The sequence below is a fragment of the Pantherophis guttatus genome, chromosome 3 (assembly GCF_059756535.1).
Source record: "Pantherophis guttatus breed Tessera chromosome 3, ASM5975653v1, whole genome shotgun sequence".
Lineage (NCBI taxonomy): Eukaryota > Metazoa > Chordata > Lepidosauria > Squamata > Colubridae > Pantherophis > Pantherophis guttatus.
In genome coordinates, this window is record NC_142065.1 from 109111641 (window position 1) to 109230879 (window position 119239).

Below are 119239 nucleotides of genomic sequence, written 5' to 3' on the forward strand. Positions count from 1 at the left end.
TTAGAAATGTTCTGCACAGTAGCCAAAATATTTGTTAAGAAGCTAGGGATACAGTTAAGCTTAATTTTTTTTTCAGGAACAGTGACTAAATAATATAATATACAGTAATTTCAAAATATGTAGAATTCCTTTTTTCACCAACTTTCCCAGGAATATTCTATTATAAATCTTTTTTTAAAATTTATCTAATTTCCCGGGAGTCAAATAACAGCAAATACCTTTGTGCAAACACATATGTAGGGTCTCTGCACCTATTAACAAAAACATTTCAGAGATGTCTAGATCAAAGTTTCTCAAACTGGCCCCTTCCAAATGTGTTGCAATTGCAACTCCTACAATCCTAGCCAGTTTTGGCACACTGAAAATGTTCATGGCACTGAGGTGGGGGAAGAAGTGCCTCAGATGTTCAATTTTGCATGCATTCTCTCTAGAAGAGTGGTCATGTATTGTGAAAGGAAAACTCATGTAACTTTTGTGCATGCCAAAGTCCCTCAATTTAACATCTCATGAACCTGAACAAGAAAAAAAAAACGGAATTTGTTACCTCCTGAAATGAGCTTTGAAATGTCTTTATCTGCTTTTCTATTTATTTTCATCCGCATGATCAGCACCACCTGCACATTCACAAAGACACACATTGTGCCATGCCTTTTCTTAATCGCCTCTGTAAAACCGTCAGATTCCATAAATTTCATTGAAGTTGACACTTCAATTTCATTGAAGATGACACTAAACTGACAGGAATAGCCAACACCCCAGAAGACAAGCTCAGTATCCAAAATGGTCTTGACAGACTTGAACAATGGGCCCTATCCAACAAAATGAAATTTAATGTGGAGAAAAACAAGGTTTTACACTTAGGCAAGAAAAACCAAAGGTACAAGTACTGATTAGATAAAACCTGGCTCAAAAACAGTAACTCTGAAAGGGACTTTGGAGTCCTAGTGGACGATCGCTTAAATATGAGCCAGCAGTGTCTGGCAGCAGCCAAAAAAGCTAATACAATCCTTGGTTGTATAAACAGAGGCACAGAATCAAAATCATTAGAAGTATTAGTACCCTGTTTCTCCCAAAATAAGACATCCCCTGATAATAAGCCCAATCGGGCTTTTGAGCGCATGGCAATAAGGCCAAGCGCTTATTTCAGGGTTCAAAAAAATATTTAAGACGGTCTTATTTTCAGGGAAACATGGTACTACTTTATAAAACTTTAATAAGACCACATGGAATATTACATCCAGTTTTAGTCCCATTACAAAAAAAATGTTGAGATTTTGGAAAAAGTGCAGAGAAGAGCAAATAAGATGATTAAAGGCCTGGAGATTAAACCATGAATGGTTGCAGGATTTGGGTATGGCTAGCCTGGAGAAGAGGACTAGGAATGACGACGGGTGTTCCAGTATTTGAGAGGCTGCCACTAAGAAGAGGGGGTCAATTTATTCTCCAAAGCACCAGAGGGTAGGGAAAAAAAATGGATAGAAACTAATCAAGGAGAGAAGAGTACTATCTACTGAACATTAGGCCAGACAACATAGGCACAAATATATGGTGTCTGTGTGTATTTATCACCACGTCAGCAAGAATATGTTTCGCCCAACATTGGAAGGGGAAAGACCTGCCGGCTGAAGATTTGATTTTGGAGAAAATTTTGGATTATGCGGAAGCCGACAGACTGACTAAAACATTGAGAGATCAAAAGGACTCCGTATATTTCCAATGTTGGGACAAATGGTACGTTTGGTTGAACAACAGACGCCCAAAAAGTCAAGTATAACCAGGATTATGTTTAATATATGTTAAATCTGACTGAAGCCTACATACCGTAGAAAGTGTAAATATCATGTAAAGTTCCTGTCGCGATCATTTGTTTGACTATTTCTTTTTTTTTGATGTATTGTTTTAAATAAATAAAAATAAATAAATAAAAAGAGAGAAGCAACCTGGAATTAAGGAGAAACTTGCTAACAGAACAATTAACCAGTGGACCAGCTTGCCTTCATATGTTATGGGTGCTTCATCACTAGAGTTTTTAAGAAGAAACTGGAAAGCCACTTGTCTGAAATGGTATAGGGTATGGGTGTCAAACTCAATTGCGTCATGTGACATCACATGATGTATCGTGACTTTTTTGCCTTTGCAGAGCTGGAGTGGGCATGGCCTGGGCATGATTTATCGGGCCACCAGTTTGACACCCCTGGTATAGAGTCTCCTGCTTGAGCAGGGGGCTGGACCAGAAGACCTCCAAGGTTCTCTTCCAGCTCTATTCTGAATTTGAATTTTATGTTTCTCTTTTGAATTTGACCTTTAAAAAAAATAAGATTCCGTGTGAAAGATGGGAGTGCTATGGGAAACGTCACTAAGCACTACTTGTCTTTACCAGGCAATTTGATTTGTTGTTGGGGAAGAAGGGTGTCAATTGTCCGGCTAGCGAACCCAAAAGAAATAGGCACTCTCAGGAATTTTGTAATACCAAAACACCATTTTGGCACTGAAGAATCAAAACCAGCTCTGGTTTTTCCCACACAATGATTTCATGATTAAACAATGGCTTCGCCCTTTCCCCACCCATGGATATTCACACTGTCCAATTATGAATCGTCCTTTTGTTTTGAGAACAGTTCACTTCTTTGTCGGACACCTGCATCAGTGACCTGGGTTCTTGGCTCTCACAGTCTCTCCCTGGAGCTTCTGCATTCTTTCTCACCCTTCCTCCCCCCCCCACCCAGTTCTTTGGCAGGTTGAATAGTGATAAGGCTCGAACATTTCAAAAACAATTCAATCTTAACAAAGGGAATTAAATTGGCATCAAAATATTTTTTCTAAACTTACTTTCTACTGAGATCACAGTTGAGACAGACTCAGCCAAATTTATTTTCCTGACGTATAGGATACATAGTTAAATTTCATTGGGGGAAAAAAGTTGCTGGCAGAAATGTCATACAATACATTGTCCCTTTTTGTCTTCAAAATCTGCAGCAACTTTTTTAAAAAGTATCTTTATTTAATAGTCATTTTCTAATGTCTGCTAATGTCTTGATAGCTCTTTATTTTTGGATTATGTTGGATTACTTTAATATTTAAAAAGTTAAAACAAAAAATGATGTTAATGTAATCCCAAAATTATAAATTACATAGATACTTCATTTGTATATGACATAGCTGACATTTTCCAGGTAATTCCCAAAGTAAAAATTTAAAATCATGAACTAAAAACAATGTTTTTTTTAAAAAAAACTTAACTTCCTAAAAATCAACCTCTAACACATTGCAGGTGGGGTCTATTTTATTAAAGGAGGTAAATTAATATGGGCTGTTTGTTTTGAAGTAAAACCTTAGCCCAAAAATTGCACAAAGCCAATGGTTTTTTATGGCAGGGATAATTCCCCTGTGTTGCTCCAAACTAATTTCTAAGACTTAAAGTGCCCATTATCCTGCCCACAAATACAACTGGAACTGGCCCTGGAGGAAGGAGAACCACTACAAGCCAATGCTCTTCACTTGCAACCCTCTTAAGTTACTAAAGAAGAGCAACCAAGACAGCTGAGTGGTGAAGTAGAGTTTGGATGAGTACACTACTCCCATCCCAACCCTGCCAAAGGCCTTTCACCAGTAGAACCAAAGATGTTTCAATACATATCTGGTATCCTTCCCCACTTTTGTCCCTTGTGGCAAAGATGGGGGGGGGGGAAACTTCCCTGAAATTGCATCATTATCTACAGAATACCTCCTTCCCCCATTCTCTCCCACTCCTTCACCTGCCACCTTTTGCAAGCAAAGCAGAAGGGGGGGGAAAGGAGGGGATGTATACCTGCTTATTCTGTTGCCATGGTTGACAGGAGAAGCAGAGGGAAGGGCTCATTTGTGGCAACCCGTGGAGATCACAGAACTAACAGCAGCAGTCCCGAGGGCCAGGGATTCAAAGGAGGCACTCCCTACCGCCAGGCAGAGCTACTCCTCTGGTTCGAAGATCTGCCATGTTAAGGACACCCCACACAGTTCTCCCCGCTGGCGCACTTTTCTGCTTTTACATCGAAGAACAGTGCTCTAGTGCAGGGGTCTCCAACCTTGGCAACTTTAAGCCTGGCGGACTTCAACTCCCAGGATTCCCCAGCCAGCGGAGCTGGCTGGGGAATCCTGGGAGTTGAAGTCCGCCAGGCTTAAAGTTGCCAAGGTTGGAGACCCCTGCTCTAGTGCAGCCGCTAGAAAAGTGCCTTCGGGGACAACGCCATTTCATTCCAGGAAGCTTCTTCCATCATAAAACGACGGTCCCCTACACACCATGCAAAGGCAAAATATTATTAGAAATTAACTGTGGCAAGAGTTGCAATATGGACATACCAGCGTTTTCCCTAGCTTCCTAATAGACATTTTTTATTAATTCTTTATTAATCGACATTTTACGCCCCTGAGCTTAACAAGCTACCGCGATCCTGCTCCGTCGACTAAGCGCTCCTTGCCAGACTCTACTGCCCTCATTCAATATGGCGCCACCGACCACTGTGCGGAGAGAGGGACGATCTTGTGGGCGTCAGTGGATCCTCCGGTGTGATTCTATGGTCTGCGTAAGCCGGAAATTTACCTTCCCCTTCCCTCAGCGCCTGTTGTGGAAGTGGCTGTTGAGGAAGTGGGGCGGTGAGGGCAGCTCGGTTCTTTCCTTCCCCCTCGGCGGGGTGGCAGGTGAGAGGGCGCCAGCCAACCGGCGGTGACAGCCCGGGCAGTTCTGGGGCGGGGGAGGGGCGCTTGGTTTCCCGATACCGGGCCGGGGGTAATTGCTCAGCTCGACGCTGCCGAGAAAGGATTAACTATTGGGGTTCGGTGTCTTTTCAGGAGAGCTCTGGTCCCGGTCCTGGCGATTTGCTTACCATGCAGTAAGCAGACTGCCTGTCATCAGCGCTGAGGCGCAGTTCAGCAAAGGAAGAGAGCCGCCCAACGTCGGAGCATTATTAGTTCCTTGTTTTATCGTCATAGAATTTTATTCCAGAAAGGTGGAGAGTCCTGTGACATTTTAAATATTAACCGGCACATTTACAGAGAGTAGAGTTCAATTGGATAAGTCAGTCAGTTTCTCTTTTCTGCTCGTCTGTCTCTGAAATATAAGAGTAGGTCTGATGATCTGACATTGAGTTACAGACTTAATATTGCTTTATTTCACGATCTTCTGGCCCTCTTCTGTGTGTTTCTGTTTGAAACATTTTTTTCTGCCTAGAACATCTGTTCCTTACTTCTCACAGTGGGGCATGTCACGTTATACAACTTTTTAGATAGGTGACCAGAACTTGTATATTTCTCTGTGAGTGAATGATCCAGTGAATAGCTGAGTGACATAGCTGAGCCAGGAAGCAGAATGAAATACCCAGAGTTAACAGCTGTAAGTCACCTAGAGCCACACAATGGAAATGAGGGGCATGTACATTAAAAAATAAATAGGAATGATGAATCTGCTTTGGTATTTCTGGTAAACGTGTTGCTTCACTTTTTAAAAAAGGAGTCAGTGGTGGTCAAACTAATTTTGTTCTATGAGTCTCCAAACTTTCAATTTTCTGTGATTTAAATGCATTGCATTTACTGTTTATCACTTCAATTTGTGCTTTGTGTTTTCCACCATTATCTCTAAATGGATACAGAAAGACAATTAAATAAATAGTCAACAAACCCAATTAAAATTGAGAGCCAGTTTGATTTAATGGTTAAGGCACCAGCCCAGAAAGCCAGAGACCATGAGTTCAGGTGCCCCTTTAGATATGAAAAAAAGCCTGCTTTGCTGGGTGGCCTTGGGCCAGTCACTCTTTCAGCCCAACCCACCTCACTGGGGCGTTGTTGTGGGGACAATAGTATTTCTAAAAATAATAAGAGATATAAATTAAAATAAAAATCCATGGCCAAAGAAGAATTTAAGTTGCTCAGTGCAAGGGAAACTTGTATTTATCTTTTTGGTAACAAATTCTTATTGACTAATTTAAGTACAGAAAATGTTCTTTAGCAATTTCTGGAATACTCTGAATGTGCCTTTTTCATTGTATAAGCCTATGACTAGGGAGGAAAGAAAAGCAAAACAATTTTATCAAAATGTAAATAACAAAAAATAAGCAACCACCAATATATATGTATGTATGTGGAAAAATGAATAATTAAAAGTTTCTGTTTCTGTTTATTTTCTTCCTTCACTTTAATCAGTTAAGGTATCCCTAAGCAAATGGTATATTTCATGAATCTCTAGATGAAAAGAAGCTGACAGTCTTTATATTGTACAAATTTAAATAGATCTTTTTGCAAATTTGAATGCATACCTACTATTTATGTGCAGTTGCTTACCAATTCAAAATAAGAAAACAATTTATAGGCTAGATGCAAAATCTTGGAAACTCAGTACTTCCTCTGGCTGAAATAAAATTTCTTAAAGAGACTTAAAGGTGTTTGTATTTGCCTCTTTGCATACTTTGCAGAGCTCAAAAAATATTCTTTGGTCTTTTTGCATATACTGTACAGGTAGTCCTCAGCTTCCAAAGTTCATTTAATAACTCTTCAAAGTTACAACAGCACTGAAAAAAGTGACATATGACCATTTTTCACATGACAATTGAAGCATCCCTATGGTCACATGATTTACATTTAGATGCTTGACAACTGGTTCATGTTTATGACAGTCACAGTGTCCCAGGCTCATTTTGCGAACTTCTGACAAGCAAAGTCAATAGGGAAGCCAGATTCACTTAACAGCTGTGTGACTAATTCAACAACTGCAATGGTTCACACTACAAATGTGGCAAGGAAGGTCCTAAAATAGGGCAAAACTCCCTTAACAAATTTCTCACTTAGCAACATAAATTCTGGGCTCAATTGTGGTCGTAAGTCGAGGACTACCTGTATATATGAGTTCCCCATGGATTTTCAACAATATTCAAATCTGCTTACTGTGAAGACCATTTCCAAACCTTGATCTTTTTTTCTTGTAATACTTCATAGTTGATTTGAAAGTGTGTTTTAGATCTGTTGTATTTAAATTTGTACCATTTAGAGGCTGTGTCAGCTTCTGTTCATTTAGAAATTCAGTAGCACATACAAACTGACCTAACTTTTTTCATATTCTGTACAAGATTACTTCTTTGTTTCCAGAATTGCAAACAACATGTGCATCATGTAAATACTAACACATAGGTTTCTGGATTATACAAATGATTCACAGTAAGTGTGTAATTGTAAGATTTGCATTATCGCATAATCACAATTTGTTATGAATGCTGCTGAATGTAAGGAATTTTGCACTAATTGGGACCAATTTGTATGAAACCATTTCTCTTTAAAGCTTCTACTATAAAATATATTCCAAGACACCTTGAGTTAGGTAATGGGATCAGAGAACAGTGCTTTAAAGCGTGATGCAGTGGATGAACCTTCATTTACACTACCTTCTGGAGTCAATATTTATTCAGCAATATTGCAGCATGACAAACTTGCGTCAGTGTTTGTTTACAACAGAGAAAATGAAGACAATGTTAACAGAGCTGCCAAGGTATTGAAATATTTATTATATTATTACTATTTGCATAGAAATTTATGAAATTTCTTTTTAGTAGAAATTTCAAGGGCAATTTATGTGGAAAAGACGCATGGCCTTTGAAATGGCAGTACAAAAAGTAAAGTTGAGCTTAATTCCTAGTGATTACTGATGTATACCATGGTATGTATAGAGTATACCCCATAGAGTATTATTCTGACAGGATTATGGTTGGATTCACATATCATACTTGATCATAGCTGTTCTGTTATAATTTATTGAATATATCTGTTGGGTTTTTAGAAACATTAAAATATAAACCATGTTTTACAAAAAACTGACTATATTTTCACAAGAAATTAGCAATTATATGCTTAGTATTTTATGTTCTATTTACATTCAAGACTAGGCACGGGAAGAACATAATGGTTAGACATATAAATATAAGTGCCTCAGACACTGATAAATATTTGTAAAAACTGGCCATTTTACAGAATAGTTGCTGACAGTGACACAGATCTTCTTGCGCTAATGACTTAATTGTGTGAGGTATAATTAGAAAGTTTTATAACTGCATGAGAAATTTGTGAATAAATTCAGGCTAGTTGTTTTTTTTTTAAAAAAAGGTATTTCTAATCATTTGACTCAGAATTGCTTTGTTGAAATCACCAATAGCATATCAGCATATAAGAGCTGAAGTGTTTCTATAGGCTGCTTTTTTCCTACTGCCATTCTCAGTTCAGATAATTACCATATATTTTGCATCAAGATTGATTGGTTTGTCATTTGCACAATGAAACATTGTCTGGGATGAAAGCTTACACTAAATGAGAGGCAAGTTCATTATGCTATTGGTGCTATTGTTATGCCATAAATTAGTGCTTAAAATAGGGCAGAGTTAGTATCTGAGGACTTGACTTTTGTTTATGAATCATTGTGAATGATAAAATATTGCTGATTTGTAACTGTTCTGGATTGGTTGACCCCCCCCCCAATCAGGTACCCATCACCCGATGTCAAAATTTTAACCCCCCCTCACCCCACCCTCCAAGGTCATGGGATTGCATTTTGGGCATTTGGCTAATGGCTCACATTTATGGCTACTACAGTCATGTTACTGCAATTGTGGACATTTTTTGCCAGTTTCTGGCATTTAGTTTCAGTTTCCAACAAAAAGATGTCCATGAAATAAAATGGATTTGAATGGAATGTTTCAGTATTTGGACATTTCAGTCTCAAAATACTTTGCATATGTGCAGTTCTTGGTGCTCTCTGAGCTTGGTTGTTTGCTTAAATATGTTTTATTAGGTAACTTGTTACCTCATGACTAGGTGACATCATCAATTTTACATATCTATAGTAAGGGAAGGTGACATTATTCTCCAATTCGCATTGTCTGTGGTCTTCAAAATTATTTTAAATACCTTCTGGTCAGGTGAGCTCAAAGAAGCTCTGTCAATTGCAATTTTATTAGTGTCTGTTCTACTTTACTTTATTTTAATCCCTTTTTAAAAAAGAAATGCGTGATCTGATCACAGGGTGTTAATTCTTATAATATGTTCTTTAATGTAGTTGGGAAAATTTTAAGTATTCTTAGATTTTTTTAAGTATATGGAATAAGCATATGGAATTACTTTTAAGAAAACTGAGCTAAAATTATTATACATATCAAATATCAGGATTCTTTGGGGAATCCTAAAGGTTTTGATCTACATTTTTTGGATCATAGTGAGTGATGCTTGCAGACATTTTCCATATTGTATAGAGTATTTGCCACTGGAGACTGAAACTTCCATAGAATTGTTTGTGAGTTTTCCTTCAAAAACATTACAGACTTATTGAAAAATGTCGATAGCCTACATGTACATCACCTATTTGATGTTATTTAAAATTAGGGTTTTGGAGTGCCAGGATTTTCTGTCTCATTTTATGTATGAAGCTAGAATTTGAAACAAATATATAGGTGGAAATTCTGACTACTAGAGAACAAACTAGAATTAATTTTGTCCAAATATTCTAATGAAATAGTCAATTTGCTTAGTAACCATATGGAAATCATGCTATAGACAAGGAAGTGTATAATATTTGTCTTTTTTCCCTTTTCACTATTGGATATGAAATGTGTGCATATGGTAATATGTATGTCATACTGAGGGTAGTGTTTATATGTATATCATACTGAGTGGTTGTTTTGTTTGCATTTTGAAAGCACCTGAAAACGTTACGCCATCCTTGCCTTCTGCGCTTCCTTTCGTGTACTGTGGAAGTAGATGGAATTCACCTGGTTACAGAGCATGTGCAACCACTGGAAAAGGTCCTGGAGGCTCTCTCTTCTTCAGAGATATGTGCTGGAATCTATGATGTTTTACAGGCTCTTGTGTTTCTTCATGATAGGGTGAGTGTGACAGTTAAGCACTTTCCAATCAAAATAAAGAGAGACATATGGAGATTGGCTTTATTAGTTTGTTACTTTAATTACACTATATTTACTGTATCTATCAAATGTCACATGTTTCTTTTTACTGCTTTAGTTTTCTTGTTTTTTAACATAATTTTGTGTCACCTAATGAAAAATAAATCACATTATGCCATATTTTTATATATGTGCATTTTTCATAGGCCTGATGTAGGGCATGTTATCATTTGGTTTCCAGTCTCTGTTCTGGATCCATCCTTTGATCATCACTTTTGTTAGCATCAGAATGCTGAGAAGAGACAAAGAAAACTCATGAGCCAATCATTTATCTCCCAAGCTAACCAATAGGAGAGTTCAAAAATGATACTCAAATACCGTTCTACTCCCTAAACTGTCATAATTTCCAGAATAAGAAAAATCCTTTCAATCTTATCCAAATAATAGAAAATTAATTGTCAATATCATATTTTCATTATATTTGATCTTTGAAAGAATAAGCAGTTATAGTATTGCAGGAGAGGGAGCCATCTTATTGTCAAGCATTCTATTTCAATTAAAAAGCCATTGTTAGTTGGGTTGCTGGAAGTCAGCATTATTACAATCAAACATTTTCACTATTGCTTTGACAATGGTTACAGGTTGCAGGGCAGGGCAGGGTAATGTCTCCCAACCTCTAGCCTAGGTGAACAAGAATTTAGGGTAGTGTTTATATAAGGAGGGAATATCAAAGTGGGCATTTTAAATAGGGATGATGAAATGGACTTAAAGGCTTGCTGATGGAGGTGCATTCCTTTTCAAGTTTAGTTAAATTGCAGACAACAAAGGTTCCCCTTTATTTTTTGTCCAGATGTGTGTCCGTAATAAACTGATTAGTATAAACTTGGCCTGACATAACACACCCTTTTTTCTAGTTCTCTGGTGGGATATAAAGTTCCTCTGTGGTTTTGACTGCTGTCCTTTGTTGTCTCAGGATATCCAATTAGTACTAACAAGGGTTTTATATTTAACTATTCCCAGTCTTACTGTGTATTTTTTATCTTTTTAAAAACACCTATAGGGAAATCTAACCCACAACAATATCTGCTTATCCTCTGTATTTGTGAGTGAGGATGGACACTGGAAATTAGGAGGCATGGAAACTGTCTGCAAGCAGAATGAAGCAACAGCAGAGGTAGAATCAAGCACCCTATTCTGTTGTCACACAAGGGGACTACTTCTTGTTCCTTGAATGGTCTTCACTATTGCATTCCACTCTCTTGAATAATTTGGATATTTTTAGATTCCAGCATGTATGAGATTATAAGCCAGTCATGTTGCCTTATTTCTTTTATCAAAGCTGTAAGCAGAGTCCCCGAGTCAGTCAACCGAGATGGGATTGAGGCTACTATTAACTTTCAGTAGTTACCAATATTTCATATTGTCCAGTATACATCAATTGTACTTCTTGTTCGTTTCAGACAAATTACACACCGTCTTTTAGGGACAGTGATTTACTCTGTGATAAAGCCATTTTTTAAGCCATTTAAAACCATTTCACAATCTTATTACAGAAGTTTTGGGTTATATGCAACATAGCTTGAAATGATTCATTGGGATTTTGGAATGTCAAATAATGCATCAAGAGTAGACGGGTAGAGAATTGCTGTTGAAATTTGAATAAATATACAGATGTGTGGTAAGGAAAGGACAAAGATAACAAATACATGCTTCTGTAGCTTCTCATTTTGACACAAGTTCCTCTGCATTAATATAGCTTTCCATTGTTTCACCCATTGTAGTTTCTGCATAGTATCCAATCAATACGAGAGAAGACAGGGATTCCACCTGAAGAACAGGTAGGTGTTATCATTGTTTATACAGGAGAACTCTGCTGAGACCAATATAAAAGATAAATTCAGAAAAGAGTTTCTGTTAATGTGTGTTTAATTGTACATTTGTAGTAACCAAAAAGTAACTCTTCATTATCTGTTGCACGTATATTATAAAAGATATTTTATATCTTTTAAATATATCAAGATGGTATGGTATCATTCAGTGTTGGACCCATCTGGAAAATTAATAAAACTGACACAAGAGTTACATTCTTTAAAATGTTGGTTCTGAAGTTCCCTCCCTAAATATATTTACTTCGAATTTCAAATTTATCAGATCCAAAAGTTCAATATGATGTTTAAAAGCAAATTTAATATGTGACATCTTTTGAAGTTTGGAAGACTTTCATTTAAGAACTGAGGCAAAAATTCATCCAGATAGAATTTTTTATACTTTTATACTAAGTTACTTGATATACTTTTAAAATATCTATGATATAAAATTTGTATGAATCAGAATAATTTTTTATTCAAAATCCATGCTTTTCTGAATTGTGCAGGTGCACTGAAACTTTGATTTAATGGTGAGTTCAGGAGTGGGTGTCTTTATCATTTACTTCCTGTTATCCATTAAATTGTAAAATTTATCATCATAGTGATGTCATTATGCAAATTATATACCGTAATGTATGTATAAAATTTTACATCATTTAAACACATAATACAAAATATATAATTTGTGTCATTTTACATGAGTTATTACCATTATATAAATGATATTAGATTTCATAAATTCAAGTAGGATTTTTGTTGTATTATATTATTGAAGTCTGTTGCATAGATGCCTGCCAAATTGAGTAAAAACAATATGTAAATGTTAGATGAAAATTTACCCAAATATTATTTACTATGATTTCTAGATCATCAATTGTTTGAAAGAATATCAGAATATTCTTCTAATATTTAACCAAAATTTGCATATCTATAGCGTAGATCTAATTTTAGTCTTTGAAGAAATTCAATTCTGCCCTGATTTTTAGTTATGTCATATTTGTTTTCTTACCCCTTTTAAGTTTTCTTCTCCATGATAAATATATCCAGCTCTTTCTGTAGAACCTCATAGTACTTAATTTCCAACCCCCTCAAGTTTCCTGGCTTCTGTTCTTTGAGACACTTTACCAACGTCTTTCATAAAATGTGCCCAGAATTGGCAATCTTGCCAGTGACATTATGGTTCTGCAATGTACCCTAAGTTTTAATTACTTTTTAAAGATACCCTGCTAATTCTGAATGTTGTCTTAATTTATTATGTCAATTTAGATATTTTTTATGTGTACTGCTCCAAGCAGCATGCCTGTGCTTTTGATTCGTTATACTTAAATGCAATTCCAGTTTGGAAAAGCAGGGAAGAATACAACATCCCAGTATAGCTATACCAAAAAAGTTAATGAAGATTAAAAACAAAAAAAATGGGTGAATGGAAGGACAGAAGTAGCTTGGAATCATAGAGTTGGTGTCATAATACAAATGCTCAAAATAGGCTGAGTTTGATGAAAGATGCTAAGAACAACAACAAAAAGCTTCTTCTGGAATATCTAAAAAAGTAGTGAAAAGAATACTAGTTGGTCAATAAAAATAGCAAAATGCTGACAAATTGAAAAAACAAAACAAAAAGCAAACGCCCCACTATTTTAAGTCAGTGTGTGTGTGTGTGTGTGTGTCTGTCTGTCTGTCTGTCTGTCTGTCATTTATTTTCTATTTATTTGTACCATATTATTTTTTACAAATAACTAAGGGTAGCAAATATATCCACCTTCCTCCTATTTTTATTATGTCATTATTTAATGAGATAATCTGTAGCCTGTTCAATAGGAACAAAGATTAGCGTTAAGCAAAGATTGCAGCAATGCAGCTAAACTACTGAAGTTAAGACCATATAAGGAGGGGAATGTGGAGAAATTTAAGATAGAACAAAAACAAGCCATTTATCATAAGCCATAATATGCTTGTTTAAGCATTAAAGAATATAATATACTGATTATGTCAGAGAGTAGTACAAGAGATCATTGTCAGAAAACATCCCTTTCTGAATGTAAGGAGTTTATTCAGAGTTTAGATTTCCAGAGACAGAGGAATTGCATCCTACAGTACTAAAAAATAGCTAATATTATTGTCAAACTGTTAAGTATTATCTTTGAGAAAATATGGAGAACCTAGTAGGTACCTAATTAATGGAGGAGACTCAGAGTTTTTCCCCCCTTACATTCAGAAAGTGGGAAGAGAATGATACAGCAACATAGTCTATTCAGCTTGACATCAAAACCTGTGAAGACTGTAGAAGTAGATCATAAAAAGACTGATTTATAAGCACATTAAAAATTTCTGAGACAATATGAATTTTTGGAACAAATCTTGCCAGGTGATATGCCTATCTAAAAATATCTACTATCTCATATTTTGACTTGGTAACTTCCATAATTGAATGTGGGAATTGTATAGACATAATATATCTTGACTTCAGTTAGTATTTGAGTAACCCATTGACATTCAGATTAGCATGCTAATTAAGTTTTGGCTAGATCACTTGAAATTAAATGGATACACATAAAAATAATACTTAAGCAGTGCTAATCAACAGCTCTTATTAAATTGAGAAGGCTAAAGAACATCAGAAGATGCAGAATCGCTAAGATCTTTTTGGGATGAATATACAGCTAAAACACATGAACTAATTCAGACAATGTGAACAAGAATCAAAACTTGATACACTTTCAAAGGCACTTTGCGAGGAGATACAACACTTGACTGGAGATATTAACAGGTGAAGGATAGAGTGGATCTGATGGAGCATAAATTGGAGAAGAAAGATGTCCAGTATGAAGCTGATTTGGATGAAAGGGCTCTTTTGGAATTACAGTTTATGCATCTTCAATTAAGATTTTGAGAAATTCCTTAATTGTCTGGAGACGATATTAGATCAAGAATGATTAAAGCCTTGGCCAGGTTAATCAATTGGGAAAAAGACCCTTGACTTTGAAATAGACAAAATTTATAGAATAAATTCCAGATTTGCTACTACAATAAAATTACCAAGGGATGTCTCAGGCCATTTTGTAAGAAGAATAAAGAGAGATCATGGTTTGGATTGCCACTTTAAATCTAAACTAAGAATGGAAAACAGGGATATAATTGTTTTGAAGGAAATTCCTGTCAGAATTTTGAGAAAAAGGAAAGCTTATTTCTTCCTTACTGATATCCTGAAGAAGGTAAAAATTCCCTTCTGCTGGGATAAACTTGAAGGAATGATATTCACTTATCAATAGCAAATATTCAGACTGAATTCTATAGAAAAACCGAAGGACTTCTTGAACAAATATAAACTAATTTTGGACCCAGCTGAAGAAATGGATACAGACAAGCAAGTAGAAGTAGATCAACCTCAAAAAGTTTTTTACTGAAGAAGATGTTACTGAGATAACCATCCAGGAACTTAACTATTTTATCCAAGGATGGAGATTACGTTTATAACATGGAATATTAATAGGGCAAATGCCCCATCTAAGCATAAAGAAATATTTCATTACTTAAGGCAGGAGTCCTCAAACTATGGCCTGCCGATGCAATGTATCCAGCCCACGGACTGGTGGGATTCAGCCCCACCCCTCGCTCTGCCCTTTGCCCCTTTCCTCCCAGCCACTCCTCACATTGCTGGCTTTTCCCAGATGACAGGGGCCTGGGGAGGAGGTGCCTTGCTGATCACAAGGTTGTGCCGCCCACATTGCCCCTCCTCCAGCTGTCAGCCTTATCTTCCACTTCTGTTCATTTGAACCATACTTCTGCACATTTCTGCTCACTGCATCACATCTGCCCGCAAAGGTAAGGCTGAAGGGCACGGATAGGTGGGGGAAGGCCGGCTGGTGGAAGGGTGATGCCAGCGGCGCAGGCACATGCTCCCAGGCTGGCAGGTGGGTGGGGGAGCAGCTGCAGCCAGCTGGCAGAGGGGTAATGCTGGCGGTGCAGCCATGTGCTCCTGGGCCAGAGGGTTGGTGGGGGAGGGCCAGCTGCAGTGATGGGATTCAGCTGGTTCATTAGAATCGGTTATTAACTGTTTGCTCAATCGGCTGAAGCCTCGTCCCTCCCAGTCTCTGCCTGCCGGGTGGCTCGTCTCACCACGTGGCCACTCACCCAACCTTGCTAGAGCTGCTTCGTGCTGTGATGGCACCTAAGGGGAGTGGGGCAGGAGCAGGGAGCCTTTCTTGCCCCCTTTCTCTGCGCCTGTGCTGTTTGGCCTTTCTACTTCCTTTTTGGTATCTGAACCATGTGGCTACCACCATGGCGCCACCAGCCTCTGTACTGGAGCCATTCCAGGAAGTTTGGCCAGAGCTCGCGCTCCTGGTAGGTCTCCGGCCCTCCCTGACTCCCTCTTTTCAGCCTCTGCCAAGCCCAGTACCAATGCCGTTTGGCACACACCAGCCTCTGCAACCGAGTTTGGCAGCGGCAGGGAACACGGGATCACCTGGAAGCTACAGGATTGCTGTGAATCAAACCTTCTTGCAGATCAGTCCGTGCCGGTTGGAGCACACGTGGCTGTGAGAGGAAAAGAGGCTGGCTGAGCCGGACGCAGATGCTTCCCGGCTTCCCTCATCCCAGAAGCACCAACCTCATTCGCACTCTCCCTTCTCTGCTAGCGGCCATCCCTTTCTTCACACGGGATTGCCTGGCAGCGAGGAGGGAGAGGGAGAAGGGGGCAGCCGCTAGCAGAGAGGGGAGAGTGCAAGGTTGATGCTTCTGGGACAAGGGGAGCCAGGAAGCATCTGGGTACAGCTCAGCCAGCCTCTTTCCTCTCATGGCCGCGTGTGCTCCAACTGGCACGGACTGATCCGCAATTTATTTTTAAAAAAAAGCTAAAGAAAAAAATGAAAAATGTTTTCATTCAGAATAAGTTGAGAAGTATGCTTTGACAATTTTGTCTAGGTGCACTGAAATTTGTGCTACAAATAATTAAGGAATGAAGGAAGATAAATGGATAAATGAAGGGAAATGCTATGCCATTTTATTTCAAAATTCTTCCCTACTGACTCATAATGAAATTTCTCAAGTTCTTTTCCATACTTTCTATATATATATAAAAATTCAAATGTTGTTTCCTTTATGACTAATAAATCAGGCTAAATTAGTGCTGTGTCAAGATATCCTGACAGAGTATCAATTTCTTAATCCTGAAATGTGCTTCATTTCAAGATCTGGGATAACGATGTTTACTAGGTATACTATATATACATCAATGATAGTCTTTTAAGTTTTTCAGCTGTTAATATTATCTATGAGTGTCAAACTAATTAATCTCAATTGTACAAAATCCTCTAAGATTAATATCTTGTTTGTGGTTCATGCTATTTACTGTGCTATAACTATTTATTTATAAAGATAAAGGATGCATTTTCTGAAGCAAAGACAATATAATTAAGTTGCATGGCAGCTCTACTCTTATAGTTGTACAGAGTTTCAACAAATACCATACTTTTCGGAGTATAAGTCGAACTTTCCCCCCCAAAAAGAGGGTGGTAATGTTGGTGCGTCTTATACACCAAATACAGCCATTTTTGGCCTCCTGAAGCCCCACCGTGCACATCCCATTTTTACGAAAAATGGGCCCGTTTTTCCCAAAAACAGGGAGCGCAGAGGGTTTGGGATGCCTGCAGAGTGCTCCTTGGGGCTGGGGAGGGCAAAAACACCCCCTTTTTTGGCTTTCTGCCAAAAAAGACAGTTAAGGGATAATGTGAGGATTGTTTTGAATATTATTGAATATTTACAATATCATAATGAGAAACAGCTTTAATATTCTTGTATGCAGAGAAGGCCCTTGACAATTTAAATTGGGCTTTTATGTTCAGAGTTTTGGAAGATATGGACTTTGTGAAGAATTTTATTCAAGGGCTTAAAGCAGTTTATACATCACAGCAAGCAAAGATTATTATTAATGGAGATCTAAGCAATTCATGTGAAATTCAAAAGGGTATGAGACAAGGATGCCCCTTTTCTGTCTTGTTGCTTATATCGGTGTTGGACATCTTGAGTAGAAATATTAGGCAAGATGAAAAAATAGCAGGTATAAATATCAACAAGGAAGTTCATTAATTGAGGATATTTGCTGATGACTTGGTTATATTTTTGTAAGACCCAAAAAATAATATAGAATATTTGATGAGGAAATTAAATGAGTTTGGAGTTTTAGCGGATTTTAAAATAAACAAACAGAAAACAACAATGCTTGTCAGGACTGTGATACATTGATCATTATTGGGTAGAATATCTGTAATTAAAATGAATATTTTACCAAAGATGGCTTTTTGTTTCAGAAGTTACCAATACTTGCAACTGATACTCCACTTAAACAATGGCAGATGAGTATTTCTAACTTTATATGGCAAGGGGAAAAACAAGAATTAGATATAAACTTGTGCAAGATGCTAAGGAAAGAGGAGGTCTGCGTTTATCAGATTTGAAATTGTATTTCAATGCTATTTGTTTGGTCTAACTAAAAGAGTGGGTGAACCTCTAAAATAAGAGTCTATTTGATTTAGAGGGTCATGAATTAAGATTTGGATGGCACGGTTATCTATGGTATGACAAGTTTAAAGTAAATGTTGATTTTAATGACCATTTTGTTAGATGTGCCATCCTAAGAGTTTGGAATAAATATAAAACAAGTTTTCTGTGAAGATGCCTCTCTGGGTGTCGCCCGAGGAAGCTTTTTTTAAGAAAAAAAAAAGGTAGTAAAGCCACACTGGTGGACTTATGGTCAAATAATATCTTTTAATTTTGGTGATCCTATCCTTAAGTCTAAGGAAGAGTTAGAATCAGAAGGATGTGTCTGCCATTAGTTTACATATTTACAATTGAAAGAAAGATTTAAATCTGACAAAAAGAGTTATGGGTTTGATTTTGTGAAAAATGAATTAGAAATCCTACTGCATGATAGTGATAAACATATTATTGCTAAGGTCTATAAATTGTTATTGAATTTGAATTTGGAAAATGAATATGTGAAGCATCCCATGATTCAGTGGGCAAGGGACTTTGGATATAATGTAATGCTTGAACAGTGGGAGTGGATGAAAGGTTTAAAATTTACACTAAATTATAATTTAAAAGAAAACTTCTATAAGATGATGTATTTTAGAGCGCTCCATGGCTTAGGACCTGGTTATCTACGGGACCGCCTGCTGCCACCAGTAGCCTCCCACCGGCCGGTACGCTCTCATAGAGAGGGGGTCCTCCGGGTGCCGTTGGCCAAACAATGTCGACTGGTGGCCCCCAGGGGGAGAGCCTTCTCTGTGGGGGCCTACTATCTGGAATGAGCTCCCCCCAGAGATACGGAGGATCCCGGATCTACGCACCTTCTGCCGCACTCTCAAGACCTTTTTATTCCATCAGGCTGGCCTGGCCTAATTTTTCCCTTTTTTCCCTTTTTAAAATGCAAATTTTAATTCGTTCTTAATTTATTGGGGTGTTTTAAAAATGTCTTCGGCCAAATTGTTTAATTCGGTTTTATTCAGTTTTAAATTTTGTATTTATGTGTTTTTATCCTGTGGCTGTTCACCGCCCTGAGTCCTTCGGGAGTAGGGCGGTATATAAATCAAATAAACTAAACTAAACTAAACTATTTAACACCAGATAAGTTGTCAAGAACGTATAAAGGTATTTCAAATGAATGTTGGAAATGCAAAAGTAGATGGGACTTTTATCATGTATAGGTATTTTAACTTTGTATTGTGGTTATTGTGGATTTTATTGTTGTGAGCCGCCCTGAGTCTGTTGGAGATAGGGCGGCATATAAGTTAAATTAAATAAATAAATAAATAGTGGGCATGTGAAACACCAAAGAAATATTGGAGTAGGATTCACATCTTAATACAGAAGATTTTAAAAGTGAATATAAAAATAAAACCAGAAACTTTTCTTTGGGTTTAATGGAAAAAGACTTGGAAATTTTTTGGAACTTTGATATTATATATGTTGATGGCAGCAAGATTACTTTATGCATAAAAATGGAAGGATACTTCGATTCCCACAATGGACAAAGGGCTGCAAAAGTTGATGGAGTTAGCAGAGCTAGATAAACTTGACTGCTTTGATTAAAGAAAAAAAACACAATTACTTTTGTTTCTACTTGGAAACTGCTTCTGGACTTTGTGCTTGAGGTGGAAAAAAATAAACTTTGGTTTTGAGTTTTACTCAGTGGATAAGTTTGTTGCTATAGAAATGGCTAGTTTATACTATTACATAAAAGTAAAAAGTGGAGGTTCCATGTTATTATCTTCTACTGCACTAAAGGGAGTGGGAAGTCAATGCCTTTTCTTTCTTTTTCTTTTTTCCTATACTTTTCCCTTCCCTTCTCCCTCCCTATCTTTCCTACTATTTTCTTTTGTATTTTATATCATAACTTAATTAAAAAAACAGCTCTTATCAAATTGAAGACAATATAATGTTGGGCTAGAAGCATGCATTTTTATGAAATATTAAAAACAATTTGTAGTTATACAATATCGTTTCTGTAAAATTTAATGTTGTTTTAGCTGATTTGTTTTGCTTGATTTTGCTTTCTACTTTTTATGTCATCTCAGTTTGATAAGAAATCCCTTTATCACACATCTAGATAATATTTTAGGTAGAATATATAAGACAAAAATCCTGTGTGATGTACTATTTAAAATGTCATTTTAAATGAATGATTAAATGAATACATCAAGTATTCAATATCCTTGATTTCAAAATTTCTACTGCTACAGCCAGGTGGATAAGCAGCTAATTGAACAAGCATCAAGTATCAACTAATTCACCTACCTATGGTAGTAGAAATTTTGAATTCAAGAATATTATCTTTGACAAAAATACGTTAGTCCTAGAAAATAATGCATTATATTCTAGATGCTCACAAATTTGATCACTTAATTATTTCCTGGAGTTTTGCTTTATTATCTGACTCTCGTCTGTAATTTCAGTTTATTCCCCTAATTGAACATGATAGAAATTACTTGTTATGAGTATTTTGTATCATCTCTCGCCATTATTTGTGAAATAATGTCTGCAGGCTCTTTATCATCCTGGAAGTAACTCCTGTGGTTCTGAAAACCTGTACTTTAAAAAAGGAGCTCGGTTTTCTCTAAACCTTTCTTGTAGAGCCTTTTCTTGCTTTTTATCTTGTCCTACTTAATGCAACTCGCCCACTGCAAGAGTTCCTTCGCTGATTAAGTCCTTGATTTCAAGACCAAAAATGTTCTTTGGTTGTTAATGTATCCCTTACCAAGTGCCATAGCCTTATTGTATGTCAAACAGCTCCCCCTAGATTATATGCTGTTTCTTCGATACACTCTGCATATCTTTTTTATTTAAATTTTAGTCTCCTCCTTTTGGTAACTTATCTCTGATATGGTACTTTTTGTATTTCACTAGAAAGATGTATATACTGTATATTTTTAAAAACTTAAGGAAATATGATATATTTAAAGATAAAGTTTGGGAAATGGTTAGTGTCCTCCATATAATATTTTTATTCCCCAGTCTGTAGACTTCCAGCTTCTTCCTGAAGGCCATGGGCATTCCCGAGATGCCTACTCATTTGGTGTAATGGTTGAAAAACTGCTTACTTTTTTAAATGAAGAAGGTAAGAATTCTTGGAAATAGAATGTATTGCCTCAAATGTAAATATACTCACAATTCAGAATAGATAGAAGGAAATACTTTATATACAGTTCTTATCCCCCTGCAACTTCCAAATAAACAGAAGACCCAGCTTGGGGGCAGGGGTGTCCGGGAGCTACTTGGCCTCAGCCCAACAGCTCTTGTGAAACTCAGAAGCAGAAATTGAGTTTTTCTGGCCTTGGAGAACTGCGCCCCTTCACTGGGGGATTATGGAGAAAGCTCAGTTCTTCACTTCCACAATTATATATAGCAAGATCTGCAGAAGATGAGGCTTTGTCTCCCTTGGGGGAATATATAAAACATGATAGCTCTTGAGATCCAGATGAGCCGAAACCTTCCTTTTGTTAGGATTGAGGAGGAGGAGGGCAATGGGGAACTTGTTTTTGGGATGGTGGATCACCCACCATTGGGCTCCTGTGCAGGCTCCATGAGACTTCATGAGTTTCTTTCCCTTTGAGGTTGCAGCACTGGAGTGGGATGAAATGGCACCCAACTCCACGCTTGGCTGCTATCAGGGGAGGCGAAGAGCTGATGGGGTGCCGAGTTGTCCCCACGTCCAGTTGGCTGGTGCAACTTGTTCCACACTGGCCCGGCCGCACCTACCCTGTGCACCCACCCAGCTGTGCCCACCCAGCTGTGCCCATTTGGCTGCTCCAAATCATCTGCAGCGAGTTATCTGTGCCAACCTGATTGCACCCACTTGTATGCGCCCAGTTGGCCAATGTGAGCTGTCCAGCACTGACCCAGCTGCGCCCATTCATCTGCTTCCACCTGGTCACATCCACCCAGCCACACCCACTGGTCTGAGCCCACTTGGCCACACCGAGTCATCTGTGCAGACCCAGTGTGGGCCTTGTCCCCTCCCCCCGTCCATACCCACCATCCACATTGAGCTGACCACTGTGAGTCATCCCATTCTGCTCTAGAGAACACAAAATAAAGTTCTGGTTTTAGTTATTAAAAATGTAAAATGATAGAAGGACTTTCTCTCCAAAGGAACTGAAATGTCTATTATTTGTGCCATGATATTTTTTTCAGCAAGTAATTAAACAGAGTAGGTTTCTTTACAAGATCCTGTACTTCACATAATGTTGTTGTAAAATACTGCTTTTTAAAGCCAGCAGTGAATAACTTCAGGGATTGTGTATTAGAATCCCTAGAAGGGGTTTTTCAAAACTAAGTCTTATATATCAAGGCAGCAGTGGTTTGAATATCCTGCTGTATAGATTGGATCAAGAATTGATTTAAAAATTGACAATTTTTAGAGTAGTTGCTTTTTATCTTTAATTTTAAAATTTAGAATCTTAATCCCAAACAGAATAATTCTGTACTTTTGACATGTAGAGCAAATAAATTTATAAACTCTGCTGTGCATTTATGAAAGTTTTATTTTCTCAGAATTTTCAAGTAGAAAAACCTGTTCTTCACTTCCATTCCTTTGAAATAATTTTCTGTTATATTTAGTTGCCATATTTCAGTACGTGTATCTTCATTTAGCTCATTTTATTTTCTTCTATAGCCATTATAACGAAAAAAACTGTTTTGGAGAGTTAATGTTTTCTTAAAGTGCAAAAGAATAAATGATTTTCATTTTTCAGTACGCTCTCTTTATTTGACAGAACTTTTTCATCTTTGTTTCAAAGAGAATTGATTAAACTTGTGTTCTAGTTTCAGAGGATGTACTTTCCAGCTTTCAGCATACATTACGCTCCACTTTGCTAAATCCAGATCTAACATGCCGCTCCCCACTGTCCAACCTACTGTTTCATGATTTTTTTAGGTAAGTATGTTACTGAAAGATATATATATATATATTCTTAGTTAATTTCTATTGTTCTTTGCATTAGGAAATAAATAATACTGCAACTATAATTGCTTCAATGTTGGTGATATATAAGATATGAGCAATGATTTGAATAGTTCCAGTATTTTCCATAATCTGTGATCAATTCATAAGCAACACTAATTGACAAAATAAGTTTTAGTTATAAGGATGATCAATACTGTTGTCTACATGTTTTTCTACTGCACTCACCCAGTTCTTATAACATAGTTTCTGATGTGATGTAGTTAGTTTTTTGTTTTTATTTTTTAACAACTAGTTGTGCCTGAGGCTGTTTAGGCTGAAAATTTAACATGAATTGTTCTTGGGAGAAATTTCTTAAGTTTGTGTTTTGGTATCATTTCACTGTGAAGCATGACTGCATCTTTCTATTTGCACATGAGTCATTTTTATTTTCGATGTTGAATTATTTTGTTCTGTTTGTATGTCTTTGCTCAATAATGGCCATTTAATTTTTTTCAGAAATGATTTCTTAGAAGTGGTAAGCTTTCTGAATAGTTTAACACTGAAATCTGAGGAGGAAAAAACAGAATTTTTCAAGTAAGAATAAAGGACTGTTTTTTTTTACTTTTGTATATTACTTTCTATGGCATTTTATGAAGTTTTTGGTTGTTTGATTACAATAACTTGATAAACTGAAAATAAAAAAAAACTGGGAAAGATGCTACCATGTATAGTTCAGACAGTCTCCTGAAAATTGGGTAGCAGCATCAAATTACAAGAAGCTAATTCTTTTTTGTTCATTTGTGCAAGTAGTTAAGTCATCCTCTAAAATCTAGAAAAAAAAATAAAAGAAATGTTCAAAGTGGCAGTTCTATAGCAAGTTATGATGGTAATTCATTACTATATTGTATTCTGATAAGTAGATCAATTAATAATGAATTAATAATGTGTCATTCTTTTCTACAGTACTTTACCTTTCCAGTGAAAAAGAATAACTTGAAATCTTTCATATTAGAATTATGTATTCTGCTACTGACCTATGACGTTGCTTGATATAGTTAAAATAATTAGCATTTATTTATTGGCATTTTCATAAACATTTGCACATGAATGAAAATATGATTTAAAATTTCATTAAAGTTATTTGAAAGCAGTGACATTTTTCAAAACATAAAAATATAAGAGCCTTGGTACTACAGGGGTTTAAGGCACCCTGTTATTAAGCTTATTAAGACCAGCTGCCTGCAATTACTGCAGGGTTCGAATCTCGCCAAGGCTCAAGGTTGACTCAGCCTTCCATCCTTTCTAAGGTAGGTGAAATGAGGACCCAGTTTGTGGGGGCAATAAGCTGACTTTGTATAAATATACAAAAGGATGAAGGCTATTGCTGAGCACATTGTAAGCCGCCCTGAGTCTCCGGAGAAGGGCGGCATATAAATCAAATTAAAAAAAAAAAAAAAATTGCAAAATAATGATATAAAAACTGTTTTGTTTATTATGAAGAGTGTCCAGAACATTATATAGGTATGCTAAATTAGGCTGCTAAACAATTCTTGGCTTAAAGATTTATTTTTCTTGTGCCTTTGAATCAGTCTTCTTGGCAAAATTTCAGAATGATTTGCCATTGTTTACTTCTCAGGGCTAAGAGAGAGTGACTGGTCTAAGGTCACCCAGCTGACTTTATGCCTATGGTGGGACTACAACTCTGAGTCACTCAGTTTCTAGCCTGATACCTTAATAACTTCCCCAAATTGCTCTTTCAAGATCATACTGGCCCAGTATTAAAGATCTGCAAATTCCCAAGGTTGGTTTCAACCTTTCAAAGAATTAATAAACAGCATGGGATGTTGCTTTTTATAAGATTGCTTGGTTTACATTTTTCCTGTGGTTTAGTTGATCTATAGCAGAAGCCATTTTGGGGATACCATTATTCACTGAGCCCTATTTGGAAATAATATGTAAAAGGGTTTTTCCCAATATTTATTTCTATATTATGGAATGCTCCCCATTGAAAAAATTGCTCTGCTTTTTTGGCTATTTGAAAGAAAGATAAATTTTGTCTTTAAAATTGCTTTACTATGGGAATTTTGATCTGTTAATATCAAATATTAATACTGTTAATTCAAATATTAAAACTGTTAAATTGATTTTTAAATGAAATAAGGCTCACATAAGGCTTTATATAGGAACATCTTTAAAAGAATAGCTGTATGAACATTCCCAGCTGTCTTTCAGTTCAACTACAGAGAAATAATATTTTCTACGGAATGTACATGAAATAGAAAATGGCATCATCTATCAATGCCAAAAGTACATGCTCTTAGACTTAGAATAACTTTATTGTCACTTTGAATGTACACTGATTGGCATACATTAAAATGAAATTTCATTGCATACAGCTCTCAAAGGGTCTCCACCTCTAATATAGACTACATAAACATGACAAAATAAATAAATAAATACAAAATTATGCATATACCCACAGAAAAACAACACAGTCTAATTTGGATGTATACATGTACATGGCGAGAGAAACAAATCTTGCAAGTTTACCAGACGGCTAGCATAGGGAACAAAGCTGTTACAGAATCTGATAGTCCTGCTAGAAATACAGTCAGGTCCAGAAATATTGGGACATCGACACAATTCTAACATCTTTGGCTCTATACACCACCACAATGTGCGTTAACTGCAGACTGTCAGCTGTAATTTGAGGGTATGTACATCCAACTCAGGTGAACGGTGTAGGACTTACAGCAGTTTGTATATGTGCCTCCCACTTGTTAAGGGACCAAAAGTAATGGGACAATTAGCTTCTCAGCTGTTCCATGGCCAGGTGTGTGATATTCCCTCATTACCCCAATTACAATGTGCAGATAAAAGGCCCAGAGTTCATTTCAAGTGTGCTATTTGCATTTGGAATCTGTTGCTGTCAACTCTCAAGATGAGATCCGAAGAGCTGTCACTATCAGTGAAGCAAGCCATCATTAGGCTGAAGAAACAAAACAAACCCATCAGAGAGATAGCAAGAACATTAGGCGTGGCCAAAACAACTGTTTGAAACGTTCTCAAAAAGAAGGAATGCACCAGTGAGCTCAGCAACACCAAAAGACCCGGGAGACCACGGAAAACAAGTGTGGTGGATGACCGAAGAATTCTTTCCCTGGTGAAGAAAACACCCTTCACAACAGTTGGCCAGATCAAGAACACTCTCCAGGAGGTAGGTGTAAGTGTATTAAAGTCAACAATCAAGAGAAGACTTCACCAGAGTGAATACAGAGGGATCACCACAAGATGTAAACCATTGGTGAGCCTCAAAAACAGGAAGGCCAGATTAGAGTTTGCCAAACAACATCTAACAAAGCCTTCACAGTTCTGGAACAAGATCCTATGGACAGATGAGACCAAGATCAACTTGTACCAGAGTGATGGGAAGAGAAGAGTATGGAGAAGGAAAGGAACTGCTCATGATCCTAAGCATACCACCTCATCAGTGAAGCATGGTGGTGGTAGTGTCATGGCGTGGGCATGTATGGCTGCCAATGGAACTGGTTCTCTTGTATTTATTGATGATGTGACTGCTGACAAAAGCAGCAGGATGAATTCTGAAGTGTTTCGGGCAATATTATCTGCTCACATTCAGCCAAATGCTGCAGAACTCATTGGATAGCGCTTCACAGTGCAGATGGACAATGACCCAAAGCATACTGTAAAAGCAACCAAAGAGTTTTGAACGGACAGAAGTGGAATGTTATGCAATGGCCAAGTCAATCACCTGACCTGAATCCCATTGAGCATGTATTTCACTTGCTGAAGACAAAACTGAAGGGAAAATGCCCCAAGAACAAGCAGGAACTGAAGACAGTTGCAGTAGAGGCCTGGCAGAGCATCACCAGGGATGAAACCCAACGTCTGGTGATGTCTCTGCATTCCAGACTTCAGGCTGTGATTGACTGCAAAGGATTTGCAACCAAGTATTAAGAAGGGAAAGTTTGATTTATGATTATTATTCTGTCCCATTACTTTTGGTCCCTTAACAAGTGGGAGGCACATATGCAAACTGCTGTAAGTCCTACACCGTTCGCCTGAGTTGGATGTACATACCCTTAAATTAAAGCTGACAGTCTGCAGTTAAAGCACATTGTGTTTGTTTCATTCCAACTCCATTGTGGTGGTGTAGAGAGCCAAAGATGTTAGAATTGTGTCGATGTCCCAATATTTCTGGACCTGACTGTACTTTGAAACCTCCTCCCATAGGGGAGCAACAGAAACAAACCGTGAAGTGGTTGTGGGGGGGTCTTTAACAATGCTTTGAGCTCTAAGCACATAGCACTTATAAGCAGTATCCTGAATGACAGGAAGCGAGCTTCCTATGATCTTCTCAGCTGTCCTTACCACTCTCTGAATGGACTTTCTCTCTGAGGCACTGCAGCCACCAAACCAAACAGTGATGCAGTTTGTTAAAAACGCTCTCTCAATTGTGCCTCTGTAAAAGGTGGCCAGGACAGAAGGAGAAAGATGTGCTCTCCTCATCCGACCCAGGAAATGCAGATGCTGGTTTGTACACTTCACTAAGGATGATGTATGGAGAGATCAATTCAGATTGTTAGCTATCTGTGTACTCAAGGAGATGGAGTTGGAAACTTTTCTTCCAACTTGCATAAACTGGGGCATATCAATAAGGAAATCCAGTATCCAATTACATAAAGGACTATTAAAACTTAATGTACCCAATTTGTTTATTTATTTATTGGTTCGATTTATATGCGCCCTTCTCCGGAGACTCAGGGCGGCTTACAATACATTAAGCAATAGCCTTCATACTTTTGTATATACCTGCTTAGTAGGGCTTTTGGCCCCTCTCTAAGCGGTGTTCTATTTTATACAAAGTCAGTTTATTGCCCCCATAATCCGGGTACTCATTTCACCTACCTCGGAAGGATGGAAGGCTGAGTCAACCTTGAGCCTGGTGAGATTTGAACTCACAGTAATTGCAGGCAGCTGGCAGCTAAGTGCTGCTTATCAGCACTTTAGCTTGCTGCACCACCAAGGCTCCTTTTGTTCACCAAAGTTTGTTCACTCAAAGGCTATCTGGAATTGCTTCAGATATTCAGGATGACATGATTATTGATAAGGAGCTGTAATCTACAAGTGTTCTAGACCAAATTAGAACCCTCAATGGGGTGGTCTATATGAATTTCGTACTGGTCAGATATCATGAATTAGAGATTTCAAATCCATAGTTGTGTCTTCATGTAGAGAAGAAGTGGATATTGTGTCTTGTTATTGAGGAGGGTGGAGGGAATATAATAAGGAACTTAAATATTTAATTATGTGACATTTGATTGTCTCTTTGGTATGATTTAATGGACTATTGTAAATGCTGTTATTTTAAAAAAGTGTAAGCTTGACAGATTCGATTTCCAAGTTATTAATAGCTTCATATCTGCAAAACTATATTTCTACATTTGAGGATAAAGAACAGTAGAAATTATGGAGCTTATTCTTATATGCAAAGGGTTTGACCTGTTTTTTTTTAAATGCTCTTGGGGAGAAGTGGTAAATGTATATAAATGTAGAAACTGTGTGGTACTGACCAATTTCTTTCTTAATACAGATTCCTGCTAGATAGAGTGGCTGGCTTGTCAGAGAAGTTGATTGCTTTGCGCTTGGTACCTCTCTTGCTCAATCAGCTTGTGTTTGCTGAACCAGTAGCTGTGAAGAGTTTTCTTCCTCATCTTTTGGGGCCCAAGAAGGGTAAACATTGACTACTATCTCTCCAGCATGTGTTCAATCTGAGAGTTGGGAGTGCCCTAGAAGTGCCACAGGATGAAATTATTAACCAGGTCATATACATTAGGGGACAAAAATTGTTATGGCTGTTTTCACCTCTTCTGCCATGTTTTCTATCCTGATTTTCTTACTCTTTCACTGAGGTAATGGTTGGTCTAAATGTACTAATGGAATTTTTGTTCTTAGAGATTAATAAAAGTTAACTCCTTTCCTCCTTCCCATTGGCTTCAGTAAGCAGGTACTGAAGCTTTCTGTTTTTTCACATAGTGCCTCAAATGTTAGAAAAGGTAACAGTTCTCTTTAAAGACTTTTAGTTTTAAATTTTAAATAGTTAAGTGTAAAATGAAATAGTTGTGGTAATAGTTGTGATAAAAACTTTGAATTGCCAGTTTTAACTGGCATCATGTTAACTTTCCAATTTCTTCATGCCAGATAAATTGAGTGAAAGCCAGATCAATGGTCTGCTGTCTCCGGCTATGTTCCAGGCACATGTCAGCCCAGTGCTGCTGAAACTCTTTGAGGTGCACGAAGAACATGTTCGGATGGTATTGCTCTCTCACCTAGATGCCTATGCAGAACTGTTTACACAGAAAGAGCTAAAAAACATCATATTGCCACAGGTGAAAAACATTGTACATACTGCCCTGCTTCCTTGCTTTGTCAGAGAGGGCTGACTGAGATCAATTCTGGGAGCTTTTTTCCCAACCCATTTATGCATATGAGATAGATGATACAGATAGACAGACAGACATTTGTGTTGCAATAGTGGCAAATATCTGTAGCTCAGGTGTAGGATGAGAGTGAAGGTTCGTTCTCCGAGCTTGTGGGTTGGTTTCCGAACGTTTCGTTATCAGGCTAGGTAATATCTTCAGTTGAGTTTACGGGAGTTTTCTACCTACCTAGAGATTTGTGTGTCTGGATATACAAATTGGCTAGAGGCCATGTACCCAAAAAGGGCAGAGATAGGCTACATCATACATCCATATAGTTAAACACATAGGGAGAATGAAGTAATGTTCTGGAAGCATAAACCTCTGTGTACTTATTCTGCAATAAATCTCAGTGAGTTGATACTACTTAAATTAGGATCAATATTTAAGCTGCTTTTTCTTTCTCTTTGCAAAAAAGAAACTCCAAAATTACATGATTGGTTTATGTATTATTGACTTTTGTGCTAGGCTGCTGTTACACGTCATCTTACGCATTACTTTGTAGCAGTGGTGAAATCTAAAATTTGTTACTACTGGTTCTGTGGGCGTGGCTTGGTGGGGGGGGAATGTGACTGGGTGGGCATGGCCAACTTCTTTTTTTTACTTTTAAAACCATTTTTTCTACAACCTCTTTGGCAAAGAGGTTGTAAAAAAATCCTTTTAAAAGGCTCCGACGATCCCAGCTGAGTTGCCTGATCGTCAGAGGCTTTTTTTCTTTTAAAAGGCTCTGATGATCAGGCAACTCAGCTGGGATCGTCAGAGGCTTTTAAAAGCATTTTTTTCTACAAACTCTTCGGCTGAAGAGGTTGTAGAAAAAATGCTTTTAAAAGCCTCTGACAATCCCAGCTGAGGCGCGCGAACATCAGAGGCTTTTTTTTTACTTTTAAAAGCATTTTTTCTGCTGAAGAGGTTGTAAAAAAAATGCTTTTAAAAATAAAAAAATAAAAATCTCTGATGATTGTGTGGCTCAGCTGGGCATGGAGGGGGGCAGGGATTTTTGCTACCGGTTCTCCGAACCACCTGCCTCCATTGCTACCGGATCGGGTGATCCGGTCCGAACCAGGAGCATTTCACCCCTGCTTTGTAGTATGTTGTAGTTCAGTGGCTCTTATGTAGACAGTGAGTAAAGGAAACTTTGCCATGGAAACTTTAAAGCAGTGGTTCTCAACCTGTGGGTCGCGACCCCTTTGGGGGTTGAAGACCCTTTCACAGGGGTCACCTAAGACCATCAGAAAACAAGTATTTTCAATTGTTTTAGGAATAATTTTATGGTTGGGGGTCACCACCACATGAGGAACTGTATTAAAGGGTCGCGGCATTAGGAAGGTTAAGAACCACTGCTTTAAAGGGATTAGGGAAACTGAGCATTCTCATTCCCGCAGAGTGCCTTCATGGACAGGAGACTCTACATTGCATCCTTTACACATGGAGGAGGACAAGGGTGCTATTCACCTCTTAATAGCTGAAAACAGCTGTTTCTCCTCCATTTCAGACACTTGCTCTTATTATTTATAGTATCTACCAATTCAGTTGATTACCATGTTTACCAAGTAAAACAGTTCATCGTTTTGACCATAGCAGGTCAAGTGACAAAATGTACATTGCAACCTCACAGCTCAAACTCTTATCTCTGAAGTACTTACATGCAACAAGTATGCTAGTATGATACAAGTATGAAAGTATAGAGTTTGTGCCATGATACCGTGTTCCTCTGAAAACACGACCCACCCCAATAATAAGCCCAACCCTAATTTTTTGGGGGTGGGCCTAATATTACCCCTACCCTGAAAATAAGCCCGGGGGGGATGGCTGTGGCCAGTATGAGTGGCGGCGGGGGGAGGGGCAACCGTCCAGCTGCAGTTTCTGCCCACTGGCCCATTGGGGCAACACAAATACCGCTTTTGCCCTTCTCTTTCTGGGCGCAGCACTTCTGCTTGTTGGGCTGCTTCCCCAAAGCTGGCAGCTCCGCGGCCAGCTGCTTTGCTTTTTCCCTCTTTTTGGGAGGCTTGTGGGAGGCTTTTTGGCGAATGTGAGGGAAATGAGGGGAATTTTCCTGCCTGTCCTCCATTCCTCAAGCTCATGGATGGCAGGCAGGAAAATCCTCCTCTCCATTTTCTTCCCATTCGCCAAAAAGCCTCCATTTCAAAAGCTGAAGGTTCAGAATGAAGGCGACGGTGTGTCCATGGTGCATCCAGCTCACCGAGTCTAGCCTGCTGCACCTCAAAAAAAGTAAGACCGCCTTGAAAATAAGCCCAAGTGCTTATTTTCAAGTCTAAAAGAAAATAAGACCCGGTCTTATTTTCTGAGAAACACAGTATCACAATGCATGTTTTGTCATGTTATCATTGTGGCTAGCAGTGGATGCTTGTGCTGGGAAATGTAAGGTGACCATCTCAAGGCATGGGTAATTATGTATATGTGGTGGGGAAGGAATTTCCTTTATAGTAAATAACAATTATTAAGGTTTGTTGATTTCTGCAGTGAGATTATTTACAAAGATAAAGTCAACTAGTCTTTTTTATTTCTCTTTAGGAATATGATTCTGAAGTTCTAGTCATCCTCTCCATCTAGATTGATTTTTCGCTTTATCCACCTTTTCTAGTTTACATAGTTACACCCCCTTCGTTTTATCTGTGCTGGACAGTCACAAGTGGGAACAAGTATTTGGCATTTCAAAACTTTTGTATAAATATTCAATTCTAAATGTACACAAAGCAGATAAATTTGGATGAATTATAGCCAAACCAGCTTGAAAGTATCGTTGTGGTAGTAAATGCTCACAATAAACTACATTTTTAAAATATCTGCCCCCCCCCCCCCGCAAAGTAGTACAGCTATTAAAGGGATTTTTCAGACCTACATTGTTGTTGTTTTTTAACTGAAGATGGGTAGGAAGCCAACTCCATTTGACAGAATATCTTTATTCTAGGTTTTACTTGGCTTGCGAGATACTAGTGATTCTCTAGTGGCTGTGACACTGCAAAGTTTAGGAGTGCTAGTCTCATTCCTTGGACCTGATGTGGTTGTGGGGGGTGACAGAACAAAGATCTTCAAGCATTCAGCCCCAAGTTTCACTAAAATTATGGATCTTTCCTCTGAAGGTAAATAAATATAGCCAATTTTAGCTCTCCTACAAACAAAAGAAGCTGTTGATGAAACTAGAACAGACTGTAATTGGAGCAATCCAATTGCATACTTAATCACAATCTGTGCTATAATTTAAAAAGGAAAGCATCAGGGACAAAGTTACATGTTTAGGATTCATTTGGGGATAGTTACTGAACCATTAAATTGCAGTAATTTTCTCCTTGATATGGAAGGCTGTTTACATAAGAAGTTCTAAACAAAGCTAAAGTGTAATGATGTTATATAACTTGGAATAATTGTATAGCTAGTAGATAGGAATCATTAATCAATACAGCAAATTCTTTTTCATAAAGATGCAATACTGTTTTATCTTATTCTGGGTGTTTGTTGAACATGCTGGATCATCAAAGAATTGGCATTACCATCTTCTGATCTCAGACATGCTTCTGGATTTCACTGAATTTGTTTTTTAATGGGAAATATGTGGGTACACAGCTTCTGGACAGAGAAAATAATTTTTGAATTAAAGATTTCCCGGGAAAGAATTGTCTGTGCAACTCAATGTACATAGCTCCTTATTATTTTTCCTCTCACTCACAGTGAAATTCCAGAAGATATGAAGTAGCATAAGAGACTCATCATCATCTAGTAAACAAAGTGTCAGATCACATATCCCAAAAGGTCTAAAAAATATCAAATTAACACATTTTATTCATCATTCCACATTAGATCTGTTTAGGCAGGTTGAACTCATACAGGAGAATTCCTGCTTTTAAATGTGTACTGTACCAATAGACTTGTGGAACTAAGTCTCATTTGCAGGAAGAGCAATGTCAGGAGTAGGGCTAAAGGCTCTGTTTGTTTTGTCAGTTTATCTGTGTTAGGGTGATGAGGGGAAAGTAAAGGCTCATACTGCTGGGGGTGAGGATTCCTGTTCAGATGGGTTGTCTTAGAAGTCCAAATTGGCCATACAGATCAGATTCCCCATCTCTGATTAATCCTTTGCTTGCAGTTTTTATAACTCTTTATCCATCTTATAAGAGCAAATAATTAATGCTTTTATTAATGAAACTAAATAAACAATATTCTAAAAAGTATTAAATATGTTTTAAATGTTTTGATATTACTGGATTGCTGCTTTTTTCTAGTATATCCTTATATATAAATATCTTAACAGACTCTTCTGATGATGTAATGAGCTGTGAGGGTAAACTAATCTACCTACCACTACAGCATAATTCAAGTATGTTTCTCAAGTGCCACAATTCTGGAAGTTTGTCCTTCAGCAACAAGAACAATGTACCAGGGGAAGGTTCTCACATTGCCCTAAGAAAAGGTAGCCTTGGTCCTACTTATTTTTGCCTTTCTTTCTAAAAAGTATTATATCTGCCAATCTAAGACAAAATCCAAATCTATACATTTGGGTAATATATTGGGAAAGCTATGATAAGATACTGTTTCTTTTGAATGTAAAGTGAAATATAGCAATTGAGAGAATTCTAGGCTAGGCAGCTGTTATTCAGCTTTCTTACCTTATATTATAGTTAAGTCTGAAAATGAAAGTAATATGCCTGTATGTTTAAGTACAAAAGAATGTGTGTGTGTGTAAGACTTCATTTAGTTTCATTAAATCACTGATCAAAGCTTATGTATGTTCTCTAGGGAAGCAAGACTCTTTAAACTTATATAATATTCCTAGTGGAATAAGTACAATAAATAATGGCAAAAACTGCCACCATGTGACTGAGAAGACAGAAGAATGGCCAGACTGGAATGAGTACGAAGAGCTCAAGCCAGAAAAAAATAAAATTGCTGATACCAAACTGAAAGACTTTTGTGTTAACAGCCATCCACGTCTTGCCAATCATGATGGAGAAGAGAAATCTCCCTTTAAGCTCTCTTCAGGAAACACTCACTATGATAGAGGGATAAATCACATCGCAGAGCTGCAGCTGCCTCCAAATACATTTGCACCCACAAAAGAACTCAGAACTCTCCAAAATAATCCCTTGCCAGAGTCTATCAGCAACAGCGATGGCTGTGACCCAAGAGACCAGGATCAAAAGTCTTATTTGACCAAAACATCATTTCTAGAGAAATCTCCCAAGTTGAAAAGTGGTTTAGGAGAAGAGTTTGTGATCCAGGTGAAGAGGAAAGAATTGCATGACACAGAGCTGGACTGGTTTGCAGACATGGTCCCAGATATCAAATCTTCATCATCGCTCTTAGTTCTACCAGAACTAGAGACCCATTCATTTATTCAGAGTAACTCAGAGAGAGTTTTGAACTCTATGAGCGATGGACAAGAAATGCAGTTTTCTTCTAAATTTGCAGCATCAGAAATTGCAGAGGTAAGAATTTGAGGAACAGAAGCTCTAGTACTTTATAAAACTCCTGTGTATTAGTTGGCGACAGGTTATTGTATCAGGTTGATTACATGAGTGATATGGCAGACATTTTGTCAGCTACGTTCTTAATAGATATGCTCACACAACACTGATTCAACTGAACTGTTAGGACAGTTCACGATCTGATTGAATTGAAACTTGGAATAACTTGGTTGATTTCATTTTCAGATGAGACCTATTTCTGAGGGGGCTTGGTGGACGAATAGGGAAAGTCTTGTGTGCTTTTCCCTTTCTCCCATATTCTCCTGTGTGGCTTTTGTGCCAAGTCACCGACCCTCCTCTCTCAGGCACTTTCCTTGCATTAGCCACATATTTTAATTCAAGTGCAGTACATCTATTGAACCACCTTCCCAGTACTGTAGTGTACCTTCCTTCTCCTTATATTCCTTTAATTGCTATGCCAACCACCAGCTATTTTCCATTTTTTTACCACCCTCTGCACCCAAATATTTGTGATCCACATCTGTACATTGTCAGGAGGCACATCATCAGAACTTGCTGTTTTGTACTACATTAATTCTTGGGTTCTGTTTTCAGTAGTTGCACTGGCAAAGAGAGTACTACATGTCTTTTTTGAACAGGTGATTGCTTAAAGAAAACATGTCTTAGCTACCATCTCATAATGGAGAAAAAAATTCAAATCTAAAATAGTTCTATAATAGTGTTAGAGAAAAGGCACAATATTGTTATATCATGTAATTATTTTGTGAACTAACTTCAACATGAAGGTGTCTGTGTCTGAGTTGGATGTGGCATCCATGTTTCACTTTGTAATATAGGAAGGCCACACAGGTTCTTAGTAGTGTTGTAAGAAGAAATTGTTTTGATCAGTATACATTTGTGTTAGATTCAGGAAAATCAGGACCCCCAAGATGGTTGTGATTGATATACTTATTGCTATTCCTGGGAAATAAAAATGATACCCTGTGGGAAAAAATACACTTTCTCGCTAACTGCTAATAAATAGCAGTGGTACACAGAGTTCAATAATGTCACTGACTGTCTTCATGATTTGATCATTATTTCAGGTGGATGGTGTTGGCTGGGAAGAAGATGATGACCTGAATTGGGAAGAAGATACTAACTGGTGATGATGAAGATCTTCTATCGGTTACAGTTCAGTAACTTCTTTCACAGTACCCTGGACATTCTAAGTCCTCTCCTCATTCTCCACTTGCACAAGCAATGAGAACTTGGTATTGGCATATCAGTGCTTGCCTTTCTGAGTTAAACTTTTAGGCCAAAACTATAGCAGGGATTTCCCTGCCTTGGTTGCTAACAATTGGACAAAGCGGGATGTTACAGATATGTGGCTTTATATTTCCACAACTGTTTTATTTGTGAAGAATTCTAGGAAAAATAAATGGATAAATCACTAGTTTCTTGTGGAACTTATTTGTATGAGTAAACTGGCTTCAAAACATTTCTATTGATCCTACAAGAGAATCCTACAATTGTTTTACAAGGGTAATTGTAGAGTAACTGAGATTAAATTAGGAGATTAAATTAAACAGGAGAGAAAAACCACAGGATAGCAGCAAATCTTAAATTCTTATACTAGACAGTTTATTTCCCAGGTAAAATGTCCTGAAGGGGATTGTTGAGTATATTTGTAATTCTTACGTTTTGGTAGTAAAGATAATATAAACAAACTAAAGAAAGGGCATAAATTAACACACATGCAATTTTTAAAATCATTATTTTCACTCAGTTGCAATATTTTTCAACCAGAAAGCTGTAACAAATTATAAACATAAAATTAACATACAGCTTTCTAGATTCAGAATTACTACTAGTTCTGCCTGTTTTGTGTTCAAGCCCTAAATGTGGAACTACAGTTTACAGTACGATACTAAAATCATCCAGATCCAGTCAGATCAATGTATACTATTCTTTAAGCTGTGCAACGTCGCCTGTAATGCTTCCAGTTTCTTTGCAAACCAAGTGGGAGGTGGGCCTTTCTGTAACAATTGCTTCATGGTCTCCAGTGCCCTTTCAGCATTGTCAACTGCTGACTTGTACTGCACCTCAGTGGGTGAATAGCAAATTCTCTTGGGGGACGGCTACAATTAAAAAACAGAAGAGCAGTTCTGTAACACAAGGATTTTAAGCAAGGGAATATAATGAACCCGGTCAATGCAATAAAATCCAACAACTTCCCATGATACTCTCTGATTTTCAAGTCCTATATTCCTTTTGTTTCTTATTAGAAGGCTCAAAGTGGCTCTGTTTTAAATATATGGGTATTTATGTCTGAAATTAATCCTCCTTGACAACAAAAAAGAATATATTGTAATGCTGAGGGAAGCTTCTTCATATGCAAATAAGTAGCATCTTTTCAGTTACATACTCCTGAAGCTGTTCTGTTATTACTGGCTATTTATGCAGCAGTTTGGAAAAAAAAATTAATAAAACTATATAATAGTAGAGGTCTATAGAAGCAGCAGTTCTAGTCCAATCGTCACAAACTCAGTTTTGGAGGTAAGATTGTTGTATAAATATAGAAAATTTTATATTTATAAAACATATACAATAGACTTCAGACTTACCTTCCCTACTTAAAATGACTCCTCTAAATACAAGCACTAAAGCAGTATTATGAAAATTCTGTAGTCCTTTCCACAGGTATTCCTTGACTTACAACAGTTCATTTGGTGACTGTTTGAAGTTACAACAGCCCTGAGAAAATGACTTAGGATCATTTTTCACACATGAAAAATAATCATAATCCAAATATTTGGCAACTGACTCAAATTTATGTTAGCTAGTGTCCAAAGATCATGTGATCACTTTTTGATATCTTCTGATAAGCAAAATCAATGGGGAAGCCATTCATTTAACAACTGTCTGTGGCAAAGTCCTAAAATGGGGCAAAACTCAATTTACTTGCTTAGCAACATAAATGTTGGGCTTAATTGTGGTCCTAAATCAAGGACTACCTCCATTATACAGAGAATATTAGGAAGAGATGAACAGACTTCCCCCTTTAAAATGATCTAAAGTAACTTGCAGTTTCGGAAGATTTGGAATGTAATTTCAAGGCACTGATCATCTAATATAAGATTAGACATCAACATTTGAATAAGAACAATGTTAAATAGATGACTAGAGGGTGCATTTTCTTTTTTCTTGCAAGTAAGATTTCTTGCTAGCAATCACTTTAGTAAATGTGATTCCCTCTGTATATACATCTTAGATATGTAAATTTTAATTGGAGTTAATTCCCATGAATGAAAAAACTAAGATCATATAAATGGTTGTTAATGTCAAAGTATCTGTGAGTACCCTCAATTAACCCTAAATTTTCCAATATAAAAATAACACTGTGATAACCCTTGTCATTCTGAAGTTAGACTTTCTCATTGAAAAGACTACAGAATACCTCTTCAATAAGAGCTCTTTGCCCATCAGCTCTGGCCTCCAGGAAGAAGTGCATAAAAAGAGCATTTTCTTCTTTCATTCGATCTGCTTTTGCTTTTGGTGTCTCCTCAATATGATTGCTCTGTGAAAGAATAACAAAAATAACCAGTATCAATAATTAATGACTGTTAATAGTTCATATATAAGTTACCTTAGTTTACTCCTACAAGTGGGGCAAGGAGGAATAAAATTAAGCAGACACTCAGGTGGAGAAGAATAAGAAGCTTCTTGGATGAGAAGCAAAATGTCTTCAAAGAAAAACCAGAAAGTCCAGTTGCTCTTGAAAAAAAATACTTTTGGGACAACTGTGACCTGGATGACTGAGAATCTCCATATCTGTTATTTTTTCCAAGTTGTCTTCAGTTAGAAAAGTACAGATAGACCTCAGTTAGTGACTGCCTCAGGCAGTGACCATTCAAGGTTACAACAGAGATGAAAAAGTAATTCTGTGATCAATGCCTGCATTCACGACCATTGCAGCATCTCTGTCAGTCACGTTCACCATTACAGCCAGTTAGTATGCATGACTCTTTACTCCCCCTCCCTCCAGTGAGATTATTTAAACAAATGATGTGTTCCTGAGGTTTCTCTGCAGCGCTTCCCCAAAAGGTAATAATGGCAAGTTAAACAAGTTTATTTCTGTGACCTTAATTAGCAGACTGCTGCCTGTAACTGACAGGACTTTAATCATTTTCCCACTTTCAGCTTTTGTTTGCCTCCCAAGCAGCTCAGGACAGAGTCATAAGTGCATTAGACAAACAGCCAGGGAACTGCTTTCAATGTGTAGCCTCCATTGTGTGCCTGCTTACTCTCTTGTAATCCTTCCCTTTCCAATGAATGTAAATAAAAAAATTAATTCTATTCTTGATAATTATCCGCTGAGTGAGCATTCCAAAGAATAGAGTAGGGAAAAAGGAAAGCCAAAGTAAATTTGAAAGCACAATCATAAGATTTTCCACTTAACAACCACATCACTTAACAACTGGGGTGTTGGTGCCAATTGTGGTCACTAAATAAGGATTACTTGTACAATATAAATATTTAAAATAAATGTGGATAGCTATACACAGGCTGTAAAGGAACCATTGCTTTGGGTACTGAAATGTGTACTATATAGGAAAACAAATCAGAAATCTTGTGATCTCACTCAGCAGGATTCTGCAATGCATTGGGCCTTGTGACTTCTCTAGCCAAAGTTCTAGATCAGGGATGTCAAACTGGTGGCCCACAGACCGGATGCATCATGCACAGGCCACGCCCACCCCGGTTCCGCAAAAAGTCATGATACATCAAGTGAAGTCACATGACACAATCGAGTTTGACACCCATGTTCTAGATTATGTTTCAAGGCCCATATAAATTCTTATCTGTTCTGCAAGAACAGTGTGTTTTAAAATGATATAGTATGCACACTTATTAATGAAACTTGAGTTTAAAAGTAGGTTTGACACTAGGATTGCAGTCACTTTTATATTTTCTTGTATACCTTGGAGAGAAAGTCAACAACTTTGGTTTTGATTTCAACAGAGTTCAAACATTTCTGAAGTATTGGTTCATGGCTTGTTCCCTTAATACAAAAACAAAACAAGAAAGTAAGGAAAGTTTAGATAACTAGTTGGTTTATTAGGTGTAACAATCAAGCAGCATCAAAGAATATCTACTAAATACTGAATGTATTCAGCACTAGAGAAACTTAGGTTGCAGTAAATTTAATACTAAAAGTGATTCTGCTCTGTTCATATTCCCTTATTTTTTCCATATTGAAACTAATTATCTTATGAAAACAATAAACATTACAACCAGAATATTTCAAAAGAAATAGAAACACTATACAACTTCTTCACATATTTTCTTGTCCTCAACAGCTCATAGTTTAAGATTTCCATTTCTCCAGAACCATGACTTACTAAGCAAATATGATCTGCTATAATAAAACTCAGTCATGAGTATGATAAGCAATTCAAGGATGTTGATCTCGCTAAAGTTAAATCTTCCTAACAATTATATTGCTAATAATCAGCCTGCTGTTCCCCTCCCTATATTCTGTCATGCAAAAAAGGATTGTAGAAAAAAGAAGACTACTTATTGTTTAAATAAAATTTGTAAGGCAAAGGCAAAAATCCAGCTTTCCTCTATGGTTTCCTCACTTTCTCCAAACTTCTGGTTATGAAATATGATTCTACCTTTTCCCAAAACTGTGGTAGATGCAGAAATTTTGAATTTGTACTTTGGGCAAGGCAAATGTTTCTGTTGCTTCTAATTTCTCCAAATTCCATTACAGATCAATCCTCTAAAGGACAGGTTCTGCTTCAAAAATGGACTTCATCATGAGTTAGTTACTTGCAACAATCTGAAACAACTTAACTTGGACTATCTAAAACTTGAAAAACACAATTGGACTTACCTCTGCAAATTGAGTGAATGATTCTATGGCATGCTGTTGTATTAGCCAGCTATTGTTAGCCAGTAAAGAACCAAACAAACAGGACAAACTGGACAGAAATTGAACCTAACAAGTGAATAATACAATTAGTTTGATTTACAGCTCTACATTAAAGTAGTAACTACAGAGATGGACCTATATGATTCATCTACAGCCCTAAAATTAAATCACAACAGTGATTGCTAATAACAAATAACAAATGGCATTTCACTCCCTCCAGAACAAACTAACTAACTTGCAATAACATATTGCAGCTGTTAAAATGTATTCATGTATACCAGGGGTGTCAAACTCAATTTCATCGAGGGCTGCATCAGGGTTGTTTGACTTTGGGCGGCCGGGGTGGCTGTGGCCAGGGTGGGCATGGCCAGCTCGACATCACTCATGTTGGGGGAGCCTATGATGGCCCAAGTGCTCTGCCAGCGAAAACAGGCTCCCGAGCTTCATTTTTGGCTGTGATGGCCTCCTGCAACCCTCTACCAGCGGAAACAGAGCTCGGGAGGGCCGCATGAAGCCCTCCCAAGTTCCGTTTTTGCTGGCAGAAGGACCACGGGCTGATCCTTCACTGTTTCCAGGGCGGCCTCACAGGCCAGATCTACGTATCCTGCCAGCCGGGCCTTGAGTTTGACACCACTGACATATACCAACAAATTATATTCATCAGGGCAGTAAAGAAATGGAAATATCTCACATATTAGTGACTGTTAGTTTAAAATAAATTTAGAATCAAGCCCAGATAGGTGTCTTCATCAAATTTCTGCTCCTATGAAAAAACTATGGCCATATTTAGGGCATGTCAAATTTTTCAACTTTCAATTTCCAAACATTAGGGATGCTCAAAAGTTATGACATGTCTGGTAAAGATTTTAGGTTACTTTAATATAATTTAGATGTGCTTGGTAAATAACTACATAAATATAACTTTTAAACATTTTTTGGTTTAATTTCACAGGTTTAGCCGTCTTTCTCTTTTTATTAAATATTATTTTGCCTGAGAGCGTTAATATTGCTGACCTCGTTTCCCTTGAGTGTGATAACTGATCTGTATTGGCTTCTAAAAAAAGAACAAGACTGGGAACATTCACTCATATGAGCAACCTAATGGGGACGGACAGAGACTTGTTGCCATCTGAACTCCCAACACTGTGAGACATTCTCAGATATTGTTCTGTCCCCGTCTCACACACGCACATCCACAGACAGTCAATAATGAAATAAACCAGCCGACAAAGTTTTCTCTAAGAGCAGAATTGGCAGCAACCCAGTGGCTGGCTGCCAAGTGTCTTTTACTTACGAAAGGAATGTTTTTTCAAAGCCAACACACAAAAGATAAAAGAATATTCAAAAAGTCCAGCAATGCAGAGAGGTTTATTCAATATGTTTTTGCTGGTCACAGAGCTTGAACGGCCACCACACTCCCTTTTATACCCTGTGGGGTGTGGTCCAGTGACTCAGCCTAATCCCTAGCACGCCTCTTCCTCTGCTGCGCGCGCTTATCTCTGTGACGCTGTCGAGGGTCCAGCCAAGACTCATCATCATCATCATTACTGTCCACCTGCGGCTGCGTGGAAGTGCTTGGCCCCGGGCCTATCTCTTGGCCTTCGGAGGACACCGGAGGCATTGCCAGAGAGGATGGTCCTGGAGAGGGAGGCCTTGCCAACTCCTCTCCTTCACTCTCGGAGTCCTCTCCTGCTGATAACACAGGCTCGGTGATCGGAGCCACAACAGATATGGCCTGCTATTAAGAAAACAAACTAGTGATGATGCTACAAACTACCCAGCAGCCAGTCTTGCAAGAGACATATATCCAAAAGTGCTTGAAAAGTGGGAACAAGTGAACAATTCTTTTGTGACCCCTGTTGTTAATTCATGAGTGACAATCTTGAACAAGATCCAAGAGAGCTAGGATCAAACCAAAAACATATCTCTTGGCAGAGGAAAGCTAGAGGTCAAAGAGACTTTCACTGTGAAACTTGACAAACTGTTTAACATTCTCAACTGTAAATGTCAAATTGTTCTGTGTGCCAAATTCGGCTGCCCTGCCCTGCTGGCTGCAAAAAAGAAGCTCACGTTAACTGTATCTGCCCTAAGGAGATGAAGATACCATTGAAGGAACTTGTTTTTGTTAAAGAGAGGCCAGATTGGTTCTTTTGGATTGCATCAGATTGGTTGCCAGATGTCCCAAGGAGAAACGACCAGTGAAAAGGCAAAAGCAGCAAGGTGATGAGAGACAGAGGCTCATTAAATATAAGCAGAGAAGTATTCCAGACATTCCGATACTGACAAATGAAATAATTATCTCTTATGATGAAAATGAAGGACAGACAGATGAATGATGAGGAAGATGAATGTGATGGAAGTTATGAAGCCTTAGACCAAACACACATGTCCTCAACTTCAAAAAACAGTAGATTAGAAATAACAAATGATGCTATGCAGAGCATTAATTATTTAATATGGTGTTGATCTACGTGCCACTGCTGCATTCATAGATGCTGGCTTAATCACCAAAGAAGACAAGAGACTTGTAGTTGACCACAATACAGTCAAGAGAGCCCAGGAAAAAATTATGAAGTCTCTAGATCAAGAATTTGATGATCTCTGTATGAAGAGCGAAATAGAATGCATCTTCTTTGATGGCCATATTGATGCAACTAAAGTTATGCTGAAAGCAAACAATTCAACCACCAATTCCCCAGTACCATCAAAGAAGAACATTAATCTGTGCGCAGTGAGCTGGGTGGAAGATATCTTTATTATTTCATTCCAGAGAATGGCTCAAAACAGGAAGCTTGACCGGAGGTTATCTGGTTGGTGTGTCCATTCCACACGAATAAGTTACCTCTATGACACTTAATCACAAAATTGGATGGGAAGACCTTGTCTAACAACAAATGGGCAGGTAAAATTGGCAACATGCTATACACCACAACGGAACTTGACATTGTTCCTTCATTCACCAGAGTTTCAATTGGTGAGCCTCTCATTTCACTGAGCGACAGTGTTGTAAAGGATCTCTCTACTGATCAAGTGTATGGATATAGGATCACACAGGCAATATGGACAGGAGAACTTCCCACAGATCTGGGAAGTTTGGCTTGGTCCCGTAAGCCATTCATGCAGATTGACAACTGCAAATAGGCTTTGTCGAATATGGGCTTCAAAACATGGCTTTAAAGGCCAAACTCTCCAAAAGTTAAGAATGATAGTGGTATACATAATTGGTGTGTACTACCCTTGCTGATTCAACATCAAAGTAAAACATTCCTGGATTGAAGGCCGACGTCATGTATTGTTCCAGCTGCAGCAAGTCAGACTGCAAAGAAGGCTGTAGTAGATGCTGTTTTGCCAACCATGCAACGCTCAGTATGGTATGCTTTCAGTGAAATGATAATCCACTCTTGTGTTCAGATGCCATTCAAGAGGAAAGCTGGTGTGCAAATGATCATTGACTTGAGGAGAATAGAATAGAATAGAATAGAATAGAATAGAATAGAATAGAATAGAATAGAATAGAATAGAATAGAATAGAACAGAACAGAACAGAACAGAACAGAACAACAGAGTTGGAAGGTACCTTGGAGGTCTTCTAGTCAACCCCCTGCTTAGGTAGGAAACCCTACACCACCTCAGACAAATGGGTATCCAATCTCTTCTTAAAAACTTCCAGTGTTGGAGCATTTACAACTTCTGGAAGCAAGTTGTTCCACTGATTAATTGTTCTAATTGTCAGGAAATTTCTTTAGTTCTAAGTTGCTTCCCTCCTTGATTAGTTTCCAACCATTGCTTCATGTCCTACCCTCAGGTGCTTTGGAGAATAGCTTAACTCCTTCTTTGTGGCAGCCCCTGAGATATTGGAACACTGCTATCATATCACCCCTAGTCCTTCTTTTCATCAGACTAGACATACCCAGTACCAGCAATTGTTCTTTGTATGTCTTAGCCTCCAGTCCTCTAATCATCTTTGCTACTCTTCTCTGCACTCTTTCTAGCGTCTCAACATCCTTCTTACATTGTGGTGACCAAAACTAGATGCAGTATTCCAAGTGTGGCTTTCCCAAGGTATTATAAAATGGTATTAACACTTCACGTGACCTTGATTCTATCCCTCTGTTTATGCAGCCTAGAACTGTGTTGGCTTTTTTTGGCAGCTGGCTCATATTTAAATGATTGTCCACTAGGACTCCAAGATCCCTCTCACAGATACTACTATTGAGCAAGGTACCACATATACTATATCTGTGTATTTTGTTTTTCTTGCTTAAATGTAGAACATTACTTTTTTCACCATTGAATTTCATTTTGTTAGATAGCACCCAAGTCTGTCAAGATCCTTCTGTATCTTATCTTCCTAGCCTATCTTCTGGAGTGTTGCCTATTCCTGCTAGCTTGGTGTCATTTGCAAATTTGATGAGTTCCCCATCTATCTCTTCGTCCAAATCACTGATGAAGATGTTGAAGAGTACTGGGCCTAAAACAGAGTCTTGGGGTACCCCACTGCATACTTCCCTCCATGTAGATGCAGTTCCATTAAGGACTATACCAGTGGTTCTCAACCTTCCTAATGCCGCGACCCTTTAATACAGTTCCTCATGTTGTGGTGACCCCCAACCAGGGGTGCGTTCTAAATTTTTTTACTACCGGTTCTGTGGGCGTGGCTTGTTTTGTGGGCGTGGCTTGGAAGTCATGTGACCAGGTGGCCATGGCTATGTGTATAGGGACTACTCAGAGGGCTGAAAAAAGTCATTTCTGACAGGTCCTCGGACTTTTGACTGGTCCTCACACTTATGACCATCCTCACATTTATGCCTGTGCAGCATTCTTAACAACCATGTCGCTCATTTCACAACTACTTCTCTTCAACATGGTATAAGATAGGGCAAAAAACGTAAAATGTGAGGACAGTCGTAAATTCGAGGACTGGTCAAAAGTGCGAGGACCAGTCAAAAATAACTTTTTCAGCCCTCTGAGTAGTCCCTGTGCACAAAAGGACTACCCAGAGGGCTGAAAAAAGTGATTTCTGACAGGTCCTCGCACTTTTGACCAGTCTTCGCACTTATGACTGGTCATCATTTATGCCCATTCTAGCATTCTTAACAACCGTGTCACTCATTTCACAACTGCTTCTCTTCACCATGGTGACAAGATAGGGCAAAAAAGTAAATTGTGAGGACAGTCGTAAGTTCGAGGACTGGTCAAAAGTGCGAGGACCAGTCAAAAATAACTTTTACAGTCCTCTGAGTAGTCCATAGGCATAAAAGGATACAGCAATAGAGAGGGATGAAGGAAGGGAAGGGAAATTAGAGTAGGAGTGAGGGTAAGAGAGGGAGGAAGAGAGGAGGAGAAGGAGAAAGAAAGTGGAAGTAGGGAGGAGAAGAAGAGGGGGGGAAGAGAAAGTAAGAAGGAAAGAAAAGACAGAGGTGGTAGGTTTGAGGAGAAAGATTGTTGTACAATAAAAAAGATGAAAGGGAAGAAAGCCCTAAAGATATAAGATAAAGAATGAATTGTTAAACTTTAAAGAATAAAAGAGAACAAATAGGAATAAATAGCAATAATTAGAAACACACACAAACATACCATGTATTTTCTTTGAACAGAGTATTTGGCCGGTTCACAAATTTAAATTTAAATTTATCAAATCCCTTACTGAAGTCCAAGTAAATTATATCGACAGCATTCCTCTGGTCCACTAATTCTGACACTTTGTCAAAGAATGCATTAAGATTAGTCTTGGCATGATCTGTTTTTGACAAATCCATGTTGGCTTTTGGTTATTACTTTGTTTGCTTCTAGGTGTTTGCTGATTTGTTGCTTGAGTATCTTTTCCAGAATCTTCCCTGGTATTGAGGTCAGGCTGATAGGTCTGTAGTTTCCTGGATCTATTTGTTTTTTCCTTTTTTGAAAATGGGAACTACATCAGCTCTTTTCAGTCCTCTGGCAGTTCCTCGGGGCTCCAGGATCTTTGAAAGATATAGTTCAGTGGTTCTGAAATCTCGTCTCCCAATTCCTTCAGAATCTTAGGGTGTAATCCATCTGGTCCTGGTGATTTGAACTTTTCTAGGGTAGACAAGTGCTCACTTACCATTTTCTTCCCTATTTTAACTTGTCTGTTTTTGTGGTGCTATTTTTGGTAGGTTGGACTGTTTTTTCCCTTTGTGTAAAGACAAATGCAAAAAACAAGTTAAGTAGTTCTGCTTTCTCCCTGTTGCTTGTCACCTTCTTGTCACTTTCTCCCAGCAATGGACCAATTGTTTCCTTGACTTTTTTCTTGTTTTTAACATGTTGGAAGAAGCTTTTTTTGGTTATTTTTTACTTTTGTTGCAAGTCTTTGTTCATTGTGAGCCTTAACTTTCCTCACTTCATCTTTGCAGGCGTGGAATATTTGCTGATATTCTGCCCCTTTCCACTTTTTATACTTGGCGTTTTTGTGTTTCAATTTGTCAGAGAGTTCTTTATGCAGCCATGCTGGGTTTTTTTGAGCTGTTATTTTTCTTCTTCATACTATGCTAGACAGAGCTTTTATTGAAGATAATGATGCGCTGGGAGATTTTGCTGTATGTGCAAGAAAAACGCCTTTAATCAACACCAGAGTATCTACTTTGATGGAGCTGATTGACTGGTCTAAAGGTGTATATGAGCCACCTTTGATGTGCAAACTGACTGTAGCAGCAATAAAGAAGTTCATTGATGAACCAATGCAAGTACCACAATGGCCCTGTCATGCCCAATCAATAGAGAGATGTCTGAAACAGGTCCCAGAGGCAGCAAGCAGAGTGTATACACATGAGAAACACAAGTACAAATCAAAGCAAGGCTTGATGAAACTCACTTAAACATTTTTGTAACTCAGATAATTGCTTATTTATGTTAGTTTATGATTGCATGCTTTATTTTTTACTTAGCTAGATAAGTTTCATGCAGAAAAAAACTTTGAATTTTTGTAGCACAAGGTGTAATTTTGAGAAGATGAAAGTTAACAGTATTTGGGTTACAGGAGTCTTTTGTGGAGTATATAATCAGGCATGGATTTACCATACCAAGCTAAACATTGTACAATTGCAAAAATAAAAGCAGATTTGAAATCTTGGTATAAAAACATGTATTTTAGAACTCCTCACTGAAAAAAATTGGAAAAAAATAATTTCCACCCCATTAAGTGAAACACTCTAAATTATAGTATGTTTTTTGTGACCTAACACTATCAATTTTCCAGTACTTGAAGAGAGAAAAACCAAACAAACACAGTCCTCACTGCCAAATCTGTACTTGAGATTTACCCAATCTTGCTTATTTTGATACATTTGTAAGAAACTTGAATTATTTCAAGTTGTTATGTGATTTACTAATCAGATTTTTATTCTAATCCAAATTCCATCAAAATGGATAGCTGGTTTTTAAATCTTTTGGTGGGGAAAAATGGTTGTAACTTCTGAAAGATTGAAAGAACCTGTCTACATTTTGGGGAAGGGGGGTTGGGGAGAAATAGGGAGATAGGTTAGTATGAACCTGTAGCTCTTATTCCAAAGAGATAACTGTGTCAACAACTCAGAATGTATCAATTCAAACTATGATTTTCATTATTGCGACAAAGATAGTTTCAGACACCTATAGGAATTCTTGTAAAAAAGCAGGCAATAATCCCTGTACGTAATGAAACAAAACATCTATCTGAGAAAGAATTCCTGATTTTGACTCAGTTTATTTTTGTTCTCCACAATGTCACTGCATCACAAATGTCTTGCATGATCACTCTGTCATATGCTTTTGATGTTGAGCAGATATGCATTTTGATATACTGATCTGAGATAAGATATTTAAGGTTGTAGAGTTCTCTATAGTTCTGGGTTATAGGTATCTGCAGAAATATTTCCTATTAACATCAAGTAAATTGCTTCCTTTTCACACTATTAAGATTTGTCTTTGCTATTATGGACTAAGCCAAGGCAAGCACTCTCATTTCATTCAAACTTCTTGTTAGTTAAGTATTGCCAGTAAAATAAATTGGCCTCTTCATCTTCATATTCTATCAGAACAACTGGTTTGTCCATGGCTTTCTATGTAAAGATCTACCGAAACTTTGGCTTGACTTGAAACAATTATCTTATCATTACCAACTAGACAGGAGAGTTAATTTGAATGTCACCTACAGTTCTGTAACTTCAATAATTATAATAGCTCATAATATCTTAATACATGTCTTTGATGTAGAGGACAGACTGGTTATCTGTAAATAGTAGCACACTTTCCCTCTCCACTGGCCTCTATATTGGTTATTGAAGACTGAGAGAGAATTCTGCCTCCTGTCAACAACATTTCTCAGCTTTAGGACATTTTATCTAAATGTAGATCTGCATGTTTAGACTACAATCATTATTCCTCTTTGTATTAATACAGTATTCAGGAGCCAGTGCTGAAAAGTAACATCTCAACCGCTATTCCTTATTTTTACTCTAGATTTAGATTTAGATTTTATTGAACTTCTATACCTATACATATAAACATTCTATACATATAAACCACAAAATTTAAGAACAATTTAAAAAACAAATATATAAAATTTGGCCCACAAAATTAAAAACTAACAAACACCCAATTTAAAAATTCCTATTAGGCCAGCCCGGCTTGTTGGAATAAAAGAGTTTTCAGGGCGCGGCAAAAGGTATGCAGGTTGGGGATCATATGAACCTCTAGGGGCAGCTCATTCCAGAGGGCTGGTGCCCCCACAGAGAAGGCTCTCCCCCGGGTGTCGCCAGTTGACATTGTTTGGCCGACGGCACCCTGAGGAGCCCCCCTCTGTGGGAGCGTATTGGCCAGTGAGAGGCTATCAGCGGCAGAAGGTGATCTCGTATATACCCCGATCCTAAGCCATGGAGCACTTTAAAGGTGGTAACCAACACCTTGAATCGCACCCGGAAGACCACCGGGAGCCAGTGCAGCTCGCGCAGGAGAGGCGTTACATGGGTGCGCCATGTCGCCCCCATAATCACCCACGCAGCCGCATTCTGGACCAGTTGGGGCCTCCGAGTGCTCTTCAAGGGGAGCCCCATGTAGAGAGCATTACAGTAGTCCAAACAGGACATGACGAGGGCATGAGTGACCGTGCGCAGGGCATCCCGGTCCAGAAAGGGACACAACTGGTGTATCAGGCGAATCTGATAAAAAGCTCCCCTGGCCACGGCCGTCATATGATCTTCCAAAGTCAGCCGTGCATCCAGGAGAATACCCAAGTTGCGAGCCCTCTCTGAGGGGGCCAAGATCTCGCCCCCAATAGTCAGCAATGGAACCAGGTGACTATACCGGGACGCTGGGAGCCACAGCCACTCGGTCTTGGAAGGGTTGAGTCTGAGCTTGTTTCTCCCCATCCAGATCCGCATGGCCTCCAGGCACCGGGACATCACGTCAAGGGCATCATTGGGATGGTCCGGGGTGGAGATGTACAGCTGGGTGTCGTCAGCGTACTGGTGGAACTTCACCCCGAAACCACGGATGATCTCACCCAGCGGCTTCACATAAATGTTGAACAGAAGGAGCGAGAGGACTGACCCTTGCGGCACCCCACAAACAAGGCACCTCGAGGTCGACCTCTGTCCCCCTGCCAACACAAATTGCATACGGTCGGAGAGGAAGGAGGAGAACCACCGCAAAACGGTACCCCCCACTCCCAACCCCTCCAATCGTCGCAGCATACCATGGTCGATGGTATCAAAAGCCACTAAGAGGTCTAATAGGACCAGGACAGAGGAACAGCCCCTGTCCCGAGTCCTCCAGAGATCATCAACCAATGCGACCAATGCCGTTTCCGTGCTGTACCCCGGCCTGAAGCCCGACTGGAACGGATCTAGATAGACAGCTTCATCCAGGTACTGGGGAAGTTGTCGCGCCACCACACTCTCAACAACCTTCGCAACAAAGCGAAGGTTGGAGACTGGACGATAGTTCGCTAATACAGCCGGGTCCAGGGAGGGCTTCTTCTATAATTGTTCCAAAGATTACATCAAAGAAAATACATACAGAAAAGAGAGAACAGAATGACAGTTCTCTTTATTTACCTGGAAATCTGGAGGAATAATAGGTCTTCCCACTGAAGAAAGAAAATCTAACACTGCAATCACAACATGATCAGGGGAATTCAATTGCAAAAGGGAAGTTTGTAGTGAAAGTATCTATGGAGAAAATAAGTATCAAACAAGAAAAATTGCAGAAAATAAATTATACTGAATAATTTTTGATGCTGCTTTTTATGATCAATATTCAATTTGCTCATTTATCCTTTCTTCCTTTTTATAAGATAAACTGCTTACCTTTAGCTCATGAAGACACTATTGCATATAATATTCAGTAAAATAAAAAATGAGTGCTGAAGCATTCTGAAAAACTCATTTATGTAAGTAGCAGCTCATTTTGGACTGAGTTTATACTTTCTCTCAGAACTGCAATAGTCCTATCTTGTTTTGTGAATATCACACTCTCACACATATGTTATTGTTTGATTTGTACTGATTTTATGCTAACACAGAAAGAGAATTCAATGTCATCAATATATTGTAACACTATACCCATCCAAAATGTGAGCCTAAATTAAAATGGAACAAAATTATAGGTGGTCCTCTGTTAACGACAGCAATTTCATTATCGAATTTCCATCATTAATGGCACGGTTCTAAAGTACAATGTCATGGGGCTACACCGGTTACCAACAGCAATTCTGGCAGTTCTGATTGCCATCATTAAGCAAATCCTGCACTCTCATTAAGCAAGAAAAGTACAGCCACATTTGTGACATATGAAAAATTAAGATTTAATAAACAAATGATAGAAATAGGACGGTGATGGTAATTGTGAAATTGTAATTGTATTTTTAGCCTTAAGAAAACATGGAGGAAGATAGCAGAATTCAAATACCAGAAAAGATGTTACACAGAAGAAAGTAAAGACATGTTTTTTCTTGTTCTAGAGAGTGGGTCATAGAAAAAACTTTTTTAAAAATTAGAAGACAGAAGATTCTGATGGCAAGTCAGAAAGACCTTTCTAACAGTGAGAGTGTTTTGATAGCAGAACCAGTTACCAGAAATAGAGGGCTCAACTTTACTGATTGTGTTCAAATGTAGGCTAGCTGTCATTTGTCTCAGATGTTTTAATTTGGAGTTATTCACTGAACAGGGAAATTAACGAACTTTGGGAAGCATGAAGTAGTTTGGCTTATTCGTTACCAGACTTTCCACAATTTGATAAAGAATGGCAGGAATGTGGCATTTTCATATTCCCACAATTGATATAACCCCAGATTATTTATTTATACATTATGTATATTTAACTAAAACTAGCTTTGAAAAGCAGTACATTAGTCAATTGTGCATCTAAATCAAGCCTACCACCCACCAAATCTTTTCTTACCTGAATTAGCAACTGTGGTTCTAATCTTTCAATGAACAGCTGGAGAAGCTGAAGTGTCAAGCAAAACGTCTGCTGGAAACAGGCTAGACTGGATATCTTAATTGATAGAAGTAACATTTTGTGTCACCCCAAGCTCCCATTTCTCTGTTTAAACAAGATTCTGGAACTACACATGCAGTTGCTAATATTAACGTCAGGAAGAGATACATAATTTCTTTGTTGCAGCAGTCAGTTTTATTATTGATCAACTACTTGGCTTATTAAAATCCATATTTTAAAACTTACAGAGTAGGTACCCTTCTTGAATATTGAATTATGAATTAAACTACCTTTTAAATAAGAGGATACAGTTTAAAAAATTATTCTCCATTGGCTTCTAAGATTTCAGGGAACATGGTAGTGATAAAAGGAGAGAGGCTTAATACACTTATTTCATAGAAAATGGAGAAAAAAACCATGCCATTGAAAACGGTCATTTTGCCAAAGATAAATTGGGACTACACAGAACATTTTTCTTCTGGCAAACAACAGATATTGCAATCACATTTTATATGATGTGATGTTTGATTTGTCCTGGGAAGCTATTACAATGAGGTAGAACTCCAGGTATTAAAACAAAAAGCAGGAATAAGATGGAATACGATTTCCATTTCACTAGCAAAAATATTTTATATCTCCCTCATTATATCTAAAGAAGTCAAGCAAATGCAGCTGAAATTAACATTCTTTACCTGTGTAGCTGACAGATGGACTGCAATCTGGCCAAGAGCTCCCATCAGTGCTGCTTGCTCTTCCTCCTTCAGGGTCTCCCTAGCACTCTGGCACATAGACAGCAAGGCTGAGAGAGCCATGTTCTAGGAACCAAGGGAAGAATTGTAAGAAGATAGAAATAATGTAAGAATCATCTTGCAACAGAACAACTCCTCCAGTATGGAGTTCTAATGAAATTATCTTCCAAGATTAAATGCCTACAGCAGTGCTTTAGTACAAGAATTTAAAGAGAAGTTCAGAGGCTATAAAACCAAAATTAAGGTAAATCAATTATGTTGGGTTTTTGTTGGAATATTCGGTTCTCTAAAAGCAGCAGAAGCTATTTCTGTACGCTCTGGTTTTCTCTGCAATCACAAGGAGGAGGAAAATAACTAACTGCGCTCTCTTTCAAGTAATAGCTTTGTAATTCAGAACTTTCCATCCTTCATGGAGATTCACTGCAGTAGATGGTGCTGGATACAGTCAGGCCACTCTTCTTTATAAAGCCAGGAATCATTAAATCCCGTATTATGAAAAACCACAGGATATTGGTCTATCTGTCTATATGTGCAAGATTCTCAGAAAAGATGGGAACTAAGGAAGACAAAACAACCCCCATGAGTTTTTAATTCATAAAAAGAATCCTTCGATTCACACTTTTTCTTACTATTTGTGGAAGTTCATTCAATGACTTTTCACTATTCAGCCACTCCTGACATCGCACAAGTCCTGCCACAAAAAGTTCATGAGCAACCTGATGTCTATGTAATGGTAACAGAGCCTGGAGAGAAAGGTGTTGCCACAGTAGTAAGTTCTCAGAATCTTTTGGAAGAAACTTTTGGGTGAATTTTATCTATAAAGAAATGAAAAAAAAAAAGCATGGGATAAACGCTGCATGAAAGTGGAAAAAATTCAACAATTTACTCTTCTATCCAGAATATAGCTGTCTTCCACCCACAGCAATAACTCTAAAATATATTTATACTTTTAACACTAAAAGAAAAGGCTGAAAAGAAATCTTCAGTCAGTTAGATGCTCTGAGGAATGCAATTTTAACAACCTTTCCACAGTGATTTTTTTGGAATTACATTCAACTATTCCTCTTCTCATACAAATACAAGCAAGACCCTATCACAAGCTACCAATGTCACTTTTAGGCTATCATCATTTATAAGCTGTTTACTAAATACAGAAAGCCAAAGAGGCTTCTGCCTAGTTTTCAGAAGAGTGTTTTTGTTTTGTTTTGTGGGAAGGGCTCTGATTTTTAAGTTATGCAAAACCTATTTGGGGACTTATACAATAATTTCCATTTATTGGTTGTCTTCAAATGACGGGAATTGTGACATTAATTTCAGTAATATTTATGACAGGAGCCCTGGGAATGCACAGAAGCCTATTGGCTGCTGTCTACCCTGCTCTAAGATATTCTAAATTATATCATGAGCAGCCACAAAAGGCACATGATAGAAACACAGAGGCCACAATGAAGAACATTGAAAGGTATTTCTAGCCATCTTAAATATTTCATACCAGGTGGAAAAGTAATTGATAGTCAAATTAAGGGAAAAGAAAATCTTCCTTTTTCATTCCATGTTATAATTAATCATCAGAAATAAAGTGTCCTGCAATAATGAGCAAGTATACCGTGTTTCCCAAAAAATAGGACATGTCCCGAAAATAAGACCAAGCCTGATTTTTGGGGTGGGCATAAATATGCGCCCTCCCCCGAAAATAAGCCCTAGTCAAGGGGTGGGCATGGCCAGCACAGAAGGCAGCCTTTCCCTTCCCCAGTCACCTCCTGGAGGTTCAGCCCCTTAATTGCTGCCTGCTGATCAGCTAAGCCAGCGAGAGCTGTGCAACTCGGCCTAGATATCCAGAGCCCCTCCCCAGCTGCCGGCCTCCTCCCCCTTTTCCTGCCGATCTTTCCGTACTTGGGATCGCATCCCCAAAATGCTCCATCCGAAGCCTTCAGCCTTGCAATTCTGGAAGGGGCATCTGTGTTGTGATCCCAAAGAAAGAACGGTGTGTGTGTGTGTGTGTGTGTGTGTGTGTGTGTGTGTGTGTGTGTGTGAGAGAGAGAGAGAGAGAGAGAGAGAGAGAGAGAGGGAGAGAGAAAGAGAAAGAGAAAGAGAAAGAGAAAGAGAAAGAGAAAGAGAAAGAGAGAGAGAAAGAGAAAGAGAGAGAGAGAGAGAGGGAAACCGCTGTGACATTTATTGAAAGCAGCAACCAGCCAGAAAAGGGCATGTCCTCCCTAAGCGAAAGGGTGCACTGCAGGAGCCTCAGGCCAGGGAGGCAGCGACCGAAAGTGGTGAGGCTCTGGACGGGTTTGGCTCGCTGCTATGAGCGAATTTGTGCGCGCCTCTTGGCCGGTTTGGCTCAAGGGGAGGGGAGGCTGCGCGGAGAGCTTGGAGAAGGGCGGTCGAAGGAGAGCGCGGGCGGGCAGGCTAGGGGAAGTGCCGCACTGGGCCTTTAAGCCTTCTCCCCCTCCCCACCTGCCACCCACAAATTGTGCCCCAAAATAATAAGACCCCCCCCCCCGAAAATAAGGCCAAGCCCTTATTTCGGGCTTCAAAAAAATATAAGACAGGGTCTTATTTTTGGGGAAACACGGTATTTTACCATTCATTGCAAACAAACAAAAAAACCTGATTCATATTAGCTAGTGAGTTGATATTCACAATGAAGAAGGATAGCTCAATATTTATAAGCTGACGCAGGTGAGACTTGCCTGGTGATCTGGGGCCATCAGAAAGAGCAAACGTCGTAATAGCACCCCTAGGAAAGAGACTTGATAACATTCAGCAGGACAAGCTTTTACCTAAATTTGAACACAAAACAGATGGTTTTTAAACGAAACAATATTTAATCAACTTTATCTGAATTCCCAGGATCTGCACCTATGCACAGATTGGCCTAATTTTAGGCAACAATTAATCCATCATCATATTTATCTCAACATTTATAAATTCGTCATCAGAAATGCAAAATTTCTGCCATAAAGACTATCTAGCCTAACTGACCAAATCAATCTCTTCAAATGCACTTATTTTGCTTTCATAAGAAGAGTTTCTTCTTATTCAGAAGTTTAATATCAAAGCACACAAAAAACAAGAAATGGTTTAGTAAAGGTCCCGACAACTTAAGTAAAAATACAAAACACATTTTTAAAAAATGCTTACCAAAATTAATCACAACTGAGCACTCCAAAAGAATTTCACCCAAGTCCCAACATTTCAGGGAAAGAGCCCCAAGAGAAACACTGGCTTGGCCAGGAATACAGCTTTAAGTAATCTGAAAGCACTCAGTTTAGATATGTGCCCATCATCACCAATGCAGTAATCAATTTGACTATTTTTTCTTTTACTCCTGTTTTTCTAAATTACAAAAGCAGCATTTAGCATTTTGTGTATAAGCAAGTCAGGCAAAGGAGGGGAGAAATTAGCATTTCCCTATTATTATAAAATAACACTTTCCAAGGTATCAAAAACTCTGGAATTAAACCATTTAAACTTTACATTGTTCTTTGCCTGACTTTACTATTTCTGCTTAGTTCAAATTAGCTTTTTATAAGAAAACCAAATGCCACTTACCACGTGTGCTATTATAAATGCATGGTGTGCACATAGGTCTTCTGTTCCATACCTAGAAGATGAGAAAGACAGCAAGATTAGTATATAAATCCATGACCAGTCAATCACTATTACTCTGGAATGATCTTTCAATGGGAACATCTGAATTCAAATTTTCATTTAGTTCTAAGCAAGCGCATTTTTACCCTGAATGGAAAAAAATGGAATAACTGTAATGTAAGGGATAAGTAGATAAGCAGCTCTTGTGTCACCCTTTGTTGTAGCCCCTCATCCTTCAGCACACCTTTGATCTTACCGGGCAAGGAAGCACCAGACATCCATAGCTAGGAGAGCCATGATCATATTTGGACCTAATAGAGTTTCCAGCAGGAAAGATTCCTAAACATTAAACAGATAACAAACAGACACAGAGAAATCAAAAGTTGGTTTTTTAATTATCATCCCATAGGCAGTAAAGAGAAAAGGCAGACTCCCAGCTGAATAGAACTACAGAAAAATACTTTAGGATCTGACTAGCAGCTTTGAGCGTATTTTGAAATTATACATAATAATTGTTGCATTAAGAAATCATGATTCCATTAGGGAGAAAGCAGAGGTGGGCTGCTGCCGGTTCAGACCGGTTTGGGTGAACCGGCAGTTCCGACCAGTGGCTGGGCCAGCCCACCTGCCCTGGCGCTATCCCGTTGTATATAATTGCTGTTTTTTTAGGCCACGCGTGAGCAAAGTGAGCGAGCGTGCATGTGGGGAAATGGATGGAGGAAAGAGCAACAATGTACTGAAAGGTGAAGCTAATAAGAGCTCAATTTTAATAATGATAATATATTGTGTGCATTTCTTTTATTTTTAAATCAGTTATTGATGTACTAGTATAATCCACATTAGTGAAGCATGATCTATCCAAATCTCCCAAAATAAATGCCTGATTTTAAAGTTTAAAAACTCTTCAAGTTAAGAGTTGCAATATTCCTTACCAGTAAATGGAAATGTGAAACTGAGAGGGAAGTTATAAAGGTACACAAGTGGATGCAAACATAGTGGTAAAAGGTGAGAGGGCCCTCAGCTTGTTCTGTCTCTGTTGCTCTTTGCAAGAAGACAGGAAGGGAGAGCTCACTAGGGCACTGCTGAAGACTAAGCAATAAGGCTGCAAACAAGGGCAACCTGTGAGGAAACAGAACAGAAGAGTTCATGCTCTACAAAGTTCCTTGGTACTCGTCCTCACACATCACTAAAACAAATAGAGACTGAAGCATATTATTAATCACTAGATTTCTGGAAAAAAACAAACTGAAGGATGACACCAATTATATAAGTCAAATATAAGTTAGTATGTCATCATTAATATCGTAAACAGACTAATTTAAAACTCAATGTTGAATTTCACTTGCTTCATTAAAACCAAATACTACATTTCCTTCACTAGAACAATATAATCTGTTTTCATAAAGTAAGTTCAGGATGTGTCAAGGTCTTGGCTTATCAGCAGAGAATAATCAGGCTCAAATACAACCACACATGCCAACACAGATTCATGGCAGTAGAAAGCACCTGGGAATCTCTTCTGGGAGCTGACTTCCTCTGTTCCACAGGGCCTGCACATCCTGGGGCTGGGATGGTAACATCTCCATTAGAGAAAGAAGAAGCTGACACTGTGGAAAATGCAGCTCAGGAGAGAGAGCTGAAGTTTGGAATTTGGAAAAATAGACAGCAAACACATTTTGATTAAATAAATAACAAAATAAATACATAATTTGTATTGCCTTCTCAAGTTTGTCAAGTCTAACTAATCCACAAAAATGTACAGCCCTAAAAATACTAGAATTTATATCTTGATAGTGCATGGAACTGAAATTTGTAATGACAACCTAAACTATCTTACTAGGAAAACTATATTTTAAAAATATTTGCTATTCATAAGTTTAAACTGTATTTTTCTTTCTTTCCTGCTTTGGTCGTTAATCTCAGTTCTAATTAGCAGTTTGAAGAGTTAGAACCAATCTTGATTACTCATGCTTGAGCTATGATATATCTATAAAAGTAAAGAAATCAGATGCAGCTAACATATTTCTTACTTTATTTTTGTCTGAAAATCCCATTAGCTAGAAGAAAATAAAAAAAAAGTTGAATTAAGCAGATTATGTCAACATTAGATTTGAAAATGCACGCAATACTGTTGCAGTGAGTCTATATTTTACAAGACACAAATAAGGAAAAGAGCCTTTGTATATATAGTAATATTCCTTTGTGACAAGTTAAAATACTGGAGCATATTCAGGACTTTTAAACCTACCTAAAGTTTTACTTAACACGACTTCTACAAAAGGCCTAAAGGAAAGTAACGGCAGGAGGAGAGAATCCAGTGACATTAGGAATCCCCTGGCTATTTCATCCTGATGAGCCTCGGAAATCACCAGACCATGAAGACTTGGTGGAAACTTACTGTTGAAAAAGAATGCAGAGTGTCTCATTGCTGTATGCATTATGCAAGTCTCATTTCTTATACAGTACTTAACACGCCTTAACTATTGAGGTATAATATTAAATGAAAAAAAAATGAACTTTTAGGATTCAAAACAGTACATAGAGCCATTTACAGATTTTCAAATATTTTATTCCCAACTGATTAGAAGTTCAACGGTAGCATTTAGCACTTCAGAAAGACCTTATAAGATAACCAATGTACTGCAAGGCATAAGCTATTGTGAGCTACAATTTAATCAACACATATGGGAGGGCCTAATTGATATCAGATTTAAATATGCTGAGGCAGGGAGGAAAACTGAGGTAGTTTACAAAATCTTTACAAAATTGTTAGTCTTAAAAACTACAGGTAGTCCTCAACCTACGACCAAAATTGAGCCCAAAATTTCTGTTCCTAAGTGAGTTTTGCCCCATTTTACAATCTTTCTTGCCACAATTCCAGTTAAGGAATTGTCAAGTTAATAACCCAGTTAAGTGAACCTAGCTTCCCCATTGACTTTGCTTCTCAGGTTGCAAAAGGGGATCACATTACCCTGGGACACTGCAACCATCATAAATATGAGTCAGTTGCCAAGTGTGTAAATTTTAATCACATGACCATGGGCATGCCACAACAGTCATGTGAAAAACAGTCATAAATCACTTTTTTCAGTGCTGTTGTAACTTCAAATGGTCACTAAATGAATGATTGTAGGCCAAGGACTATCTATATTACCAGACCATTTCTGATTATTGACATCTACAGACTAAAATGGTTCTCCTCCTGCAAATTCAGCATTTCCTGAATTACCAGGAAAGAATCACCAATGCATTCTTTTTTGTTTTGATTTGGCATACAGAAGGTGCTCAATTGCAATCTCCATTATTTCATGTAGAAATTAAACTTTTATGTGGGAATTAAACAGTTCAGGAATCGTTGGTCCAGGAATCAAATGGCTTCTTTCCATACTGTACTGTAAAGGATCTAAACCTTTGTTAGATTTATATCCCTTCTTTTTTATAAAAACTAAAGATAATGTTCAAAGCACTCCCACCTGTATTTTAGCTTTTTCTACAGTAGAAGTGAGACTGATATTGGATTACCATCACAGTCTGAAGCATCTTGCTCAATACTTTTTAATTAAGAAATTGTATAGCAATAAAGAAATCCAGGACAAATTTCTTGGGGGTGATCAATTGCCACGAGAGAATACAGATAGATTTCTCCAAGCTTGTGGGTTAGTTTCTGAACATTTCGTTACCAGGCTATGTAACATCTTCAGCAGAGTTTAGGGCATGTCAGTGTTGGTGTTCTTCTGTTTATAAGGGCTTCAGGTGTGTCGAGTGAGATCTTGTGATGGGCCAGCTATGTCTTGTGATGGGTCTTGTGATAAGATTACATCAAGTCAGGGTCATTGGGAGGTGAACTGCTGGTGGGGGGGGTGTTGCATGGGTTGGTTGAGGGTCGATGCTGTCTCTGGTTGGCTGTGTGGTAGATTGGATTCTGAGGGGTTCGTAGGCTGGTTGTAGGTCAATGTGTCTGTTGATGGAATTGCTTGTGGAGTGCCAGACTTCAATGAACTCACAAGCGTGGCGGGTGGTAGCGTGGCCAATGATCTTTGTGCTCCAATCGAACTGGTGCTGTTTGGTGTCAGTGTGGGTAGAGATTAAGGATTTGGGATCGTGGCGTTTGACTGCCAGGTAGTGTTCGTGGGTCCTGGTTTTTAATTGATTTGATGATTGTCCTAGGTAGAATTGGTTTCAATTGTTACAGTTGATTTTGTAGATTACATTGTTTCTTTCATCCTTCTGTATTTGGTTCTGGATAATACCTGGTGGAGTGTGGCTGTGGATTTGTGGGCTATTGTTATTCCTAGGAGTTGGCGGATTCTGGCTGTCATTTCCAACACTCCTTTGGTGTACAGTAGGGTTAGTTTCTGCATGGTGGTTGGTTGTGTGTTATGTTGTGATTTGGGTGGTGTGTGTCAGAATATGAAGTTTTTGGGATAGCCATTAGGGAGAAAGGCGTCGAACAGCCGTTTCTCTTCTGCTTTTCTTAGTGTTGTGGTGCTGTAGTGTGTCATGGTCTTTCTGAACAGGATTTGGACAGGATTTGGACACAGCTTCTGGTGTTTTGGAAAATAAGTTGACTCTTCTTTGTGGCAGCCCCTCAAATTCTGGAATACTCCTATCATATCACCCCTAGTCATTCTCTTCTCCAGACTAGCCATACCCAATTCCTGCAACCGTTCTTCATCTGTTTTAATCTCCAGGCCTTTAGTTGCTCTTCTCTGCACTTTTTCCTAAGTCTCAACATCTTTTTTGTAATGTGGTGACCAAAACTGGATCCAGTATTCCAGGTGTGGTGTTACTAAGGATTTATTTTGCATTGCATGTTGGGATTTTCTCACAGAAGTTTTCATTTCAATACAGGGACATCATGACTGACCCATTCTTCTTGCAATGGGGTAAAATGCAGTCAGTGTATTTGCCTATAGAGGGCAAAGATCCTAAACTGACTCAAACTTGGCTAAGCAAGAAGTGGTGGTAGACAGAAATATGATAAAAAGTATTTGTTTATATGAAATAGTAATATGCAGAAGGACATTATCACACACTACATAAACATTGGGTGAATGGACGACATATGAATTTACTAAATAAATAAATAAATAAAATTTTAGCTTCTCTATCTTCAGTCTATTTTAATTTCTGTTCGAGTTCTGAATAATACAAAATTTAGGCGCTTTCCAGCCCATGATAGCTAGCATTCTCTCTTCTAGTGACCAATGTGTTTGCTGTATGTTTTTCAACTACCTGTTATCTAATAGGACAATCTGCTTCCCAAAGACTCCAAATTCAAAGATTTTTTTTCCTGGTTGTTAATACCCCCATTCATTTAACAATTAAATCTGAGGAACAGCAGAGAAGTAGTGGAATGGTTTTTGTTTGGAGATGTTATTGTTGCTATCTGAACCAGAGATCCCTTGAAACAGTATCTTGCTTACAGGAAAACAATTTAATATTTTTAAGTTCCATGGCTATGGAGGTTAGTTACATGTAAGGCATAGGATTTGGGAAGGCAGACAATTATGCTTTTGCTTATTATAATCCATAATAAATATAATAATATAATATAATATAAAATATAATATAATATAATATAATATAATATAATATAATATAATATAATATAATATAATATAATATAATATAATATAATATAATATAATATAATATAATATAATATAATATAATAATAAATATAATATAATTAATATAATAATTGGACAGAAAATTAACGAACAAATACCGATTGAACAGGCTGGGTTTAGATCTTATCGGAGCTGTGTTGATCAGGTACTTAGTCTTACAAGCCATATTGAAAGCAGCTATCAGAATAAATTGAAAACATCTGTTGTATTTGTGGATCTCACAGCAGCATACGACACAGTATGGAGGGAGGGCCTATTAAAGAAATTCCTCCACGCTGTCCCCTGTAGGACTATGGGCCGCCTAATAAATAACATGCTTTCAGCAAGGACCTTCCAAGTCATCATGGGTGACAAAATCAGTAAGCAAGGACACCTGAATAACGGACTCCCTCAGGGCTCCGTGCTGGCTCCATCTCTATTTAATCTATACATTTCTGATATACCACTCACGATATCAAAAAAGTTCTCTTATGCTGATGACCTGGCATTAGCATATAGCCACAAGGACATCGAAGCTACAGAAGGCGTACTTACAGCCGACCTTACAACTTTGAGCACATACTTCCACCAATGGAGGTTAATCCCAAGTGTAAGTAAAACAGTTACATCATGTTTTCACCTCAACAACAAATTGACAAAAAGAGAACTCAATGTATACCTAAATAACAAACTGCTTCCATACGAGGCAACACCAAAATACCTGGGGGTCACCTTAGACAGGACCCTATCCTTTAAGAAACATATCCAGAATATGGCTGCCAAGGTTAACAGCAGAAATAACATCCTACAAAAACTATGCGGAACAACTTGGGGAGCTTCAGCCCCAACTCTCCAATGTGCAGCCCTCGGGCTTTGCTACTCTGCAGCGGAATACTGTGCACCTGTATGGATAAACAGCTCACATACAGGACTTACTGATGTTCAACTTAACCATATGATGAGGCTAATTACTGGGTGCATAAAATCTACACCTAGTTACTGGTTACCAGTTCTTAGTCACATACTCCCTGTCACTGCGTTATTTTATTTGCCAGCTGAACTCATCATTTCTGGACTATCAGACTTTCCGTACCTTGCCATGAATTGTTATCAAAAGCTACTACGCATGTCCATCCACCCACATTCCTTCACTTGCTTCACACACTCTTTCCTTTGTTCTCTTTCCAGCAAGGTCCGGCTGAGATAGCCAGCAAGAATAACTTTCAAAAATGTAGCAATTAACTTTTCTTAGTTAGTGAGGTGTTTTATTTTCTTTATAACAAATAAATGAGTTTTATTAGAAACTTTTCTCCGCGTTTCTTTTTCAGAATATTGCAACAAGGAATAAGCCTCGATTCATCTCCTCTAATTAAACCAGGGTAATTAGTCCCAGAGCCAAACATGGGATTAATAAATGCCCTGACACTCCCCCCGCATTTACGACAACAAGCTCTCATTCGGGAGTATAGTAAGATCCTATTAAATTCCTCTCTACCCATACATGGATACATTCCTGATCTCTTAAGATGCCGATTAAAGTCAAGAAATCCACCAATCTTGACAGCGCGTAAGTTGATGGCCGATCATCAGAACACCACACAAAAGTGGATGGAGGCGTGGAATAGCTGTTCCCCCCAAGATGTCTCCGAGCATATCAGTCCTAGTAGTATACCTCCAGGATTTAGCCTACCCTGACACATATGGGTGACATATAATAGAATTAGAACAACTCATGGGGTGTGTGCTGACTCCCTGTATAAATGGGGAAAGACACCTTCAGCACAATGTGATTGCGGGGCCCCTCGACAGACTATCCAGCATATAGTGAGGGAATGCCCTAACAGAAGGTATCCAGGAGATTCTAGGGACTTCCTCTGCATAACAACGGCAGCTACTGACTGGATCTCCAAACTCGACATTAAACTTTGAAATGTTATTTCTGTTTTCCTTTTAGGTTTTCTTATTGTTTTTTTTATTGTTTTTATTGTTTTTAACCTGTAAAAATGAAGTGTTTTAATACTGTGTGTGACCAACCATACGCTAAATAAATAAATAAATCCATAATATAGCAACACAATCACAGACTCATTCAGCATACTCAGCACTGGACTTTAGTTTATGTGGCTCATTTCTTGAATACCAAAAATTCCAGCTTTGTATTGTAATTCCAAGTTTGAGAATCATATCTGGAAAATGGCTTTCAAATTAGTTCCATATTCCAAGCTCAGAAAATACAGATAGAGGGAGCATTCTACAGTAAAATCAAAGCGTTATTAGCTATGTTTCATTTACCTGTATATTTGCAGATATGTCTGGTGAAGCTGATAGCAAGAATCTACTAGGAATGAAGTGAACTCCTATAAAGTAAACAGTGTTAAACAGTGTTAAATATAAATGCCAAAAACTCCAAAACCAATGAGAGGGGATACTGAGCAACAGTAAACTGGAATCGGAGGCCAAGAGTCCAGATAAGGTTGTGCTCTCTCTAGAATCTATGGATTGGAAATGCTCTTTAATCCTTAGTTATGTTGGCACCTGTGATGAAAAACCTATTTGTGCAATTATAACTAGTATGCTACTTCAAATTTAGCAAATTTTATCCACAACCTGATCACACTCCATCTCAGCTGTTTTAATGTATGCTACTAAGATCCAGCCTTGAAAAGTTCAGCTGGTTCAAAACATGGTACAGCTCAGGGGTGAAATGCTCCCGGTTAAGACCGGACTGCCTGATCCGGTAGCGATGGCGGCAGGTGGTTCAGAGAACCGGTAGCAAAAATCCCTGCCCCCCCCCCATGTCCAGCAGAGCCGCGAGATCATCAGAGGCTTTTTTTAAAAAAAAAATTTAAAAGCATTTTTTCTACAACCTCTTTGGCAGAAAAAAATGCTTTCAAAAGTAAAAAAAAAAGCCTCTGATGATCACACGGCTCAGCTGGGATCATCAGAGGCTTCTAAAAGCATTTTTTTCTGCAACCTCTTCGGCCGAAGAGGTTGTAGAAAAAATGCTTTTAAAAATAAAAAATAAAAAGTTGGCCACGCCCACCCAGTCACATTAACCCCCAAGCCACGCCCACAGAACCGGTAGTAAAAAATTTTAGATTTCACCCATGGTACAGCTAGATATAAACTAGCACAAGAAAGAAGAGTCAAATGTGCCTATAATGAAATATCTGCCCAGGTGACTCATTGCTTTCCAAGTATTGTTTAGAATATTAGTGTTAACTTTTAAAAACCTGACTGGCTTACAGGGAACCATTTCTCTCATTTATCTAACTGGATACTAAACTATCCATTCTTTATCTCAGAGTCCATTTCTATGGGGCAGAGGAGAGAACGTTGCTTCTGGCATTGCTCCCAGGTTGTGGGCTTCATTATCATAGAAGTTATTTTGCCCTCCCATTCTCTTTTGCCAGGGCTTTATTTAATTAATTGATGAATTAATAATAATGTAACTTTTTGTACTTTTAATTTTGTACTTTTAATTTTAATAATTAGTTAGCTGCTTTAGTAGCAGAAGACAGGATATAAGTCACATGAATAATTATAAAAAAAACCCCACTGACTTAAAACTATGAATTTTAAATTTTGTTTCCTGCACAATCTTGAGGGTTACACAGAGTTTGGGCAAAGCAACAAAGAGACTTGCACATTAAATTAAAGATTCAGAAATCTAATGAAGTTTTCTTTTCTGTTATTGAGCAGCTTGTTGGTGCGTAACTGTCACTGTAGTTTGACATCATCTCTGATAAATGACAGGACTGCATTCACTGTTGGGGGCCAAATGATATGCAAGATCTCCTGGAAGCATTTTAAAGTTTAGAAATGGGGTTAATAATACACTTGCCAATATAATTTAATGTTACTTAGTTTGTAATGTAGTTCAGAATATTTCCATCAAGAAGTGTTTTTGTTGATTTAGAAGCACTACACGGAATACTACCATTAGTATTCAAATGGAAGATTTAGTGAAAAAGAATAGAAAGAAGTTTGGCCATGTTCATTTGTAGCTTTGGGTAAAAAGTGCATGGCACCACCATTAGTAAGAATGCTAAATTATTTTAATTAAATTGAAGCCAATTACAACTCTTACCTTGATGTAATGCATTAGAGAATTGGCAAAGAATCTACACAGTTTTATCGTTCTCTGGAATACCTTGTAATCAATAATCTCCTATTCAAAAATAAAAAATAAAAATAGAATAGCTGAAATGTACAGCACTAACAACACACTATAAAAATTATCTAAATTCAAGTTATCTCATTCCCACTCCTCTGGGATAAGTCAATTCAGGATAGGAACTGCGGCAATATAGAACAGAGGTCTTCTAATCACTGATGTGCATGATAATGACAATTTAATATGATCAGAAGAAGTGAGGAGGGAAACTCTTGGTTATATTATAAAATTTGTGGTACAGATGCTAATATGTAAATTTAATAATCTGATACAAGTGCTTAAGGATTTTGAAAATAGGCTGATTTTTAACAAGATCTTTGCTTCCATTGTATGTCAGGCATTTTATGGCTAGTCTGAAAAAAATTATAATTTGTATGCCAGGATATAACATGCTTGATGTAAGAAAACTACATCATTTTTTCCATGAAGTCCCTGCTAAACCGCTGCTTTACAGCACCAGATTAAGGCTTAGAGCCACACTAGTTAGGACCTGATACTTTTCCTCCCAAGATATCTGAGAGCATCAGTTTAAGGAAGTTTTAATTTATTCACCTGCGTTCCAGACAGTTTCATGTGTTCAGCCAGCTGCAAGCAAGATTGGAAAGAAAACAAGATGTCCTCACAAAGTCCACTAAAGATATCTGAATGTTTCAAACTGTCCTTTATTAAGGATTTGTGCTTGAGAATCTGCCTGGCAAAGACAAATATTCAACAGTTCTTAAGTGATCCTCAGATTTGGCATTGTTCTAACAATGAACAAGTGTGGGTATGGCAACTAGTATCTATGGGGAAGATCAGCATTTGTCACTATTGATGCAGACAATATTAGAGGAGTTGAAAAAAGATCTTAGATATTTTTTTTCTTCTTCCTGTACTTCTGGTTTACATTTGTGACAAAATGACCCAGGTTCACCGATTCATGTTGAATGATTTACCAGATGTTGAAGCAACAATTGGTCCTGAGTAGATGAATGCAGGTAGCATTTGGTCAAGACTGATCAAACTATGGCATCCAGAAATGGGAGTCACATTCTATAAATTGGGAGGGATCATATAGGTGTGATTTCCACCTAAAGTTGATTGTAGATGCTCTCAGAGATGTCTGGAGTAATGGAGTTACAACAACCTGCTTGGGGCAAGCTTGACAAAATGGATGTACCACATAGTTTTCTTTTGGGATCATAAATCTGAACAAATGCTGACTAAAGGTCAAGAACTTATTGTCACAGTTTTGATGTTTTCAAAAAGCATCCCTATAGGCCCTGAAGATTAATCAAATGAGATCATCAGATAACCAGATATTGAGAAAATTATGAATAATTACCCTAAAAAAACAAGCCATGATCTTACCAGAAGTCAGAAGTGGAAGATGATGTGTCTATACATAATATTTACTACAAATTGGGTACTGCTTCTGCCCCAAATATGGTATAGGGTCCCCTGCTCAAACAAAGGGTTGGACTAGAAGACCTCCAAGGTCCCTTGCAACCATGTTATTCTATGTTCTACATCAATCATAAGAACACTGAAGAATCTTATAATTAGTCAGCTGGTCCTGGAAGTCAAATTTAGATTGCTAGCTAGGGAAGAGATTTAGAACAAACAAAAGAATGTATTTCTACCCCTAAACTCGTAAGTTATCTGTGGAATTAATTACCACAGAATATGGAGATACCTATGAAATTAGGTTTTAAATAGAATAGAGAATAGAATTCTTTATTGACCAAGTGTGATTGGACACCCAAGGAATTTGTCTTTGGTGCATATGCTCTCAGTGTACATAAAAAGACAAGATACATTCGTCAAGAATCATAGCTACAACACTTAATGATAGTCACAGAGTACAAATAAGCAATCAAATCATACTAAAAAACAATCAATATCAATATCAATCGTAAGGTTAGAAGCAACAAAGTTACAGTCATGCAGTCATAAGTGGAAGGAGATGGGTGATAGGAACAATGAAAAGATTAATAGTAATAGTAATGCAGACTTAGTGAATAGTTTGACAATGTTGAGGGAATTATTTGTTTAGCAGAGTGATTGTGTTCGGGGAAAAACTGTTCTTGAGTCTAGCTGTTTTGTTGTGCAGTGCTCTATAGTGTCGTTTTGAGGGTAGGAGTTGAAACAATTTATGTCCAGGATGCGAGGGGTCTGTAAATATTTTCACAGCCCTCTTTTTGACTTGTGCAGTATACAGATCCTCAATAGAAGGCAGGTTGGTAGTAATTGTTTTTTCTGCAGTTCTAATCATCCTCTGAAGTCTGTGTCTGTCTTGTTGGGTTGCAGAACCAAACCAGATAGTTATAGAGGTGCAGATGACAGACTCAATAATTCCTCTGTAGAACTGTATCAGCAGCTCCTTGGGCAGTTTGAGCTTCCTGAGTTGGCGCAGAAAGGGGTATTAGATAAATTCATGGAGGTCTATCAAAGTCTTGACTTAGTAGCCCTCCTGCTTGGGAAAATCAAGCCTCTGTACACCAGTTGCCGTGAAACAATGAAGAGAGAAGATAGGTCTGCATCTTCTGCTATTGAATACTCCCAACATTCCCAGCGTGCTACTGCAAGATACAGAATGCAGGATGGAAACCCTATCCAATCCCCTTCTAAACTTTCGATTGCGACTTCCGGCGGCACGCAGGTCGAAGCAGCACGGGGAAAGATCGCTCTGTACCCAGTGCCAATTTTCCAGCGTTTCGGTGCCCGTTAAGGGACAGGTTCGGTCTTGGTGGGACCGGCAAGAAAGAGGGGAGTCTTCGGAGGAAGTGTGGAGAGGTGTAGTCTCCCACCACACCAAGAAGGACTCTTGATTTGAACGTGGAAGAAAAGCAGCCGCAATGCCTGGCCCAGAGGTCTGACGCACCGAACGAGAACAGCAGGAAGCAGAGAGTGAATATGGTGTGAAGATCGGCGGTGAGAGCGGAGGTTTAAAATGTTACAAAATTTTTGGACAAATGAGAGGAAGAAGTATTTAGATCCTGGAGGGGCAGCTGAAAGGAAGAAGGACTCAAGAGTGGGAGCAGGCGGCAAACAACGAGGAGAGCAAAAGTGGCGTAGGTGAAACTAGACCAGTAGGAAACACCGGAGGAACGGAAAAAAGGACGATCGAGGAAATCGAGTTTTCGGAAAGCAAGGAAGTGAAGAGAATTGAATGTGAGGTATTAGCTTCACCTATAATATAGCTGCTCTAATGGAGAAAAAAACGTGGACCAGCAAAAGTAAGGATATACAAAAGTGACACTGCAGATTTGGAATCGCCATTTTGATATAGCAGAGGGAGGAATAACTCTCCAAAAGAAAGACTATACTCGATTTACCTTGAACTTCCTATTGACTAACCAAAAAAGCAAACAAGTAAAAAGCAAACAAACAAACAAAAAGTCATTGTGAATAACTTTATATTTATTAATCAGTCGAACAGATAAATAATCTACATTTACTTAATTTATTTGATAATTAATTATAATAGTAAATAGCAAATCAGAATATTTAGTAACTATTTATTGTTTATTTCTGTCCATATTTCTATAGCTCCTTCCCTAATTGTATTATTATATGTGCTTGGATCAGATTTTGATTGTTGACTATATTTCTTTCTTTCTTTCTTTCTTTCTTTCTTTCTTTCTTTCTTTCTTTCTTTCTTTCTTCTGTATAGTAATTGATTGTCCATATTAATTTATATTTATATAGTAATTTAATATATTTAATCAATCAATTAATTAATTAATTAAATTTATTGTTTATAGAAAATACATAAGTCAAGTTAATTTTAGAAAATTATAAACTGATGAATTGAATAGCATAAGGTTATTAGTATCCAGAATATTAATTAAGGTACTTTAGCAAATGTTTTAGGAGGATTTTATTCAATCATATTAGTATTGTACTGTATAAGAAAAGAGAGAGAGGAGAAAGGAGAGGGAAGAAGAGAAGAAAAAGATAGAAGGGGAAGAGAGGAAGAAAGAAAATTGAGTTAAAAGCAGATGCTGATTTGGGAAAAAATAGACAGGATTTTAGGAGAACAATATAAAATCTTGAAGGAAATGACTAGCACCACAACAACCACCGTGAAATCAGGAAAGAAAATTACTTCAACATTAATTGGATCAACAGCCTCTCCTGTAGCACAGAAAACTATAGAAGGGATGTTCCCAAAGGAAAAGCAGACCCCCACCTTGAGTATACAATCTGTCCAGACCATCCTAGTAACAATCCAAGAGACAATGTTAAAAATGCAGGAATGCATGACTAAAAATCACGAAGAATCTAGGAGAGATCTGGATGATGTCAAAAAAGCGGTTAAAGAGGACATACAAAAATTAGATGAAAAAATGAATTCAATTCAGGAGATAATACAAAAAAACAATCAACGAATTACGGCCATAGGAAAAAAAACGGAACAAACGGAAGATAAATTAGACCGACTGGACCAGAAAATGACAGGACTTAACAAGGAGTTAGAAAACACGGTGGCACACTTAGAGATGGAGAGAGCGGCATTTTATTTAAGATTTCAGAATGTAAGAGAAGAAAGAGATGAAGATCTAACACTAGTGATGGCTGAAATTATCGCAGCTCTACGAGATAAAGACAAGATTATTAATGAATTAGATGAAGTGTAGAGCAGGGTGGATAAAAATCAATGATTTTTTTTAAAAAATAAAAAAAATCAGATTTTTTTTTATTTAAATCGATTTTTTTGATTTAAATTGGATTTTTTAAAATAAAATGCTTTTTGAGGAAAATATATTACCATCCAAAGGTTATTCCATCATGAAATAAAGATTAGTTTTTTAATTATGTAGAATAAGGCTGTATATGTTTAATTTTTTGGGTAAATAAATTCCATTAATCCATTCACAATGTCATGCTCTTCCAGAGGTTTTTGTAAGATTATTGGGCAGTTTCTCTGCCTACAAGATATTATCACAGATGCTTGGTTTACTTTTGCAGTTCTCAAAACTGAATTTGACTCAGCAGAGATCACATGCCTCTTCTTCACAGCAAAAATGTTATAACATGAACAGAGTTGAGAAAAAGACCTTAATCCTATTGTTCTACAAACCTATGAATACAGAATCAACCCCTTCAGTGCTAAGTTTCAAGAAGTTCAGTGAATAGAATAGAAACAATATTTTTCTGATTGTTTGGAGTGGAATAGATCTGCACAAGAAGAAAGTGAAACTAAGTGTGAGGAGGAAGGGGCAAGCAGACAAGCAGTACAAAATGGAAGTGAAACTTTCTGAGTACAATACTGCACAGCCACAGACAGACAAGTCTTTGGATCTTTTTGTGTGTATGACTTGAAGTTTATCACATTCTTTCCTTGGAGGAAAAAACCTATAATGGCAGCAGGCCGTAAAAGAGACCCAGTTTGGCAATATTTTAATGAAGTTCCTTTACCTATCGGTAAGGCAGGCATGCGTGCAAACTGCAAACACTGCAACAAAGAAATGTAAGGCCTGGTGGCCCGAATGAGGCAACATCATGAGAAGTGCTGTGATGCAGATGACCAAAGAAACACATTTGAACAGGCAGGATCTTCACATTGGTAAACATTTTTATTGAATCATATTTCTAAAGACTGCCTTGAACTGTCATGTTTGAGCAAAATTATATTTCTTATTATTACTGCATGTTACTGTCATTTGGTACAGTTATGAAGAAAAGCAAATATTCCTTTTGGGGCAGTGCTGTGTACAATAAGCAGAAATTGTATAAACAATAAAATAACACCATTGACTTTTTTGTTTAGGGGAATTCATGGATTCTGGAAACTATCCACCTTCAAGATCACCATCCTCCTGTTCTACAGTTTCAGAGTTATCCATCCAGGATAGTGCTTCATTAGCATCATCATCATCAGACACCCACAGCCACATATCACTATCACCTAAAAGAAAGAAAAAACCCTTCCCTCCTGGAACCACCATAGATAAGTTTGTGATAAAAACTAGCAGATTAGAAAAAGAGTTAATTGATGAAAAAATTGCCCAGTTTGTTTATGCAACGAACTCTTCTTTCTGTCTGACTGAGAACCCACATTTCATTAATATGGTTCAGTCACTGAGACCAGGATACAGTCCACCCAGCAGAGCAGATGTTGCAGGGAAACTGCTGGATAAAGTGTATGACAGAGAAATGGAGCAATGTGCAACAGCTCTGGAAGGTAGAATTGTTAACTTAAGTATTGATGGGTGGAGTAATGTCCACAATGATCCTATTGTATGTGCTTGTATAACAACAGAAGAAGGGAAAGTCTTCCTTGCACAAACAATTGATACGTCAGGAAATGCACACACAGCAAAATACTTACAAGAAGTGGCAGTGAAAGCTATAATAACATGTGAACAAAAATTCAAATGTCTAGTATGCAGTTTGGTCACAGACAATGCTGCAAATGTATCCAAGATGAGAAGAAAATTAGAAGAGCAGGAAGGGAATACAAAGCTAAAACATATGCTCATTTGCTACACCTCTTAGCCAAAGACTCAAGTGTTCCAGAAATAAAGACTAATGTTGTTGAAATTGCTAAATACTTCCGTAACAATCATTTTGCTGCAGCAGCTCTGAAAAGGATGGGTGGAACCAAGCTAACGCTCCCACAAGATGTTAGATGGAACTCTGTGGTGGACTGTTTTGAGCAGTATATCAAGAACTGGCCTATTCTGATAACAGTTTGTGAAGAAAATCGAGATAAAATAGATGGCACTGTCACGGCCAAAATCCTCAACATTGGGCTTAAGAGAAATGTTGAACATATGCTGAGCATCTTGAAACCCATCTCTGAAGCTTTAAACAAAATACAGAAAAATAGCTGTTTTATTGCCGATGCTGTTGAAATTTGGAAGGAACTGAGTGAACACTCAAAAACAGAACTACACATGGACAGAATTAAATTACAAGAATTAAAAAAACGAATGGGACAAGTACTGTCTCCAGCTCATTTTTTGGCAAATATTGTCAATATCCAGTATCAGGGTCAAAACTTAAGTGCTGAGGAAGAGGAGTTAGCTATGACATGGGTATCGAGCAATCATCCATCTGTAATGCCAACTATAATAAACTTCAAAGCTAAGGGAGAACCATTCAAGAAATATATGTTTGCTGAAGATATTTTAAAGAAAGTCACACCAGTGAACTGGTGGAAGTCACTTAAGCAATTGGATTTAGAGACTGTTCAAGTAATGATTTCACTTTTAACAGCAGTAGCTTCTTCTGCAGGCGTTGAAAGAATATTCTCTTCCTTTGGACTCATTCATTCTAAATTGAGAAATCGTTTGGGACCCGATAAAGCAGGAAAGCTTGTTTTTCTTTTCCAGATTATGAACAAAGAAGAAGATGAAGATGACGAGTGAGCTACAGAGGACAGTATTTAAGTTTTTCATGTGTAGGCTGGGCTGACAGTCTAAGTTTCTTAAAATATATATATTTTGTTTAGCCAAATTAGTTAACAAACATGGATGTTTGTTTAAGCAAATAACATATGCTGTAATGTTATTGTTTCAGTTGAATAAATCTATTTAAATTGTTATTATTAAGGTAATGATTATTTTTCTCCTTCCTAAGTACAACAGAAAAGTTGTCCAAATATGAATGATTAACCTATTAAACTGGGGATAAAAAAACTAATATGAAAAGTTGTTATTCTAAAAATCTTCATCTACTTGCATATTAAAGTTATACCAGCAAGAATTAGTCTTTATGTAGAAAACTATGATTTAAATCAAGCCTTACTGACTAGTGATTTAAATCATGATTTAAATCGTGATTTAAATCAGTTTGATTTAAATCAAATCCACCCTGGTACAGAGTACATACGAACTATGCGAGACAACATAAACTGCCACGAGAGGTTCATGTACAATTTGTACGACAGAAAGTGAGAGACATTGTCTTTAAAATAACAAAAGAAGAACCTATGTATTACAGATAGAAAGAAATAATTACATTAAAACAAGTACCAAAAAGAATAAGAGAATGGAGAAAAGACTACTGGTTCCTAGCCGCGATACTAAATAAGAAACAAATACCATTTAGATGGATAATACTGGAGGGGATGTTGGTGTCGTGGCAGGGGAAAAAAATAAAAGTTGATTCGCAAGACAAAGCACCATCCTTACATGATCAGATGACAGGCACTGAAGGAACAAACAGTAGAAGAGCCGGAATGGAGAGTCAAAGAAAAACAAAGACAAGAAGGACAAGAAACGGTACGTGAGGAGGGAAATATAAAGAAGAAGAGGGAGAAATCCAAGAGGAAGAAGGAGTACAGACAAGAGCAAAGAAGAAGGACAGGAAGTAACAGGAAAAAGAGGACGGGACAATTTTTTAAGAAAATAATTAAACAAAAAATGGATATTGTATGTCTTCAAGAGACACATGTAAGAAAACAGGACGAAAAATATCTACAATGTAAAAAATTAGGAAAAACATTTGTATCGTTAGCAGATGAAAAGAAAAGAGGAATAGTAGTATATATTAAGGAAGAGATAGAAAGCAATTTGAAGTATGCAGATTCGATAGGAAGAATTTTGATGAAGTAAAAGTTAAATATAAAAATGTATTATTAGTGGTTATTTATGCACCAAACAGCGGACAAAAAGAATTTTATCAAAAACTGCATGAAAAAATATTAGAACAAAATATGGAGTATATTTGCCTGATTGGCGATTTTAACACAATTGTGGACATAAAAAAAGATTATAGGAGCGACCAGAATAATAAAAAAAAGAAAACCGTACTGCATAGAACATTTACAAATTTAATAGAAGAATTGGATTTAGTAGACATCTGGAGATTTTATAATCCAGAAGAGAAAAAATATACATACTATTCTAATCCCCATAAATCCTGGTCCCGAATAGATATGACATGGATTACTAAAACATTGATACAGGAAATAGAAACAGCAGAAATAGTTTTAAATGACTGGGCAGACCACAATCCGGTAATGTTGGAATGGAAAGGGTGACGAAGGAATAGAAGTAGATGGATTATGAACATACAGATACTGAAAGAAAAAGAATATTCTGAAAAAATGGAAAAAGAATTAAAGTGGTTCTTTAAGGATAATAATAAATATCAGACATCCCTCCAGAATTTATGGGATACTACAAAAGCCTTTGTTAGAGGATTGATAATAGCATATAATGCCAAAAGAAAAAAAGAGAAGGAAAAAGAATATAATGAAATACAAGAAGAGATTAAAAATTGGGAAGGAAAATTGCATGATAAGACTGGAGATGAGCATATGAGGTAATTGGATAGCAGCCAAACACAAATTGAATCTATTAGAACAAGAAAAATATGTGAATGCATTAAAATTTATAAAACAAAACCATTTTGAACACGCAAATAAGCCAGGGAGATGGTTGGCCTATAGATTAAGGAAAGAGAGGGAGAAAAGAATAATCCATCAATTACAAAATAAGGAAGGTAAATTACAACAGGGATTAGAAAAGAAAAAAGAAATAGCAACCCAATTTTTCCAAGAACTGTATAAGCAGGATGAAGTAGCGGTAGAAGAAATAACTCAATACTTAAACGGGGAGGGTATGCCGATAATAACAGAAAAAGAAAAAGAGATATTAAATAGAGATATTACAATAGAAGAATTAAACGAAACAATTAGGAAACAGAAAAACAATAAAACCTCGGGGACAGATGGGCTACCAACTGAATTTTATAAAAGATTAGGAGAATCATTAAATTGGATTTTGTTGGAAATTTATAATGAGGCATTAAAAGAGTCAAGGCTACCAGACTCATGGAGGGAAGCATATATCTCCCTAATCCCGAAAGAAGGAGCAGATGTAACGCAGATAAAAAACTACAGACCGATTTTGTTATTAAACTCTGACTATAAAATCTTCATGAACATAATGGCAAATAGAGTAAAAAAAATACTGAATTGCAGAATACACCCAGACCAAAATGGATTTCTACCAACAAGACAAATAAAAAATAACATAAGAACCGTAATTAATGTAATAGAATATTATGAGGTGCATCCAGAGAAAAAGGTAGCTCTGATATTTTTGGATGCACAAAAGGCTTTTGATCGGGTTAATTGGCGATTTATGATACAACAAATAAAAAATATGACATTTGGCAAGAAATTTGAAAAAACGATAGCCTCAATATATACAAAACAAAGAGCAAGTATTTTAATTAACGGGGATCGTACAAATTCTTTTAAAATAAATAGAGGAGTACGGCAAGGATGTCCACTTTCACCATTACTTTATATCTTAACACTGGAAAACCTACTTATAAGAATTAGATCAAATAAACACATAAAAGGATTAAAGGTAAAAAAGAGAAGAATACAAGGGCCAAGCATTTGCAGACAACCTTATATTCTTTGTAAAGGATCCATTAGAAAGAGAATCAATACTAATAAAGGAGATAGAGAAATTCGGTAAAGTAGCAGGTTTAAAAATCAATAAAGATAAGACCAAAATGCTAACCAAAAATGTAACAAATAAACAAATAGGAGAATTAGAAAATCAATCAGGACTACAGGCAGTTAAAATGGTGAAATACTTAGGTATTAATTTGACAGTTAGAAATGTAGCTATAAAGGACAACAACTACAAAATCTTACTACAACACATTAAAAAAGACCTAGAAAAATGGGGGAAATTAAAATTATCACTTTTAGGAAGAATTGCGGCGATAAAAATGAACGTATTGCCGAGACTCCTCTATTTATTTCAAACCATTCCAGTAAAATTAGAGGAGGACTTTTTCACTAACTTGAATAAAATAACTTCAAAATTTGTATGGGAGGGGAAAAAGCCAAGGATAAAATTAAGTATTTTACAGGACGACAAAACCAGAGGAGGATTCGGATTACCAGCGTGGGAAAAATATTACAAAGCGACGAGTTTGACATGGTTCAGAGAATGGGTTAATTTGGAAAACCAAAGATTATTAAAACTAGAAGGACATGACCTACTGAAGGGGTGGCACGCCTTCATATGGAACTCTGGAAACAAAACATATAAACATTTTAAAAATCATATAATAAGAGGTTCATTAATTGGCACTTGGCAAGAAATCAAAAACAAACACTAAATGAAAGTTCCCAGTTGGATATCCACAATGGAGGCGACAATGCACCCCAACACATTGACAGCCCAGAAAATAATAAGATATAAGGAATTATTAGACGCCCGGGGAATATTAAAAATGCGACAAGAGCTTAGAGATCAAGGTATTGAGATGGACTGGTGGCCTTATTTGCAAATTCAAACAAGGTATAAAAAAGATCAAGAGGAAGGAGGGATTGAATTAAACCCCAACTGATTAGATAAATTATTTGAACCCAAAGAAGAAAAATTAATCTCAAAAATCTATAAATATTTATTAAAATTTGATTTCGCAGAGGATATAGTAAAAGGACAAATGATAGCCTGGACGAGAAATGTTGGAAATAATATATAGTTGGAAGATTGGGAAAGGGTGTGGGAAACCAACCAGATTATGACAAGGTCTGTAGTTTATAAAGAAAATCAGTACAAAATGTGGTACAGGTGGTACTTGGCCCCTTCGAGATTGGCTAAGATGTACCCCAACCTCAGCCCAATTTGCTGGAAATGTAAACAGGTACAGGGGACTTTCTTCCACGTCTGGTGGCTTTGCCCAAAAACAAAAAAATATTGGGAAAAAATAAAAATTTGGTTAATGGAAATAACGACAGAAGAAATAGAATTTAAGCCAGAACTTTTCTTATTGGGTATGATTAGAGAAAATATTAGGAAAGAAATAAAATATTTAATACTGCATGTAATTACGGCAGCCAGACTGGCATTTGCTCAGCTTTGGAAAACGGATCAAATTCCAACAGAACAATTAATAATTCAAAAAATCTACAATTGCATTGAAATGGACAGGTTAACACTAGAATTAAAGGACAAGGTAGACTCGAAATATTATATGGTATGGAACAAATGGCATGAATGGATAAATCAAAAACAAAGTTTGTAAGATAACAAAATTAACAAACAGACACCATCAATAACGTATACATATATATATTGTAGTTTGTATTGTTATATTGTGTGTATTTTCTTCTTTCTTTTCTTTTCTTTTTTCTCTTTTGTGTCTCTTTTTTTTTATTTCTTTCCCTTTCTCTCTCTTTCTTACTGTTCTTTTATCTTTCTTTATTTCATATTTTACAATGTATGTAGTTAATGTGATAATTTATCTTTTTGTATTTAAAAGGTTGTTTTAAAATTAAAAAAAATAAACTTTCGATTGCATAATTAATAAAATTGATAACTTAAAATTACCTGATTATAAACTTCCATGTGTTTGCATGAAGTGCATGATCTATGCTGGAAATAGCAGAACAGATCTCCAGCATAGTGTGAATCACTATAGAGGAAATAAATATAAAAATTAAATGCAAGAAAAAGTCAATATTGAATACAATAGATGGCTATGTTAAATATATAGTCAGTGAAGCCTTTCTATTACTTTCATGAAATTTCATTTCTTTAACATCAATGTTCATCAAAGAGGAGAGCATTTGGACATTTAGTGCCATGTATCAATAAAGTGAGATCTATTTAAAAATACACACCTGATGCCATAATTCTTATGCTGTCTTCAGTAGCACAGGAATTTATAGACAAAATATCCATTAGCATCATAAACTGTTTTTGCAAACCATAGGTCCCCTTAAACAAAGACTGTAGTAAATCAGAAACCACGTGGAGACACTCTGCATATAAAGATTCACTGCTCTGTAGCAAAATAGAAATTCAAAGATAAAATTATTAGATTATTAGATCAGCAGTTGGTATGGTCCAAGAAACTTGGAAGCATCTATTCAATAATTAATAATCCAGGTAATTTCATCTTTCATATTATCTGTAGCTGTTAAAACATGAGTGTTTGGGAGAATTTTTTATGAAGATATCAATGTGCACAATATGGAATTAAATTACACACCAAATTTCTCAATGCTTCTACTGATTTCAAAGCACACAAGCAAATATTGGGGATTATATGTTATTTTATAGTAAAATCAAATACTTTTTTAGCAATATAAAAACACTTTGAATTGAAAAATTTAAGATTAGAATACTTTCGGCAAGGTCAGAAAAACTTTTTGAATTAAAAATGGTTTACACTTAAATTTAAAATGGTTTGCACCTTCTATACACTAATGTTCTTGTATTAAATCTTAATTTATATTGCATCGAAGTTTCATGATAAATTACACTTAAAATGTAATGACAAGAATGAAGATGCTGGTCTGCAGTAATCTTAATTTCACTTTTGCCAACAGAAGCAAAAGCATCAGTGGTGGGTTGCTCCCGGTTCGCAAGAACCGGTAGTAAAATATTTTAATAGTTCGGAGAACCTGTAATAAGATTGATTGGCCACGCCCCCGAACCGGTTCCCGGCCCGGTCACCAGTCGCTTACCCCGCCCACTGTCATTGCCTGCATGCAGCCCTGGGACTCACTCCGTCCTTTGCCAGCCAGAAGCGCTGCCGCCAGTCGCTCCCATGCACCCGGCTGCCTGCCTGCCTCATCATGGGGCCTTTCCACCATGAGGAAAGGCCCCGAAGTTCCGCTGCCTGGGATCGACATGGGCTGCCGCAGTGAGAAGCCAGGTATGGCTGGCTGGACGCTGCCTGGAGCTGAGCTCGAGGATGGCAGAAAGAGGAACGCTGCCTCTTAGCCGGCTCGACTGAGGGATAAGCCATCCGCCCCAGACACATGGGAGCAGAGCAGAAGGCGAAACTTGCCCCAGAGGCCGCCACCCCCGTGATGCGCCCACGGCGCCAAACACGACTCACCTGGGCATGCAGGGCCCAGCATCCCCACGATCTTCCTAGGGCCCTGGGTCTACCTGCAAGGGCCATTGTGCGGAACCCGTGGGGCAAAGACAGCAAGTTTTCCACAGGGGCTTTCCGGGCTCTGGCTGGTTCGGAGAGCCAGCAAAGGGCGCGAGATGCACGCCGCATTTCCTCCGTGGGGCTGGGCCAAGTTTGAAAAAGTTCCCCGCTGGCGCCGGACAGGCTCCGGTGGCTGCAGCGGCGACAGCGGCGATGGTGTCCGGACAGATCTAACAGGTGAGAGCGCAGGAGGCGCCGCACAGCGCAGGTGCGCCTTTGCAAAGTGGCCTCACAGCTGGTGCCTCCTTTCCCCAGCCAGGGCCGCTGCGCCTACGCCGCCAGGGAACCTCAGCCGAGGAGGTTGTAGGGAAAAAAAATCCCTTTAAAAGCTTCTGGCGATCCCAGCTGATTTGCCTGATTGTCAGAAGCTTCTAAAATCATTGTTTTCCTGCAACCTCCGCAGCCGAGGAGGTTGTAGGAAAAAAAATCCCTTTAAAAGCTTCTGGCGATCCCAGCTGATTTGCCTGATTGTCAGAAGCTTCTAAAATCATTGTTTTCTGCAACCTCTTAAGGTTGTAGGAAAAATGCTTTTAAAAGTAAAAGTAAAAGTAAAAAAAAAAAAGCTGGCCACGCCCACCGTCACATTACCCCCAAGCCACACCCACAAAATAAGCCACACCCACAAAATAAGCCACGCCCACAGAACCTGTAGTAAAAAAATTTAAAACCCACCCCTGAAAAGCATGCATCAAAGCACAACTGAAATCAATTATTTTATTTTAAAAATTCATTTACTACCTTTCAAAAGTGATTTTTAGCATATATCTTTACCTTTTACTTTGTGCTTTAGATGGGATTATTTTATTTTTTACCATGTATAATTACAATAATAAAATTGATTCTATCATATAATCTGTTCCTATTAACTTTGCAACTTCAGTTTTTAAGAATTAAAGATGACTTTAGTATTAATTTGCTTCTCCAGTTTTGTATCTTTCAGTTCATTTTCAAAACATAGCCTCACTAACCTTGCAGTGTAGAAATGTGTTCTTGATTACATGAAGAACAGAAGAGGGAAGGCAATAGACATGTTCTAAGGGTACCATCTCCTGTCTACTACAGATGTGTTGTACACAATCTGTTAATACTTCTAACATATGTATGAGGGCCTGTAAGAAAAAAAATACTATTAATAAAAGAATCAATAAATGTTGCAAAAAGAATACTGCAGCAGAAATCTGATGTCTTAAAAATTATCATTTTAACTGTTAAATTTTGACTTCAAAAAAGAGAAAAACAAACTAAATACTTTGGACATCAATGTTTTAATAAGTTTTAATATATATATATATCTGTATATTTAGCCATTCTACAAAGATCATCTAGCATTTGCCATATACTAAACAAAGATCAAAATAGTTTTGTTTCTTTCTTTGAAAATAGAATGTTTAAACTTGAGAATATGTATGAAAAAAATAATTTTTATTAGCTCAGTGGCAGGTTCAATCTGCATTAATAAGTCTGTCTTAACAATATAGCTGCCTTGGGCAGAAAAACATTCATCTGAAAAATCCAGCAATCCAGGAAAAAAAAAATAGCAGTTGCAATTAATTGCTTTTTCTGAAATTATATGTCTAAGTTATTAGCAAATTACTAGACAACCTAAGATCTGCTGGGTCGTCATTTAAAAGATATCTCCTTACCTAAACAGAATAACCAAGGGAAAAACAATGGTGGGAATAGGAACAACTTCCAACTTCCTACTGGCTTGACCACAGCTGATTGCCCTCCAGCAGCCAATGGTAGGACTGGTCTACCCCACCTCTGGAAGACTAGGGCATGACTGGTCTGCTGAACCTCTGGGTGGCAGTATGGCAGTACTGAAGAGCCACAAATTTGTTAAATTTCAATCCCACAGGAGTCATGGATACATTCTGTAATCTAAGCCCATTTGGGGTATCTTTATTCAAAAATTATTGCCCTATTATTTATTTATTTATTGGTTCGATTTATATGCCGTCCTTCTCTGGAGACTCAGGGCGGCTTACAATGCTTTTAAGCAATAGCCTTCATACTTTTGTATATACCTGCTTAGTAGGGCTTTCGGCCCCCCCTAAGCGGTGTTCTTTTTTATACAAAGTCAGCTTATTGCCCCTACAATCCGGGTCCTCATTTTACCTACCTCGAAAGGATGGAAGGCTGAGTCAACCTTGAGCCTATGCAGTTTCATTCAGTTAAAGGTTATAGACATGAAAGTTTTAGTGATTATATAGATTATATTTAGTAGTTATATATATGGGGGGGGTTGTTACTGAAAAATTGGAAGATTACTCATCAATTATATTTATTTCAGTCTATAAAGATATTTACATCTGGTTATCTTCACAACATGAAAGCAAAATCTAGACTGTGGAAGTTTGGCATCACACTAGGAACTTGTGTCCATTTGTCTGGAATGGTACAGGATCTCCTGCCATGGGGAGGGGATTGGACTACAAGACCGACAAGGTTCCTTCCAACCCTATAATTCTATGTTTTATTTCAAAGCATACAGCATTAATGGTTCTCCTTATATTTTCAGCCTGGATGAGAATAGGCAGAAGCACATCAAATATAAATAAAAATTTGCAGAAAATGTTCAGCACATTTCGGTTTTTATTTTGCTAAAAATCAAGACAATTTTCAATTGACTTTTGGGAATACAGATGCCTTTTAAACAGCCACAGACACATTATATGCAACAGGAGAAAAGCAGCAACTGGTCATGTATTTTCAGTGGATTTACTTTTTGTAGGTATAAATTAGCTCCCAAAATCTTAAAATTATAGAAAAACAAGACATGGACAATTCTTCAAGCTAGATTTACCTGAAGATGGTTTCTCAATGTCATATTTAACTGTACATTCTTGTTTGTCAAACTTTTGGCTTCAGCGGATATTTCATATAATAAATGGTCAAATAATTCTATGGTCTGCTTGAACAAAAACAATCACAATTGAAACAATATTAACTGAAAGCAATAAATTAAATACATACAAAGCACTGTGATTTGTTATAAAATGGGATGACATTTACTACCCTTGATAGTTTTTAATAATACAAGAGATATTCAAGGTATGCAGTGGTTATCAGCAAGGACACTCAAACAAACAAAAAAAACCCCTTCATATTAGCAGGCACTGAATTAAGATGTCCTATTTAAGTTCTTCCAGAGGTTCTCTAGAAAGAAACTAAGATCTAAAGAGCATGAGCATTAGGGGACAGAAGTCCCATCTTTTCTTTTCTTGCAATGCAATAGAACAGTACTATAATAGAAGCTCCAAATTTCACACACAACTGGGCAGAGAATGAAAAGGGTCAAGAGGCCATAGGGGGACAGCTAGCAAAAACAAAACAAAACTCCAGTTGCATATGAATTATTATAGCCTTTTTAGATTTCAGTCAATACTTAGCTAAATTAAAATTTGTTGATTACACAATAACCTTTTATATTGTATATAGATATTTACATAGCCTTCTTTATTAAAGAAGCATATAGGTAGTCATCCATCTATGACCATAATGGAGCCTGCCCATTACTGTTGCAAGTGGTGACAACCCCGCTTAATGGCCCTCACCTCTTGCTTTCTCTGATGCTGAACTTAAATGAATACATGGGTCTTTAAGCGAGCATGGGTACCTCATGACTGGAGCCATCCCTGGGAGGCCCACACCCAGCTGGATCCTTAAAGGAGGAAGACAAGCAACAAAAAAATTGCAAAGCCAAAAACAGTCCAGCAGGCGGAGGAACCCAGTTAGATTAGTGTCTAGCACTGCATCCCAAGTCTTCTAAACAAGCCTCCATGCTTCGGCGATGAAGCCACACTTGTGGGCTGGGCCTCTACCCTGATTAGCTGGCCATAGGGAGACTGCAAACCTTTCCTGGCTCTTGCAAGGTTTTGAAGAAGCCAGCCACCTGCATAGATGGATAGGCAAGAGCTTCCTAAAATCCCCTCCCTACCGATACACCAGAAACCCAGATTTCTTCAATAAAGAAAACAGAAAAAAAAGTAGGGAAGACAGACTCATTGATCTAAATGAAAGATTGTAAGTAGAGGACTATCAACATAGCCAGTAGTTATTAGAGCCAGTTTGTAGTAGTTAATGCACCAGGCTAGAAACAAGGAGACTATGAACCCTGTCTTAAGCACAAAGCCAGATGGGTGACCTTGAGCTAGTCACTTTCTCTCAGCCCTACGAAGGAGGCAATGGCAAACCACTTCTGAAAAACTTTGCAAAGAAAACTTCAAAAACTTGTCCAGGAAGGCAAGATGGATTGAAAGGTGTGCGCACACATACACATAGTAGTTACTAATTCACACTTTTCAGCTCATAATATACAATATCATACCTTAGGGAATATTTTGGAGAAAAAAACTTTCTCCAATTCTGAAAGTTTTATGTGAGGTAGAAATCTCTCTGTCAGAATTCTTAAGATATCTGTAAATAAGTAAATTTAATAAAACCATAAATCCAAGGCTTAGATCTCAATGTGACATTTTACAGCTTTTAACCACAAATACTAAACAGATTTTTAACTAATATTATTACCAATATTTCCCGTTTAATTGGATGGCACGACAGGCTGGAAGAGAAAATAACAAACATATTTCCTAATAAATCAGTATCATTATTTACTGTAAATACTGTAAAAATCATTGCATTTTAGGACAGATCTGCTTTATTGTTGCTGCTATCTTTTAAGTTATGTTTTATTATTAATCGCTACAGTGATATATACTTTCTTTTTTCTGTTGCATTCTTTTCATTTTTAAGCACTTTTTATATATAGTTTTGTATATATTTGATTATAAGTATGTTTCTGTTTGGTCTCTTTTTTTTTCTAATAAGAGTGTATGTTTTTTTTTTAAAAAAAAGGAGGAGTATGTTTCATACTTGGGGCAAGTATGCCTGTGTAAGCCTCTGTTACAGTGGTGCATTTTCCTCCCCTTTTTTCTCATGCTGGCCCTTCCCCTTCCTACACTGACCCAGAAGGTGCTCAGTAGTCTTCTGTATATGAGAGCAGAGTTTGTATGAATGTTGCAAGAGAGGTTCCCTTCTTGATCCAAGTAATGGAAGCTGTAGTTGTGATTCCATAGAGATTCCCCCCATAAGAAAAATCAACAGGCTCAGCAGGAAGTGTGATAACTTGTAAAAGCTTCTCCATTTGAAAATCCAACACTCCGAGACAAACTTTGTGAAGTTTATTGCTGCCTAAGGTAAGTTTCCAGAAAAAGAAAATAATTTATAGGTGAGGAAGCCAAAATAATGAGAATGAAAAAAGACTGCAATTCTAAGCATCCCGATCCAGCAAAAAAAGCAACATCTTTTCAGAAACCAGGGATACTGAAGTATGGAGCTGCAATCGTCTGAGAAATAAGTAATATTCTTCATGTATTAAGCAAAGTTCTAGATAACCATTTTATGCTTAGAATTTGAAATTATATTTAGAATTTGTCCTTTCCCCATACAGTAAATATAACTAATGTATTGCCAGAGAATACTTTTCTGAGGAGTCCTTGGTGCTCTCTGAACTTTTTTCCTGCAGACGCTGCATTACTCAAACAAGAGAACATCATCCATGACTAGTACTGATGATGTTACCTAGTTTGGGTAATGAAACATCTGCAAGAAAACAATCAAGCTCAGGGAACACTAAGGACCACTCATTTCAAACCTGAGCTACAAAAATTCTCCTTTATTGAATATTTTGCTGCTGAAAAATCTTCCATTTTCTCTGAAACATTTAACTAGGAAGATCTAAAAAGCTAGTATAAATACATTTACAGTTTCTTCAGTATCACTGACTGAAGGAAGCAAGAGATGGTTGACAGAATAGTTTGGTTTGGTTGGTGGCTCTAAGCGCTCATATTTAGATGCTCATTTGAGAAATTCTGAATTTCTATAAGCAGGGTGATTCCAGAAAAAGCCTTGCTGACATAAATATAACAGTGTCCACAGAGCAGATGGCAGGTGAGATATACCTCCTGGGAGATACAAAGATAGAAAAGCAACAGCTTTGGTCTGCTTGCCTTGCCCAGATTTTATGTCATCCATAGCTTGGAACCACCAAAATGTTATGATGAATTATGACTGACCTGAGACAATTTTGCAGAACCTCCAGAACACAGTGATTTGATCTGGGTTCAAAATAAACCTATTTATTTCATTCATTCATTCATTCATTCATTCATTTATAAAAAATAAACCTGCTTTGTGCATATTCATAGAATTTAATAAATACAAATAATAAAGGAATTAAGCATACTTTAAAAGTCTGTACAGTAACTACTTACATATATGCTCAATCCCACTGTCAGTTGCCTGATATAAAGAGTACAAATATTAAGAAAAATAGCATGTTCATATCTTAAAATAAATAAAAATAATAAATAAATAAATAAAAATAAAGTTGAACTTTATCAACATCTGAGCACACTCATTTAATTCACAATATATACTAAAGGTTCAGCTTTCAACTAAACAACAGTACAGCTTAAGCTATACTGGCTACACCAATTGAGATTACTACTTCCAAATAAAAATGTCTGTTGCTTGGAGAGCAAAGGATGTATATCAACACAAAGAACTGAAACGCCAGGATCCTCCAGGCCTAGAGAGGAGGAATCAGTTTTGATTTAAAATCAGACAGAATTTGTCATTGCAACCAACTGAAAAATGAAACCATATGTTTTGTTGGTAGTTTAAACGGTGGTAAAAGTATTTGGTTCCTCCAAATTAACACAAAACTACTAAACTCTACAGTTATGGATAATTCAAATAAATTTGGCAATAATTACTCATATTATCTTAATAACTATTATCAATGATTTTCTGATTATTCTTATCTGTAAAAATATTCTAGAATTTTGGCAGTTCATCTTAAAATAATGTATAGGTTTCTTTTTCATTTTCCAAAGCCGCTGTCTTTGGAAAAGGAACGAAAAACAAACTCAAGAAATATACATATTTAATCCTCAGGATGCTGCGTTTGAGAAACTGCTGAGCGGAAGGCTTTACCTACGTTTCCTACGGTCAGTTTTCATTTCCCACACTTAGAGCGCTTCCTTTCTAGCCTTAGCCCGCTGCGAGCAAAATTTGACTGGCTTGCAAGCAGACATACGGAAAGGGCCGAGACCACCACTGACCATCACAAACGCCGGCAGAAGGATAACCTTACGACAAATTGAAGGAAGAGGAGGGGGCCCCTTTCCTTTTCCCATTCCCAATTGCCCCCGCGCCTCGGCTATGCAATTGAGAAGGATATGAAAAGGCGCGGCAGGGCGGCGGAGAGCTGGCGACGGCACGCCTCTGGATCCCAGCCCTCCACCTCCGACAACAGCGACATCTCCTCAGGCTCGGCCTGAGACATGCCGCTCATGTATCCGTATCTGCCGCCAGAAGCGAAGGTCCTCCTCCTCCGCTCAGCGCGATTCCCATCAAACACCGCGGGGATCATAGAGCCAGCTCTAGGGCGGGCTAGTCCTGCGATGGAGCCGCTCTGGAAAGCCTTTGGAAAACGAGACTCCCGCCTGGGCCACGTGGGCTTTCGCTTGTTCAGCCGCCGGCTTGCCTCTCCGCTCTGTCGACGGGCTTCCCTGCCGTGGGCTAGAGGCTTCCTCCTCCTCCTCCCGTGCGAGGTTTAGTCTTCACGAGGTTGTGGGGGAAAGGATTCTGTATTGTGTGGGAATTAGGCTGCTCCTGGAAGGAAAAACGTGTGTGTGTGTGTCGGGGGGGGGAGGGGGGATTGCAAAATGAAGGTAATACTTGGCAGGGAAGTACTTGGTGTGTCAGATTTGGTTATGTTGTGTTCCTTTTGCTCTTGGAAACGCTGTGAAAAAGATTCTTGAAACTGGATTAGATTTGGGGACAAATTAATTTTGCCTCAAATCTGGCATCTTTTTTCCTGGACAACAAAGATTCCTGACTCTCTGGGATTCCTTTCAACACTCGAAGGCATAATCAGAGAAACCACAGGATGGTGTAGCATTTATGAGTATTGTTAAGAAACATATATATATACTGTATACATTTGTAAGGATATTAGAAATAATGGAAACTATAACAAGTAAGCTTTGTACATTTCTTTTTAAGTACAACCAAAATCAGTGTGTTTGCATATTAATACTGCAGACATAAACTTATTTTTTTCTGTTTATTTCTCAAGACAATGGAATTTCAATTCAACTTCTCTGTGGACAAAATAGCAGAAAACAGAACAGATACTGCTGAAAATGAAAAGCTACAGCAGGAAACGGTCCTATTGAATAATCAAGAAAACAGCATTAAGATTACTTCAGAAGAAAATAAATTAAACTATTTATCTGGAACCATTGCTAATATATCAGACCATAGTACTTTGAATGCAAGACCTGATACAAGTTTATTGAAACAGTCCTGTCCCAAATCTGCCAAGGTGCATGATATTCCTAAAGATGTCAGTAAAGTCCTTGAGAACAAAACTATTGGAACTTTACCAGGCATTAGTCATGCAAATATTTATGTGGTGGAGACTGCACTCCCAGGAAACTCTGTCAAAGAAAACATTATGTCTAACACTTCTTCTCAATCTGACCTCATTACAGGTGTCTATGAGGGAGGTTTAAAGATTTGGGAATGCACTTTTGATCTCCTGGATTATTTATCAGAAACAGATATTCAGTTTGCACAGAAGTCAGTTTTGGACCTTGGGTGTGGAGCTGGACTGCTAGGAATAGTTGCATTAAAAGGAAATGCCAAAGAAGTTCATTTTCAAGATTATAACAGTTCAGTAATTGAAGGAATCACCATGCCGAACATACTGGCTAATTCTCAAAATGATGATGGTGAGGAAGATACCCAGCTTCAACTAAGTCAATCTAGGAAAAAAGATTCCACCCAAGATTTTCTCTCTAAATGCAAGTTTTTTTCTGGGGAATGGTCAGAATTTACTACATTTATTTTAAATAACACCAAACCTTTAATAAAATACGATCTCATACTTACATCAGAAACTATTTATAATCCTAATTACTATGAAGCTTTCCATGATGCACTTTCAAGTTTATTGGCAAGAAAGGGCACCATATTTTTAGCTAGCAAAGCACATTATTTTGGGTGTGGAGGAGGGGTCCACCTTTTTACAAGTTTCATAGAAAAGAAGAATGTATTTAAATCTCAAGTGGTTAAAGTTATTGAGAAGGGGCTCAATCGTTTCATTATTGAACTGACATTTAAGAATTCCTGTTAAAATGCTAACATGCATATTATTAGATATGTATTTTCTGTTATCAGAGGTGTTGTAATAAATTACTACTACATCTGACTTTACTTACACCAAAACTTACTATGTTTTCTCCTTGTCTCTGAATTATTTATAATTATTTGTGCAGGGTATGTACCACATAAGCATAATTTTAGCTTGATTTTGTCTAGCAGTCATTTCCCATAAATGTCTAAGACTGCATTATTTATGGACCTAGTTTGATATCACAATTATTTCCTCATCTAATTTATCTTAAGAGTAATACTACATGTACAGTATCTTTCCCTCTAATACATCAATCACTTAACAAAATTATCTCAATTTTTACTGGCATAAAGATCCATCTAGTCTAAGGCAGCTGCTTCAAAAGCAAAATAGGAACAGCAATGTTTATATTTTAAAAATTATAAATTCATTGTACATGTCATCTCTGAGATGAACATGTTTATGCTTGTAGGAAGTTAGCACCCACCCCTTTCCTGGAAAATGAAATATTTTAGGAAACATTAAAAAGGCAGAATATTATGTTTCCCTGGATGAGAAATGGAGAAGCATGTTTTAAAGACAAAGCAGCTCCCACCTTCCTGCCTCCCCCCTTTTGTTAAGGGGCCAGAGGCAGAAACTCAATCTTTGTCAATGGACCATCATCTGCAACACAATGGGACCCATCTAGGACAGAAACTCACATGGCACCTGGGAAGATTACATCAGCCAGCAAGGCTAGCTAAGACCCCCCACCCCCTGGGAGTCTGACAACCAATCAGGATACTCTTTCGGGGCCCCAGGAAGTTCAAAGCCAGAGAGCATAAAACTCAGGGACTCGCTGTATCTCACCCCTTTTCTGTTCAGGAACTCAAACCATGTGATCCTGTCCACCATTAAACCATCTTTCCAAGCAGTCTCCATGTTTCCAGTGTCTTTTTCCCCATTTGGAGCTGAACCCAGAAGGATATTTCTTCCAACATGGTGAAATATGTGTTTATTTTCTAATTAATTGGGTAGATATCAGAATAACAAACCAGTCAATTCAGCCCTTGTATTTAATTACTGAGAAAATTGGGTTCAATAAATCATATCTTAATTAACCATGGGCAAAACCTTTTTCCTTGGGCAGTTTTTTTTTACCTCCATTGGTATCATTTTTGTTGATTGATCGATTCTTGGAAACAATATGGATAAATCCATGCATTTTCTTGGCCAAATTTTCAGAAATGCTTCATCCCAGGCAGGGCTGAGTGTGACTGGCTCAGTGTCACTGTTGCCTACTACACCTAATTCAGGATTAGAATTCAAGTGACCCTATTTTTAGTTGAGATATCAAATTATAAGCTCTCTTGCTTACAATTTTCTCCTTACCGCTAGAAACCTGCAACCATATTTTCATTATATTCTTTCCAGATGTTTCCCTAGCCACTTTTAATTTTTTTGAAGCTCCTGATACTTTCCTCTGATCTTCAATTTTTCTGTCTCTTGCTTTTCTTGTTAGTCTAAATTCATAAGAAGTAGCTTATGAAGCATGCTTACCTTTCCCTTTTCAAACAATTCACAGCAGTAAAACCAAGCAGGTTTATGCGTACTAGCAATTGAATGTTACCATACATTCCCATTTTTTTGGTTCAGATACCAAATGAAGAATCACAGTAAAAATTGTACTTCAGCAGAATTTAATTCAAGGTTGATTGAAATACTGAAGTAGATCTAATTCTTACATGGTTGATGTGTCTTGTCATGCATAGGGATTAAAATGTGATGTTTTATGAAACGTTAGTTGTACAGAATTATACTGTGATTATGTGTGCACTGAACCTCAAGTCGTCAATGACTTTTCAGTCTAGCATGTATTGTGAATCCAAGCCATGTGGTTATCTTTATGGTACAAGTACAAACCCATAAAACTACATTGAGTAAATTGTAATGAAACATGTTATCAAAACACAACCTATATCTTAATATTTTTAACTTTTTAAATACTTTAAAATTGTTCTGGGATTGGATAACAAAGAGAATTATGTCATGTAATTGCCCACAGAATTTTTATCCAGAATCTGCAGTTGCCAATGTGTCAATGGCACCTAAATGGCTCACAGTCCCCCTTCTAAATTAAAATATTAATAAATTGTCATATTATATATGATTTTGGTTTTCCAAAATGAGATTCTAAAATTGCATTATTTTAGAAAAGGAGTACCTGAAAAAGATGTAGATCCCTAATTTAGAGCCTGCAAATATTGGGCATGATATTATTCCAGATATTTTTCATACTGAAAAATAGTTTTAATACTGAAACTGGATGAATTATCAAAGATCATGTGTTCATTCTGGCTTTGACTTGGCAGTTTATCAACAAAAATGCAAATATTTACCAATGTTCAGGAAGTCCTCAAAATAAAGCTTGATTTGAATGAAACTTTATTTCTTAAAAATGTTTAAAGAGGGCTTCCATTATTGCAGGGTCCAAAATTATCTTTATGGCGATGTAAACTGGAAGTAAAGTATGGATTTAAAAAATACACATGCTGTCAACAAGATGTGAAGACGTGATAAAACTCCAAGTTATTTAAAGCATGAACCAAGCCATTCATATCCTATTTTTTATTCAGTATACGCTAAATACACTGATTGTATTTCCTCATGGGAGCTTAGAATTAAATGTGTATTATCTTGAAAAGATATTTATATTAGATTATACAATTTATTTCTTGTCATCTGACCAGCTAATTTCATAATCTTTATAAGTTCTCTTCAGTATTTCAACAGTCACAGAGTGATCAGCTTTACCATATCCCTGTAAGAAGAAAAATTTCTAGTGTCATGGAATTGTAGAATAAAAGGATGGGAAAAGACACTCATAATATTTTAGTCCATTCTGCTATAGCTATTGAGCATGATTATTTCCAAATAGACTTATTCCTAATAGAACCTGCACAAAGTAGACAAATTATGATAAAATAACAACTCTTGCAATCAGCATAATTAGAAATGTGTGAACACAATAACATGAAATATGGTACATATTGAGGATAACTGAGAATTAAAGAAACCTCATCCCCAAATCTATTACTATTCCTTCTCATGAATTAATATTTATAAACACTACCGTAATCTTAATATGCAAATTAAATCACCAATATTTGGGCAGCATATGTAAGCAGCACTTACTGTAGAAAAGCCAAATACACGGATTTTCTTGTCTTTGCTGTTATGATCAATTTTTCCTCCTCCAAGACACTTGCATACAAAACCTAGCTTTTCCATTTCAGGGTTTACTTTTTCAAATATGTGATCTGTAATAAAAAATAGAAGCTAAGCAGCACATTAACAGTATACTATAAAGACAAAACACAAGGATCTGTGAAATGTAAACATTGTAGGAACTATAAAAACTCTACCTTGCCTTAACTATAGTATTCATATCATTCAAGCAATTTTGAAGATATTTATTTTATGTCTGGAAAGGATTATTATAAACAAATATAGATTCTCTTCATCTTGTAGATGCCAAAATGAAGAAATGCCAAAGCTGAATGCCAAAAACCAGTTTGAGAACAGTTTATTTTTTTGGCTTTCTGTCCACAAACAAAATAGAATGATAGAATAATTAAGAATGTAAGTGGCTTGTTTGTAAAAAGGAAAATACCAACCTTTCTACTTAAAGTTTTGTGGAAAAGGAAAGCATGACAGTGAGTCTAAAGCATCATAATCATTTAGATTTATTATATTATAATTCAAATAAGAGAACAACATGCTTTTCTCATCCAGATTTCAAATGCAAAAATTTAACAGGGCATAGCTGAAACAAGTTATTTCAACATGCTGGATTCACACAGTATGCAAACTCAAGATTCAATAGTGGTCTATTCAATTGTTACCTGTTACTAAATCATAAGGGGGGTGGGGGGAGAACCCACAAACCATACTTAAAAGGAAAGCAAATGGAACATTATGGTGGAACTAGGCTTGGATGTCCCAGCGAAATCTGAGAGCGGATCTAACCCAGGTTAAACCCGCTGAACTAATATTCTCTAATGAGACCACTCATTAGTCATACATGTAACTTTTCTTTTTCTCTAGTGCTATTCCGGCTTCTTAATTTCACGCTGAACGGTGCTGATTTCACATATATATTTTTTCATTGTTAAGCCAATGTCTGAGTCCGGTCCAGCTGGCAGCTCCACTCACTGTGGAACTCGGCGTCCGCAGTGCCCCTCACGATGTCGCGGTGTTCATCAGCCCCCCGCTGCACCCGCACCAGGATATATTTGAAAGTGCCATCGGGATCCAGCTCCACTTCAGGCACCGAGCTCAGCTGTCCTCCGGCCGCCATTATCCAGCTTCGCGGACTGGAGCAGAGAGCGCGCCGAAATGTAGAAAGAGAAAGCATCGACGTATTTTCGGCGTCGCGTCGAGCCTCTCCAATGTAAAAAGGGGCCTGGATCGCCAGCCGCAAGCGCTCATTGGCTCGTACTGGTTGTGGTCGAGGGGCGAATTGGCCGCACGAATGCGCGAGTGGAACGGGACTCTTCCAAAAGTGGAGAAAGCTGCGACGAGCCTCTTTGCTGGAATCACCCACGCACAAGCACATCCCTCCCCCCCCCACGCCCACTCCTACGAAGACCACAATTTCAGGGTAGAGAACGGATATTCTTCAATCTCGATTAGTGGAACAAAAGGTGCTTAATATGGAATACTAACCGCATCTATAATAATAATAACAGAATAACAGAGTTGAAAGGGATCTTGTAGGTCATCTAGCCAACCCCTCGTAAAAATCTATCTAAAGATAGTTTTCTATTTAAAATACATTAATAATTCAGTTTATTCAGCATGAAATGGAGCTTACTTATATAACATGAGGCTGTATATTCTACAATATTTACATTTTTGGTAAACTCATTCAATGAATCCAAGCTCTGCAAGCTAAATAGGAAACCTTCGTTTTGTTTGCAAATAATAATATTAAAGATTCTAACTAACCAGCAAGAATGAGTCCTTACATTTAAAGAGCACCTGTCATTTCAGATCCATCATGGCAGTGCCTGTTAGCAGGCATCCACTCACCTACTGCCTGCCATGTCCCTCACCTTGTTGTGTCACTGCCGCATCACCAGCTGTCCCATTAAAGTGAATGGGACTTGAGTCAACAGCGGGTCAGAGGAGGAGCCACTGCGGGACAGAGATGACGGTTACTCTTTAAAAATTATGATTTAAATCGAGTTGATTTAAATCAAGTCTTTTTACTAGTGATTTAAATCATGCTTGAGTAACCTTTTCGGCACCAAGTGCTGAAACGAGTGCGCCGGAACCCGGAAGAGAGCAGCTGGCTGGTGCATATGCAGGCAGTGGCCATCTGTTCTGGGTTCTGGCACGCGCATGCGTGCCAGCCAGCTAGTCCAGTGCGCATGTGCAATGGCCAGCCCTCTTCCGGGTTCTGGCATGCACATTTGCACCAGCCAGCTAGTCTTCATGCATATGCGCGCCAGAACCTGGACAAGAGCAGCTGGCATGCATGCCTGCGCACCGGCCAACTATTCTCTTCTGGGTTCTGCCACACACATGCACAAAGACTAGCTGGCTGGTGTGCATACGCGCACTGGAACCCGGAGGAGCAGATGGCGATGGCACGCGTGCTCACAGAGAGGCTCTGTGTGCCACCTCTGGCACATGTGCCATAGGTTCACCATCACAGATTTAAATTGTGATTTAAATCGACTTGATTTAAATCAAATCCACCCTGGGATTAACCGAATTAACTAGTACACACATTACACACTATAGGGGTGCATGTTAGTCTATAGAAGCCCCAGATCAGTTTGATAGTATCCTGTAATACCAACAAATTTGGTTAGAAGATAGAAGCATTTATCAGATACCTCTCAATTCACCAGCTGCATGAAGGGGGTTGACTGAAGCAAGAATTAAATTTATACAGAGGAGGAAGTGGGGAGTAAAAACAGAGTAGAGAGGTTATGTAGATGAAGGTCAAGTAAGTAGACCAAAAGAAGTTTGTAAATCAATTGTAATGTAAAAATCTGTTGTGTTTATTCAAACCTAAAACAGACTGCAGCTTAATCTGGTTCTGATGCTCATCAAAAATGAACTGTGTACTGTATACTTTTGTATTCCAAACCTGAATACTGCGATTTATTTTTTATTTATTTATTTTATTGAATTTCTATACCGCCCTACTCCCGAAGGACTCAGGGCGGTGCACAGCCATGAAATAAAACACATAGATATACAAAATTTAAAATCGAATAAAATGAATTAAATAATTTTGGCTGAATTAATACCCATAATTTTAAAAACCCATAATTTTAAAATACATTAAAAATTTAAAATTTACACTTAAAAGGGAGAAGATTTAGGCGAGGCCAGCTTGATGAAATAAAAGCGTCTTCAACTCGCGGCGGAAGGTGCGCAGATCCGGAATCCTCCGTATCTCTGGGGGGAGCTCATTCCAGATCGTCGGTGCCCCCACAGAGAAGGCTCTCCCCCTAGGGGCCGACAGCCGACATTGCTTGGCCGACGGCACCCGGAGGAGCCCCTCTCTGTGGGTGCGTACTGGTCGGTGGGAGGCTGTTGATGGTAGTAGGCGGTCCCGTAAGTAACCAGGTCCTAAGCCATGGAGCGCTTTAAAGGTGGTAACCAGAACCTTGAAGCGCACCCGGAAGACCACCGGGAGCCAGTGCAGCTCGTGCAGGAGAGGTGTTACATGGGAGCTCCATGTTGCTCCCATAACCACCCGCGCGGCCGCACTCTGCGCCAGTTGGAGCCTCCGGGTGCACCTCAAGGGGAGCCCCATGTAGAGAGCATTACAATAGTCCAGACGAGAGGTGACGAGGGCATGAGTGACTGTGCGTAACGAGTCCCGATCTAGAAAGGGACGCAACTGGCGAATCAGGCGAACCTGATGAAAAATCCTCCCGGTCACGGCCGTCAAGTGCTCTTATAAAGACAGCCGTGAGTCCAGGAGGACGCCCAAGTTACGAGCCCTTTCCATGGGGGCCAATGATTCGCCCCCAATAGCCAGCGATGGCGCCAGCTGACTATATCGGGACGTCGGAAACAAGCAATAATTTACTGGAGTATTTACTGGAGTAAATTACTCCAAATTGGGTAAAAGCAATTTTTCTTTAGGTATAGGTAGTCCTCAACTTACAACCACAATTGAGCCCAAAATTTCTGTTGCTAAGTGGTACACTTGTTAAATGAGTTTTGTCCCATTTTACAACCTTTCTTGTCCCAGTTGTTAAGTAAATTACTGCAGTTGTTAAGTTAGTAACGTTAAGTGAATCTGGCTTCCTATTGACTTTATTTATTTATTTATTTATTCGATTTATATGCCGCCCTTCTCCGGAGACTCAGGGCGGCTTACAATAAGGTAAGCAATAGCCTTCATACTTTTGTATATACCTGCTTAGTTGGGCTTTTTGCCCCCCCCCCAAGCGGTGTTCTTTTTTATACAAAGTCATCTTATTGCCCCCACAATCCGGGTCCTCATTTTACCTACCTTGGAAGGATGGAAGGCTGAATCAACCTTGAGCCTGGTGAGATTTAAATCGCAGTAATTGCAGGCAGCTGGCAGCTAAGTGCTACTTAACAGCACTTTAGTCTGCTGCGCCACCAAGGCTCTTGTAAGACTTGTAAGTCTTTTAACAAGACTTTGCTTGTTAAAAGGTTGCAAAAGGGAATCACATAACCCTGGGACACTGCAACCTCATAAATATGAGTCAGTTGCCAAGTGTCTGAATTTTGATCACAAGGAAGGCCATGGGGATTCTACAGTGGCCATAAATGTGAACAATGATCATAAGTCATTTTTTTCAGTGCCATTGTAACTTTGAACAGTCACTAAATGAACTGTTGTAAGTCAAGGACTACCTTTACTGACACACAAAGTAATTTGAAATGTATTTGAATATAAGTAGCTCGGGTTGGTAGTTGGGCTGTTGCTCTGAGCTCCAAACTTGGCAATTTGGTTGCAAATGTTTTGTCACCATTTGAGGAGACATTGTCAGTGCGCTTTGAATTGTGCTCATTTGTCAGAGCACTGGCCTTTAAATACCTTTTTAGTACTAGGGTTTTTTTAGTATGGATGTTGTTTGTTCAGCTACTTCTGAGTCATGGTCTGGTTTCGGTCTGTTTGAATGGCTGGTTGTTGTTATTGAGACGTGGTCTGATTTCTTATGAGCTGATGGATTGTGATTATTGTTATTGCGGTGCCTGTTTGTTCGTTTTAAATGCTATCTTCGGAATCACGGTTGATGCAGTTCTTTCGATCTCAGCAATTGATAAACTGGATCGATGTCACATCAGATCATGACTCAGAAGTAGCCGAACAAACAACATCCATACTAATTTGAGTCACATAAAAAGGTATTTAAAGGCCAGTGCTCTGACAGACGAGTACAATTCAAAGCACACTGACTATGTCTTCTTGAATGGTGACAAAACGTTTGCAACCAAATTGCCGAGCTCGGAGCTCAAACCAACAGCCCAACACAAAGTAATTTCCCAATCACAACAGGGAAATTTAAATAAGGACTTTCTGATTTTATACCTGATTGGTATAAAAGACTTTCTGATAAGGGGTTTTTGATAATGAAAGAAAATGGGAAGCATTGGCGTACACTATTCTAAGACAGACTTTATGTATCCTGTAACTTTGCTAAACCTCAGGATTTGGATAGTTCTTAAACTAATACTGTCTATTATCTGACCATTCACTAGCTTCATTTCTTTTCCCCATTTCCGAAGGTACCATTACAATATATTTGCAATGACTGACAGGGAATGATGTTTGAAAATATATAGAAATGAAACTTTGAAACAGAAATTATATCTCCAAGCGCCACCTATATAAGATTTGAAATAGCCCAAACTACTACTACTACTACTACTTGGAGTTAACTTTTTTTTTTTTAATTAAGCTACTTCTGACTTCTGCATTAAAAGCTAGTCACATAATATGTAATAGTGGCCAATGGAAGCTTTTGGAAAAGGAGCTGGATTTGTACCAGTTCAGAATTCCTATTTATATAAAAAGTTTTGGACAGCCCTTTTATGTCTCTGTTTTATTGCACTAATACTCCTAAGTTTATGTGAATAGGGTTTCAGTATTCCTGGCATTAGAAAGGACTGGGCAAACCATTCATTTATAGATTGGTCTTTTTAAATTTACTGTTCTGATTGGTATCTTTGTTGATTAGACCCAAGAGATCTGTTCTTTGCTCAACAGGATATCTAAAAGAACTTTCATTCAAAGGAAAGGAAATACTAATGGATCATAAACTGGAAAACCGTTCACTTGATTGCTTATTCACTGACGGCTCTTGGAGATAAAGTTGCTACAGCTGCAATTTCCCCAGCGATGATTCAATAGGTATACATGCATGCATACAGCACACTTCAAAATTGTGATGAAACAAAGTATTGTTGGGCTTTTTGAAATAATTATATTTTATTTCAAGAGATATAAAGTAGTATGACAATTTTATGAAAAAAATGGTGAAAATTTACTCTTTTGATTACTTGTCAAGATTATAAAGTATCATTTTAGAGAAAGGGTTGAATAATAGAAACCTGAAAATAGGCCTAAACAAATAAGAGAGTGAAAGTTAGCATTTTGAAGTAAAAAGGGAAGGGTTAGTCTTATTCTGGTCTTATTATTTAATAGAGAATATTATTTGTGGGAATTGTAAAGGTTGCCATTCCACTATAGCTCTGTTAAAACACATTACCATATATCTACAGCTAAACTTTAACATCAGTCACAGATAATCTGGTATATTGTAGTTGAAGGTGCTTGATTGAGGTTAAAATAAGACCTTTTTTAAACAATGTTTTATAGATTTGCTTGTAGATGAGGGAAGGGCTATGGGATGAAAAGGTATCAATTTAATCTTGTAGGGCAGTGGTCCCCAACCTTTTTATCGCCGTGGCCCGCTGAGCGCGCGCAGGGGTGGGGGCACGGCCCAGGAGCTTTTGCACACGGCCCATTGCGCACGGCCCAGGAGCTTTTGCGCACGGCCCAGGAGCCTTTGCGCTGCAGCGTTCATGTCCCCCGGCCGCTGTGCGGCCCGGTGCCAGGTACTCCACGGCCCGGCACCGGTCCGCGGACCTGGGGTTGGGGACCACTGTTGTAGGGGATGAAGAGTTAAAATTTCAGGTATGTTTATTACAGTCTTTGACCAGCCTTTACAAATTCAAATTTATGTATTACATCCCTGAGGCCAGATATTGAATAATAGACACATTATATTAAGGTGACCAGATTTTAACATTGGTAAAGAGGGACATTGTGGGCGTGGCTTATTTTGTGGGCGTGGCTAGCTGGTCATGTGACTGGGTGGGCGTGGCTAGCTGGTCATGTGACCGGGTGGCCATGGCTATGTGTATAGGGTAAGGTGAACAGATTTTAACATTGGTAAGAAGGACACCATTGTGGGCGTGACTTATTGTGTGGGCGTGGCTTGGAGGCCATGTGACTGGGTGGGCGTGGCTAGCTGGTCATGTGACCGGGTGGCCATGGCTATGTGTATAGGGACTACTCAGAGGGCTGAAAAGTCATTTCTGACAGGTCCTCACACTTTTGACTGGTCCTCACACTTATGACCATCCTCACATTTATGACCATCCTCACATTTATGCCCGTGCAGTATTCTTAACAACCATGTCACTCATTTCACAACTGCTTCTCTTCACCATGGTGACAAGATAGGGCAAAAATGTAAAATGTGAGGACAGTCGTAAGTTCGAGGACTGGTCAAAAGTGTGAGGACCAGTCAAAAATAACTTTTTCAGCCCTCTGAGTAGTCCATATGCATAAAAGGATACAGCAATAGAGAGGGATGAAGGAAGGGAAGGGAAATTAGAGTAGGAGTGAAGGTAAGAGGGGGAGGAAGAGAGGAGGAGAAGGAGAAAGGAAGAGGAAGTAGGGAGGAGAAGAAGGGGAGGAAGAGAAAGTAAGAAGGAAAGAAAAGAGAGAGGTGGTAGGTTTGAGGAGAAAGATTGCTGTACAATAAAAAAGATGAAAGGGAAGAAAGCCAACCCCAAACAAATATAAAGATATTAAGATAAAGAATGAATTGTTAAACTTTAAAGAATAAAAAAGAACAAATATGAATAAATAACAATAATTAGAAATACACATACAAACATACAATGTATTTTCTTTGAACAGAGTATTTGGCCGGTTCACAAATTTAAACAGTGTTTAGTCACTTCAATTAAATTTACAATTTCTATATTTCCTTTTTGCCATATTTATTCCTCATCTATTTTTTTAAAAAAACCAATATTACCCTTCATCCTCATCTCTAATCTTAATCAAATTCAATTTTTCCCTTCTATTCTATATTATACCCCTTCCCATTGTCATCTATTTTTATATCCATCCTCACATTGTTTAATTATGTAATTATGTAATACAGTTGTTTAATACAAATTCAACATTTTAATATAAATCAATTAGTTATAAAACTATCTTTTTTGTATATTAATCAATATGAACATGAATATTCCAATTATTTCCATGCAATCCAATTTCTTACAAATCAATTAATTATATTTACCAATAATAATAAACCAAATAATTTCCCCCATATATTCCTCTGAACCACAACTTAACCATTTCTGCTTTCAACACAATATACAATTAATAGTATCTCAATTCAATTATTACAATTCCCTAGTTAAATACAGCTTTTTTTTCTTTTGTGTTTTAAAATCTTGAACTCTCCTCCTAAATTTCCCATTGTTTGCAGTTTTTCACCTACCTTTTTTGGGGAGGAAAAATAAAAATAAAAATAAATCTCTCTCTGCCTCATTTTGTCACGTTCCACCAAAGATCCTGGTTTCGGTTTCGTTTCTGCAGCTTAGCTAGGGGAAAAAAAAACTGCTTCAGGAACTCTTTACACTGATTGCCTGTAGGGCGGCCCTTTGAAGCCCCGGGCAAGAGTTTAAACAGTTTTTTTTTCTTCTAGCCATCAGCTGGGGCTTAAGAGGCAGCGGGACTCAGGAGGCAGAATGAAAAATCGGGACTTTTTTGAAACACCGCGGGACGCGGGACAAATTGCTAAAAATCGGGACTGTCCCGCCAAAAGCGGGACGTCTGGTCACCTTAATTATATACTTCTATATATAAGTATATATGACCATAAGTATAATAGGATTAACTAAACATGCAGTCTTTTGTTGGTATGAGGGTATTCGACATATCATACTCTGACCTGGAAGAGAACCAGAGATAATATTTCACCTAGTAAGTGCCTGTTGTGATATCATCTGGATTTAAGGAGTAGCTTCCAGATGGGTGATTTTACAGGTTCTATTAGCAATATCCAGATCAAGAGGAAAAAGACTAAAAAGCTCCAAAGGAAGTAGTAACAGGCCATCATGTAGCACCGGTCTAAGATCCAAAGCGTTTTGTTTAGCAACTGTCCTGGTATGGGGTATACTTCCTCCTCACTAGTTAACAAGGCCTGGCAGCAAATTTTTTCCCTACCGGTTCTGTGGGCATGGCTTGGTGGGCGTGGCAGGGGAAGGATATTGCAAAATCTCCATTCCCACCCACTCCAGGGGAAGGATACTTCAAAATCTCCATTCCCTCCCCTCTATTGGCAGTAGAATGAAGTTAGTAACTTCACTCTGTTACCAATACAATATTTTAGCTTACTACTTACACTACTACTTGTATTTCACTTTTATTTCATTTTGTTCTTCGTTTTGTTTTGTTTTAAAACAGGATAAGAAGAGCTTATCCCCATGCCATCCAGCTCCATGGTTCTAGTTTTTCTTTTCTTTTTTTAAAATAAATTTTTATTAGAGTATAAATATTAAAAAAACATAACATAACATACACACAACAAACATTTATACAACATATAAACAAAAGAAATTATATTTCCTTCTTAAGCATTGTTTCAAAGTAACATTCTGCTTGTTATATATTTCTTCACCTCTCCTTAGTGTAATAACATTTTCTATATCGGTAATATTTCCCCTCTAGGTTTTTTGTTTGTTTCTAATTTTTAACCAATTATACCATTTATTCCATACTTTATAGTAATCTGATTCTTCTCTTTCTTGTATCTCTTTGGTTAACCTATCCATTTCAGCGCATTCTAAAAATTTTTCTATTAAATCTGTTTTGTTTGGCGTTTTTTCTTGCTTCCAATTTTTTGCATATATTATTCTTGCCGCTGTTAGTATGTGAATTGTGAGATATTTAATATCTTTAGAGTATGATTTATTAAAGATTCCTAATAAAAATGTTTCTGGTTCTTTATCTATCTGTGTTTCTGTTATTTGTTCCAACCATTTTTTGATGTTAGACCAAAATTTCTTTGCTGCCGGGCATGTCCACCATAAATGATAGAAAGTTCCTTGTGTCTTCTTACACTTCCAGCAGATCGGACTGTTTTTGGGCTGTATTTTTGCCAGTCTAGTTGGAGACATGTGCCACCTGTAAAACATTTTCAGTTGGTTTTCCTTGTATGCCACTGCTCTTGTTAATTTTATATTTACTTGCCAAAACTTTTCCCATTTATCCAAATTTATTGTATGTTTGACGTTTTGGGCCCATTTAATCATCGTTTCCTTAACTGTCTCTTCTTCCATTTTATAGTGAAAAAAGAAATTTGTAAATTCTGCTAATTAGTTTATTTTCTGAATCTAATATAATTTTATCTATTTCTTGTTTTTGTTTATGAATTTCATATATTTTTATATGTTCTCTATATTTAGATTGTATTTGGGTATAAGTCCACCAATCTATTTCTCTTTCTATATCTGCCTCCACTTGTTGTTTTGTCTTCAGTTTACCTTGATAGTCAATTAAATCTTTATATCTAATTATTTTTGTCTTATCTGTTAGATTTGGGTGTTTAATTGATTCTGCTGGTGATAACCAATTTGGTATTTTCATATAGTGTTGTTTTTTAATTTTGAGCCAAATTTGTAATAATGAGTTTCTTATTGTGTGTCTTTTAAAGTATGAATGTATTTTGTATCTTTCATCCCACATAAAGGAGTGCCAGCCAATTTGAAGTTCGTGTCCCTCAATTGTTAAATTTCTAAGATTTTTTAATTCTATCCAGTCTTTGACCCATGACAGTACTGCTGCTTGATAATATGTCTCCCAATCTGGGAGTGCAACTCCTCCTTTATCTTTTGTGTCCTGAAGCAGCTTAAATTTTATTTGTGGCTTTTTCCCTTGCCATATAAATTTAGATGTCATTTTATTCAAATTTTCAAAGAACGGTTTGTCTATTTTTATTGGGGTAACCTGAAACAGGTATAAAAATTTAGGCAGTATGGTCATTTTAATGGCCGAAATTCTTCCTAGAAATGAGATGTGTAAGTTTTTCCATTTTTCTAAATCCTTCTTTGTTTGTTCTATTAGCTTGTCATAATTATTTTCTTTTATTGCTGAAGTTCTTGTGGACAGCCAGATTCCTAAGTATTTTATTTTTTTCGTTGTTTGGATTTGTATACTATCTATTAATTCTTTTTCTTGATTTTTCGTAAGATTTTTTACAATTAATTTCGACTTGCTTTTATTAATTTTCAGTCCGGCCACTTCTCCAAATTTTTCTATTTTTTGAAACAGCTTTCAACAGATTCCATGGGGTTTTCTGTTATAAACACTAGGTCATCAGCAAAGGCCTGGACTTTGTATTCTTCTTTATTAATTTTTAAACCTTCAGCTCCTTGATCTTCTCTAATTTTTTTCAGAAGAATTTCCAATGATAGTATGTACAGTATGTGTTATGTATTGATACATTTCAGCGGGAGTTTCAAACCTGCCTTAGTTACTGATTGGCTGACAGCCTCTCCGGGATTGTATATAAGGAGGGCTACAGCCTCAGAGTTTACATTGGCGACGAAGGTGGGATAGAGGCCACAAGAAGCGAACCAGTGAGACCACGAGCTTCAGCTAGGCGACGAGGCGAACTACAGGAGGCATACCGAACATGTCTGCCTACGTTCCGCCCAAGGCTTTTGATCTGGCCCGCGAAAAATGGGTCTCGTACCTAACGAGGTTTGAGTGCTCACTGGAAGCCAGCGACATGCAAGGACTCTCCGCTAATCGGAAGAGAGACCTCTTTCTAAGCCACTGCGGACCGGACGTGTTCGAGATGGCAGAGTCACTTTGTGAGCCAACGCCGGTCCAGACCGTTTCCTGGGACACCCTGATGGCAACTCTTCGGGCTCACTACGCTCCCATGCCCTCCAAGTTCGTGCAACGATACCAATTAAGACAACGCGTACAACGAGAGGGAGAGCCGGTCAGCGCTTACATGGCGAGCCTGCGTAAAGCCGCAACGCATTGCGACTATAGGGACTTGGACGATGCGCTGCTTGAGCAGCTAATCTGTGGTGTTCGAGACATAAGACTACAAAGGCGACTACTTGCTAAGCCTGATCTAACGCTCGCCGGAGCCCTAGACGAGGCCAGGGCTCATGAAGCCTCCACAAAAGCCGCAAAAACGCTGCAGCGCCCGCTGACGAGTAAGGACTATCCCAAGTCTACACCAGTGCATAGGGAAGACGCCGGATCCAGTTCGGAGTCCGAGTCTGATGAGGACGTTTTCCGCACAGAGCACCAAAGAAAAGACGCAGGCAGCCCCCGGCGTAACTGCCCCAGCTGTGGCGGGAATCACGATAGACTGTCCTGCAAATACAGAGAGGCTATTTGCAGGCGTTGCAAGAAAAAAGGGCACTTGGCGCGAGTCTGTAGAGCCATACTGCCCAGAAAACACCAACCACGTGAGCGCTGCAGCCAACCAGAATCAGCGCGCCAGAAGCATCCAATGAGAGAGGGCGGCGCTAGAAAACAGCGCGAATTTGAACCGCAAGATGGCCACAGCATACACGTCGACCAGACCAGCACGGCAATCGAAGACAAGGTCAGCACGGTGGTCGAAATCAACGGCAAACCATGCACGATGGAGATCGACACCGGATCAGCTCTCTCCATAATGTCGTGGGCGACCCTGAAGACCATCCTGCCGTCATTCCGGAAGGACCAGCTATCCAAACAGAGACTGCACATCCTAGACTACCAGGGGAACCGGGTCCCCGTCGAAGGGATAGGCACGTTCCGAATCATCTACAGAGACTTCAAAAAAGACCTGCCGCTAACAGTCGTAACGAAGCAGCTGCCCAGCCTTCTGGGCATGGGATGGTTCCGAGCCCTTGGCATGGGTTTCACCGGCGTCCACCGAATGTCCAAGCCATCATTGAAGGACAGCCTCCTGACCGAGTTCCAGGACGTCTTCGGGGACAAGTTGGGCAAGTATGTGGGGACCCCTATCTCCCTAAACTTAGACCCCAACATAGCCCAAATAAGACTTAAAGCCAGACGGGTCCCTTTCGCACTGAAACCAAAGATCCATGCAGAACTGGACAAATTAATTAAACAAGGGGTGTTGGTCCCCGTTGACCATGCGAAATGGGAAACCCCCATAGTGACCCCAGTTAAATCTGATGGCTCAATCAGAATTTGTGCTGACTACAAGTGCACGATCAACAAGGCTTTGCAGCCGAGCGCCTATCCGGTGCCGATCGTGCATCATCTACTACACTCCCTGGGGCCAGGAAATTTTTTTGCCAAATTAGACCTAGCACAGGCCTATCAACAATTACCCGTTGACGATGCCACGGCAGAGGCGCAAACAATCGTGACTCACAGGGGTGCATTCAAATGCACCAGGCTCCAGTTTGGGGTGAGCGTCGCACCTGGCCTATTTCAGAGCACCATGGAGTGCCTCTTGCAAGGGCTCCAGGGGGTGGTGCCCTATTTTGACGACGTTTTAATCAGCGCCCAGGATGAACGTCAACTAGGGGAAGAGTGAGGAACGTCCTAACCAGATTTAGGGAAGCGGGACTCAATATTAAAAAGAACAAGTGCATGATCGCTGTTCCCTCTGTCGAATTTTTGAGGTACAAGGTGGATGGCACAGGCATCCACCCCACCGAAAGCAAAGTTAGAGCTATCAAAAGCGCACCTGCCCCCAAATCCAAGCCTTCCTTGGACTACTCAACTTTTACTCGATGTTTCTGAAAGGCAAGGCTACCGTCGCAGATCCCCTGCACAAACTGTTAGGGAAGAATGTTCCGTGGGTTTGGGGTAAGGCAGAGGCGGCCGCATTTGAGGCTGTAAAGAAACTCTTATCTGAGGACAGCTTCCTCATTCAATACAACTCAGCGCTACCACTTGTATTGTTTTGTGACGCCTCCCCCTTTGGAGTTGGTGCCGTCCTAGGCCATAGACTGCCAAACGGCCTAGAGGCGCCCATTGCGTTTTACTCTCGCACTCTGTCCAGCGCTGAGAGAAACTATAGTCAATTGGACAGAGAGGCTCTGGCTGCGATTGCGGGGGTTAAAAAATTCCATGAATATCTCTATGGCCGTCAATTCGAACTTGTGACAGACCACCGGCCCTTGCTGGGACTTTTGGCCGGTGACAGGCCCACCCCCGCTGCCCTGTCCCCATGTTTAACCAGGTGGGCCATCTTCCTGTCGGCCTATTCGTACCAGCTTGTCCATCGACCCGGACGGACCTTGGGCCACGTGGATGCCCTCAGCCGCTGCCCCCTCCCCGAACTGCTTGTCAACCCCATGCCGGAAGCCCCCGTCCTCTTGATCGACGCTATGACTTTGGGACCTATCTCCTCTTGCGAGGTGGCTAAAGCCTCTGCTAGGGACCCTGTAATTTGCACTGTGATGGGGTGGGTCCTTAAGGGGTGGCCTGTCAAGGTGGACGGTGGGGAATACCAGGGGTATGTTAACAAACGTAACGAATTGTTTATGCAAGGGGGTTGCTTGGTGTGGGGTGACAGGGTGGTAATACCAGCAAAACTGAGAACAAGGGTCTTGGAGTTCCTGCACGAGGGGCACCCAGGAATAGTTCGGCTGAAAAGCTTAGCCCGCAGTTACGTTTGGTGGCCCAACATGGACCAAGTCATCTCCGAGTGGGTGGGGAAGTGCAGACCCTGCCAGGAATCTCGCCCCGATCCCCCGATAGCGCCTATCCAAGAGTGGGAGAAACCAAAGGGGCCATGGGGGAGGATCCACATTGATTTTGCCGGGCCCTTCCACGGGCAAACATTTTTAATCGTAGTAGATGCCTTTTCAAAATGGCTCGAAATCATACTCATGTCTTCAACCACAGCCGAAGCAGTCATTAAGGCTCTTTGGAAATTATTTGCCACCCACAGCCTACCGGATACCCTTGTATCCGATAACGGGCCTCAATTTACAGCGACTCTGTTTGAGAGCTACCTGGCTGGACTGGGCATTCGCCATGCCCTGTCGGCCCCATTCCATCCGGCTTCTAATGGCCTTGCTGAACGTTTCGTAAGAACGGCCAAAGAAGCATTGTCCAGGCTAGACGACGGGGACTGGCAGGCCAGGATAGATCAATTTCTAGCAGTCCAGCATGCCACACCATGCACGGCTACAGGGAGAAGCCCAGCCGAACTCCTCATGGGCAGGAAGTTTCGGTGCGTGTTAGACAGGCTTCACCCTAACTACTCACATGAGAATTTTAAGGGAGAGACCACCGGACTAAGGCAGTTCCAGGTTGGGTCCCCGGTGTTCGCTCGCAATTATGCTAGCGGACCTCTATGGGTTTGCAAGGACCATAGTGGGCATAACGGGCCCAAAATCTTACATGGTAGACGTAGGGGTAGACAGAATCTGGAAACGCCACATAGACCAACTTAGGAAGAGAATAGTCAGTGAGGCAAACATCAACTTAGAGATCTCCGAACCTAACTACAACAACTTTCCCAAAACAGCTAACTCAAGCCCGGGTTCGAGGGAATACTTAGCTGACAAGCCCTGGTTCCAGCGCTGCCCCAGCAAGTCGCCACTCCCAGCCGGGGATAACCATGCCCCGGACAAAATCCAGGAGGTTCCATTGGCGGAGCCGGGAGAGACAGAGAGTCCCTCTGACCAGCTCGACGCCCCACCAAACACTGAACTGCGCAGGTCGACCAGAACGAGAACTCGCCCAGGTCACCTGCGAGATTTTGTGTGTACTTATGTAAATCTTTGAATGTTAGTGCCTTCTGGGAAGGGAGGGGTGTTATGTATTGATACATTTCAGCGGGAGTTTCAAACCTGCCTTAGTTACTGATTGGCTGACAGCCTCTCCAGGATTGTATATAAGGAGGGCTGCAGCCTCAGAGTTTTTGCTGAAGTCTCACTGTATATTAAAGAGCTGTTGTCACTTGCTTGCTTGTGCCTCTCGTTATTCCCGAACCACTACAGTAAGGGTGAGAATGGGCAACCTTGTCTGACTCCTTTTGTTATGTTAAATTTATCTGTTATGTTGTCATTCATAATTATCTTTGCTGTTTGGTTAGTATAAATTTCTTCTATGATTTTTCCAAATTTTTCCCCAATTTGCATATTTTGTAATTGTCTAATCATAAATTTCCAGTTTTGGTTATCAAAAGCTTTTTGGGTGTTAAGGAAAACCAACGAGGCCTGTTTCTCCGGATGTGATTCATAATATTCTAGAGTTTTAAGTATTATTCTCATATTGTTTTTATTTGGCGTCCCGGCAGAAATCCATTTTGGTCTGCATGTATATATGTATTTAGTACTAATTTAATTCGCTCGGCCAGAATTGCTGCAAATATTTTGTAATCGGTGTTCAGTAATGAGATAGGTCTATAGTTTTGAATTTGCTGAAGATCTGTATCTTCTTTTGGTATGATTGTGATTATTGCTTCTGTCCATGTCTTTGGAATTTTAGCTTTCTCCATGGCTTCATTATATAACATCAACATATTTTCTCCCAGTACTTCTTGCATTGTTTTATATATTTCCACCGGTAGCCCATCGGGTCCCGGTGTTTTGTTATTTTTTTGCTTTTTCAGTACTTCGCCTAATTCTAATTTAGTTACTGGCCTATTGAGCATTTCTCTTTGATTTTCTGTAATTTTTGGCATGTCAGATTTTTCTATATATTGTTTTATCTTTTCTTCTTCTACTTCTTGTTTATATAGATTTGCATAAAATTTCTTAATAATTTCTTTTTTTGGCCTCTCTTTTATGTTGGATTTCCCCGTTATCATCTCTCAATTGATGTATCATTCTTTTATTCCTTTCTTTTTTCAATTTATAGGCTAACCATCTGCCTGTCTTATTTGCATATTCAAAATAATTTTGTTTCGCCATTTTTATTTTTTGGGCTAATTCCTTTTGATTTATCAGATTCAGTTGATGTTTAATTATTATCCATTCTTCTTTTATTGTTTTATCTTGAGGTTCTTTCTGCAATTTTTGTTCTATTTGTTTTAGGTCTTTCTCTAATTTGTCTAATTGTTGTTTCTTCTCTTTATTTTTCTTCCCCGTATATGCAATTATCAGGCCCCTTATATATGCTTTTAAGGTTTCCCATGTATTTTGTAAGGAAGTTTCCTCTTTTTTATTTATCTGAAAGAATATTTTAATTTCCTTTTCTAACATCAAATTAAATTCTTTTTCTTTACATATTCTTTGATTCATCGTCCATCTCCTGAACCTCTTTTCCCCTTTCCAGTTTATGAGTAATGGATTATGATCTGCCCATTGCTTTATGCCTATCTCAATTGATTCTACCGCTGTTTGGATATTTGGGGTCATCCAGGCCATGTCCAATCTTGACCACGAGTTGTGTGGGTGGGAGTAAAAAGTGTATTGGGCCTCACCTTCATACGTCTCAAGTTTAATTCTTCAGCCAGATTAAAAAACTCTTTTGGAAGTATATCCTTTTTCTTTTGTTTTTTTTATCAGTTTTGTAATCCTTGTTTACATTTATTATTCCATTATAATCCCCTATTAAACAGATATTTTCATATTCTAGTTCTGCTAATTTTATATGTAGATCTTTAAAGAATTCCTGTTGTTTTTGATTGGGTGCATATATCACTACTATTAGTATTTTTTCTGTTCCTAATTCTACCATCACCACTCTACCTTCCTCATCAGCATAAACTAATTTAGATTGTATTTTTTCTTTTATGTAAATCGCTACTACTTTTTTCGGGACAGGGATGTATATAGTCTTCCTAGTTTGGGGTTTTCTAGAATTTTCTGATGTTCTTTTTGGATATGTACTTCTTGCAGACATAGCACATCTGCTTCTAATTTTCGTAGTTTTGTAAATGTTTGATTGCTTTTCTTTGGAGCATTTAATCCATTGATGTTTATCGAAAAGAGTTTAATTGGTTCATCCATTGCCTATTGTATCTGGTTTTTTGTGTGTCTTGTTTCCATCCGTGACTTTGCTTTTGCGCCTTCTCTTTCCTCCCTTTCTTTTTCTTGCCTTTTTCTTGTTTCTTTTTCTCGGCTCGTTTCTGTTTGCTCTTCTTGACTTCTACTATCAATTTCTTCCTTACTTTCCTGCTCTTCTTCCAGCCTAAAATGTGTGCTATGAAATTCTCTAGAATGTCTATTTTATATTTTTTATCTTCCCACGTAATTAAGATCCCCTCTATTGGCAACCATCTATATATTATTTTATACTTAATCAATAATGATGTTAAGAACTGGTATTGTTGCCATATGTTTCTTATTCTTCAGGGTATCTGTTTTAAAATTATGATTTCTTTATCATTATAAGTCACTGTTTCTTCTCTGGATTTCCTGTAGACTTCGTCCCGAATAGATCTTTTTGAAAATTTAACGTGGACTTCTCTCACTAATCTATGCCTCCTTATATAATTTGTTTGTACATGATGTTTCCTCCAGTTGTCCTTTTATTTCCTTTTGGTCTTTTTGAGTCATTCCTGAGATGATCTCCACCAATTTTCCTTCTAGATCCTCATCTTTTTCCTCTGGTATGTTTTGAAAGCGCAAAAAATATGAGGTCTTTTCCATTTCAAGCATGGCTAATGAATCTGACATTTCTTTATTTAGTTGTAAAATTTTTTGTTCCATTGCTTCTACTTTTAATTCTACATGATCTATTTTCGTTTCCGCTTTTCTAATTCTCTGTTCATTCTCTACTATGGATTGTTGAATACCCCCAATTTTATCCTTCATGGTCTTAATGTCCTCCTTAACTTCTTCTATTTCATTTCTAATCTCTGTATGGAAAGTTCTCATTTCTTCCTGATTTTCCTTGTGTTTCCTTATTTTTTCTTGTGTTTTGAGTAGTGATTCCTGAATCGTTTGGAACATATTCTGTATTACATTTGGTGACATTTCCAATTTTTCTTTTTCTTTTCCTACCATGCTATCTATTGTTTTTTGTTGTAGTGGGGAGGCAGTCATTACTGTCGTGCTTGTTATGGGTTTTTTCCCTGTTTTTGTTATGGTGGATGTTGTAGACATTTTCAGTATTCATGTAAAACTTTCCCACCTTAATATAAAGTTTTAGATTTATTTCTTAGTATTTTCCTTTTCCCCCACACAACCACTTATTCCTCACACGACTTATTTCTATTATTTCCCAGTTACCCCACTTAGTCAGTTAATTTCTATTCACAATACAAATCAGTTTACTTATACTTATTTCATCAATCACAGTTTTTAGTTTTCTTAATTTTCTGATTACCAATCTATTCAATCACTCAATTTATCTATCACAAGAGTATAATCAGCTCATTCACTATTTCATATCAAAATTCCAATCAATCACTCTAACAGCAATTCCTTATCTTTCTTTTATCACCACTTATAATTTCACAGTATAATTTGCATTTATATATAAATTATTGCTTATATATCATTCTAATTCTATAGATATTAAACATATTAGCTTTTAAGTATTAACTTTTTTTTTCCAAGAGTAGTATTCACTTCCCTCTTAAGTTAAATCATGATCTATGTCCATCTGTATTAGTTTTAGTAGTCCCAATCTTTCAATCACTGCATTCGATTTTCAAGTCTTTTTAAGTTTATAAATCCAAAGTCTAAGCAAATCTTCTATGCTCACAAATTCCACAACTTGTTCCTTCCGCTCGAGTTCCGGTATTTCAGTCTCTGTGTTCAGTTTTCAAGTCTTTTTAAGTTTAAATCATTATAAATCCAGAGTTCAAACAAAGCTTTTATGCTCACTTATTCCGCAGCCTGTTCCTTCCGCTCAGGTTCAACTGCCTTCGCCTTCTTCAGGCGCTCCCTCTCTGTCTCATTATATTTGCTTAGTCGTTCTATGGGTCCCTTCTCTTCTGCGCTGTATTATTTCATCCACTTTCCTTTCTCCTTTATACCGCCGCTGTCATATTTCCAATTTTCCTCCTCCGCTTCAGTCGCGTGTCTCCTGCTTACTGCCTTTATTGTAGGGGATCTTTTTACCGTCACTTGAACTTGCTTTCCACTCTTTGCTTCAATCTAGGTGGGCGCCATCACTCCTGTCCGCCAGAAAGGCCGACTTCTTCTCCACCAATTTAAGAGGTTAATCGCTCGTCCTCCCTGACGCTAGCACAACGCCAGGGGTCTTCACGAATTCCTCTTTCGTTTCCCGATCCCTCCAAGTTCGGGAATGCCCTTAAAGAGCAACTAATGAAGAATTTTTGGGTTTCAGAAACGGCGCCTCCTTTTCCTTGCCCTCTCGCGATGATGTCACTGCCGGAAACTCCATGGTTCTAGTTTTTCATAGAGCATCTTTTAATTTTAATTGTTTTTATATTTATCTTTTTACTTTTGTAAGTCACTCAGAGTACTTTTATTGGTGAGATGAGTGGCATATAAATTTAATAAACTAAACTTGCTGATTGATTTCTTATTGGTCTTGATTGGTTTATTTTATGTTAAATATCCATAAATCTAATATGCAAAAAGAAGATGATTTGAATGAGCACCTGGAAAATAGCCCCAAGGAAAAACCTCTGAAACAATTAATAATAGATAACTTGGTTCCAGAACCAGACTGCAGGCCATTAAGTGTGGAAGATCCATTCTCTTAAAACAACTGAACTTGTTGATAATTATTATGGGGTGGTTCGTGAGGCAACGATAGAAGTAGAAGCAAAAAATATGAATGGATGGGACCCTCTCTCCCTCTGGAAGAAAATCTGCTGAATCAATAGATGAACAGATCCCCCACCCCACCCCCCACGCCATAACAGTGCATTTGGTACTCTACTAACAGAGTACCAAATGCACTGAGTTCTTCTTGGGTTAATCTCATCACAAATCAATGTCCCCTTATTGCTGAGAGATTCTCCCATCTAAATTTGAATCTAAATGCCACCAGTGAAAAAATTGGACTCTCGCCTACATCTTTTAAGATCTTTCCCAAGAGACATTGTAGTAGGCAGCAAAATCAGCCCAATTTATATCCCTGAGATAAATCCATCTCTGTTATGAATAACGAGCTATATTTATGCTCACTATCCAAAATAGCCATTGAACATCTATAAATGGGACTCTGAAAAAGCAGTTATTTCTTTGTACCCCTTGTACCCCAGTTTCTCATCTGGATCTAGTTATGGCAGAATGGCTTCCAAGCTTCAAGGATGCTAGCTGAATTATACTAGCATTTGATACTTCTAAAATTCTTTCTACCTTAATCATAATAAGAAACTATCTGATTGCTTTTCAAATCTCTTTTAAGAAAGTCTTCAGAGACATGACAACTAAGCCTATGCTAAACTTTCTGTTTCTGGGCACATCGCCAAGAGCAGAACTGGTGGAAAAGATATAGATAAGACCCTGACCCCTATTCCAGAGAGGCTGACCTCAGGAAGACAAAAACATAATCTCTGCCAGTATTAATTAACCCCCTCTTCCTCTCCTGCTCTGACCAAAGGGATGGAAGCCAGGAACTCCTTTGCCTTAATTTTCAAAATGAACAAGATTTTGTTCTTCATAGATTATAAAGCTTAAGGCAAGATCTAGCTAACCTGCTTCTCAATGGCATTACAAATATTATTCCAGCAGAGCTGAACCTGCCTTCTAATGAGGACAAAGGGGGACTTGATTTGAGCAGCAATTGCAGTGGTAATACACCAACTCGCACTTACAGATTACTAAGAACAATACTTTTCTCCCAGTCAGCATTCATCTTCTGTTTCAGACTGGGCATATGCATACCAACTTGATTTACAAATAGGTTACTAATAACAAGAAGTCACACATAAGGCAGGCCAAAGAAATAGCCACAACTATAAGCTTCCACAAATACAAAGTGATTCAAATGTACACAGAGTTGTACATTGTACAAACAATGTAATCTTTATCACTTGTCCACTTATTCTGAGTTTCTTGTGACAACTGTTTGTAGAAGAGAATGCCAAATTTTGCACAAGACTTTTGAGATTGGTGTATTGTCATCTGAGGTAATTAAACTGTTACAGGATTTGGTGATTGTAATATAGCTGATGTTGGGAGACATAAATCAGTTCATAGGTGAGTTTGCATGAAGGAACTTTGCCTAATGATTGTAATTTTATTTATCTACAGTATATAAGCATAATATAGCTGGTTAACAAATTATATCCATAATTATTTGAAAGATCTGGAATATGGAAACCAAATCAGTAAATAGATTAAGTTTGAAAGGTGGACGAGAATTAGCCCACTTTCCCCACTGATTACAGGCCAGGAAAAAAGGGAAATTCCCCACCAAGGGTACAAATTACTTTTAGCCCTCTTTAAACCGTTGTCGCCAATTCTTCCTCCTGAACTGAAGAGAGACAGAATGACTAAAGCAGAGAATTCCAGTTTATGACAATGCAGAGCCAGACAGAGTGGAGACTGTTTTACACAATACCAGCTATAGTAAAACTCTCAGAGGACTTACTGATGGGAATCACTAAATTATTTCTTTCTGTTAAATATCACACAAAGCAAGAACGTCTCCCAAGCTCAGAAAAAGGAAAGCAAGTATTTCCTCCTCATCTTTGCATCCATCAATTATTTTGAGAAAAACAATTGTGTGCATTAAAATTCATTTTTATTATACACCAAAGAGTAATTTAATATAACACCAAAAACAGTTTAAGAAACACAAAACAGGAAGCACTGCTATTTATCTTTGCTTTTCTTTTGTTACCCTGTGCTTTCTGGAAATAATAAAAAGAAGTTTACTTTTCCATATATCCAAATTTTGTTCAGAGGAAGAAAAGCAATTTTCTGGGACTCCAAGGAATTTACAAAGTCATCCCTAATTTCAAAAAGGAGGTGCCTCTTTTCAATAAAACACACTGATGTTAATTTAGGCACAGTACTTTTCCAAATGAAAGTTATGCCACTAGAGATCACTAAAGACTAAGAAAAAAAAGGATTTTTTCTTTCTTCTGTTCAATTATGTTCCGTTCTTGGAGACTGCCTGCTTGTGGTTTTCCTGGCAAAGGTTGCCATTGCCTCCTTTCTTGTATAGAGAGAGAGAGAGAAAGTGACTGGCCCAAGGTCACCTAGCTGATTTTGTGCCTAAGGTGAACTCAGTCTTTTGGTCGCTAGCCTGATGCCTTAACCATGACACTGAATTGGTTCTGTGCAATGATGAACTAAATTATATATAAGGTACCTTCCAAGTCTTATGATTCTATTAAGATTATTGTTCATTTGAAATTTATTTACACTTTTAGACCAGTCATTAAAATTTATGGTCACAAAGGAAACAAGTTTTCTAATAATAGATAGCAAAAGATCTGGTCCCCACTGTGTATAAAGTGGACACTTTAATAATATATGTGATAAAGTTTCATCCTCTGTATCTCAGCATACACACCTGCAATCAATTTTTACAAGAGAAGCTGGTATAGCTGCCTATTGTCATCAGAATAGGCAATGCATTAATTCAGGCTAGGGAGAAAAATCTCTTTAATGGGGCATGTAAATGTTTAAAAAATATTTATGGATAATCCAAAAGGTATGAAAATTGCATTATAATGAAGGTAGGAAGGTATTAGAAATACTGGCTCTATCCAACTGGAAATCTTGGTCCCAAGGGATTCTCTGCCTTATTTTGGTCAAAGTTTTATAAAGGCCAAAAGTGGATATTACTGAAAAGCTGCAGTGTGCAAAATCATAATTTGTCTTCTTAATAAATACCCATCTGAACTACAGATAGAATGGTTACATCATCAGCATATATGTAATTGGTGACAAGGCAGTGAGCAACACATGGAGGAGGATGTTCTGGCTTAGCAAAAACATCAACAACATTGGTAATATGTAAATTAATCAATGGTAAGACAAGAATGTATTCTTATTTCAGGCCCTTTTGAATAGGGCCAGGTTTGGTTAAATTGCCATTGCAATTGCCCTTTCTTTGAGCAGTGGTGCCATGATGCATTGCTATTATCAGTTTAAGGGGGTCATTGACCAATCAATGTGGCAGCTATTTTCCCCCATAGTCCACCGTGTAGTTTTGAATCAAAGACTGGCCTTAAGTCATTGACAGGAATACAGAGGCATCTTTTGGTGGCATAGAGCAGCGGCTGCCAAACTTTTGGGCACCAGGGACCAGTTCCGTGGAGAGAGATTTTTCCAAGGACTGGAGAAGGCATGGTTTTGTGTGCTTCCTGCATCCCATGGATGCAGCTTCACTTGTTTGCATGGCCCAGTTTCTGGCATGCTGCGGACCAGTGCTAGTCCATGGAGCAGGGGTTGGGGGTTGGGGACTCCTAGGATAGAGTATTTGTAAGTCAAATCATGATACGTTAGTCGATTGTTCAATGTTCAGACCTGAATCCAGCTGCTCAGGGGTCAGAGTTTTCTCTGGTTGCATCCAATCCCATTGTTTATAATATAGGATTCTGGTATATAATTTTCTAATTACAAATGAGAGAGTATTTCTCAATAATTAGTGGGATCAGACTTATCACTTTTTTTGTACATTGGGAGGTGATAGAATTAAGCCAATTTTGGGGGATACTGAAAGAGGGATTAGGAAATATGAGATTAGGTGGGATTTATTTTCAGAAATTCTGCTAAAATTAGATTTTTATCTGGAGTTTTATTGTCCCATAGAGAATTAAAAAGGTAAAGGTTTGCCTCGCACATATGTGCTAGTCGTTCCCAACTCTAGAGGGCGGTGCTCATCTCCGTTTCAAAGCCGAAGAGCCAGTGCTGTCCGAAGACATCTCCGTGGTCATGTGGCCGGCATGACTAAATGCCAAAGGCACACAGAATGCTGTTACCTTCCCACCAAAGATGGTCCCTATTTTTCTACTTGCATTTTTTACATGCTTTCGAACTGCTAGGTTGGCAGAAGCTGGGACAAGTAACAGGAGCTCACCCTGTTACGAGGCACTAGGGATTCGAACCGCTGAACTGCTGACCTTTCGATCGACAAGCTCAGCGTCTTAGCCACTGAGCCACCGCATCCTTATAGAGAATTAAGTTATAGCTATTTATAGGGTTGAATTCTGCTAGAAATCAATATATTGGTGTCAGAACACTACCTTCAAATATCACAACCTGGTGTAACCTGGTCCTGTTCTGTAGTGCATAACTTTGTTTCTTCTCCTTTAATACCATTTTTAACAGAATAAAGATTTCATGTGAAAGGGAGTTATTATTTATGTGAGCATTCTTGTAAGCTTTGATGACCTGTGTTATAGCTGAAATGTACTCCCTATTAAATCAAGATTTGAAGTGTTTGTTAGACAGATATAAAGAAGAAGGTCATCTGCACTATAAATGGTCTTGGGCAAAGCTGATGATTTGCTGAAAAATGAATAGTGTCTCATGAGCATCATTGGCTATAGTTATAAACTGTCTCAAAAAATTAGCAGCTGGATCATCAAAAAATTGAATTGAAATCTAGACAACTTATAAGTCCATGGAGTTCTAAAGTCTGTCAGTAGCAGAGAGAACATAAACTTGTGGGGTGTCAATTTTATTTATTTGTTTGTTTGTCAACAAGTACAAGGAAACAAGTATCAGTATAGACATAGACATGGACACATAAAAAATGGCACAAATAAATGGATATACAGTAAATAGGCAAAACATAGCCATAAACACATAAAATGACTATATATAAATGGGGACAGTAGGACAGGGATGGTAGGCACACTGGTTTTTGCTTTATTGTATCAAGAATTGAAATACCCACTAGTGATAGAGGGTTACTTTCTAGACCAGGGTTATCTGTTTCTAGACCAGCAGCATCACATGATGTATCAGGACTTTTCCCCTCTTCGCTAAACTGGGCAGGGGCGTGGCCAACACGTGACGCATCTGGCCTGAGGGTCGGGAGTTTGACAGCCCTGCTCTAGACAAAAAGTCACATTAAATATTTGCAACAAGATACAAAATCACTATGTATTAACTATTATCATCTAGTAATTGAGAGTAAATGCTTATATTTACATAAATATACTTATATAGGGGGTCAAATATGTGTATATAATTAGCAATGTATATAAGATACTTGTGTTATACTTTAGTGTGTATGGTGGAGATAACGCCAAGACGGTCGCACTATATCTAATTTCTTTTTTAATATGTCATAAATAAAGAATTTCAAGGAAAAAAAAGAGAGTAAATGCTCCTCTTCAGCCCCAG

The 119239-nt window shown here is 38.1% G+C and overlaps 5 protein-coding genes across 18 annotated transcripts; 3 read left to right on the forward strand and 2 right to left on the reverse strand.

The window, feature by feature from the left end:
- Positions 1-4191: 4191 nt before the first annotated feature.
- SCYL3 (SCY1 like pseudokinase 3) lies at positions 4192-36589 on the forward strand. Of its 5 annotated transcripts, none has more exons than XM_060690171.2 (15): positions 4192-4677; positions 4828-5099; positions 7304-7510; positions 9705-9890; positions 10969-11082; positions 11690-11746; positions 21287-21389; positions 23096-23207; positions 23733-23810; positions 28831-28970; positions 29439-29626; positions 32646-32817; positions 33981-34139; positions 34466-35154; positions 36240-36589. In XM_060690171.2, the coding sequence occupies exons 3-15, from the start codon at positions 7346-7348 to the stop codon at positions 36300-36302; spliced, it is 2226 nt and encodes a 741-aa protein (XP_060546154.1). In that variant the 5' UTR covers positions 4192-4677; positions 4828-5099; positions 7304-7345; the 3' UTR covers positions 36303-36589. The 5 variants fall into 5 exon arrangements, with proteins under 5 accessions (XP_060546154.1, XP_034265748.1, XP_034265750.1 ...); XM_034409857.3 differs by having other exon boundaries at positions 4828-5053; XM_034409856.2 differs by having other exon boundaries at positions 4553-4677; positions 4828-4985.
- On the reverse strand, positions 9937-88019 carry FIRRM (FIGNL1 interacting regulator of recombination and mitosis). Of its 9 annotated transcripts, XM_034409852.3 has the most exons (25): positions 87800-87909; positions 86829-86868; positions 85521-85746; positions 84884-84972; positions 83360-83464; positions 81522-81662; positions 79229-79391; positions 78936-79020; positions 67189-67327; positions 66550-66630; positions 64752-64816; positions 59096-59244; positions 58354-58483; positions 57780-57966; positions 57104-57186; positions 56809-56860; positions 55947-56036; positions 53886-54071; positions 53200-53322; positions 52469-52564; positions 51124-51237; positions 41036-41140; positions 40118-40198; positions 38594-38713; positions 36756-37274 (listed from the first exon to the last, which is right to left on the reverse strand). In XM_034409852.3, exons 3-25 carry the CDS (start codon positions 85642-85644, stop codon positions 37089-37091), a joined length of 2694 nt encoding a protein of 897 aa, XP_034265743.1. In that variant the 5' UTR covers positions 85645-85746; positions 86829-86868; positions 87800-87909; the 3' UTR covers positions 36756-37088. The 9 variants fall into 9 exon arrangements, with proteins under 9 accessions (XP_087746307.1, XP_087746306.1, XP_034265743.1 ...); XM_087890181.1 differs by lacking the exons at positions 36756-37274; positions 85521-85746 and adding an exon at positions 9937-10200 and having other exon boundaries at positions 87800-87991; XM_087890179.1 differs by lacking the exon at positions 85521-85746 and having other exon boundaries at positions 87800-87991.
- A 7-nt stretch (positions 88020-88026) lies between these two features.
- Positions 88027-89853, forward strand: METTL18 (methyltransferase 18, RPL3 N3(tau)-histidine). Of its 2 annotated transcripts, none has more exons than XM_087890186.1 (2): positions 88027-88165; positions 88700-89853. In XM_087890186.1, the coding sequence occupies exon 2, from the start codon at positions 88703-88705 to the stop codon at positions 89759-89761; it is 1059 nt and encodes a 352-aa protein (XP_087746312.1). In that variant the 5' UTR covers positions 88027-88165; positions 88700-88702; the 3' UTR covers positions 89762-89853. The 2 variants fall into 2 exon arrangements, with proteins under 2 accessions (XP_087746312.1, XP_034265751.1); XM_034409860.3 differs by having other exon boundaries at positions 88059-88188.
- Positions 89854-92353: 2500 nt separating this feature from the next.
- Positions 92354-94366, reverse strand: LOC117661233 (14 kDa phosphohistidine phosphatase-like). The gene is made up of 3 exons (XM_034409863.3): positions 93956-94366; positions 92936-93060; positions 92354-92561 (listed from the first exon to the last, which is right to left on the reverse strand). Exons 1-3 carry the CDS (start codon positions 94356-94358, stop codon positions 92469-92471), a joined length of 621 nt encoding a protein of 206 aa, XP_034265754.2. The 5' UTR covers positions 94359-94366; the 3' UTR covers positions 92354-92468.
- Positions 94367-104751: 10385 nt separating this feature from the next.
- On the forward strand, positions 104752-106136 carry LOC148114749 (uncharacterized). The gene is made up of 2 exons (XM_087890711.1): positions 104752-105449; positions 105926-106136. The coding sequence occupies exons 1-2, from the start codon at positions 104752-104754 to the stop codon at positions 106134-106136; spliced, it is 909 nt and encodes a 302-aa protein (XP_087746837.1).
- Positions 106137-119239: the final 13103 nt, after the last annotated feature.

Excerpts from the sequence above, each read along its gene's own strand:
- SCYL3 (XM_060690171.2), top strand. The coding sequence starts at position 7,346 with ATGGGATCAGAGAACAGTGCTTTAAAGCGTGATGCAGTGGATGAACCT. Across the intron at positions 7,511-9,704 it reads ATGTTAACAGAGCTGCCAAG|CACCTGAAAACGTTACGCCA; the intron begins GTATTGAAATAT and ends GCATTTTGAAAG. Across the intron at positions 9,891-10,968 it reads TTGTGTTTCTTCATGATAGG|GGAAATCTAACCCACAACAA; the intron begins GTGAGTGTGACA and ends AAACACCTATAG.
- FIRRM (XM_087890179.1), bottom strand. The coding sequence starts at position 87,991 with ATGATCCCCGCGGTGTTTGATGGGAATCGCGCTGAGCGGAGGAGGAGG. Across the intron at positions 81,663-83,359 it reads CATTGAGAAACCATCTTCAG|GCCCTCATACATATGTTAGA; the intron begins GTAAATCTAGCT and ends TTTTTCTTACAG. Across the intron at positions 64,817-66,549 it reads CTCTAATGCATTACATCAAG|GAGTTCACTTCATTCCTAGT; the intron begins GTAAGAGTTGTA and ends TTTACTTTATAG.
- METTL18 (XM_087890186.1), top strand. The coding sequence starts at position 88,703 with ATGGAATTTCAATTCAACTTCTCTGTGGACAAAATAGCAGAAAACAGA.
- LOC117661233 (XM_034409863.3), bottom strand. The coding sequence starts at position 94,358 with ATGTGCTTGTGCGTGGGTGATTCCAGCAAAGAGGCTCGTCGCAGCTTT. Across the intron at positions 93,061-93,955 it reads TGCGGACGCCGAGTTCCACA|ATCACATATTTGAAAAAGTA; the intron begins GTGAGTGGAGCT and ends TTTTTATTACAG. Across the intron at positions 92,562-92,935 it reads GTGTATTTGGCTTTTCTACA|GGATATGGTAAAGCTGATCA; the intron begins GTAAGTGCTGCT and ends TTCTTCTTACAG.
- LOC148114749 (XM_087890711.1), top strand. The coding sequence starts at position 104,752 with ATGTCTGCCTACGTTCCGCCCAAGGCTTTTGATCTGGCCCGCGAAAAA. Across the intron at positions 105,450-105,925 it reads GGCGGGAATCACGATAGACT|TCGTAACGAAGCAGCTGCCC; the intron begins GTCCTGCAAATA and ends TGCCGCTAACAG.